The following is a 124497-nucleotide window of genomic DNA, read 5'->3' as shown; positions in this document are numbered from 1 at the left end:
ACGGCCCAGCAGAGCCCGGGAATGGAGAGGCGGCTGGGGTGGGGCCGCGGTCTTCCCGTCCCTCCCGCCGGACTGCGCCCCCGATCGTCCCTGGGTGGCTCCAGCCCCCACCCAGGCCTTCCAGTGCTCCCGAGCTTCGAATTTCCCCTCCCGGACCCCACCCCTCCACTTTCCAGGGAGCTTTTAGCTGGGGCCGAATGCCTTCTCCCCATTGGCCGGTCGCGCCCGCCCCCCGCAGCGGTCCCCTCCCCCAGCCTCCTGGACCGGCAGGTGAGCACGCGGCGGCCCCGGCCGGCGCCGCTCCCGGTCCCCCCACGGCGGCCGCCTTAGCTGCACACCCGCGAGGCGCCGCTTTCCACCTCGAGATCAGAGAGCGAGCGCGGCGTCCGTTTGCGGGCGGAGGGCCCCGACCGCCGGCGGCGTGAGCCCGGGCGCCCCGCGGCGTGCCAGCTCCCCTCGCGGTGGCCCCCGGGGTCTGGGGAGCACGAGCGGTCCCGGCCCGCCCCGCTGCGGGGTCCCGAAAGCCGGAGCAGCTACCTCCCCCGGGCCGCTAAGCAGGCCGCCCCAAGGGCGGACCCCATTCTCCCTACCCCCCCCCACTCTCGTCTTAGCGGGGGCGGGACACAGCCGAACACTCAGCAATCTTCCCTGTTGCAGGTTAGATTATGGAAGGGACACTAACTGCCCAAATCAACCCCCCTCCAGCCCAGGTGGGGACGCAAGGGAAGCGGATGGTCCTTTCCCCGGAAGTACGGAGACTTGAACAGGGCCTCCCTTTAACCCTGCACCCCAAAGAGGAACATTCTGGTAAAACCATCATTAACTGTAGGCCCACGACCTCGGTGCGCAGGAGGAACTAACTTCAGCTAAACAACGCTGTTTGCTCCGTAGGATTCTCTTCCTTGGTGGGTAAACGGAGCCCTGCTTGGCAGATGGAGCAAGGAAGACAGAACGATTAGGTTCTCACCGGAGGTCAGCCTAGGTGGTAGGTGCTGAGCTGGAGCTGGCTCCTTCCCCTCGGCCTCACTGGAAGGATGAAGAGATCTGTTGGAAAAGAGGCCACTCCCCTCACCCCAGTCTGGAGCAGGGATGCAGGCTTAGTATCACAGCCCATACCCCCTGCCCTGATCTTCCCACATTGGCAAAGGGGCAGTGAGATGCTCTAAGGAAAGGTGTGGGGACATGAGCCTGAAGACAAGAAAACAAGGAACTGCTGGTTGGTTTTGCTTTTAACTTGCCTCCTTTCTGCAGGGAAATGAAGGGGCCTGTGTGACCACACACCTGAACCCAGATGCCCATGGCTGTCCACAGCTCCCCAAAGGACCCTGGCCTAATCCCCTGGGGTCACTGTGACACTGCCCGTGGCATCTCGCTCTCTCTTAAATGGAAGCCTGAGTACCCTCACCACTCTCCCTTCAGCCTTTCTTCTGAATCTCAAGCCTTTCCTTTCTTCCTCTCCATCTGACCTACCTCCAACACACTTTTACAAGTTCATTAAAACAAAAACAAAACCCCTCTCATTACCCAGTTTAAAGTTTTCCCATGGTTCCCCATCACCTAAGGCAAAAGTCCCAAGCTGTGCTCCTTGGCACACCTGGCAGGACTCATACCCCTCCCTCCCCATCTGTCCCTTCCAGCTGCAGTGACACTCAAGTGGGTTGGAGTTCCCTGCACACACTACTCTCTTGTCTCTAAACCTTTTCCCCAATTGTCCCCTCAGTTCAGGGACTCTTCCTGGCCACCCCTAATTCCTATGTTTCTACTAAAGTGTCAACTGGGCAGCCTCTCTCCCGGAAATCCTTCCAACCACCCCAGTGCTCTTGCTCATCCCTTTGAACTGAATCCTTGCACTCACCACATAGCTTTCATGACCTTTTGACACGGCGGATTTCTTGACTGCAAGTTACAGAGGACTGAGCTAAAATCAGTGTTGTGAGGTTGTTTGGGAACATGAGAAAACAACTATTCCAGGAGGACAAGATCAGAAAGTGGGTAAGCAAAGGCCAACAAGGAAAATTAATGTTGTGGCTCAAAGAACAGATGGATGTTCCTCCGTCTGGGCAGAAAGACCTGGCTCGAAGCATGCTCCTTGGGGCCTAGGTAAAGGGCAGCTCACAGTTCACTCCTGGGGTTGGCTAGACTACAGTTGGCCAGACCCATAGATCCCCTCACCTGTACACTCACAGGGCTCTCCAGAGAGTTAAGCCCCAGGGAGAGGTTCTAGGAATATAGCTGAAACATTCCGGACTTGTCGAACATCCCCTTCCCCTCAACCAGTAATGGGTACATTCTGGAGGCAGGAGTCAGAAGGAATTGGAGTTTCTACCACTGTTTTTCGTAAGTGGGAAACCTGTGCAGGTGAGCAGGGGGAGCACAACAGTGAGGGCAGTGATAAGACTGTGGTCAGATGTCGATGTGGGTGGCCCAGGGCAAGAGAGCCGGCAGGCAGGTGATTTCCTTGACTTAAAGAGGATCATTCCGTATAGTCACCTAAAAGGGCTCCTCCTTCCAGTCCTGCTACTCCTAAAGCAAACAAGCAACACACACGCATGCACGCACGCGCGCACACACACACGCACGTGTGCCTGAATGGATACAGGTCAAATTCTCCCCACCGCTCCCCTCCCCTCAGGATGTGCCCCTGCCTTCTTTCTTTCCAGATCTTGCCCCAGTGGCCCAAATGTTTACCAGCCCCGTCACCTTGTCCTCCTTCATCATACCCAAACTGCAAGGCAGGATCGGGAGGTTTCCCAGGACTTCATCAGGACACCCGTCTGTTTTAACCACAGAGAATCCAATACGGGGAGCAGAGTAAAGACAGGAGACAGAAGCCCTGACACAGGTTTTTCAGTATGCAAGTGTTTTTGACTCCACAGCCAGTTGCTTAAAATGAAACATAAAGGGCAGCCAGAATACACACCCAAATGCAAAAAGGTAAAGGCAAACATAAAATAAACCACACGATACCATGAACCCCCACAAAACCAAAAAATTAAAACCCAAAACCCCTCAACTTTATATATATATATATTTTTTTAAAAAGGGAGAACAACTGTTCAAAACCAACTGGGCAGTATGGTGGGGGTGGGGAGCAGTCCTACAGAAGGGGGCCGAGAACATCCCCCTGGGAACAAAGAACAAACACAATACAAAGAAAATAACCACCAATGCTCCTGCATGGGTCAGGAGTCTCCAGAGAACAGATTGTCCCATCCTCAAACTGGCTTTTTTTTTTTTTTGCCTTTTTTTTGTCTTTTTTTTCCATTTTCTTCTTTTGTTGTTGTTGTTTTAGCACCTGTACAATAAAACTGTACCATCTCCAACCAGAGCCGGCCACAGTGAGGCCCTCCTGCCTTTGGATGGTACATACTCTCTACAAGGATTGTTTGGAAAAAATAGCAATTGGTAGAAAAATAAGAACAAGAGTAGGAAAGACAATGCCACAGAGGGGGCAGGGACAGGGAAAGGGCCCAAGCTCCTCCCTCTCGCCCTCTCTCTCCCAGAACAAATCCAGCACTGGAGGCCAAAAGGGAGGCCCACCAGGGCCACACAATCAGCCCTGGGTCCCTCGGTGGAAGTGGAACCCAGCTGGAGCCCTGCCTCCTGCCCTCGCCCAGGAAACAGCTGAGGCCTGGATCTCACATCTGGCAATCCATCCCTGAGCCCTCTGCAGATTCCACAGGAGGATGGGGGCAGGAGAAGCAGGGAGCAGAGAGGAAGGGGTTGCGGAGTCTGGCAAGGGGGAGAGGTGAGGGTCAAGGGCTGGGGGCTGAGAGGCTCAGCATCCAGAAAGGGTGAAGGCAGAAAGGGGCAGGGTGGCTGGAGGAGGCGGCGGGTGGGGGGAGATGTGGGAACAAACCCATATTGTGCCCTCTGAGGGGAGCAGTGAAGGAAGTGTGAGGAGGGGGAGACCTCAGCCTTTGGGCCCATTCTTGACTCTCCCCAAATACAGTAACCCATGAACCCCTCCCCCTCACAACCCACCCCTCCCCAGAAACACTCATCTCAATATAGTAGGGCTGCTGCAAAGGGCAAGTGGTGAAACAAGAAAAAAAATGGGGGGGGGAGGGAAGCACCAAAGCCTCAGGATTACCCTCACCCCCCAGCCCCAGGCCAGCACCAGCCACCTTCATTAGTCATGGGTCCTGGGGGGGGGAAGCCCCCCCACCTCTCCTGCCCCCTCCCCAGTGGGGTGAAAACAAACCTGGGCATCACTTTGTCAGAGGGAAGGGGCAGCTCCAGAGCTGATCAAGAAAGACGAAGAAAGGAGGTGAAGAAAGTCCCTCAATTCAACAAGTTGTCTCAAATCGTCACAGTGATACAGACTTATCAGAAACCAATGAAACAATACAAATTAAATACTAATAAAATAAATACTATGGAAGACAGAAGAACACAGGGGAATGGAGGGGGCGCTCAGAGATTTGGGCTTTGCTCATTTCTCCTCCGGACAGGCCAAGGCCACCCAGGGCCCACGTGTGGTCCTGTTCATACACCAGGAGGCCAGTCCAAGGGACCCTGGCGCCACCTCCCAAATATCCCCAGGACCTCTTGCCCTCAGACGTGAAGTTCAACTTTCCACCCCCATCACCAACCACAACAACAAAGACGATGACAGGGAGATGAGAACTAATCATAACCGGAAAGAACAAAATCCAGTCACTAATGCTGGCATTGATAAGGCGGCTTCTTGTTGGTCCGTATTATTGCCTCATTCTGCAGTCTGGTGCTCGGTGGGGGGGAAAAACATGGGAGGTGGGGAAGGGCGAACTTGGGAGGAGAAAGAAAAGGGAGGGGCTGTGTCCCCGTCAACTGTTCCAAGGCTGGAATTCCACCTCGGACCCCAGGAGCCGAAGGAGCTCGGGCTCGTACCGCACCAGCTCCACAGTCTCAGAGGAGCCTGGAGCGGATCTGTCGTCCATGCCTCCGGGCCTCTCGGCTGGGGTCAGAAGCTGACTGGAGGCCACCTGCCGGTAGAACTCAGCCTTGGGCAAGGTGGCAATTTCAAAGTGCGGGAACCGAGCCTGAAAGATCCTGGAGGAAAGCTTCAGCCTCTTCAGGACGTCGGTAAAAAGGAACCAGTTGCAGGGCCTGGAAGAGGCAAGAGTGGGAGTTAGGGAAAAGGGTTGGGGGGAAGCAGTGGGGTGCTATAATGCCGGGGCAGGTTGCCAGTCCGGCTACTCCCCACCAAACTCAACCAAGGGTGCCTGGCATGTCGCTGAGGCAAACTCTCCCTTTCCCTACAGTGGCCGAACCATCTTTCAGCCCAGTCACGGGGCCCTCAACCCCATGACTGACCTCTCCCCAAAAAGTGGGAGAGCAGGAGGGAAAGGGACCTTCCAGAACCTAAAAGTCAGAGGAGGCAGCCCCAGGCCTTCCACCACACCCCACAACCTGGAATTCACCATCTGGGCCAGTTCTTCCCCCCAACCAACCCCTGCTACCCCCACCTGGTCTCCTTTCCTTGTTCTCACTCCTGCTTCCCCTGCCTCCCCTTGTTCTCCGAGACCTTCCCCAACAGACGGGGAGCCGTGGAGAAAGGCCTAAACTGCGGGTAATCTAAAAGGCATTTCTCTTTGGCTCTGGAATGCATTAGACAAGTTTTTTCTCCAGCGGCAGCACCGTCCTTTCTGCAGGGCCAGAGCTCACGTTACAGCCAGGCTGACTTTGCTGAGCACACCAGCCCGGTGGCGGTGGCGGCCTGGGGACAGCTGGGAGGGGTGCTGGGGAGGCCGCTTAGGGGCCATGCGCTCCCTTTGACCAAACCAGGAAGACATACTGCATCCCCATGTTAACGGTCTCCATTCCAAGGCGTTCCCCCCTCCCATTGCACTGTCCTGCTCCCAGCGTCCCCATCGGCCTCTAAACTGGTTCCCCTCTGCCAAGAGTCACTCTGCTGCACCCCCACCCACCCTCATTGGATCGATCCTCTGTTACTATTTGTTTTCTACAAAGAAAATCTGACCTTCTCACTCTCTGAACTGCTTTCGATGGATCCCCAGTACCTCCAGCAATAAAAAACAAAAACCAAGACAAAAAAAACCATCCGAATTCTTTACCACGATATTATTACAAGACCTTTCTTTTTTTTTATTTGACACAGAGAGAGAAAAAACAAGCACAAGCAGGGGGAGCAGCAGAGGGAGAGGGAGATGCAGGCTCCCCACCGAGTAGGGAGCCCGACGTGGGACTCAATCCCAGGACCCTGGAATCATGACCTAAGCCTAGGGCAGATGCCCCTATAAGATCTTTCAAACATGAACCCATTCAACCTCTTCAGCCCAATCTCCCCCCATAACACATACACACACACTCATGGTCACACACACAGTGTATCACCCACCTCTCAAGTGCCAGCCATTTGATGGATAAGCTCTGCTATCTAAACTTTCTAAACTTGTAAGCCTTTGCTTGTCCCATGCCCTCCATCCATATCCTCAGCCCAGCTTAGATGCTGGATCACCTGTGAAGCCTTTCCCCATGAAACTGGTCGCTCATCCCATCTTCCATAGTCTCATGGCACTTGGTTCACATCCCTTTTATCATACTTCTAACACAGCTCGTTTCAGAAAGGATACAAAAGCCATGTAAACTGCGGTTCTCTCCGTGGCACAGGAATGGGGGGTAGGCTGGGGTACCTGGAAGGGTAGACTGGAACTTCTACTATTTGCCTGATACCTTTCTGAACTGTGTGACACTTTTATAATAATAAATCTGCTTTAGAAATTTTGTCTTTTATTAGAGCTGATTGCATACTTGTCTGTATCCTCCACTAGACTGGAGATTTTTGAAGGCTATATTTTGGCCCTCATGGATTGACCTGGTGTGCCTGCTGAAGACAGTTATAGAAGCGAGTGTCTTGCAAGACACATACCACTTCTACCCAGACCCACACTCCTTCTCCCTAAAATGCAACACTCTCCCCAGTGACAGTAAATGCTCTTCTCACACCATCAGGAAATGGGGTGCTCTGGGTTCAGAGAAAAGGACTACAGATACCATACATTTGGACCATCACTTTCAAACAGTGGAAAAGAAGCCCCTGAACATTAACAGTTGGTAATCAGAATTCAGCTTTGCTTTGTTGATTCCGAAGGCAGTTCTGAACTCTGCAGGGCCTCAAGGTCATCATTCTACACCCTCCCTACTTCTTTTAAGATTTTGTTTATGAGAGAGCGTGCACACACACACACGAGTGCACACCTACCAACACAGGAGTGAGGAGTGGGGGGAGGAGCGGGGGTGGGAGGAAGAATCCTAACCAGACTCAGGGCTGAGTGCAAAGCCCAACTGGGAGTTCAATCTCATGACCCAAAAACGAGAGTGAGGAGCTCAACCGACTGAGTCACCCAGGCGCTCCTACACCCTCCCTACTTCTTGAAGAACCTACATTTCCCATTGTGCTGCAGCTGTGGGGAAGGAAAGATTCAGAAGAGGCATGGGAGGACTTAACATCAGGAGAACCAGCTCTGCCTGTGCCAAGGTCTCAACTGAAAACCTGCTTGCTGCCTGGCTTGCTGAGTGGCAAGTGGCTCTCGGTTGCCCTGTGTTCCATCCACACCTAACGCACACTACCCTGGTCCTTTTACTGCCTGGGTCCCAAGATCCTGTTTCAGAGAAGGAGGTGCTGAATACTCTGGAGGAATTAATTAACTGTGCAATACTATATCCCAGAGGCTCCGCCCTGCCCTCAGGGATCAACTGATGCCCAGAAGAATAAGGACCTAAAGCCCCTGAAACTTGAAGCCAACTAGTATCATCATATAGGCTATTTTTATTCTTATCAGGCCCTGGGGGAAGGGATGCACAGAAACTGGTGGCCAAATGGTTAGAGTTGTCAGATTGGAAGGGACTCACATGAAGGGCTCCTAACCCCTTGCCCACCCCTCTCCAACCCATGTGCACTTTATGTGCTTTCATTTTTTGAAAAAAAAAAACAAACAGGGTCTGATATTTTAAAAATAGATATCAAAGAAAAAGTCTCCTTAAGAGTGTTTACAAAGGTATTTAAACTATGTGAAGACAGCAAGGAGAAGAAAACACTTGATGATGGACGCCAAGAACAAGAGGACAGTCCATCCAGCATCCTCCCAAGCAGCACTGCCACGCTCTGTCACCCGGTGAAAGCCGGCCAGAACCATGGCCCTGCAGGCTGTCTGATCCCCTTCTGGACCATCAAACACAGATTAGACTGGGTTCCATCTAATGGTGTCAGGTATAGTCTAGTCCCCGAAGCTGGGTGACACCCGTTAATAACATACACAGTAATCTGAGAGGACAGTGCTGGTGCCATCACCTCACCAACATGAAGGCTATGAGAAAGCAGCCTGTGGATTACTTAAGGACCCCAGCAGCCCCTTAGCTATGGCAACCATATGTTGTGGCTTTTCCAAGAATCTCAATTTCAAATATTCTGTCTGGCTGTTCCCAGAAACCACAAAAATGTTCCAGAGATTCTAATAGTTCATCAGCCCAAATATCTCCCATATCATCTCTTACACCCAGGAACAGCAGCAGGATCCTTCAGAGAGCGAATCTAGATTTAGGGTTTGGGAAATACATATAGTCAGTATATCTAAAGTTTACAGCCTCTGTTCTGAACATAACTGACCAGGGTGGGAAAGCCAGGCTGACCTTGGTCATAGGGCATCTTTCCCAAGCTCGAGCGTTTGTTCACCAGGTGGCTGCTTCCTTCTGGAGAACTCTATCCTTCCCAGGGAGGCAGGCCAGGAGTTGCCAGGATCCTGGCACTCGGTCCCTCGAGATCTCTTAGACACTTACCCGCGGGACACTGACACTTGGAGGTTGTAGCAAGGGAGAAGAGGCTTGTCTGAGAGCTCAAACATAAAATCATCCTCTTCCACATCATCTCCTTCTTGATCAGAGTTCCCAGGAGGGTTATGCAGGAGGTCACAGGCAAAGCCATCTTTTTCCTCTGTAAGGAGAGCACATAGGATATTAGGACTTCGCTACATGCACAAAACTAAAAAGAAATGCTCCAACAAGAAAAGAGATGTAAAGGTGGGTGATTAGGATTTAGACACCAAACCCACACACCCCTGGTCGGGGCCCAGTTTTGCTGATCCCACGGCTGATCCCAAGGGTGGGAGGGCACATGAAAGTTCTATCCCTAGAAGACATTATTTTGTGGCCAGAAATTCATTATCCTCCTCCACCTTTCAGTTGGAAAAAAGCCAGGTGATGTAAAGGGTGACTTGCTCGGCTGTTGGAGATGAAGCCTGCCGATACAACCAGCAGTCAAAGGCAAGGTAGAAACACCTGCCCAGCCTGCTGGGCTCTCAGAAGCCCGGAGGGGCCCCTCAGCCAGTTCTCTTCCCCAGCCGGCATGTCTGGGTGTGGTTCAGTTCATTCCATCCCAGCCTTCTCCCACTCCAGCCTCCCCGGGGCTCGGGGTGGGCACCTCCCCCAATCTGCGGCCCTGGCCCAAGGGATGAGTGCTAGCTGACGGTCACAGATAAAGATTCTCCCAAGAGAGGAAAGCCTGGATCAGGGGCTAGGGCTCCGGAGACAGCAGCTGCCTCAGAAAGCGTGTGTGGTGGGGGCAGGGCAGGGAGGGCTTGAGAGTGGCCAGGTGAGGGGCTGGGGCTCTTGTAAACAACGCCAAAAGAGAGGATGATGCACACAGAGGCTTCTGGCAGTGTTAAGACAAAACAAGGGAGGAGGAGGGCACCTGGGGGACAGAGAATGAAAACAATACCCAGAGCAGAAGTGGGAGAGGGCTACTGAGGGGTGACTTTGTGGCATCAGAGTCCAGGGGGAGCATGGGCTAGGGTTTGCATTGAAAGGGTCTGTAAGTTACCAACAGGTGGAGAAAGGCTGCCTCCACAGGGTCACTCCTGTCTTTGAGAAGAATCCAGGAAACCCAAAGCCACCCCCTATCTCTGAGCCTCTGAGCCATAGACAAGCATGGGAGGCATGGGAGGAATCTGACTCCAAGCTTACCCAACACAGAACTGCTGTAAAAGTCCCAGGACACGCCAGGGTCACCCTCTGCCCGGCCCTGAAGATCTGAGAGGTGATCTGATGAAAGAAGAGAAGGCAGTGAGACAAGGAGGGTAGGCCGCAGAAGAATCTAGAAACAAATTGTGTCCATAGAGGGCTAGGAGGATGGGAGAAGGGAAGGAAGGACCACAAGAAGGCCTGGGAGCTACCAGAGAGAGATGTTTCCTGCTATTGATTAGAGGTTGCTAAATAGCAGATAGGAGCCAAATCTAGCCCACTGACCACCTGGGGTGTGGCCCAGTGTTTTAAACCAAAAAAAAAAAAAAAGTTAATTAACGTCAAAGATTTTAAAATTGAGATATTTCACTTAAAAATCCAGATTTCCAACTTTTCTTGAAAAAAAAAAATCAGAAAATCTGGCAACACTGCGTCCCACATTCCTGCATGTCAACAGTTGGCTGGAGGCAGAAGCGACATGTGCGTGCTCTGCTTCAACAGTCCCCACCCAGCCTGCTCTGCTCTCTTACATGATCAGCCTAAAGGCATTTAGGTCTGTGATCCCTACTTTCAGTGGTGTAGGGAATGGACTCTGCCAGCAGAATCTTAGACCTATCCCAAGATTTCAATTTCCCGCAGGTTACAATGTTCACATAGCCAATCAGGATCTCTCCAATTCAAAGTAAGATAAGGCAGCATAATTCCTTCTGTTTCATCTTTGAAAAACATGGGGGAGAGGGCCAAGTTTATCCTCATAAAAACCTTTTGCTTCCACTCCTAGGTATATAACCAAAAGAATTGAAAACAGGTGTTCAAACAAAAACTTATACACAAATGAATGTTCATAGCAGGTCTACTCACAATAGCCAAAAAAAAAAAAAAAAAGTGGAAATGACCCAAATGTTGTTAAGCTGATGAAGGGATAAACAAAACACGGTCTAGCCATATAATGGAGTGCTATTCAGTTGTAAAACAAAACAAAACAAAACAAAAAACAAAACAACAAAGTACTGATGTGCGCTACAACATGAACGAACCATTACACTAAATGAAAGAAGCCAGTATATGGCCAGACACAAAAGGCCATATACTGTATGATTTCATGTATATAAAACGTCCAGAATCTAGAGAGACAGAAAGACTGGTAGTTGGAAGGGAACAGGAAGTGACTGCTTAATAGTTGCAGGGTTTCCGTTTGGGGTGATGAATGCACTTAATGTCACTCAATTATGCACTTGAAGATGGTCAAAAATAATGCATTTTTCGCCATAAGTATTTTGCCATAAGTATTTTGCCGCAATAAACACATTTTAAACCACCTTCTCTTACTTGGCCTGGGGACAGACAGCAGGTTGCCCCCTCGCCTCCTCATTTCCTGGCTCAACAGCACCTAGGCCATTGTCTCACTGTGCAGCCCCACATGGGCAAGAAGCATTTTCCTGACAAATTCAACTGTGTCATCTGCGGGCACATGGCCTGGTGGTTGCCAATATGCCACCTCGCACGGCTGGCAAGCTGATTGAGCTCTGTGTGGTTGCTACGTGCCCTCAAGTGACACCTGGGAGAAAGGACAGGCAAGAGTCCAAAGTGTACAGGTGATGTGAGGGTGCCCTCGGGAAGCCAAACCCCAGCAGGAATGTGGCGGCTGCTCCTCAAGGCACAAAGCTAGTTTCCCCCGTTGAAAGGCGCCGCTGCACTATATCCTCTCCTTTTGGGTCACACATGCTATCAGCAAAAATGCCTATTGGCTGTTGTGAGCTACTGAAAGAAGTAACTTTTTAGCAACCTTCTAGGAGATGAAGGGTTTCTTCTTGTAGGAAAAAGCCGCCAGAGAGAGCTTTCAAAATACTGGCTGAGCAGCTACGGGGGAAAACCTTTAGTCACGTACAAGAGATCTTTTTTTACGTACTCTGCAAAAAAAACTCTGGAGGTCATGACTGCCAGTTTATGTGCTTTTCTGTACCCCATGTCCCTTGGGAGTTGGAAGGGGTTTCTTCCAAAAGCATCAGTTAGGCAGATGCCCATTCTGTGCCTGGCCTTGTGCTAGGTGTCCTGGGAGACAGTGGCACAAGATCGTAAGTTGCCAAGATGCACAGACCATGCCTGTCTTGTTCATCATGATCTCCCCATGGCCTAAACCCGGGTGCCTGGCACGTAGTAGGAGTGTAATAACTACACAGGGAAAAGAGGGAGGGAGGGATGACTACAAGGTGACACCAAAAAGTAATATACTTGCTTAAGCAGCACAGGCCAGAACACGCGGTCCTGATGACTGCTGACCCCACCCCCAACTGCTGGGAGGCCACACGACAACTCCATCACAGCAACCCTAGCTCACCACATTCCTGGGGCTCCTCTCTAGGGCCTGCCTTCGGAGCACCCCTGCCCGCCCCACTCCCCCAGCACATGCCTTAATGCTCCTGCCAGTGAATCTTTGTCATCTGCAGGTGGATCTGCCTTCTGGAAACAGCCCAACGTGAGTGGGCAGGAGCAGAGATGCAGACACAGGAGCAGGCCCACGAGCCACACACAAGAAACTTGACTTGCCCTCCCACAATGTTCAGTCCTTTACTCTTTTCCCCTTCTTCAATACAGGCCCTCAGCCTGGCAGCCCCGCCCCCCCGGGTATTTATCCAAAAGAATGGAAAACTCACACCATTCCCTGACAGATTGTGTTCCCAGCAGCACTAGTCGCAATAGCTGAAAGGCAGATACAACCCAAATGTCCACCAGCTGATGAATGGATACAGAGAATGTGGCAGAGCCGGACGACGGCATACTATTCAGCTATCAGAAGGCAGGAAGTACTGAGACGTGCCACCACGTGGATGGACCTTGAAAACGTGACTCTACGTGGAAGAGGTCAGAGGCGCAAGGCCCCACGGTGTGCGATTCCCTTGTGTGCCGTGTCCAGAGGGGACAAAATCACAGATAGGAAGTAGATGGGTGGTTGTTGGGGGGCTGGAGGGAATGGAGAACAACTGCTCATGGGCTGTGGTTTTGTTTTGGGGCTGATGAAAAGGTTTTGGAACCAGAGAGTGGCAGTGGCTGTAGGATGTTGTGAAGGCACTAAATGCCACTCAATTGCTCCCTTAAGTGGCTGATTTTACGTTCTGTGAATTTCACCTCGACAAAAGAAAATGTTTAAGTACTCACTGTGGGGCGGCCCCCTAGTCATCAGGGATTCTCTCTTCCTCACAGTCCCACCATACCACTCCTTGTGTCACCAAGCAAGTCACCAGCCCAAGGGACATGAAAGGAGGCCAAAACCAAAAACAATTGGTCTTCGACATGGGGTCACATGGCAGAGGTCTCCGGCAGGAAAAACAGAACTTGTGATGCAGTGACCCCAAGGGGTATCCTACTAACCCTTTCTTCGGTGAAAGGAAAAGCAGTCCCGATACTTCCCTGGAGGCCTCAAATTAAACGGCAGCAACTTCCCTCAGCCCCCACATTCTCTGACAGAAGAGGGACACAAATCTGTTTTCCCTTGACTAGTTTGGATATTATTCATTTCTTCAAAGGGTCAAAGGCAAATCAATCATATGCCTGCCTGTAATTTGGCTCAAGGAGGAGGTCTTCCAAAGACCTCCCCAAGGGTCTGGATGGCTTGGTGCTTCCAGCCTGAGGACAAGAGAGAAAGGGTCCACTGCCTGACCTCCGGTACCCAGTGCTATACCCAAAACCCAGCAGGGGTTCACTAACCACACAGATGAATGAATGGATGAGGGGTGTCACCACACCGTTCCTGGTCTCAGGAGAAATGGGCCTCACTTTAAGTCAACTCAATACAGAAAAACCCACACTTACGACCCAGATGAATTGCCAGCATCTTCTGCTTTGCAAAAGGATTCACTACAGGATACTTGTAAATAGTGACATTCCTTTGTGTATTTAAAAGAGGATTCGATTCCCAGACTTTTCCAAAACAGCGGCCTCGCACAAAAGAGAGGGGAGCTCTACAGCAGGAGCAACACAGAGGCTCTTGCTCAGCTTTTCCACCTGCAGAAAATGGAGCCCTTCGCACCCTACAGGGATTTGCCTTCATCTTCTGCCCAGTGGGATCTCCACCAGGGGAGGAAGAAGACAATTAATCTACAGAGAGTCTGGTCAGGCAAATGCTTGGGGATGGAAAGCAAAAAGCTTTTTAAATACCTCAGCCAGAGAGGCAAGGTTAAAAAAAATAAATCCAGAAGTCCACCCAAATGCATCCAGGTTTAGGAGTTGGTGAGGTGAGGCAGTGAGGGAAACGCCTCCCAAACTTCCAACCCCATGGTGCCTCCTACAGCCACTATGCGGCCCTATCCAGTGGTTCTGTGAGATTTGGTGTGTGTGTGGGTGGGGGGGGCTACCAGGATTCAAAAAGAGAAGAAAATACTCCGTTCAAGGAATTAAGCTCCTAATGATGTGTATATGATATTGTGAATACTAAGTGCCACTGAACCATTCACTTTCAAATGGTTATACTAGGTGGATTTCACCTCAATTAAAAAAACCTGAGTATTGTCTTCTCATTCCCCCAAAACAGACTTTGGGCCCCAAGTGCCCTCTCGCAGGAGCCAGCTGACTCCTGCCAGTGACTGTCTCCCTGGGGTGTGGAGCCAAGGCCCTAGCCTGGCTTGCTAGCACTTTCCCAAACAGCCAGCCAGAGGTCTGCCTTTAACCAGCACTTGATATTTAATTTACATGGTCGAGAGGTGGCCCTGTTCTAACACTCCTTTCATTTCCTGGCCCCCACTAGGAGGCTATAGCTCAGTGCCTATGAAGTCGAGAAGCAATGTTAAGATCTGAATGAAGGTGTTTGGCCTGGACAGGCTACCAAGTGCCAGAATTAAGAAAAGTCTTCTCTTGGGGCACCTGACTGGCTCTGTTGGTAGAGCATGCAACTCTTGATCCTGGAGTTGTGAGTTCGAATCCTACATTGGTTACAGAGATTACTTAAAAATAAAATCTTAAAAAAAAGAAAAAAGTCTTTTCTTAACTCTGCAACGTGGGCTGGCATTCGGGTTAGCTTAAAGAGGCATCAAAAGGCTGGCTAGTAGTTGGAATTAACTAACAGAAATGAGAATAGGGAAAAATGTGTTTCTAAATTTTTAACTACTGAAAATGGTTTCAACATTTGAATTCCTTTGGGATTTTGGAGAACGGGTCAGGGAAGAAAAGAGTTTGTCCACTTACTAATGTGTTCAGAGATGGCTCTGTTTGGATCCAGAGCAGCCCAAGACCCCCAGGATGACAGTTTCTAGCCCCAAGAGAGGCCCCTGGATGAAATCTGTTGATCAGAGACAGAGCTTCATGCAGTGCTTTTATCACGTAGAGAAGTCCTAGGTGTTCATCAGTGCCAGCTTCTCCTGGGAATCAAGTTGAGTGTGTGTGTGTGTGTGTGTGTGTGTGTGTGTGTAAAACACTCCATGTGGCACATGGTATATGAGAAAAGGCCACAAAGTGTGTGTGTGTGTGTGTGTGTAAAACAGTCCGTGTGGCACATGGTATGTGAGAAAAGGCCACAAAGTGTGGCTTGTCCTGAGCCTGCGCTCCCATGATGGTGCACCCAAAGTAAACAAAAGTCATCACTAGCCCAGGACAAATGACAGAATGAGCATCCGCAAACTGCTCTGCCCTTCACGGACAGGGGCCTTGGACCTCAGAGCTGGGAGGAGGAAAAAGGCAGTCCTGCCCCTAAGCAGGGACTGGGTCCCAAAGGGAGGCCTGAGGCCTGTAGACAGTGACTATAGGGTTTAGTCAGGTTGACTGGAGACTAGATGAAGGCTGGCTGAGCAGGAGTCAAGGCCTCCCTCCACAGCCTCCCATCACTTTCCCTCAGTTTTTATTAGTATCAAGGTGGTGCTTCTCACCTAGTCCTCCTTCCATGGGACCTTTAGTTCACATTCCTTTGTTTCTCCCTCCATCATCAGCTATCTAGTTAATCTTTGTTCAGTAAATAAATTATACCCTGGTTGGGAGCCCTGAATTGGATCTTTGGGGAGGTGGGAATCCAGGACTAATGAGGGCCACAGCCTAGGTTGGAGTGAGTGGCCTTGGGCAAACCCTTGGTCCTATGGGCTCCCGGTCTAAGAGGGGTTCCCCCACAAACACAGGACCCTCCACACAGGGTCAATGAGACAACAGCCAGCTGCTTCATCTGTCCAGCACTCTGGCAGTCTGAAGAAGAAACTGCTAGAGCAAGGGCCGAGTTGTGATGTCACTAAGGAGGGGGAGTTCCTTTATCAGATCAAGTCTGAGGAGAATCCCAGTGAGCATGCCCATACTAGACGTCCGTCCTGCCCTCTGCCCTGCTGCCCGGCTCAGTAGAGCTATCTAACTATAGACAAACAGTGGCTCTCCACTAATGAGAAGATAAATGCATGTTGGCTTGTGGCCCTTGCCATAACGTATTTTTCTAGAGAGGCCAGGTGAGGGAGGAAGAAAAAGGAACGGGGTGCAGAGCGAACATCAGTGACCATAGGTAGGGGCTGTGAGAAATTGAGCATCAAGGGGCACCTGGGAGGCTCAGGGGGTTAAGCATTTGCCTTTAGCTTGCGTCATGATCCTGGGGTCCTGAGATCAAGCCCCTGGAGTCAGGCTCCCTGCTCAGTGGGGAGCCTGCTTCTCCCTCTCCCTCTGCCCTTCCCCGCTGCTCATGCTTGCTCTCTTTCTCTCAAATCAAATCTTTGATTTTATTTATTTATTCATGATAGACGCACACACAGAGAGAGAGAGAGAGAGAGAGAGAGAGAGAGAGAGAAGCAGAGACACAGGCAGAGGGAGAAGCAGGCTCCATGCAGGGAGCCCGACATGGGACTCGATCCCGGGTCTCCAGGACCACACCCTGGGCCGAAGGTGGCATTAAACCGCTGAGCCACCTGGGCTGCTCTAAACAAATAAAATCTTAAAAAAAAAAAAAAGAAACGCATCAGGATGGGTCCCAAGGGTTCCACTCTGATCACCAACAAGGAGAAAGTACAAAGACAAAGGTAAATGCTAAGTGTCATTTCTTTGTAGCTAACATCCCACTCAGAACTGGGGTCAACACATTTTGCCCCCAGCTCAATCTATCAGTGGGGCTGCACCTACCCCACATATCTCGCTGGGAAACAGGTCCCTGTGGGCTGCCATGTTCCTGAAGAGGATGCATGCGATATGGATGCTCATGGCACGGGAACAAGAGGAAGTGGACCTCTGGGCTTTTCAAAGTGTATAGAGATTTCTGAGACACTTCAAGGCAAGCCTGTAAAGAGGGCTGACGCCCCTCATGGGAGCTGTTTGAGATGGAGGGAGATGAAAGATATCTCCTCAGGAGTTCAGGAATCAGAGGCCAGCCCCAAGGATGATGGCTTCAAGCCCCGGCTGTGCTTACCGCTGAGAAAGCGCTTCATGGTGTCACTGCTGGCCAACTTCATGGCTGTCTGTCCCGAGTAGGTAGCCAGTGTGGGATCAGCCCCATAGGACAGCAAGAGCCAGATGGTCTCCAGGTTGTCATTGACCACCGCATCATGAACTGGCCTGCGGAAGTGATACAGGGTGAGGACAACAGGGCCCAAGTGGGAACGTGGATGTCTAGCCCCAAGCTACTTTATCAGGGGAAAGCCAAATAAGATGAGCCCAGAATCATATGGGTAAGAGTCAATGTGGAAGAACCACCTCTGAACTGCACCCCTTGCTCAGATCTCCCCACTTTCTTCTCCTCTGCCTCTTTTCTCCTCTCTCCCATCTCTCTCTCTTAGGTTCCCTCAATATTTTGGGACAGTCCCTAAGGTAACAATGTAGCTCCACTGGAAGCTCTGGAGTTCAGGAGAACCTGAAAATAAACTTAAAGCAGATGCTAGGGGTATGACCACCCAGGAGCAGGGTTGAGCAGAGTGACTCCACATGTCAGGTGGCAGCGAAGCAAAACCTGCATCTTCTAACCCAAGTGCCCCTGCTTAGTAAGCAGCTCATGTCTCAATTTTGCCCATGAAGTAGGCCCTCTGACAGAGTGGAATGAGTGTGATTTCTTGAAGACACAGCAGGTATCTTTTTTTTTTTTAAAGCATACAGACATCAAATCAAGAGTCAAATCTGGGATGTTATACCCTACGTCAGCCTCCCATTTCCTAGAGCCCAAGACACTACCTGAGACAGATGCACCACCAGGAGGATTGGGAGGGACACCTGAGTGCTGTTTCTGGTAAAGCTACATTTGATAGGATGATCCCTGGACAACCCCCACCTCCCTTTAGTCGCCAGTGTGGACTGGTCAGCTAGGAATATATTCCCCCCACCTCCTGCCCTAAACTGCCTCCCCCTGCAGTCCGGGGTCTTCCCGAGAAATACTTCCTGACGAGGCCTGGTGTGCTGGGAAGGCCCAGGCTGCAGCAGATTCTTTGGAGAGAGGTGGGGGGGACAGACGGACGGGACACGACAGGGGGGGGAAGTGGCCTTCTTGCCTTGTGCCATCCTGCGCGCTGCAGTTCACATTGGCCCCGTGCTCCAGCAGGATGTTCAGGATGTCAGTCCAGCCCCTGGAGCAGGCCTCATGCAGGGCCGTGTAGCCAGCGTTGTCGCGGTGATTCACGTCTTCACTGTCCTTCTGGAGGCAGTAGAGCACGACGTCCTATAGGGACAGGGATGGCTCTGTGAGCAAAGAGAGGCCTAAATTCTTGAAATCACCCCAAGTAGGTTCGAAGGTCTCCAAATGTCCAAAGAGGAAGTCGTAGGGCCTGCACTTTATTCCAGGGACTAAGGGGCATGTCTTGAAATCTTTTGTCGACAAAGTGAGTCTTGAGGTGCCATGGCCAGGGTCTCCATTCTGGGCTATTTCCTTAGCAGTGGGGAGACATTTCTTTTGACCAAGAATACTCACTGATCTGGTGTGAGTTGTTGGAGTGAGGTCCGCAGAGAGACTCACTTGCCTGCCCAGAGCTCAAACTCTTAGGCCTCAACTCCCTGAGCACTGGTTCCCTAGTCTGGGGCTTTGCAAGGCAGCAGAAGACCAGAGAGATAAGGCAGGTGGTGACAAGTACAGCCTCTGGTGGTAATTGGAGTACAAGGAGGAAAGAATTGGTTTGAGTGCTATCCGTGGATGCTGGTTTTAATTGTTTTAAGCACTGTCCCAGTTCTAGCCCTCCCCTCAAATCGGGATTGCTCTGAGAATAATCCAGTGGGGCCATTCACTCATATACTAGTGATTAGCTTCCCTGAACTACAGCGTAGGACCTGAGGCAGGACTCCAGGACTAGAAGCAAGCACCCCAGCTAGTCTGGCATGAAGTCAGTGGATAAGCTGAGGGGGGGGGGAAGAGGTGGGCAGCAGGACCAGGGGCCCATTACCAGCATTCTCCCAGGCCTGGGCAACATGGGTGGCTTAAGCATCCTGTCTGACAGCTAGCTCACAGGCTGGCCGGCTAGAACTGGTGAGTGAGGAAGTGAGCGAACATGCAAGGGAGTGTGCGCTTGTGCTGGAGCTGCCATCTCTTGGATATAGGAACTATCATGCTCCCTGTACCCAGGAGAGTGCAAGGCCCCTTACCCGCACCAATGCAGACAGCGTTCACCTATTCCCTCAGGCCTCAGACTACTCCTCCCTCCTGTGGCAGGGTGCCCAACCCGCTCCTGGCCTGTCCTGGTTGGTTCTCTCTGCTGTGGTCTCTTACTTGCTGGTTTGGCCCCAGGTAAAAGAAGATTAAACTTGAGGGCAGGGGTTGGTCATCTTTTCTCCTTAGATCTCCCTTGGCACCTATCCCGGCCCCCACACTAGGTGCTCAAGAAAGATGGGCAGCTTGCCAGTGAGACACTGTCAAGGCAGTTCTCCTGTGCCGACCAGCCTGGCTGGGAGTGCAACCATCTTTAAGTGAGTCAGTTATACATATTGGAAGCCTTAAAGAAATCAAGGCCTGCTCTAAAACCCAGCAGCTCTACCCTTAAGGGCAAATCCTTAGGAACTCATCAGTGTGGTGGGCAAAGATTCCTGGTCAAGGAGTTCATATCAACAAAAATGTCTGAAAAACAAACAAACAAAAAAAATGTCTGACAACAAAATTGAATTATGGTCTTGGAGTAGGCTTCTACCCTACCCTGGCATGCGGGAATCAAAAAGACCCTGGTGTGAACTCAGACTAGTTGAATGGTCTTGGACACATCATTTAGTAGTGCTAAGCTTTGATGTTCTTGTGGGTAAAACGGGGCTAATAAAACCTATCTCCATAGGTCAGTGGTAAAGATAAAATGATATGAAGAAATCAGAGCTCTTAATGGGACAAAACTGATGCTTGACAAATGCCAGCTTCCTTTCCTGCTTTCTTTCCAACCCACAGGGAAGTAGCCTCTTGGAAGGGGAGCCCAGCCCTGCCCCTCCGAAGCACTACTGACTCCTCCACTATTGGAAGCCGAAATGAGGGGGAGCCAGAGGGTATGAAGAGTGAGCAGGAGCCCCTGTTCCTCTCTGAGTAGGGTGGGAAGCACCACAAAGAAAAATTCAAGACAACATCAAAATCCCATTTCTGGTCTAAGAATGTGTTGGATTAGCAATATTTCAATTATTTTCATTCCCAATTGATATTCAAACAAGCTTGCATTCCCATACTCCAGGAGGGCAGCCAGGTGGCCCCAGAGGCCATGTGGGCACTAGAAGAGAGTCCAGTGGAGGCTGAAGCCCCAAACAAAGCCCTGCCCAAGCCCCAGAAGAGTCATGGAAGCTTTTCTGCAGATGCCAGGGCAGTGGCATCATGCCACTGGGGGAATCTCCCTACCTTATAGCCAAGACGGGCCGCCCGCTGCAGGAGAGTCTCGCCTGCATTTTTGTTCACTATGAGCCGACGTGCCTCTGGGGGGATCTGCCGGGCTGTAGGTGACTCAGTGGCCTCCTCTGGGCCGGCACTTCGGGACTTAGAGGGTGTGCATGGTTCCGTGGGTTTTGCTGGGGTGGGAGATTTGGGAGATCGTGTCTTCTGCTGGCTCCAACGACCTTTGCCCTGGAAAGCAGAAATGGGGTCCTGGATCAGCGCAGGTTCCCATCTATTCCTACCCAAGTAGATGCCAAGGAACTCAACTCCTCAATCACATACGCCAGCAAATGATCAAGGGATTGGAAATCAGAGACGGAGGAGACATCCCAGCTTCCCCCAAGGACCCTGAATGCCTTCTTTACCTGCCTCAATTTCCATTTGTTTTTACAAGTCCTATTTCTAAATCATCGAAGTGAACTGAGAATAGAGAAGCGGAGACAGGTATCTTTGACTGGAGAGGCATAGCTGCTAAGGCCTTCACTCTTGTTGCAAAAACCTGCCTTCTGGGCAGCCCGGGTGGCTCAGCGGTTTAGTGCCACCTTCAGTCCAGGGCATGATCCTGGAGACCGGGGATCAAGTCCCACATCGGGCTTCCTGCGTGGAGCCTGCTTCTCCCTCTGCCTGTGTCTCTGCCCCCCCGGCTCTCTCTCTCTCTCTCTCTCTGTCTCTCATGGATAAATAAATGAAATCTTTAAAAATAAATAAAATTTTAAAAACCTGCCCTCTAACCTGCCCCAGCCTCTTCCCACCTTCCTCTGTACCACAGCCCTAGATCACATTCATGCCCACATCGGGTAGTAGGAAGCACTCAGGCTCAAGAGTCAGACAGACCTAGGTCTGGAATCTTGCCTATGCCACCCACTAGCTACAAGACCTGAGTTAAGGCCCAACCTCTCTGAGCTTCACTTTCTCCCTCATGGGCTCCTCAGATGAGGAGGAACTGTGTTCTAGCAACTGTACTCAAGTAACCAGACCCAAGGAGCCTCATTTGCACCTGGACCTAATTTAGATGATGAGATTCTAAATTGGGAACTGGGGGCACCTAGGTGGCTCAGTCCATTAAGCATCTGCCTCCAGCTCAGGTCATGATCTCAGGGTCTTGGGATGGAGCCCTGTGTTGGGCTCCCCACTTAATGGAGAGTCTGCTTCTCTCTCTGCCTCTGCCTTTGTTCATGCTCTCTCTCTCTCTCTCTGATAAATAAAAATTTAAAAATAAAAATAAATAAACTGGGAGCTGACATCCTAACTGGACAAAACTTCGGGGGGCCTCGGGGAGAGGTGGGTCAGCCTTGCATGTGGGAGGGACATGAATCATTAGGCACCCAGGGGGCAGACTTTGCCCTCACCAGCTTCTAATATGGCCCCTGATGACCCCTCTTGATATTTGTGCTCTTACATAGCACCCCCTGCCGCCCCACTTGACAGGACTGACTGGTGTAGCCAACAGGAGAGTGCAAGGGTGACAGTGTGTGACTCCCAAAGCCACTTCCTAAAAGACAATGTGACTTCGGCCTCACTCTCTTTTGAATCACTTGTTCTGGGGGAAACCAGCTGCCACATCATGAGGACACTCAAGCAGTCCTTTGGAGATGCCCACAGGGCAAGGAGAGGAGGTGTCTCCTGCCAATGACCAGCCATGTGGGAGAGCCCCTCTGGAAGTGGACTTTCCTGCCCCAGTCAAGCCTTTGGTTTAATGGAGCCCTGGATGATACCCTGACTGCAAGCTCATGGGAGACCCTAAGCCAGACCCAGATAAGCTGCTCATGAGTCCCTGAACCCTAGTAGCTGTGGAAGATAGTATGTTTGTTGTTGTGTTGAACTGCTAAGTTTGAGGGTAATCTGTCAGACCACAATAATCAACTAATACCTACCACTTATCCAAATCTCGTGAAAATCCTGTCTTCTATAACATTGTACAACACTCTAACCTTCTTCTCCGCATACTCAGAACACCTAGCCTACAACAATCTGGTGCCTGGTGCCAGGCTTTTAACTTCCTTCCACTATTTCATGGACAAGTCTGGCCTCCCCTTCTAGATTTGAAGCTCCTTCAGGGTAGGTTTTATATTGTCATCTTCTCTTTTGTTCCTTACACACTTTACTCGGGGCTGGACACATCATCACAACAAATATTTGTTGACTTGATTCAAGCCATCTCTGTGCAGAGCCCTGGGCAGACAGAAAAGTTACCTAGAAAATCATAAAGCCCAGAAAGGAATGGCAGCAGGGAAAAGATCAGAGCCCAGGGCATTTGTCTCCTCTGGTAAATCCCAAGACAACCAGAGCTGCTATCCATCCCCGTTCCTAAAGGGAGGAGAGGCCCAGTCACTAGTAGGAAGGCACTGCCTATGAGTGTAGAGTTTTGCTCTACTGCCATGAGGACGGAGGTAGATAATGGCAATACTGGAGAATGCAGGGTAAAGTTCCCAGGTTTTTGCTAAGCCAAGTCAGGAGCCAAAGGGTAACACTCCTTCTGGGGGCAAGAGCTGCCAGAGACAAACGGAAGCTGCCTGAGAAGGGGAGGAGCAAGGATAAATGGGGGCCCCACCCCTCCCTTCATCCCCCCTGGCTAAGAGCCCCTGTGAGAAGAAGCCTTTGGCCAGTGCCCCAGCTTTAGTGTCGCAGGCACATACCCCACCCTCCCCCCACCTCACTTCCCACTACAAAGCACCGTGCCAGGGGCATCCAGAGCAGGAGGTGGTGACTGGGAAAGAAAGAAAGGCAGGAGGGAGAAAGGGAGGCTCTGTGAAGGGACAAAACCTCTCTTGGAGGAACATTTCAGCAGACACAGTGCCAGGCGGAATAACCAGACGCAACCATCAGCGTGTGCTGCTGAATGTCAGGAGGCCGGTCACCTTTGTGTGGGACAGGGTCATCTGAGTGTCTGGGGAGGAGCAGCGGGGGAAGAGGAGGGGGACACCCACCTTTCACCAGAGCTGCTCAGCGTTGCAGTGTGTCCCTGACTGGCCGCCCCCACCCCGATGTCTCCTGATACAGACAGAAGCCACCCATTCACAGGGTGGAGGCCCATAGAAAGAGCTGAGGCAGTCAGGTCTGCTTCGTGTCCCCACTCCATCACTTAGAACCACTAGGTGACCTCGTGCAAGACCCCTAACCTCCCAGAGCTTCAGTCTCCTCATCATAAAATGAGGACAACAATGCCCACCTCTAACAGCTGTTGTGGGAATTAAGGACACCCATGTGAATGGAGCTCTCAGCACAAAGCAGAGTTCTTTCTTCCTCCTCCTCCCCCCCCAGGGGTCTGAGGGAATGGTCACTACTATCTTGCCACTCCATGCCTCTGTTCTCTCATCCTTGCCTTGACCTGAAGCTCAAGAGTGTACACCAACCTCAAAGAGCACTTTACAGTTATCAAAGCCTTTTACATCCATTGCCTACTTTGTTCCTCCAAGCACCCTTGTGAGATAGAAAGGATGTGAAGTATCATCTCCATTTTTAAGGATGAGGAAATAAGCTTGAATACCTTGTCTGAGCTAGAACCAGATTCTAGGAGGAGAAAGGGAAAAAGAGGGGGAGACGAACACCTGGGTCTCCTGCCTTTTGCCCGTGCCACCCAGGGATCCCTGCTCTGGAGCTGGAAAGAGCTAGAAAAATCCAACCGCCAAACAAACCAGTATGATTTTTTTTTTTTTTTGGTCGCCAATGACATTTGAGCCTGGATCTTTGATTCTCTCAAATGTAAAGCTTACTGAGGACTGAGGACTATGTGATTTTTTTTTCAAATGGTACAATGTAGAACCTGAAACCCATGATGTGAACATCAGACCCCCCAAAAGATGTCAGTTATAAACGGGGATTCTAGAATGCTGGCCTGGCTCCTGATTGGTGAGTGCCCACATGCCTGTTCCTCTGCTTCCTGTAGAAGCAAAGAACTGGTGAGCTGGGGATGGGGAAGGTCAGCTATAACTCCTTCAGCCCTACCCTCAAGTAACCTTTGTCTGGACATCAACACCGTTGCTTCTACAAGTTGTTTTCTACCTTGATTGATTCAGAAAACTCTGACTGGTTTCCAGGGAGTTAAGCTCAGACAAAAGCTTCTTGATTGGATGTTAACATGCTATTCAGGCTAACATCCTGCCATATTCTTCAACTCTTTCTTAACTCAAAGGAGATCCAAGGACTGTTGAGGAAAAACCATTAAGAACCAAACCTGAGAGCTTGCAGACTCTTGTTAACTATAACTTTAGTTTCCATTCTTCAAATGCAACCCCCAACTCTTCTAGAACTACTTCAAAATACTTTAATAAATATGAGTTAAGGGGTGCCTGGGTGGCTCAGTCAGTCAAGTAAGCTAGCTGCCTTCAGCTTAGGTCATGATCCCAGGGTGCTGGGATTGAGTCCTGTGTCTGGGTCCTGGGATTGAATCCTGTGTCTGGCTCCCTGCTTAGCAGGGAGTCTGTTTCTCTCTCTGCCCTTCCCACTGTTGATGCTTACGCTTCTCTCTCTCTCTCTCTCTCTGAAATAAAGAGATAAAATCTTAAAACAATATATGAGTTAAATTGGTCCTCCCCATCCACTCACTCACTCATTCAGAGGACTATGGATCGGGGAGCCTCTAGAAAGCCCGCCATCCTAGCCTGCTCCCTTCCCATCAACTCCCCTCACTGGCAACGGTACCTTTGCCTCTTCTGAGACATTTGCCATGTGCTTGGTCTTGCACTTTCGTTTTCCCGATGGCTTTTCTGAATTTTCAAGGCAGGCTGGCTCCTCCAGGTTATTTGGGAGGAAACCATTTGGTGAATCTGAGATCCCCTGGGCTTTGTTGGGCAAGAGAAGGTTCCTGTTCCTGAGTCGGTGCTCCGAACTTTGGGAGGAAGTCTTCTGCTTACGGGCCTTTAAATCTGAAGGCAAGAAACAGGAAAAAATGGGCATCAGGGAAATGGAACACAGAAAAGCAATACCTTCCTCTAAGATGAATCAGAAAGTTTTGGGGATTAGAATCTCAATGCCAAGTTGTCTAACTATCAGCTACCAGTGTCTAGTGTGGTGCCAAGAATTCCACTAAATGTCTCTCAAGTGGACACTACCTCAGTATCAAAGTCCCTTCTCTCCAAGCCGGTGATGACTCCCAGCCCTGCCAGCAGGGGGCAGCCCATCTAACTGTCCCCAAGATGAGGGTAATTTTAAAAGGATTTCCCCGTAGCCCAGAGCAAATCAGAGCTTTCTTTTCAGCTCTTCCCCCATCCCTTTGGTCTCTCTCTCTATTCCAGTGTGAAAACAAATTTAGCAGCTCTGCTGAAGCAAAGTATGAAGTATACTAGGGTGGGGCATAAACGGAGAAGTCTTCCTTCATTGCCTCAGCTCTCCTACCTGACTGCCTGGTTGGTCACTCTCTGAGGATACCAAGATCGAAGCCACAGAAATTCCCTGAAACCATAAAGTGCCATGGGCCTACTTAGCTGGTGGGCAGTGACAGAAAGCTGCTGTCTGCCCTGGTTGAAAATCAAGTCACTGGAATACAATGCACAACATCTCAGCCACAGCTCACTAGACAAAGCACTTTCTGGATTCAAAAAGCATGGCTGCGATTCAAGGGGCCCCTGGGTGGCTCAGTCAGTTGAGTGGCTGACTCTTGGTTTCAGCTCAAGTCATGATCTTAGAGTGGTAGGATTGAGCCCTGAGTCAGGCTCCAAGGTCAGCATGGAGTCTGCTTGAGATTCTTTCCCCTTCTCTCTCCCTCCCAGTCTGCTCCTCCCCCAACTTGCCTGGCACACATACTCACATATACTCTTGCTCTCTGTCTACAATAAATAAAAAAAAATAAAATCTTTTGTAAAAAAAAAAAAACAAAACAAAACAATGAAAGAGAAAGTGTGCTGTGATTCTTACAGCTCTTTCCACATGCAGAGCACAGATCCCTGAGTGGCACTGGGAGCTTCAGTGCCAACAGCCTCATCTCACAGGTCAGTCCTAAACCCCAGGTATAGAGGGGATAGATTGGGTTTACCCTCATCTCTTAACTAATATTTGTGTTACATGGCTTGGCCACTACTGTGTGATTGGCTAGAGGCAAGTCATAATCTCCTACAGCCTCGGTTTCTATGTCTATAAAATGGAGAAGACATATTCCACCTCAGAGGACTGGTGTGAGAATTAAAATGAAGTAACATATACAAAACCCCTTTATAAGGTACTATAAAGAAGTCATCCTTATCATATTATCACAGTGCAAGCTACTTAGGGAGGGCCATGCCCATGTGTTCTTTATTTCCCCCACAGAACTGAACAGATGGCAAAAGATCAGGATGTCTAGGAAATGAATAACTGCAGCCTCAGTTTCTCCAATTTGTGAACCAAGGGGGTTGAGCAAGATCCAAGAGTTCTCAACTCGCCTCCTTCGACTATGGCATGTATTCTTACATGTGACATTACCAAGGGCAAATCCAGATGTTGGAGCCATCACTAGAGTATGAGGAATTGGCTCTAGGTTACACACAGCTCTTAGAAGGCCAGCTATCATACCAGTCCTTTCTCCCAACTAGCCCCAACCCACCAGTGGGTCCCCACACCTGTCTAAGAACTGTTGTGTTACATGGCTTCTAATGGCAATTCCAACCAGAACATTCTAAACCAGGGCTTTTGATGCAGCAAGTCTGGGCTGAGGCAAAAGAGGAAGGAACAGAACTATGCCTTGTGAGGGAGGACCTCAGGAAACATGGGGAAGCCATATTACAGCATTCACCACCACAGGAAAAGCAGTAGCTCCCTACACCGTTTACCCAGGGCAGGGCAGGCTCTAGAGTTTATTCAATTGCAGTGGAGCAAGAACTTCAGAGTAGCATGGAAAGAAACAGAGTGGAAGTAGTAGGTGTGGAAGTGGAAGTGGCTCTTCCTATCCTCTCTGCAGGTCAAGGAGGGAGATACCAAAGTCCAGGACAAAACAAAAGGTCATGAGGGTGCCTGGGTGCCTCAGCCGGTTAAGCGTCTGACTTCAGCTCAGGTCATGATTTCGGGATCCTGGGATGGAGGAGCGTTGGGCTTCACGCTCAGCAGGGAGTCTGCTTTTCCCTCTCCTTTTGCCCCTCCCCACCCACTAGTGCACAACATGCTCTCTCTCTCAAATAAATAAATAAAATCCTTAAAACAAACAAACAAACAAACAAACCCGGAAAGGCCATGAGACTCAGACAGAAGTAGGGTGGCCTATCTATAGTTTGGCCTCTGCCTGACTCCCTAATGTCAACCTGAAAGATTGGTAGTAATAGGAAGGATCCGAGCTTTCCTGAGAAGAGAGATGTTTGCCAGGCAATCTCTTCATGAAGGTGTCACCATCAGTCTGGAGAAAGATAACTAAACCATAAGCCAAAGCCAACAGCCTTGACTCAAGACCCTTAGACATGTGCATGGAGGGATAATAACCTGCGTTCCAACAATTGAAGCTGCCCCCAAATCAAACAGGATGCCTTGCTAAGCAGTGTTCTCCATGCTCCTGGAGGTGGTTAAGTAAAGGCCACCTGTCAACAGTGCAGTGTTCCAGAGATCTCTGCTTTGGGTGGAAAACAGAACCAGGTAACCTCGAAGGTCCTTCTGATTCCAAAACCAGTAAGTTCCACAGGAAGCGTCCAAGCTTGTAGGAAACCAGCTCTCCTTAGAGAAGACTGGGTGACACAAAAGTTCCTCTTCATCCTAACACAAGTGGCTGAGACCAATGGCTTGACACCTCATTCCTGACCGATCCCTTACGGCTCTGGCAGGAAAAAGGGAAAATTATTTCCATTCTCTCATACAGTTGATGAAAATGAGCTCCATTGTCCTCTGCAGTGTAGGGATGGCATTGTATACATCTCTACACAGAACTGGAAATGAGGTTTAGCCTTCTTTGCACTGCAGCAAAGCCAGAATCTACTACCCCCTCAGAACGCAGTTATTCAGTTTTCAAGAAAAGGGAGACTGTAGATATTTCCCAGTGGCTCAAGATACATACATTATCAGAGACAATCAATTGTTGCTTCAAGGGAAGAGGTCAGAGGGAGAGAGCAAGAGACAGACGTGCTCTTATGGAACCCAGAGACACACTTTTTGCTCATCTAGAAATCCACTACAGAAATGTGCCCCCCCCAAAAAAAAAAAAAAACCATGAGGAATGGGCCCAAACAGTACTTAGCAGAACATACTGATAACACTGATAAATTAACTTTGGTGACAGTCTGTGCCTCCATGATTACATATGATGCATCTGATGTAGCCAAAGAAAGCCTGGGTTTCTCCTTGGTCTGCCTGCTTTTCCAACTCAGGTCCAACAAAAAATGATGCCACCTCAGGTCACCTCAAAGCTTCACTCTGCCTCTTAATAACCTTTGTAGCTTTAATTGAGAAAGCAAAGTTGTGCCCGCTTCTACTTGAAGTTCTTCTGTTAACTTGAGGAAACTTTGTACTTCTTTTTAGTGTAGGGGCTGGAGACATCCCAGGAAAGGCAGCCAATGCCTCTTTCTTCTTGAACCCAGGATTCTAGGAGAGAGAATCCAACCTCCCAAGACCCAGCTCCCCTCAAGCCAACCAGAGAACTCCCTGGTAACGAGTTGTTCTACGCCAAGGATGCCACTGTGGCCTTGCCCACAGGTTCAGACTCTTATACGAGGGCTCGGGCCTTCATGTCCTCCGCTCACCTGCAGGTCAGTCCAGACTCATTCGATCTGAACCCCAAGCCAAAACCTTGGGACTGGAGTTGAGTGACCCCCTCTGGCAGCTGGAGCTCATAGCACCAGGTTTCTATGGGTGCAGAGGCCTTTGGCTGGCGAAGAGAAGGCAGAGATGGGAACACCCAGGATGCCCGAGGGTCCCCAGAGGCCAACATCACTGTGGTTTGGGGACGAGTGACAGCAGCTCGCTGGGGCACAAGCCCCCAGCCTGCCTTACCTGCTCTCCCTTTCCGCTGCTGCTCTTCTTCTTGCTCTGTCAGGTACTCTCCAGTCTGATATTTTCGGCTCTTCTGTCGTCTCCGCTTCTTCCTCTTCACCAGGCCTTCCTCCTCTTCTTCCTCCTCCTCCTCGTTGGTGTCCCACATTTGTCGGGCAGCCTCTGTCCTCCAGGGCATTTCTCGGGCTCGCCATAGATGCCGGCGGCCCTGGCTCAGCAGAGTTTTGTCCTGGGCATGGTGGCTGCGATACTGGGTGTCCCGTTGGGTCTTCCTCACCTTTCGACGCTTAGCTGGGGTGGGGGTCACATCTTCTTCCTCCTCTGTGGGGAAGACCTCCTGGCTTCCCATGTCACTGTCTGCCATACCAGCAAAGGAGCTACAGATGCTTCCTGTGGACGGGATGTACAGAGGACGGTCAGGTACCTCTTCAAAGGACAAAGAGTACGATGTCGAAGCAAGTGCCCTGGATTAGAAGCTTGAAGGTCTGGGTTCAAGTTCAGGCTCTGCCAGTTATTAGTTGTGTGCTCTGGGAAAAGTTCCTTCACTTCTGTTTCCTCCTCTATAAAACAGGGACACTGTTCTCTGCCTTACTGGCCTCACAGGACTGTTATGAGGCTCAAATGAGATAATCAGCCCATAAGCACTTTACAGAGTCCAGTATACCACACAAATATTGAGAATCCAAGCCACATGCCCTTCCTTATCCATGTTGCCATGACTTTAATTCATTGCACAAACTCTGACTTAGTGGCTTACAAGTCACCAAGCGTTATGTGAGGAATAGGAGGGGGTCATAGGTCCCTGCCCTTTGGGAAATTAGGGTTCAGCAGTAGGTGAGAGAGGGCAGATCAGCAGGGCACCCCCACCCCTGCTCACTATGTGACCACCAGTCTCACTGAAAGAGCTACTCTGGACAAGCAGAATCATCACAAAAGAGTCTCAGGAAGATCGAAGCCAGGAGTCCCTTTCATGTGACACAGCCTGGGTTAGTCCCACTCAAAAGCTCCTCCATCCAGGCCCTCTTCCCTTTAATTGACCCCACCTCCTATTAAGTGGCCAAGAGTCCAGGGGTGGAGCTCCCTCCCTGCATGCCCCCTCCTCCCCACTGCAGCTGTTATTCACTGCCACTGGGCAGGCACTGCTCTCCCCTCTCCCCAGGACCCCAGTGTCATGGTACCCTTCCTGCCCACCTCCATCATCTTGCCCAGAGGCCATTTCATCCCCACTGCCTCCTTCAACTCTGCTAACCATAAAAGTATGATCCTAAATTGGCCCAGTTTAGCACAATAGCAGATCTGACAATCTTCTTCAGAAGTAGCTCTGAGACACCACCATCTTTCTCCCAAGGACTTGCTATTAACTCGACAATCCCCAAACACAAGCGAGGTCAGTAGAAGAAAGAAATGGTTTCAAGGCAAACAGAGCAGCCCTCAACCAAAGCTTGAAGTCAGTCAGATTGTTTAAAAGACAGCAAATATCCAGTAAAATTTCCATATACAGACCGGGCAGGGCACGAAGTGTTCTGGTTAATCTAATATTCTGGTTAATGTGGAATCACCATAGAGATCACACAGGGATCACCAATTTCCAAAGAATCAAATACAGTACAATGTGTTTAACAGTAAAACGGGACTGGGCATAATGTAATCACTCTTTGATGATTCAGAAGACACTTCAGGATTTTGCAAGGCCTTCAGGCCATCATTACGAGCCCCAATTACCACTGCGCTTTCTATGTGCTGAGATGCCAGTTAATAGAATGTCAGATAGCTGAGTTTACACCATGCCCTGCTTCCCCATTCTATCCACTTTGCATGGAAATACGGGTGAACCAGGGCAACCACTTCTAGTGCTACATACCAATGTGGAAACTAGCAGACAACAGTGATGGCTAGAGAGAACTATCTTTTTTTAGACACTGAATACAAAACCAGGGAACCAAATGTGACTCTATGGGCCCTGACAACTCAATGACCATTTCCTATTTTGTTGATACCTGTCACATAGGGCAGTAAGTCCAAAGGCTGTATATCTGTGCATGAGACTGGCCCTGATAATCAGGAGGTGCCAAAGCTTGGAGTAGGCACATTTACCCAAGTGGCACAGGCCCTTCCTCTTTCCACCACTGGCTGCCAACCAGAAATGTCAAATCTCTGTTCGGAAAAGCCCTGTTTGGAAAAGCTAAGCAAGCAGTCCTACAATTCTGGGCCATGTCCCCCCTCCCCACCCTGGGCTCTCTTGACTCTGCAAGGAGCTGGGCATCTAAGCACAGTTGGTCCAATTCTCAACTCCCCACCTGGGCTAATAGCAAAATTGCTCGACTGGACTTCTACCTCTCTCTGCAGAGAAGAGCCAAGATGGGCCACGGCTTCCGCCTCACTCACCAGACTGACTGCGCGTCCGTGTGCTCAGAACCACGGGGATGAAGTCACGGAAACTGCTCTTTGCTTTCTTCTCCAAGGAACCTGGAGCGATGTGTGGTTTCAGGGCAGAAGGCAGAAATATCACAATCAGGAGTCCAAGAACTGAAAGCCCCACTGGAGAGGCTCGGGTGGAAAAATCAAGGGAGGGTTTGTGTTTTCCCTGGATCACATTTATTAGCTCTCCTGATGCTGCTCTAACCTCTGTACATCTCCTGGAGAAGGAGGAGCACTCCCCGGTGGTTTTCGAAAACTGGGAGTTGAGTCATTTTTGATGACACCAAGAAAAGACTATGTACAGAATCGATTCGCTGCATGCCCAAAAGTTGAAGGCCTGGCTGCCTGTCTGACTACAAGGCCGCAGCACCTCCATGAGGTTAGAACTAAGCTGGGGCATGTCCCAGACAAGGGCAACCTCAATGGATTGTAGAGCACCGAGCGAGGCAGGAAGATGGGAGGAGGGAGTGGTGGACAAAGGAAAACTACTGTATAAGAACAGACTAGAAAAAGGCAGGTCATGTCAGACAGGCAAGGCCATGAAAACAGGCTACCATGCGCAGGAACACTGGGGTGTCTCTCTCAGATGAGGGCACCAAGGAACTGGTAGTGGCAGAGCGTACAGGTTAAGTACATACCTCCCTACTCCAAACAGACTGTGTGTCCCTCAATAGTAAGGGTTCAGGATTTCCCTAAGCACTTCTGGCTAGCTAGCTGGGTATTAATTTTTAACTTTTTATAATAGGAGTTTTCAGATATACCAAGGTAGAAAAAAAGGTGTAATAACGAGCCCCGTCCTGCTGTTTTAGTCCCAATCCCCGCGAACCGTTTCTTCTCTGAGCCTAGACCCATTGCAGGGTAATGGGTCAGCTCCTCCATTGTAGGACTGACTTTTGTCTGAAAACCGCCTTCGTTGGCTCTCAGGGTGTCCCTTATCCTTAGTGACCAGGGTGAAGAGAATCAGCCCCTTCTCCCTTGCCTTGGATTTCAGAGGTGTCAATTATATCTTCCTTCCATACTGAGGAAGTCTCACTTTTCTGGGCAGTCCAGAGCCATCTCCACTCCCCACAACCTGCCACCAACCGGCCACAGGGACCTCTCCAGCCCAGTCCAAAGGGCAAGGACCTGTGGAGCCTACCTTCCTCGTGGCCATCGGCTCGTTTTCCTGGAGACTGGGAATCTGGCTTTGCTGGCTTCCGGTGCTTGTGCTTTACCCTGACTCCATTGTGCTCTTTTCCTGAATCTGAAGCCCCCCTGGGGCTTTTCTTGGTGGGTTCCTGGGGGTCACTAGGTGGCTTCCGGCACTGTGGAAAGGTAGAGAGAGTCAAGTCTGAGATCAGTTTGGCTGTCCTAAGAAAACTTTGCCACTGGTAAGTCTGGTGCCCCATTCTGATACAGACAGGAGCTGCTGGGTGAGGGAAACAGGGGGGTACAGGGGAAGGGACCGCCTGCTGCCCACCACTGTGGGCTACCAAGGCTTTCTGGGCCTGAAGCCCATGCTCTAGCTAACCCCCATGGACAACCATACACCATTATTTTTACAGGTCTATGGAGGATGCATTCACAAGCCACATCGACCCCCAAAGTCATTTTCGAAGATGCAAAGTTAGGCCCATGCTCTCTATATCCAAACAGCACAAAAATGCCTCCTTGGCAAGTAAGGTGACCACACTGGTCAAATAACTTCACTGCAAGTGATATGGACACCAACAACTGAAAACAATTCTTCATCCGGGCCCACTCAAGAAATGGCCTATCTCCATGTGTAACAGATTCAGTGAAGGCGAGAGGAAAAGCATGACACGGGAGCAATTCATATCTCCCCGTACGTATGGAAGACAAGGAAATGGCCGAGGCATCGTTAATGATGCCACTTTATACTCTGCAGTATCTTTGACACTTCAAAATGTCCTCTTCTCTTTTATTTGATTTGATCTTCCTGACAACTCCAAAAGGAAAAGCTAATATCATCTCTACTGAACAGACAAGGAAACTGAGGCTCCAAGACTAGAGCTTAAATGCTTTGTCTGGGGCAACATACTGCCCTGGGCGTCTACTCACTTGAGGGAGGCTGCCGCTTACCAGGCAAATCTGCAAATAAGCTCATTTGTGCATGCAGTGAGCAAGTGGCCAAGGTGGGACTGAGACCCAGGACTCCTGGCTCCCCGCCTGGGCCGCCCTCTGCAGCAGCTCTTACTCTTCTCCTTCCCTACTCTGTCCTCTACTATTTGTGCTCAGGCCCGCTCACTTGGATAGGCACAATGCATGCTTATGCAGCATAAGGAACTTGCAGCCTAACAGTGGCATATGCTCCCAAACTTTGAGGTCTCTCCACACCACCAAACAAGAAATAGGGCAAAGTAGGGATTTCCATCATTCTAGCATCCAGGGAGTGTAGAATAAGCAAAATGTTTTAACAATGAAAGTGGGCCCTAGGAAGAAAGGAAGAGTTGTCTTTCCCCTAAGCAGACCCACGTGTACCTTCTAGAAGGTTATCACTGTCTAGCTCCAACTAAGGGGATAGCAGATGTCTTATCAATGAAACACTTTTCTGGGTGTTGTGTGGGTGGGTAGAGTTTTCTCAATTCTCCAGGGATAGGGAGTGACTGTTCCCCATCAAATTCCCGGGACTCCTACTATCCCATGAACTCCTGCTTCTTACTCAGCAGAGGGCTGAGCTAAAAATTCAAGTTCAGGGGATCCCTGGGTGGCGCAGTGGTTTAGAGCCTGCCTTTGGCCCAGGGAGCTATCCTGGAGACCAGGGATCAAGTCCCACATCGGGCTCCCTGCATGGAGCCTGCTTCTCCCTCTGCCTGTGTCTCTGCCTCTCTCTCTCTCTCTCTCTCTCTCTCTCTCTCATGAATAAATAAATAAATAAAATCTTTAAAAAAATTCAAGTTCAATTTCCCCCTTGGCTTGCTGCTGGTTCCTACAAACCAAAGTGCTAAGAAAAAGAAAGAACTGTAATGGGGGGGGAGAGAAATATGGGGAACTGTTGCTTAAAATCTCACCTTCAGGAATGGCCAGAGAGAGACCACTTGAAGTCGGGGGGGGGGGAGTGTGAAATGCACATGAATCTGAACATGTCTTATTTCTGAATACCACTTTTAGCTAGCTCTTTCAAGTGCAGATCATTAAGATTTCCTCAGATAAACAAAAACAAGTAAAACAGAACATCTAGAAGGGATTTCTGTCCGTATGTTCCGCAAGGGCAGCGCCTAAAGGAAAAATGTATTTGCACGCTCCAACTTAGGCAAAAAGTTGGGCGGATGGGGAGACCATGTAAGACGAATGTTCTGGTTAACCGAGTTTTGAAAGGTTTTCCAAAGAATTGATGAGAAGACAATAAGATACACCCAGTGCCAGATGAAGCAGAACTCTTGCTCTGTGGATGATTCAGCCAGCCCTTCAGGATTCCATGAGGCCTTGAGGCAGGTGGTGTAGGGGACTGGAGACTATTCTGATTCTAGGCCATACCCTGAAAGGGGTTATTTGCAATTAAACACTGATCTTATTTTGCTTATCAACAGTTTCTTTCTTGGGAAAAATGGAAGATAAGAAACAAAAAAATCAAAGTTATTTACTCTCTCCCCAAAAATGGACAGTTGCTAAATCCTTCCAGGAAGCTGCTCAGAGCTGCTGCAAGACACCCCGATATTCTAACTTTATTCTCTGCTCTTGGCATCTGTTAGTGAGCCCAGTGAACTGGCCATCTAATATAGCAAGGGGCAGTGCCTGCTTGCTATATTACAGGAAGGGGCAGGTGGCCTGTAAGACATAAGCTCCATGAGAGCAGGGAGCACATCTATTTAGTTAGTAATACTAACAATAACAACCAGCATCCATGAAAATTTACTGAGCACTCACATGCTATGTGCCAGGCACTGTTCTAAGCATTCATATGTATCACCTCATTTGTTTTTTTTTAACATCAGCTTTATTGGTATGTAATTTTTTTGAGATATACCATACAATTCATTTGATTCAGTTTACAAGTCAATTGCTTTTAGTACAGTTGCAGAGTTGTATAACCATGATTTAGTTCCCAGAACTTTTCTACTGCCCCAAATGGAAACCTCACACCCATTTCCCCATCTCCTCTAGCTCTTGGCAACCACGATTCTACTTTCTGTTTCTATCGATTTGCCTATTCTGGACACTTCACATCATCTCATTTAATCTTGACACAACCCTGTGAAGAGATGCTATTACTGTCTCGTTGTACAGATGAGAAAACTGAGGGCTAGTGAGTTTAAGTCATTTGACTGACAGCACACAGTTGAGAAAAAGTAGGACTGAGATTTGAACTTGGGCACTGCACCTGGCTCTGGAAAGCACATCCTCACCACAATGCTGTACTGCCCTCCTAAAGATGTACCTCAGTGCCTGGGAGGGGCTAGCATGTAGTAACCACTCAATAAACACTTGCCAAATGGTCAGTGAAACAGTTGTACCTAAGGAGAGTAGAAGATAGCTGAAGATGAATGTGAACTTTGGAGCCAATGACCAGCGTCTGAGTTCCAGCTCTGCCATTTAGTAGCTGTGCAACTTTCGGTAGCTTACCCATTCAGTCGGTTTCCTTCATTTTCTTTCTTTTTTTTATTTATTTATGATAGTCAGAGAGAGAGAGAGAGAGAGAGAGAGAGAGAGAGAGAGAGAGAGAATGGCAGAGACATAGGCAGAGGGAGAAGCAGGCTCCATGCACCGGGAGCCCGATATGGGATTCGATCCCTGGTCTCCAGGATCATGCCCTGGGCCAAAGGCAGGCGCCAAACCGCTGCGCCACCCAGGGATCCCCGGTTTCCTTCATTTTCTTATCTGTAAATTGGGTATAGCACTCACTTCATAGGGTTATTGTAAGGATTAAGTTAGAGGACATCTGTAGAAAGCACTTGGCATGCAGTATATATGCTGTATATATGTGTGTGCACATGTGCGTGTATAGCATACAGTACTAATGACATGAATTGTTATTCCTATTACCACCAAAGCCAAATCAGTTACTTGAGCAAAGTAACTATGATTATGTCATGACCTATGTTCCTACTTGGCATGTCTCTGCTATACAGAGGTGGTTGTGAGGTCATTGAGAAAACCCACCCAAACTCTATCCCTGGGGTTCTTAATTTGGAGCCCATGGGCGGGCTTTGTGGAGGGGGAGGGCCCATGAACTCCTTAAAATTACTGGCAAAACTCTGAGGTCATGTTTCTGTGGACAGGGTCTTATGAGCTTCTCAAACATTCTATGATCCAAAAAAGATTAAGAAAAATCTTCTGGGGGATCCCTGGGTGGCTCAGCAGTTTAGCGCCTGCCTTCGAGCCCAGGGCATGATCCTGGAGTCCTGGGATTGAGTCCCACATTGGGCTCCCTGCAGGGAGCCTGCTTCTCCCTCTGCCTCTGTCTCTGCTCTCTCTCTCTGTCTCTCATGAATAAATAAAAAAAAATCTTAAAAAAGATAAGTGGGACTGTTCACAGCTCCTTCCTTTGGGGAGGGCATCTAAAAAAAAGAAAAGAAAAAGCTTTTGCCACAAACCCGAATTCATGGTATTCTGGCTAGAAATCCGTTACTAGTGTATGTCAACATTCAATTTGAAAATGAAAAATCTTAAAAAAAGAGCATGGCTGCATTCCAATAAAACTTTATAAAAAAATAATAAAATGAAATTTAAAATATTGCAACCAGCAGCCCGGAAAAAAAGCAGAGTGCCTGGGTGGCTCAGTCAGTTAAGCATCTGTCTTCAGCTCAGGTCATGATATTGGGGTCCTGGTCCAGCCCCACGCCAGGCTCTGTTCAGTGGGAAGTCTGCTTCTCCGTGTCCCCCCGCCAGCAAATAAATAAATACATTTTTTAAAAAACCATTCAATTTAAAGACTTCTTAACATAACTTCAAATTGCTCCATATTTTTTTAAAGTTTTTTTATTTACTTAAATAATCTCTAAATCCAATGCAGGACTCGAACTCATGACCCTGAGATCAAGAGTCACGTGCTCTCTACTAAGCCAGCTGGGCACCCCTAAATCACTCCACATTTTTGAGAATCTCTTTGGATCACCAGTGGCTTCTGGGCCCCCTCTGGAGCACCAACGGATTCAAGTCAGGTCCTCCTGGTCCACCTTTTTTCCTAGCTCCCTGCCACCATTAAGAACCCAGACCCATGGGGCAGCCCGGGTGGCTCAGCGGTTTAGCGCCGCCTTTGGTCCAGGGCGTGATCCTGGAGACCCAGGATCGAGTCCCATGTCGGGCTCCCTGTGGGGAGCCTGCTTCTCTCTCTGCCTGTGTCTCTGCCTCTGTGTGTGTGTGTGTGTGTGTCTCATGAATAAATAAATAAAATCTAAAAAAAAAAAAGAAGCCAGACTCAGATGCCCACCTGCCTTGCACACTAAATTCCCCAAGGGCCTAAACACAAGGCTTCCACCCCAAGCCCTGGGTGGACAGGAAAGTGGTGGATGAGCACAGAAGCCAAATTGGCTTCAGCCCCCACAAGACTCCAAGCATACCCCGAGCAGGTTCCCCCAGTGGTACAGAGAACAACCCTGTCAAAGGCCCCTTGCCTCCCCTTGAGAATCCCAAGTTCTCAAGGCCAGCAGTTATCTCAGAAAAGGAAAAGGAAGAATGGTTATGGGGGAAGGGCCTGTTATTAATTGATTTCCCTCGTCAATCCCTTCTTCCGCTTTCCAACCTCATCTGGGACAATGGCTTCCCTGGCCTCAGGGACCAAATCATTTCCCACATCCTACAAATCCAAGCCAGCCCCTCCCTGCTACAATACCATATATGGACAACGTGACTCAAAAAAGGGGATAGCAGGTCATTATTCACGTTACACAAGCCTTCCAATCAGTTCAGTTCACGGAGCTACTCAAGAACACCTCCATGGGGAGGTTGACATCTGCAGGATAAAGCAGACCTCTAGTGTCCTGGCCCTGCCCTCGACCTCTACCCGGTACTCACCTTGGGTCCATGGGAACTCCGGGCTATGACCTTGGCTTGTGGTGGCTGCTCCTCACCATCCTTCTCTTTGCCATACTTCATTTTCTTGGGCGGCAGAGATTCCGTCACCCCATCGGTCACCACTGAGTCTGGCTGCCACTTGTTCTTGCAAGCAAAGATACCTACACTTTCCTGTTTCACTCGAGCCTGCCCAGCCTTATTCCGAACTTCAGCTTGGCCCCTCTGGGGAGCTGCTGGGAGGCCATCGGCCCGGAAGCAGGTGGCTAAATTGAAGACCACATCACCTTCCACCTTTTCCATTTTCACCCGCCCCAGGTCCACCTGGGTTCCAAGCTGTGAAAGCTCTGTGCTGGAGCCCCTCTTGCTGCTCGGGACCACATCCAAGATGAGTTCCTTGGGGCGGTTGTCATGAGGTAGCAAAGGCAGCTCAGGTATCTTGTGCAGGTTCTGGGGGGTAGCCAGGACCAGCTCATGGGACATGTAGGTGGCCAGCACTTGGTTTTTAGGCTTCGTGTCTCCTGCCAGCTTCAGGCCACAAGCCCCCTGGGGACCTTCTATCTTAGGAGTGCTGTCAGGGCAGAGGTGGCTCTCTGACTCCTCGGGCCCCTGATTCACTTTTATGTCCCCACTGCTAGGCTGGACAGACAGCGCCAAGGTCCCTGTCTGAGGGCTGAGGGTCAGGAGGACAGGGTTGACTTGCTCTTCGTAAGGCTTTGCAGCAATCCGGCAGGTTTTGCCCTTGTTGCCAGTGTCCTGCTCTGGAGCAAAGGTGCCCCCAGGCCGTGGCTGCCCCTCGGGAAGTCCATGCACAGCTTCACTGGGGCCAAGTGGGGGCACACCCGAAAACTCAGAAACGACGTTGGTGGGCCTGATGGGAACCCCTTGACTCGGGGTCAGTTGCCCGGCACTGGAAATGCCAATGGAAAGCAGAGACGCCTGGTGGTATGGTGACCAGCCAACAGGCAGGACCTGGGTGCTGGTGGGTTTCCCATTAACTGAACACCGGGGGTAAATATTTGCTGGCCCAGTAGGCTTCCACAGAGAGAGCTCCTTGGTTTGGCACCCCGGCAGCCCAGGGGCAATGCGGGCTGGGGTGTATCGTTTAACTGTGCTTGGCTGTCCCTCAGTCCCAGCCTGGCTGCTCTTCTTGCCACAGGGGGCACCGGTGCTCTTAGGCTCTCCTTGATCGATGATGGAGATGGGCTCCTGCTTGGGAAGATGGCGGGGGTCTCGGTTGAGGCCCAGGTTAGGGTCTTTGTTCAGCAGCAGGGATGCAGGCACTGGGTTGGCCACTCCCACATAGGTGCCAGGAATGGTGCTGATCAGTGCGGTTGAGTTCTTCACCCAGGTGCTCGGGTCCCCATTCCTCACGATCTCAGGAAAGATGACAAAGGGCGAGGAAGTGGAACCCAGGCACGAGGTGACATTGCTACCGGCAGCCTGGGTTGTGCGCTGTGACCTAGATAAGACCGTGGAGAGGAGGGCCTTGCTGCTGGTGTGCACAGGGGTCAACACAGGCATGGGGGGCGTCTTGCGTTGGTTCGGCAATGGAAGCTTTTGGCGGTTGGACTTGGAGGAGAGGTCGAGGGGCATCTCGCTGCACTCAGGTGGAGAGGCCATCTCTCGCTCCAGCTGTGGAGGTGACTTGAGGGGAGAGAAGGTGACGGAAGTCCCTTCTGTTTGCTGCTCACCACCACCTGGCATCTTGGCGGGGTGCGGCGGGGCCGAGCTCACGCTGGGGGCTGGCAGCAAAGGCTGTGGGGTTGGAAGCACCTTGGCAGAAGCGGTAGAGAGGGAAGTATCTGCCAAAGGCCCCGGGACCCCATCGGGTGCAGGCTGGGTGCTGGTACTGCCGGATGGGGATGCGCAGGGAAGCCTGTTCACCTCCAGAGAGACCAGCTTGGAATCTGAAGTCAGAGGCCGGGCCACAGAAAATGCGTATGGGTAAGATCGTAGCTCTGGGGAGGCCAGCACACCAGGGAGACACCTGTCCTGAAGGTAGGAAGGCAGGACAGGTAGTGTAAGAGTGGAGGAGACCCCCAAGGTGGTCGGCAGTGTGGCCACACTGAGTGGCTGCCCACAGCTCGGAGGCGGGATGTAGACCAGCGGCTGGCTTGGGGTCAGTACTGTCCCTGGCTGAAATGACAGGGGGACTTTTTGCATAGCTGGTGTCTGAGCTGCAGGAAAACACACTCGACTCAAACTAAAGGAGGCTGGGATGGGTGCAGAAGTGGGAATGGCAGTTGGTGTGGCCGCTGGCATGGGCGTGGGGGCCGGAGTAAAGATTGGGGCTGGGGTGGGTGCAGGCACCGGCGCAGGAGCAAAGGCAGGGATGAGGGTGGGGGTAGAGGGTGGGCCGGAAGATGGAGTTGGGGCAGGCATCGGCACTGACGGAGGGGCAGGGGCTGCTGGAGGCGTGGATGCCGGCATGGGAGCCAGAACCGGAGTGGGGACAGGCGCGAGGACCAGGGTTGGAGCTGAAGGGGGCACAGAGGCCTGGATCAGAGCCAAGGGAGGAGCTGAAACAGGCACTGAGAGGGGAGTTGGAGCTGGAGCCGACAGGGGAACGGGACCTGACGGGGGAGCCGAAGCTGGCACGGGCACCAAGACGGAGGCTGAAACTGAAAGGGGGCTCGAGTCAGAGATGAGCGTGGGCACTGATGGTGGTGCCGGGGCCAGTGCCGGGACCGGTGCTAAGGGAGGGGAAGGGGCCGGAACCGAAGTGGCGACCTGGACGGGAACTAGCCCAGAGTGGGGCACCGGGGTGGGGACAGAAAGGGGAACCTGGAACGGATCTGGAACAGATGGGGGCACTGAAGCCGAACTGGGAGCAGGGGGGCAGATGGGGGCGGGCAGCTGACTGAAGTTAGTGGTAACCAGAGGCAGGCTTCCCTCCACGGGGACTCCAGTTCCCAGAGTTGCCAGAATGAAAGTATTCTTCTCCCCTACGCCATGCCGAGAGTCCAAAGCCTTCACCCCAGCTGCTGAGCAGTCCACCTGCTTGCTCATTTGGGTGCCGAGGGGTGCCCAGGAGCAATTGGCCCGGCTGTCACCAGCCTCGGTGCCGTCAGGAGCAGGCAGTTTGAGCCCGTCCCCTGGGCCGCTCAGCGGCACCAACAGGCCTTCAGCCTCCGCCACATTCCCAGCATAGTCCATTTGCGGCTGGGGGTCGTCAGGCTTGTCTTCTGACTTGTGCCCAAGTTTTTCTGCTGCACTGCCATCTGGGTCTGCCCCCCGGGCATTGCTGCCACTTCCAACTGCCGTGAGCTCCACCTGTAACGACAGAGCAGCGTGCCCGTCTTAGCTAGCTCTCTGTGGATGGTGCATGTGTCCCGAGGCCCAGGAGAGGCGACTGCGGGTCCTCTTTGCAACTCGACCAACCGGGTCTCGGCAGAAGCAAAGAGCAGCTGGCCAATTTCTGTCTCACATACAGCAACTCGGGAAATACCCTGTTCCTTCCTGCCCCCCTTCTTGGGATGGCAGACTGGGCACATCGCCCGGACAGTTCAGCTCCGCCCTTTGGCGGGTGACATGTGGCTCCACGTGGCCCCTTACCTTGGAAAAACTGCTGCTGACACAAAACTCCTGAGATCCAAAGCGCTGGCAGTCACCTGTCGTGGACTCCTCATCAGAAAGAGGTGCTCTTCTAGTATGGAAGACACAACCAGAGAAGGGCCATGAGGCCTAGTCTTTCGGCCACCACCACCTTCGGCAGAACGCCTCCTGCCTGCCTGGGTTCCCAATTTTAGTATATGTGCTGCCGAAGCGAGCGCTCTGCCTGGGTTCCCATGAAACCTTACTGTCTCACTGCCCTGGGTGACTTGGAAGAAGGCATAAGGAATCAGGGGTGGTGGGGGCAGGTTGCAAGCCAGAGCCTCCAAACCCAGCTTTGCAAATTCCTGCAAAGGAGCCCAATCTGACTAGACTACCCTTATTGGGCTGTATGTCCTATTCTCTGGGGCTCTCACCAGAAGTGTAGGGAATAGCCCAGCCCCTTTGCCTTGTCCCCAGAGCTTACCCATCAAGGTGACCAACCAGGAGGTAGGGGGCATGGCCAAAAAGGGATAGGTGAATCACAGAAGTTCTCAAAAAGCATATGCAAACCAGTTTTTTCTTAAGTGCAGTCTTATTTTAAGTCTATAAGGGAAGCTGGCTGCTGGTATTATAAGGGTAATCCTTTTCTAAAACAAATAACCACCTCCATTGTGTATCATGTTCTAAATCTGAATCATCACCTATTCAGCCGATGGGGTTACCTAGAGCAGATACCCATTTATTAGTGCATATAATGCTACTGATTCGAGGCCACCAGGTCACTGGGTGCTGAGGAGCATTTCAAGGGCAGGACTTCTTTCCCTCCAGGGTACCACCAAGCTCCAGCCAGTGCCTGACTTCCTACCTTTCTATCCTTTCCTGTATCCCATGTCTGACCAGCTCTTCACTCTCCCTCAGTTCTCCCAGCACACCACCACATTCTTTCCTATCCTAAAGGGAGGCCTTCAAGGCCACATACCCCAAATTTGATGTAGCAGGTTGCAAAGAGAAGGGCTCAAGGACAGAGAGCTGGGTCACAAAGGAGGAAAACCTAACTGAACCCCAAGCTACACAAAAAGTCTTCTCCAGATTTTCAGCAAGAACCTTAGGGGAAAAAACTAAAGACTAGGAGGGTGAAGTTGAAGACAGGACAAACACCCACTAGAAGTTTAGTTTTTTGGGGTATAGAAACCTACCACTGTCTGCCCAAGGGAGGACACTGATGGGGCAAGAGCCCAGGTGAGTGGCTGAGTAGGAGGTCCCAGTACAAGAATAAAGCTCCAGCAGAAGTGCTGTGGTGCAGTTCTGAGAGGGAGAAGCACAGGAATGCTCTGTGGCCCTCTGGGAAGGGGGACTGCCCTGGAGTTTGCCCCTCTTCTTTTCCCTCAGCTCTACAACAGCCCAGGAAGAAGCCAGCATCCACCTCACCAGCCACCCCAGCCTAGGATGGTCAGGGAGCCCACAGCCAACCTCCACAAAAATGGGGAAGGTCCTGCTAACCCCTTCCCTTTCACTGGAACAGGCCACCACTGATGGACTCCAAAATTGTACCTGGGGCAAGAGAAGCAAAAAAGGCAAGGGAGATCACCATAGGCCTCTCCCTGTCAGTTCAAGGCTTTGGAGGGGGCTACCTGGGGTCGGGGGGAGATCTGTTCCCTTTTAAAGGAAGCTAGGCTGGCAGAAGTGGGAGGGTTCCACTGCTGGCAATGACTGCTGGTGACAAACAGAAATGACTGTAAGGACAGGCAAGGGCTGGAGAAGCAGCCAGGGGTCTTGAGGCAGGGGAGGCAGGCGGCCCTAAGGGAAAGGGAAAACACACTTGGACATCAGCTCTCGGGAGACCAGAAAAGCGAGGCCCACACTCAGCCTTGGGCCAGGGAGAAGCGCATTCCAATTAGCCTGGCCAGTGATGGTTTGGGGAGGACAGCAGCAAGGGGAAACAAGCAACACCGCCTCCCTTCGCCAACTCCACCTGACAACTGCAGGGGAGAGATGTTATTTCTTTCCATCCTGTCCTGTCCTGACCATTCAAAGAGGGAGCCAGCTGTATACTCACCCCCTGCCTTTGCCAGGCTCCCACCCCACATAAAATCACCTTGAACTGAAGGCAGAAACCCCACCCTCAGAGGCAGTCACCTGCCCTCAAAGGCAGACCAGCACAGCCGGCCAGGCCTGGGGACTCTGGAGGTGGCAGCAGCAGTGAAAGCAGCAGTCCTGGCTATTCTAGCCATACCCAAGCCTGAGTGCCAGTCCCCGAGGCTCTGGGAAATCATCATGTGGCCATGTTTCAAATTCTCTGAGGAGAGGGGTATGCAAAGCTACGCAAACATTAAATTGCTCCATGGAGAGAAGAGTCTGGGACAGGAATAGCTTTTACAGGGAAGGGGTGCACAAAGAGAAGTGGGTCAGTCAGGCAAGGTTAGGAGGGTGCAGACGGGCAGGGAGGAGGGAGCAGGGGTCAAAGCAGGCTCCGGTCAGGCCTGAAAATCAATCCCTTTGTTTCTTCCCAGTAGAGATGACCCCAGGCTGTTGTGCTCAAGGCTTTGTTGAACTTAAACCAGAAATGTCCATAACCTATCAGGGTTGTTTTCCTAATTAGGAAGGGCTAGGGGGATCCCTGGGTGGTGCAGCGGTTTGGCGCCTGCCTTTGGCCCAGGGCGCGATCCTGGAGACCTGGGATCAAATCCCACGTCGGGCTCCCCGGTGCATGGAGCCTGCTTCTCCCTCTGCCTGTGTCTCTGCCTCTCTTTCTCTGTGTGACTATCATAGGTAAATAAAAATTAAAAAAAATCTTAAAAAAAAAAAAGGAAGGGCTAGTACCACTGTTAAACCAGACCTTTTCTCATTCCCGTTGGGCCCTGACCTCACCACACACATCATTAGGCTCCTCATATTCCAGCCCCTGTAGACTTTCCCTGCCTGAGTCCCACCACACCCCAAGACCACCTTCATGCCAGCCAGGGTCTTCCCCAAACAAACCATGTGGGAAATACCAACCCTCACCTCAAACTCCTACTCATCCCTCAAGATGAGCTCAGATGTCACCACCTCTGGAAAGCCTTCCCTTATTCCCCCCAGGAAGCCAGCTGTTCTTGCATCTAGACGCCCACAGGACCTGTACGTGTCGCGCTACAGCACTCACCATCAGTGCCCCATTACTACTGCTGGTTTGCTCTTAATAGATGTGTGTCCAATGAAGAAGTGAATGGATACGAGAAAGGAAGCAAGCAAGCGAAGCGAGGAGACAGAGAGTTAGCCGGAGGTCTAACTACAGTCAGCCCCCTAGGGCCCATAGGAAGCCCCTGTCCCTGTTCCTGTAGTCAAATGCCTCTGGTGAAGATGGGCAGGTTTCTCAAACACTTTTAAGAGCAGACCCCCTTGTACAGCCTGATAGCCAAAATTTATAAGTCCTACAAGTTGTAAAGGGCTGAGGAAGATGGTTTTTAAATAAAGTGAGACCACATTTCGGAACGCAGCTCTAGCTCAGCCTAGACTGTAGAGGAAGGCGACAATAAAGGGTAGATGAGATCAGAAGTGACAATGCTTAAAAGGTCATCTTAACTAGTAGGCATATTTGGTAATTTAACATCCCAAGAAAGGTCCATAAAGAGGGAAAAGCAGGTTTGGGGCTCACTTCTGGTTCCTTTTTCAGCACGGATTTAGAATGGAGAGCGAACCAAGGCAACCTGTACACTGATCTGTTAAAGGCTCTAGTCTAGATCTCTGCACCCAAGGCTCAACTGCCTAGAACAAGTGGCCAGTGAATGCTTACGCAAATCAGTACCACCACCCTGTCTTCCCCCAATCAGCCTCTTGGTAATTATCTAAGGACATACCTCACATGCAAAGGAAAATATCTTTCTTCTGCAGATCTGAGAAGAATTCTGTCTTATTTTCTTTAGTCCTGACTTTTATATTCTAAAATAAAATTCCTTTTAAGTCCATCTCTAACCTGTTCCTCAGTATAGAGAACATTAAACTATTAGGCACTAATGGCTTTTAAAAAAAATAAAAAGGTCTATTCTCCTAACCTGAACCTCAGACAAGTACACACTTCTCCTGTGGAGCGCAGAAGAAAAAAGAAGATATGCACAAAGATGCACATTCCTTTACCCTTCAAAATTGCCAACATCCCCCATGTGCATACACAGCCATGCACACTTCCGAGATTCACCCAAGGAAACACCGGAGTTGAATCTCAGAAAAAGCCATAAATGTTCAGTGTTCTAGGGGATTGATCTGATGCATTTGGATTTAAACAGTCGATGAGGGATGCCTGGGTAGCTCAGTGGTTGAGCATCTGCCTTCAGCTCAGGTCATGATCCTGGAGTCCTGGGATCGAGTCCCACATCAGGCTCCCCACACGGAGCCTGCTTCTCCCTCAGCCTGTGTCTCTACCTCTCTCTCTGTGTCTCTCATGAATAAATAAATAAAATTCTTTTAAAAAAATAAATAGTCAATTGACTGAAACAACAGCTAAACACCAGCAAGCGTGCCTTTTCTAAAAATGAGAGAGACAATGCAACTATCACCCATAGCTCTTGCTTTGGACGAAGGTCATGAAAGTCAAATATAAAATCTGAAGACCATTTTGAGTGTCCTTCCTACAGGGCATGATCAGTAAATGGCATAGCTTGGCCAACTAAATATCATGGTGAACAGAACATTTAAAACACACGCGGATTAGGCAGGCATCACCAACTCTCAATTTCGTATGACAACTATATTAAGCGGTTGGATCTTCCTGAGATACTTCATAAGGATCGTACTGCGAATCGTCATTAGCCTCGTGAGGCAGGAAAGCGCTGATCACCAGAATACCCACTAACAGCTCCCAGTATACAGCTGAATAATAAAACTGCCTTTCTTCCAGGCTTAGATCAAGGACCAAAAATATCTTATGCGTATCCTTGAGCACCGAACATGGATGCAGCAAATAAAAATTGCAATCGCCTGAGCTTCCCCTTACTCTACAGCCTGACAGTCCTTAATGAGTAGACAAATGTTAGTTGGCAAAAGGTCATCTGTTGGCCTCCTTACCTTCATCTGAACAGGGACAGCAAGGCAGGGCAGGCCATTCACACGGCCCCAGCTCCATCCCATCCCAGGGAAGTTAGAAACAATGGGAAAGCTCTGCCCCAGGATCCCTCCCAGGACCTTGCCGCAGCTGGCCCTCTGGTGAGTAGGTACAGCTCACAGGGAGCCAGAATGGCCACCTTCCCAGCCTCCTCACCTCTCCTCGTTGATGCCACACATGCGAATCCGGTCAGAACTGGTCCAGTTGTGCACGCCGCTGTAGAGTGGTGCTGTCGAGATCATGACAGCCACTCACCACCAGATAGGACCTGCTGTGGCCGCTCCCCCTGAGGAAAAAGAACTCCAAAAAATCAAAACTCCTGACAGGGACAGCTGCTTGAACCACCTTTATTGGGGAAACATTGAAATAAAGGCAATAATAGCACCAAAATGGCAAAGCAGTCTCTCCCACAAGCCAGCCTGCTATGGAAAATTAAGGTCCAAATGAGGATGAGGCCACACCAGCTTTCCAGGAATCCATAGGTTTCAGGATGGAGACAAGGGTGCTGTTAATCACCTAGAGCGATTTTTAAAATTATCTTAAAGACAGATATGCTAGAATGTTCAAGGAAATTCAATCTATTCCAGACAAATGAGATGACAGTATATTTTTCCACACACATTTAGCCTAACCAACTACAATTAGAGGGTTGTTCCCATATATGAACAATGCATTGAAAGACTACTGGGGATCTTTTTCTCGTCAACTCTCTAATCCATGGGTACTGAAGTATTTGAGTGACGTACCAATTTAAGTTCTCCAGAGGAAGCACACACTTTCTTTATAAGCCCTTCAAAAATACTGTTCTGATTTCGACTTGGGAATTCTATAGATCTAACACACATATTTAAGCGGGTTTAAAGCTCCCTCAAAATCAGATGCAATACTCCTTCTACTCTGACCACAAACAAGCAAACAAACAAAAAACAATGTTCCATCACAAACCACACATTTCTGTCCTTGTCCCTTTCTATCAGCCTTGTCATCCCTGTGACCTACCACCCCCTTCAGCAGCTAATGTCCAGCTGTCGCTGTTGACAACCACTGCACAGCCAATTCACCTAGAGAAAGACGCATCGGGGAAAAAAGAGGTTTACCCAATGAGCTTGTCTTGAGACCCTTTAACTCCCGAGTTAGCTAAAAGTCTTCTTCATCAAAGCTCGACTGAACAGAACCCTACAGTGATCAGAATTTTCTGCTGTTCTCCACTTTCCCAAGAAGTAAATCAGTACAATACAGTCACATCAGGGGTTTGTTTCACTTATTCTCTATATAATTTTCAGAGATTGTCCATGTTCAACATAAGAGCACTTATTCATTCAACAAACATTTATTGAGCTCCTACTATGTGCCAGCGCTCTCCTAGGCACCGGGGAGTCAACCATTACCCAAAAAGACCCCAAACCCCTGCCTTCATGGAATTTATATTCTAGCGGGATGAGACGGACAATACACATGTTAAATGATTCCTATTATAGGATGTTAGAAGGTGGTGTAACACACACTAAGGGGCATGGCGATGGTGGGGGCGCACAGAATGGGCTACGGTTTTCAGAGGGAGGTAATCAGCATAGGCCTGGCTGAGGAGACATTTAAACATCCTAAAGAAAATAAATAAACAAACAAACAAATAAACATCCTGAAGGAAGCGAAGGGGTCAGCCATGTGCATATCTGGGGGAAGAGCATTCCCATAGAGGGAACAATCTATGCAAAGGTCCTAGGGCAGGAGGCTATGTGCTAAGATCAAGAAAGAGCCAGTGGGCCAGATGGCTGGTGCAGAGGCTCCAAGCAAGGGAGGGAGGCAATATGGGGACAGTAGAGCCACAGCCCCCCATTCTCGTTCTGGTCCATATCCTGCTTCCTCTCTCCACAGCATAGGATACTGCTGCCCTTGCCTATCTTTGTACTTGCCCATCTCTTGGTTTTCCTGACCTGGTGCCTGCTTGTTTCTCCAGGGATTTCTCTCTCTCCTCCCTCCCCAGAACCCTAGCCTGAGTCCTGCTTGTCTCTCCTCACCTCTGCCAGGCCCCATCTCTTCCCTTTGCCTCTTTTTTTCCCTACCCCCATCTCACTCTCTCTCCCTTCCCCTTTCCCTCTCAATTTCTCTTTCTAGTCCCCTCTATTGCTCCTCCTCACCTCCCTCTTCCCCCTGTTATTCTCCCAGCCCCCCCTCTTCTTTGCTCCTCCTTTCCCTCTCCCATTTCTCTTGGCACAATTGGCGCACCCCCACCTCCTTCCCCTTCCCACCTTTCTTGCCCATCCTTTCCTCCTTTCTTTCCTCATCCTTGTTTTCCCTCCAGGCTCCCCTCTCTCCTCCCTCTCCTCCTCCTCCTTCCCTTTTTTCCTCCCCCTGCACCCCCCCCTCTACTCTTTGTCCCCGCCACAGCCTTCAGTCTCCCTCTCTTGTCTGTCTCCTTCTGTCTCCCTTGCCCTTTTTCTGCCTCTTTCTGTCTCTCTTAGCTCAGCCTGGCTCTCCCTTACCCCTCCCCTACCCCACCTCTCTCCATGAGTGTGGGGGGGGGCAGGTGGGTGTGTGAACCCTGTCCCTCCTCTCCAGTTCCTGAGCTCCCCTAGTTGTAACTCTCCCTTTCCACCCCCCCCCCACCAAAGACTTCCAAATCTGTATCTCTAGCCCTGACCTCTCTCCTTAGACCCAGACCAGAATTTCCAGCTGCCAGCAACTCGCTGTTAATTGGATGTCCACCAAGCCCCTCAAACTCAATGTGTCTCAAACCGAACTCATTATCTGTTCTCATAAACCTGCTCCCCACCCCCCACGCCCAGCATGTTTCCTATCTTAGTTAATGGCACCAGTATCCCCCCGCCTGGAAATTTCAGCGGCTTGTCTTCAACTCCATCGCTGCCCACAGCCAATCAGGAGTCAAGCCTTAATAATGCCATCTCCATCCTCTCCTTCTGCCCCTTCTTGCCACCACCCTGATATAGGCCCTCATCATCTCTCACCCAGAATATTACAATAGCCTCTTAACTGGTCCCTCTGCCTCCCATTTCTTGATTTTACAATCAATTCATCTTTTAAAGCACCAGTTCGATCACCTCACCCCCTCCCTCCTCAAAAGCTTTCAGTAGCTTACTGTCTTCAGAATCAAGCCCAAATTTCTTAGCACAGCAACGTGGGCTAAGAAGCCTCCCTGACCTGGCCTCAAACCTCCTCTGGTCTCCTCTTTGGCCACATCCTGCTATTTTCCTGCTGCCTCTGCCATCCCAGCTCCTGACCCTTCCCTGAACAGATCATCCAGTTTCAGGACTTTGCTGTTTCCTCACTAACCCTGAAATGGCCTCTTCTGCGCCCCTCCTCCTCTCTGTCACCCCTCAAAGCCTGGCTTAAATGTCATCGTGTCATCTCCCCAGCCCCTGATCCATTAACTCTTCCCTCCTCACGGCACTGATTCCTACTCTTTGCAATGTGGTTAGCCAGGGGTGTGGCATGTGTCTCCACCAATCAAGTTACTTAAGGTAAGAAATTCTGTCTTTTCTGTCTCTGGTTCCTCTGCAATGTCTTGCGGATAGTAAGTACTCAGTAAATGAGTGTTATGTGGAACTGAATCCTGGATGAGAAATTGAGGTGGTGACCCTGAGAAATTACAAGAAGCAAAATCAACCCCCCCTAAAAGTGTCCACCAGGCTTAGTTACTGTAGACAAGAATGCTGTATTTCCCTGAAAGCACCATGCATTGCCCATAGCTCACCCTTAGCAGCTACCCCATTGCAGCATAGTTCATTGTCTCTGAGCTATTTTGCACCTCTGTAAATTGCAGGTAACTGATGGATATGCAAACTCTGTCTTGTTCCATAGAGTTTGGATTGACTTCCCTCCCCATTGTGGAAAAACCAGTTTTGCCTCCATTTGCAATTCAATTCCTTTACTCCATATAAATTTGTGCTTTTGGACTTTTTCTTTGAACCAGCTCTAACATCTATCTGGTTCCCTTGTTGATTAACGAGTAAAATAAAATCTTTAACACATGTTCATTTTTATATCTGTACAAGACTCATGGTTTTACCTTTTTCTGACAATTATCCTTAACATTCCTAAGACAGTTATGTGGGTTAACACATAATTTTAGAAAGATTTCAACAAAGGGTAAGACAAATGTATTGACTGTCCCCCCTGTTTCACATCAGTTTACCAGGACCCCATCCCATCACTGAACTTCCTGGTCCATCAAGTTTTAACTTTTTCTTAGAATATCTTGGGATATTAAGATATCAACAACAGCTCGGGGGCACCTGGGTAGCTCAGTCAGATAAATGTCCAACTCTTGATCTCAGCGCAAGTCTTAATCTCATGGTTGGTAGTGAGCTTGAGCCCAAGTTGGCTCAACTTTAAATAAAGCGCAAGTCTTAATCTCATGGTTGGTAGTGAGCTTGAGCCCACTTTAAATAAAAAACCAAAACACAACAACAGTTCAGCCTACTGACTGATATGCCAGTTACTTTTAAAAAATCTTTCCTCCCTATGAAGCATTAGAAGAATCAAGCAATAAAAGGGGTCATACTTGCATAAAATGAATTTTAACACAAAGTATAAGTTTTAGTGTCTATCTGAATACCTGCAGGCAGCAGATATAAGTCAGTCACCATTGCTTTTTCACTCTTGGGTTTATTTTTGTTCTATTTAGAGGGGGTTGGTAGTTTGTAGGGCCTGGGACAGAAATCAGAGGCAGGCAGGGAATGAATCCTGGCATTTGAAAACAGAACATACAAAATATCACCACCTAGATAAAGGAGTTTTTAGATCCCCCAAAACCACAATAACAACAACAACAAAAAGAAAACCAAGCAAAAACCAAAGTAATTACTAGACAAAACCACACATTTTAGCACTACCTGGAGGCACCATCATTTTCACAAGATCCTGAAGACAGAATATTTGCTTCACCTTGGCTTCCCACTCTTCTGTTAGGAATTTCTTAGGGCAACCTCTCTTCCTATGTAGAGCCCACTGCTGCTATTAACAGTAGCCGTTGCAGAGGAGGGGAGGAGAGGGGTAGAACTCACAGACAAGAGGGCACTGAGCTAAGTGGTCTACATAAGAAGACAAGACTGGCCCTCCTGAGTCAGAGAACAAGCAAAGGGAACTTCCAAAGAAGCACTGACTGGTGTCAATGTCCACACAGCATAGGAGGAGTCAAAATGGCTAATGTACACCAATGTTTCCTAAGCCAGAATCACCAAGGTACTTGTTCAAACTAGAGGTTCATAAGTTTCAGCCCTGGAGATTCTGGTTCAGTAGGCCTAGTGTTTGGTTTCGTCCTTATCACATCCAATCAAATTAGTAACCATTCTACTGTACACTACTTCTCAGGAGAGGTAAGCAAAAAGGAAAAACCCTATAGACATACCACACTTGGTAGATTCTGCTGGTGTGCACACTTAGGTACCGACTTGCTTCTGCTCACAGAGCCCGACTGACATGTGGTATGCTTTCTCAATGTCTCTCTTGCTCTTTCCGATGGGAACCATCACATGAAAGGCTGAAGGCAAAGCTCCTAAAAGGAACTTCGAAGAAACCTGGTAATCCCGAGTGGCTCAGGAAGCACAGGCACAAGGATACAAAATACCTCAAAGGACTTTCCCAGATATCACAACCATGTAATTGTTAAGAAATGAACAGCTGCATGGCCCCAGACTCAAATGCTGGTCACTGCCTGGAAGGCAGTGGGACCACTGTGAGCTATCCCCACTTTGGAGGGAAAAACTCAAAAGGCACATCCAACTCACAGTGAGAACAAAGGAGAGCACATGCTCCACCAACCCGACGGGATAAAGCACTGGCTGAAAAAATAAAGACATGCACCATTTCGATTTAGCAGGCACATGCACACACCTTAAGTAGAGGGACTGACCGAGATCCAAGGGGATGAATCTAGCAAGCCAACAGCAGAAAGTAAGCAGTCAGACATAATTGGCACACCACAAAACAGGGGAAGCCAAAAAGAAAATGGACTAACAGGAGAGCAATAACTTTAAAACGGTGAAAATAGCAGCTAAGCTGAGGGCGAGCAGGTAGTAGAAGACAAACCATAATGAAGCAGAGATCTTTCCCCCAGAAAATCCAAAAGAAAAGAAAAAACCACTAGAAGACAAGGGCAGGTGTGGAAGGCATAAAAGAGAAGCCCACAGAATACAACAACTAAAAGAGAAAAAATGAAATAGGGGAACCTGAGATATTTCACCATCATGGGCCAAACTGAAACACTATGGGGAAGCACTGAACACAGACATTTTAGAAAAGTTTAGATAGAATATGTTATCAAAAGGGGAAGAAAATCAAATTATAATCCAAGTCAGGGTTAGGGGAGCTGGTAACAGGGAATGGGCAGCACAAAAATCGCAAAGGAGATTTTACAGATTGGGTGGACATTTTTTGTTTTGTTTTGAAATGAAGATGCCAAAACAAGCAGATTTCACAACTACAAGCAAAAGTATGGTCATCATGCGTATGAGGAAGAGAAGGACATGAAAGGCGGTAACACAGCATCTATCTGACAAAATGTCTTTACCTTGGTAAAACGTTAACCTCGAACATGGCCGGACAGGGTGTTTCTCCAGTGAGTTCCCCAGAATCAAGTAGCTTCCTTGGTAACCAAAGACCCCCTATGTGCAGAACAATTGGGCACTGGTAACATATGCAATACAACTAGGCCCCTTACACATAGCACGAAACCTGCCTGTTTATTCATGGCTGGACTCTTACCACCTAGCCAATACATTAGAAATTCAAGATTAAGGTCTCAGTTAACTAAATCTGGTAGTACTCCTCCAGGCTTCTTTTGGTTCATGTTGTCTGGTGACCTGGAAGCAATTATGATTTTAAAAAATGAAAGAGCCGGAAAATATTCTTCTTGAAGCCTGGCCCTGAATCTGTTCTCAAGAGAATAGGCGTGGCCAGTAGATGTTTAAGAAGGAGGGCTGGGTCAGTGATGACTAATGTGTAAAGAAAACCAACTTTGGGACCTATTGCTCCAGCAGAAATTCAGAGCTCTGGGTACAGCTCCCATAAGACAGAGACATCCACCTTCAAACCTCACAAAATCAAAGGAGAAGCCAGCCCATTACCCCACTCTGGAAAAAGTGGCCTCTAAGACACCCCCAAGGAGATCCAAGAGACCATTGGCATTTAGATCCAGGGGCTGAAGGGAAGAGGCTAGGACTTCCATCTAGTCATTGAAGTGCCTTTAGAGAGAGGTCAAAATGTCTCAAAATCAGTGTTTTCAACAGGAAAGTGTACCCATACCTAATAAGGATAACTTTAACCTGCCTTTAGATATGGAACCCCTACCACAGATCTGACTCTCCCTGTTGCTTTGCCTTCTTCCATGTGTACTCAACAGGAGACGAGTGTTCCTATTTTCCCTGCTTGATCCTATATCCCAAACCTCATCCCCTCATGAGGAAGTTCTCCCAATGTAAATTGTCCTAATTTAATGATTTCCCATAGAAAGATATTCTAATATCTTCCACAGGCTTTCCCTCCAATATCTACATCCCCTTACCTTTCCCTACCATTAACCAAATATCATTCCCTGAAACTCAAGAGTCCCTTATACATGCCCCAATCACTTTACTTTGCTTCCCTTCATGCAAATAGATTCCTCTATCACTACACACCACCATACACAAATACACACACACACACACACACACACACACAAAATCAACTAGAAATAATCTGCTGGGCAACTGAAAGGAGGAAGGGGCCCTCTGCACTGTTCATCCCAGCCTTCTGCCTGACTAATCTACTGTAGCACTTTCTAGTTTCCCTGGGGGGGGGGTTTCTACCCAAATATTTCTACTGGTTCTACCCCAAGGGATAAGTCTTATAGGAGACACTGCATCTTGTTCCCAGATACATTTAATTCCTCTATTTACTGAGAAGACTAAGTAGTTGCCCGCACGAGGCTATAGCATGAACACCTTCATAGACTCCTTGCTACCTCCATGTTTAAAAACCTGGCCCCCAAAAAAAAACCTGGCCCATAAACATTTATGAGACTGTTGGATACAAAATTATTTTAACTATCTGTTAAACATACAAGAGTTTGGGACGCCTGGGTGGCTCAGTGGTTGAGCATTTGCCTTTGGCTCAGGGTGTGATCCTGGAGTCCTGGGATCGAGTCCTGAATTGGGCTCCCTGCATGGAGCCTGCTTCTCCTCCCTCTGCCTGTGTCTCTGCCTCTCTCTGTGTGTCTCTCATGACTAAATAAATAAAATATTTTAAAAATAAATAAATAAACATACAAGAGCTTACTCATTCAAATGAATGTAGTTACCTCCAAAGTAGTCACCTTGGGAGGCTAGACATTCATCTCAATGGACTGGCCAGGGCTTACAATCTCCCTGCGCACTTCAGGGAGATTACTATTACCATCCTAACCCTTTCCAATCCCAACCATACCCTTTCTCAATTGCCTCACTAGTGCTGGATCCCCACTCATTCAGAGACAATTTGATGTTTAAAAACTGCCAAAATTGGGCAGCCCGGGTGGCTCAGTGGTTTAGCACCACCTCCAGCCCAGGGTGTGATCCTGGAGACCCGGGATCGAGTCCCATGTCAGGCTCTCTTCCTGGAGCCTGCTTCTCCCTCTGCCTGTGTCTCTGCCTCTCTCTCTGTGTGTGTGTCTCTCATGAATAAACAAAATCTTTAAAAAACAAACAAACAAACAAAAACCCTGCCAAAATCCATTCAGAGCCTAGATCTAGTCACACAGCAGCAACACTGCTGAAGAGTGATATAGTCTATTATCCACAGCCTATACTATGTGTGTGTTGGAGGGTAGTTGAGGAGAGCATTTTCAGCCCCTACCTGCCAGCCTCTCTAGTCCCCCATTATGTCCATTTACTGCATCATCTGCAAAATGGGAATAAATGAGTCCCTACTTCAAGTTGAGAATAGGAGACACGGGGCTGGGTCAGTCAGGAGAGTGTATGACTCTTGATCTGAGGGTCATGAGTTCAAGTCCCACGTTAGGTGTAGAGCTTGGTTTAAAAAAATAAAGTTGAAGGACCAAAGGTAATCAATTCCAACAATGAAGGAGGCAAAAAGCAAAAAAGTTTTCATCTCTTACCATTTTCATACCACCAGTTCGTTTAGCTTTTCTACCCACTGCCATACTTTTTCCCTATTATTCAAATAGTACTTCCATCTCCTGCTGTAAGGAAGTAATTTTACCCCATTTAAGGAAAACATCTCATCATAGCTTTATACTAGCTAGACCTAGGATCTAGCCACAAGACTTTATGCCACTTCTAGGTATCACCAGTTGCTAGAAAACCTAAGCGATCACCATGAAATTCATCAGTCCTTTTCAAAATGCAAAGCCACCTCAAAATGGCACTTTAAGTAACTACGGTCATTTTTGTTTTTAGCACTTCTCATTTCTGCTAGATCAAAAATAAGAGTTGGCTTTCCTCAGAAGAACCATGTGAATATTTGGTGTGTCTTTCACACTCAAAAGTTGGATCATTGCAATCTGAGACCTGAATCCCTTTTGGGAGCTTCTGTGTCTTCCATGCCACGGACTGGGACAGTGGCCCTTGGGCATCTCCATTTCAATATACTGCATTCATGATATGGAATTTTTCATCTAATTTTTTTTATTTTTTTATTTATTTACGATAGTCATACAGAGAGAGAGAGAGGCAGAGACACAGGCAGAGGGAGAAGCAGGCTCCATGCACCGGGAGCCCGACGTGGGATTCGATCCCGGGTCTCCAGGATCGCGCCCTGGGCCAAAGGCAGGCGCCAAACCACTGCGCCACCCAGGGATCCCTGGAATTTTTCATCTAAAGTGGATTTCTCCTGGGATCCCTGGGTGGCGCAGCAGTTTAGCGCCTGCCTTTGGCCCAGGGCGCGATCCTGGAGACCTGGGATCGAATCCCACGTCGGGCTCCCGGTGCATGGAGCCTGCTTCTCCCTCTGCCTGTGTCTCTGCCTCTCTCTCTCTCTCTCTCTCTCTCTCTGTGTGACTATCATAAATAAATAAAAATTAAAAAAAAATAAAGTGGATTCCTCCTCAACAAACTTTTGCCTTTTTTTGTCTCCTGGACCTCCCACACAAATAATTGGAAAAGCCATTATCAGACTATTTTTTCTACTCTCACCAACTCATTTTATATAAATTACTCATATATATAAATATATACACATACATATATAGTATATATACACATATATACTCAGTATATATACGATAGAGTATATACATATAATGCATATGTATGTGTATATACAGTATATAGTATATATACACATTATGTGTATGTGTATATATAATATATAGTACATACATATAATGTATGCATATATATCATATAATATATATTATATTAATGTATGTGTATATATAATATATAATATATACATATAGTATGTGTGTATATTAATGTATGTGTATATATAATATATAATATATACATATAGTATGTGTGTACACACACACAATTACCTCACAGAGTTTCGAACTCTCAGTATTGACTCAACCTCTTTCCGATCTACAGGTTCCCCAAGGCTAGAAAGAATATTTTCTATTTCTTTTAATCACCACTCCCAATAGTGTCTAGCATGATACAAGGCATATAGTATGTGCTCAGTAAATACTTGCTAAACTACTGGGAAAAACTGAAATCCTCTCTAGGTCATATGGAAACCAAGAATCCCACGTAAAAAGCACTGGGTCTGTGGATGCCTTTTACTTCCCTTGCTCTCATATACACTTTCTCTCCCTTCTTTTCCTTGCTTCCATAATAAAGACAGTCACAGAAATACAATCAGGGCAGGGCAAAACAAAGTCAACTTCCGGTTATCTGAGCGTGGTTTAGCCGCAGCTAATTTTTAAATCCAGCCAATTGATGGACTTCCTTCTGCTACTTATAGTAGATGTGTACTCAGGGAACAACGCATTTTAACGTCTGCCTAAGCAGAATATAAATTGGAAGGTAAATCTGCTGGGTAGGGGGACAGGTAGAGAATAACACATTTCCAAGCCAAAAAGAAATTATTAATTTGTGAACTAATCTATTGTTTGAAATTGGCCTGCTATCACTCTCTCCCTATATTGGCATAGCTGACTGTTGGCATCAAAGTCCACTCTGGCTGCAGAAAGGATCTCTATATTGTAGCCCATCTTTTTTTCAGTGTTGAAAAGTTTGGTTTGGTGATACCTGAAGTATTCAAAACATGTTTTCAACCATCCAATCACTGATGAACATCCTTGTCATAGAGCCATAAGAGACCCAGGCTCTATCTACCAGCCTTTGTAGAACTTCCAGATGTCAGAGACATCTGGAAAGCCCAACCAGTCATAATTAAATACAGCAGCCCTTTTCAGAAAGCAATGGTTGTTTAAAATGTCACCCTAGTAAACTAGGCTTGGGTCATTTTTTTAAGCATAGCCCAAAATGTCCCCTAAAGTTTCAACTGGATATACAGTCTTCAGTTCCTGCCCTAAAATACTGAGCAGTGTTACAGCACAGCTGCTAAAGAAGCTGCCACTTTCACCTCAAAGGTGGATGCAATAATGGAGTGATGAGCCAAGCTATTTCTTCCTATCACACTGTAAATGCTAAATATGTACTAATACAACAGGAATATGGAGAAAGAGCACAGAAAATCAAGATATATGGGGAGTGCTCAGGAGCTATTTATGGTTTTTATTTGCCACCATGTTTACCATAGAGTAATATAAAAGGTCATAGGACTCAACAGAATAAGAAAAACTAGATTATAATATAATAATAGATGCCACTTATTGGGCTCCTGCTATGGACCTGATCTGCTATGTAGATATCGTCTTGTGCAATCCTCAGAGTCCCGTGAAACTGGGGTTATCATCCCCGTTTTATAGATGAGAAAACTGAGGCTCAAGAAAGTTAAGTGATTTGCTTCCTGTCACACGGTTAGGGAGTACAACAGCAAGGACTCTAACTTAAGGCAGCATGTCTCCGAAGCCCTCCAGGTGATTCTGAGACATGCTAAAGTTTGAGAACCACTGCAAGACACTAACCTATATGAGGTGCGACCAAGTTAAACTGAGTAAAGCCTCATCATCATGAGACATCTAATCACCTCATGGATCCAGGTATAGAGTGCACTGACTCATCCTGGGGATCAGTCATGTACAGTGCACTTCTCTATAGAACTTGGAAAAATGAAAGCCTGCTTGTTTTCCTGGTCCCCGGACACCAACATTATAGCAAAACTTGACTATACCCTTAAATGGCACTAACACTAAGATTTCTAGGCATACCTTAGCAATGAGGTAACAAATTTTGTTCCTTAGCCGACAGTTGGTAAAGAAGCCTGAAACACAAAGCTTTGCTGCCCCTCAGTACTCTCAATTCTTCACGGACACTTAACTTAAGATCTTCTTAAAATCCAAATGAAGACATATCCTGCCTCACATACTCTCAATGAATAAATCTGAAAATTACCACATTTTACAAATAATAAATCATCACTCTTCAAATTCATCACAATTCATTGACCAGGGAAAATATGACCTTGACATGCAGCCTGCAGCCACTTTTTAAACAATTATCCATTTTTAAATGTTTTATGGGGAAAGGATGGCATCTGCTTAAAAAAAGGGGCGGGGAGAGGGAAAAAGAACAGCATATTTGAATTATGGGGATTGAAGGCAGAGTTAAATTTTACTCCTGACCAAAATTCAACTTCAGTTCACCAAAGAAAGTTTTTGTCATGAAAGACTGCTTTCAAGTTATGAACAGTGGGAAAGGGTACAATTTAGAAAAAGAACAGCTTCTACATTACTTAAAGGATAACCATTCAAAAACTGGCATTAGGAAAGCCCAGTTAGTATGTAAGATTATGTAAAATATTGTACTAGCATCCTAGTGGCCAAAAGATAGATTACCTCTTATTACCTCCCTCTTTGGCCATCCTGACACTACACCTTCTGGCAAGCACAGACTCATACCTCACTGGAACTCCAGCATTAAGAAATTTCCTTTCATTCTGAAAACTCAAAGGTCTAGGGTCTTCCTTCCCCACTTACATAATCATCAGTGGCTTCTCCTCTTTCCCATCTGCTTTATACCAACAATGTCCACTTTCCCCCATGCTCTCTCTGTGCCACTCTAGTTAGTGTTCATTTTGCCACCCATCTTAACCATGAACTCCTCCTCTCTCAATCCCAGATGGTGGCTGGTGCTGGAAAACAGCTCTCTACCCTACTGTGGCCGTTCTATTCCTTCTCAAATTGAGCTCAGCTTGTAATCAATGAACCAGTCCAGATGCCCAACCCCTGATTAGCACCTCTCCTCCATATACCCCCCCTACCCCTCAATTCTGGCCCAAGGCTCTAGGGCCGCTGTTCTTTATCCTGTTTCACTCTGGAATTTCCATAATTCACCTCCCTATATCTAGGATTCCTTCCACTTGCAGATGGAAAAACTGGTGTATTCCCACATTCTCCTTCTTTTAAGGCCATTCTACTTAGGTCAGTGAATCCCTTACCCCATCCAGTACCCTTATTCTAGTCTAAATTTTCTAACTAATGCTTAGACTTGTGAGCCCTGGATCTCAGCTAACCTCTACTTCCTGGGGTCTCCCAGGACAACAGCTATCCAAGGCAACTTTTTACTTTCCCTGACACTAGCTCTACATGACATGTGAGCAAACAAACATCTTCCCCCTTTGGCTCCTTATTCCACCCTCTTTCACATTCTGCATTTTTTAGCCTATATACTATCTCTAAATTCTCTATTTCCCTATGGGTATACATGTATATTTCTTCCTATAAGCCAGTTTCTCTCCAACCCTATTTTTACTCAAGATCGTCCTCTGTCTTGCACCAACCTTAGTGATTCTAGCATGAAAGTGTAAAGAGTCTTCAAGGTTCTTCGAGCTTTTTACTTTGGAAAACCTTAGCCTGGAAATTTCAGGGTTCCACTTTTTCCTTAGTTGGCCCTAACATGAAGCCAGTGATGATCACTTTTCTCCCCCCTTCATTGCCTAAACCCCCTCTTGACTTTTCCTTTTGTCTTCCTTCTTTCTAGTATTCAAGTCCTTTTCTCCCATAATTCTGTTCCCCTAAAAGAAGCCCCTCTCCGAAACCCATAAGCCAAACTCATCATGTGAGGTTCTCTGGCACCTGTACTAAACTTTTTTTTTCCTATGTAGTGAACTACAGCATGAATAAAGCAAACAGACCCCTGAAGGAAACCCTCTTGCTTCCCCAAAAAGTCTAGGCCACAGGGAGTTTATGCCTTACCAGCTCTAGGTCATCAAAACAGCCAGATCGCTGTGTGTCCTTGCTGCTGCCACCATTTCCTCTGGAACTCCCCTCCATTCTGCCCAATTCAGACTCCAACAACAGAACTCGCCAGGGACTTAGCTTTCTTCTGCTCTATCCCAATAATTTGCTGTATTTTCCTTATGGCCTATTCTAAAGAAACAGTCCTCCTTAACCTCCTCCTCCATCTAAGACACCGGGAGCCAGAATAGAAAGAAACCTACCCTTGCTGCATAGCTGGTAACAGGGTCAGCCCTCTTAAAGTCAATTTGAGTAAGGCTCTGTGCCCAATGGCCTGTGCCTCTTATCCTTCCCATCTATCCCAAAGGTGGCTGCCTCAGTTGCTTTATCAAAAGATGAGTCTGCCTATCAATAGCCACATAGCAGCTTATGCAAACCGAACCGACCATGTCCCTCTTAAACTCTATCAACCTTCAGATTCTCTTAACTTGAATAACTAAGTCCCCTGCTCCTGCTAGCTCCCCTAGTCCTTCTTACTAACTTTGCTTTTCCATAAAAAATTTTACAGGTTCCTCCCCCAAACTTCTGCTTCTATTTGGAGCCTCTGGGTGATTTCGGGGATTGGGTTATCCCATTTAATCCCCAGTGGGATCCTCCAAATTTCTTTAGTACCATATGCTGACATGGCCATCCAATTTGAGTACCCCTAAACTCTGCTCCATCTCCCCCAAAATAAAGCTCCCTCTATCCCAACATTCAAGGACAGGTCAGGTAAACAGAGAACGAGATGACCTTTAAAGTCCCTTCCAACCTTGGGATTTTATTATAAACCTAGTCCACTTCCAACACCAAATGCGTCCCCTGTTCATTTCCCCAACGTTTGTCAGGGGCCAGACTTTGAGAAATCCCCTTCTAAGTTGAAAGAGCCATGTGGCCAACCAGGATAACACTAACGTACAACTGCACCCCCAGAAGTCTCATCAAAGATTTTTTGCAATTGTACTCCACCTCTGTGCGACGGGGACAATCTCCAAACTGCCTTGAGAGTATTCAGCTCTCGCACGAAGTTAGCAAGCCCCCTTCCCGCTCTCGCGTAAAGAGCCCCTAAACCCCGAGCTAGTCGCATCCTCACCAAGCGATGCCTGTCCTTACTGTCTACTCTAGGAGACACCAATAATGAATAAGTATCACCACATCGACAGCTTCCTACAGCCAACACTGAAAATTTCAAAACAATAAAACAAAAACATAGTGCTGGCCCTGGGGGAGGGGGGAGGTGCGGGCGGAATAGAAGGGCACCTCCAATGGCCTGGGCTGTTGGCCTCCGGCTTTCGGTGTGCTTCCCTCTCGCCTTTCCCCTCGACCACATCTTTCCCTACAAAAATCTCCCGCCCCTCCATAACACGAAATCCCCAGCCGAGGTGCGGTCGGCTCCTCCCAGCCCTACCCCGGACGTCCCTCTGGCCCAGCCTTCCCCTCGGCGGGACCCCGGCGAGGAGGGCCCCCTCCACCGTCCAATTCACCTCCCTGTCCCTTCCTGGGCCTCTGGGCGCCCCTGCAGGGCTCTGTCCCGAAGCAGAACCTCAAGGAGCCAAGCCCACGAGGCCCGTCGCGGGACCCACCCCCCCCTTCCTTCTCCCAGCACCTCGTCCTCCATGCACCCGGCCCCCGGGGCTCTTCGTCGTCGTCGTCCGGGCTCGTACCGCCCCCCGTCGGGGGCTCCACCCCCCGCCTGCCCCCGCCCCCAGGCCGGCCCCCTCCCCACCACGCACCGCCTGCGCCCTCTGCCCCGGCACGGGACTCCCTTTGGCCTCCGTTCCCCGCCCAGAAGCGGCGGCGGCGGCGGCAGCAACGGCTGCGGCGGCCCCAGCAGGAGCAGCAGCGGCGGCGGCAGCGGCGGCGGCGGCAGCAGCGCCGCCCCGGCCCCGCCCCGCCGCCCGCCGGAGCCCCACGCCCCGCCCGCCCGCCCCGCCGCCGGACTGCTCCCCCCGAAGCCCACCAGTGAGCCCCCCCCCACTTCCCAGCCGTGATCCGTTCGAATCCAGCTCCGCTGGGCCTGCTGTCTGTTCCTCACGCCCCTTAGGACCCGGGGTGGGGAGCCCTGGGGTTCGCGGCCATCCCTCTCCCTCCTTCAAGGGCTGAGGGATTGCCCCTGATCCCGAAACCCGGCCCCGTAACCGGAGCCTCCCTCCTTCCACCCCTCGGCTTCGCTCTCAGACCCCTTGCCTCAGGCCTGGCGCGGAGCGGGTGGAGAGCTTGAACGCCGGATCTCCCCCTGGCTTGCCGGGGCTAGTATGAATTGCCCCCATCTCATCCTCCTTCAATTTAAGCCCCCTCCCCGCCGCGCCCGGCCCGGCGGCCCCCGCCCCTACAGCGAGGGCAGCGGAGCCAGGGTGCTCCGAAGTCATCCCCCGCCTTTTTTCCAGGGACTCGGATAATTGCCCCTGCCCCCATCACAGCACTCCCACTCCCGAACCCAGGCCCCGCCGCCACCTAGGGGTACCCCTTACCCTATGGTTCCCGCACCCCAACACTGAGGAGAAAGCAGCCCTGAAGAGCAACCGTCGCACCTCCCCTCAGAGGTTGGAGGGTATTTTCTCCAGGTCTCTTCAAGACTTCATCACGGACAGCCGCCCCCCCCCCAAAAAAAACAAGCCCTTTCTCGCCCTGCCCTCCTGGCCAGCCTCCCTTCGGATCACTGGATCCTTGGATGGCGGGGGGGGGGGGTGTTGTTAGGGCCAGGTAGTTAACAAGACCGTAGCCTCCACCTCCCTTTCTGAGGAGTGGGGTAATTCCAATGGTTCCCCCCCAGGATCAACCCGACCCCCGTTTCCATGGAGACCCCCGCCCAGCCAGGAAGAAGACTCTCAGATCGTGGCGAACAAGTCTCACCTGGCTAAGGGAGAAGGGGGTGAGGAGGGGGTAGGGTAGGGCAGGGATGGGGTACGAAGGTGGAAGTGGAGGGGAGCTGTCCCGAAGGGAGGGGCGAGGGCAGAGCGAGCTCCAGGGAGCGCTACGTCCGGGGACACGAAGAGGACGGCGCCCCCGGGGGGCAAGCGGAGCGGCCGCGGGGCGAAGAAGGGACAGGGTTGAGAAAAGGCTTAAGATAGAAAGAAGCGGGTGGGGGGATACGAAAAAGCCGGGGAGTCAAAAGAGGTGGAGGGGTTGGGGGAGAGAAAAAAAAGACGCACCTGTTCCCGGGTCGGCTCCGCGGGGAGGCTCAGGCCGCCACCCGGGCTCCCTCTCACCCACTCTGAGCCTCCACCCGCCTAATACTGCCCCGATCTGATGCCCCCCTTCCGCCCCTTATCGCCACCGACCTCCTTCTCCTCTCTCTCGGCGGCGGCGGCGGTCGGACTCTAGGAACTGAGAGGAAGAAGGGAGGGCTCGGCAAAGCGGAGGAGAGACAGAGCCACACACTGGCAGCAGCCGCGGCAAGCGAAAGAGTGAGGGGGAGAGCGGTGTGTGTGTGTGTCTGTGTGTGCGAGCGAAGCCTGGTGGAGTGGGTGCCGGTCGCAGGGCTCGACGGGAAGTGGAGTCCGGCGGGGTTCGCGGGCGGCGCCAGCCGCCGCTCCACGGGACTACAACTCCCAGAATGCCACCTGTCGGGGGGAGGAATGGGGAGGTGGAGGCGAAGGGAGGGAGCCAGCGAGAGAGGGAGGGACGAAAGCAGGGAGCAAGCGGCGGCGAAGGGGGCAGAGCCAAGCAGCCCCGGTGACACTGGGAGGGGAGGGGAGGAGGAGGGGATCGCTGCGAGGACCAAGCGGATTCCGGAGAGGGAGGCAGCAGCAGTGGCTGCAGCAAGCCGGGCAAAAAGCTAGACTCCCAGGAGAGGCGGAGGCACTCAATCCTAGGGGCTGCAAGAGCCCCACGCCCCCAGCCCTCAATGTCCCTCGAATGAGAAGATTGAGGAAAGGAAAAGATCAGGGCGCCAAGGCCAGGGGTTTCTGTTTCTTTCCCCCAAGCCTCCCCACCATATGCCCCGACCTGACTTTCTCAGGCCACTGGTGCCCGATCCAATGTGCAAATCCAGAGACCCCAGATCTCCCCTGTCGGGCAGCACAAAACAGACACATTCAGTCCCCTTCTCCCAGGAGCCTGAGGGAAGCCCCCTTGCTGGCAGGGCGTGACTCCCCCTTCTTCCCCGCCCCCGTGGTCGCCACCCCCCATGCCCCTCTCCAGAACCCCTCCCCTGAAGCCTGGGCTCGCTTCTTCCTACCTCACAAGAAACGGAGTCCCTCCGGGGGCGACTACCCAGCCCCCTCCTTTATACTGGGTCGCTACCCACCAGTATCTCCTTAGCGTTGCCCCCCTCACCGAAGTAATAGTGGGGGCGACCCAAGTTGGATTGGTGGCTACTTTCCCTCAGAGACTAGCCGTCCTTGGCCACGCCGACCCTGTGTAGAGATAGAGAAGCACATTAATACCGCCCCCCAAAGTTCAGATCCCCGGGGAAATGGCTTACAAGGAAAGTGGGGTTGGTAGTGGAAGTGAGCTGGGGGTGAATCTCAATCCTCAAACCTCGCTGTAGGCGTGGAAACCAAGGGATTCCTCCCTTTCCTTGGAAGCCATCAAATCGCTTGAGGGGGGAATGGGGGTACGTTATCTTAACCCAAATGTCCACACGACTCGAAGCGACGCTACATATAGGAATAAGATACGAACTAGGCTGCTGCCGCGGGAGGGAGAGTATACTGCCGCCCCCGCCACGCCGTCGTCCACCCTCAAACACACACCCCTAGGGGAGTCAGATGGCCTAGGAAGTGGGGGGAGCCGGTGGGAGTGCAGGAGAGTGAAAGGGTTGTGGTAAGGAGGGTCCGCGGCCCCCTGAGAGCAAAATCCAGATGCTAAGAGGTGGGTGGGGGGTGCGGCATAAATGCAGACGGTGTCTTTCCTTGCTTTTCCCGGAATCGCCGCCAAACACCGTCTAACACTCGTAGTTGCTTACCAGTCAGTCCCCTAGCCCCATTTGTGCGCGTGAGGCGGCCGGAGCCCGGGAAGCCCGGGCACAAACTCCGCGGAAGCTGGCCTTCGCCGCCGCCGCGCTGCTGCGGGCCTCCCTCCCTCCGCTGTCGGCCCCGCGGATCTACCTTCGCCCCCGGCCGAGGCCAGACCCCGCTCGCAACTCCACGCCCCTACTCCACCCCCGGCTCCCCCCTTCGCCCTCTCCCCGCGGGTCCGGCCCAGCCCCTAGCGCCGCCCCGCCCTACCGCTCGGTCCCGAGCCCAGCAAGTGCCCCGAACTCGCCCCCCGCCCCCACGCCCAGGCCAGTCCGGCGGGGCCTTGTTTCCCCCTCCCGCCGCGCCCCGCCCCCGAATCCACGTCCTACTTCGCCACCCAACTCGGCCCGGTCCGGGTTCGGCCCGCACCCAGGCCACTGGAGTCTCTGGTTCGGTCCAGTGTACGGCCACCCACCCCGCCCTTGCCTGGGTGCCGGCCTGGCCCGCTGCCTGCGCCCGCCGAGCCGGCCCAGGCGCGCGGTCCGGGTCTGGGTCCCGGTGCCGGCCTCGGTCCCAGCGGCGTTGCCGCGTCTCGCCACGAGGGCTCGGTCCACGCAAGATCTGAACCCGCGCGGGGTGGGGGCCGCGGAAAGCAAGTTTCTTTATCTTCCCTCCGCCCCCGCCGCAGGGCCGCGCCATCCCCCACCCCCCACGGCGCCCCTTCACCTGGGCAGAGCCCCCCGGCCGCTGTCGCAACTTTGCTCTTCTCCACGCCGCCGGGGAAGCGGGCGAAGCGAGAGGAGGAGGGAGGTGGCAGGGGGGGGTGCTGGGATCAGGCCTCTGAGCTCCGGGAGGACACGTGGGGGAGGAGGGGAAGGAGGAGGAGGAGGAAGGGGGGGCGGGCCTGCAGTTCTCGGGGCTCCCCCTGCCAGCCCCGGGGAAGCCGGAACCTCTCCGGGCAGCCACAGACCCCGCACTGGCCACGAGGGAAGAACGGAGCCACCTTCCCCGGCCAGCCCCCAGCTCCAGGAAGGGGGGGCGGAGAGCAACGCCGCTCGGGGTCGGAGAGCGAGCGTTTTCGCTCGTGCTTTATGTGTGACTCTCTATCTCCGTTTAGCCTCCGTATATGGGGGGGCGTGGGGTCTTGCATGCAAGGGGCGGCGCGCTCCCGCCGGACGCCCCGCCCCTTCCCCGGCCCCCCACTTCCCTAACCCGGGCGACCTCGGTGCAAGGCTCTGGCGCTCGTGCACCGAGGCCGCCCGCGGGCGCAGCCCCAGCCCCGGCGCCGAAGTGGGACAGGTGCCGGGGAAGGAGAAATGCCGGGGCTCGCTGCCTTGCCTCGCGTCTCCCGAGCGGCCCACCCTTAGTGGCAACCTTCGGTGCTGCAAACCCCCAGGGCTGCCTTCAAAGGATAGCCCCTGGCCTGGGCGTGGAGGCACCTTTGGGGGGGGGTGCCTGGAGCGAGAGGCCCGAGGGAGGTGGGAGGAGGGAGGAGGAGGGGGATGAAAGGTCTGTAAATGGGGAAGCCTGCACGACTTGGGGATGAAAACCTGGCTCGAGGAAAACTCTTGGCTTCTGCCCGTCCCCCAACCCTCCCAGGCTCCTCAGTCACCAAACCGAGCCCCCTTGACCCTTACCCTTTACCCTAATGACTCCCCGCCTGGCCAAAGGAATAAATCCTCATATGTGTTTACATCCCAGGCCATCCTGCCAACCCCAGGACTGAAGAGCCGAGAAGCCTGCGGTCCACATTGGAACTCTGATGACTTTACATTAACTCCGAGGAGGAGAGTAGCTTTCGAAGGAGCTGAAGCTAACGGCAGACTTGCTTTCAGTATTAGGGTGTTTCTTAGCAGCTCCAACCCTGAACCCGTGGTTGGGACTTCAAAGGCATTGCCTCAGCCTAGAGGGTATACGGGGAGGTGCCCAGCAGTTCCTGGAGGGTTCAGGGCTTTGTAAACACGGAATGTAAAATGAATAGCAGGAATTTGAAAAAAAAAATCTTTATGTGCAGATATATTGATATTATTTATTATATATTTATCTATACTAAGGAAGCCAGAGGGTCATTTGGACTAGAAGGAAGCCCTGACGGATTAATGTCTTCCTCCTCCTCCTCCTCCCTGCCCCCCTCCTTTGTCCCAGGCCCACAGAGGTTCCATCTCTAAGCTATGGGGTGTCTTCTTTCTGTTGAAAGGACTTTAGAGATGGCAGGTGAGACTTGCCGGGTATGTCTCCCTCACCTGGTTTAAAGGAGGAGTATTGTGGAGGAGGGTAAGCCACAAAGGTAGCAGTGGCTTTTCTGTTGTCTAAGGCCTGGTGTTCTGTGACCCCTATGGATTGTCCTCAACAGCCTCAAAATGTACTGCCAGCAACGTGAACATATCCCTTGCCATTTTGCCTGCTTTGGGAACTTCTTCCCTAGCTGTCTTATTTGGTCATTCCCACCCTCCTGTACATACTCCGCCCCCCAACACACACATACTTTAAAAAATGTTTGACCTAAGTTGCACCAAGGGAAAGTGAAAATTTGAAAAATATTCCTTTAAACTAATCAACATACAAATTCTAAAGGTATTATTAAGGTCTGAGGTATCACCTCTATTGGGCCTAATAATGCAGGCCCCACCGATTCTGCTTTGATTTAAATTGGTTGTCTTTGCTGATTTTAATTCATCTGGTAATTACTAAATTTCCACTTCTCTTAAGGGTCTTGGGGCCCTGGGGCTTCTTTTTTCTTTGCTTTGAGGCTGAAATGGATTCTGGACACCTCTGTTCCCCATTCATCTGTATCTCACCATTTGGCTGCATCATTTATCTGGTGAAATGAAGATTGGGGCAAGATGGTTATTTCCTGGCTCAAGTTCTAGCTTCTCTGAGCCCTTCCTGTTGGGGGCCACACTTCCTGCCTATGGGAGGTGATGGGAAATCAAGGAGCAGGGTAGGGAGAGCTGTGGGAAACCTTGTAAAGAGTAGAGATTAATGATTATTTTATTTGAGGCTAGAACCACAACACAATCATAATAATACCTTTGTACAATGTCGGGGTCTACAAAGCCCTTCCACTTGTGTTATTTCATTTGTTTCTCACTACAACTCTCGATTTTGTAATTGAGAAAACTGAGTCTATGAGCATCTATGAGTGGCTTATTTAAGTCATATGGTGGGGCAGCCCGGGGGGCTCAGTGGTTTAGCGCCGCATTCAGGCCCAAGATGAGATCCTGGAGGCCCAGGATCAAGTCCCACATCAGGCTCCCTGCATGGAGCCTGCTTCTCCCTCTGCCTGTGTCTCTCACTCTGTGTCTCTCATGAATAAATAAAATTTTTTAAAAATAAAATTGTCACATAGCTAGTGAGTTCCTGAACCAGGACTCAACCCCAGCAACCCTGACCCCACATCCAGAGTTCTTTTCAACATGGCATAGCACCCCCATGTCATGCCAAAATGTTCCTTTTCATGGAGATTTTTAAATAATTGTTTCTTCCATCAATAACAGCTACTGGCCTGGACTCTCAGAGAGTCAGCATGGTGTAACGGAAAGAGGACTGTTTAGAGAGTTCTGAGAACCAAGTCTTAGTTCTGTCTTGTTGATGGCTAGCAGTAGGACCTCAAGCAAGACCCAACATTGGAGTAGTGCTAGCTCAATGCCAGATACTATGTTTTGGGTCTTCCTCTCAATTCTAAAATATGGAAATCAATGTGTCTGCCCCGCCTCTCTCACAAGCACACCCCTGAGCATACAATGTGATAGTGTATGGGAAAGAATTTTGTGCACCATAAACTACTGGACTCAAGCAAGTGTTACTATTATCAGCATCAGCATCACCAGCCTCCCTAGAGCAGAAATCTAGGGGTGACACAAGCCTGGGCTCTGCCCTCCTGAAACCAACCAGACAAAACAGGGCATTTGGGGTTCCCTGGGGTAATTTAGACCTCAAACCAACCTCTGACTTAATTCATAGGATAAGTGCTTCAATTCTCTGCTTTGTTCTGAAATCAGAGGCCTTCCTTGTGTCTCTGGTAAAACAGCCCAGTCCTGTGACAAGGACAGCAACAACAATGACAACAATTTCAGTGGTTTAGATTCGTTAGAGTGTCAGAAGGAAACGAATTTGAAGCTTCTGGTCATCTCTTTGTCCCCTGCCCGCCCCAGTCAGTTGAACGTGAAGTCAGATTTGGAACTCAGTTTCAGGACTGTCAAAGGGCTCATTTTAAGCCACCTCAGTTGAAAGCAGACTAGGGGAGAGAAGGGTACAGAAAGAGCCTTGCAAGTTCAGAAAAGAAAGAGTGAGGATGGTACTAGATTAGCAGGGCTGACCGAGAGTTACATACACTATGTGCTGGGTAGTGTTTCCCTTTATGCCCGGGAAGGGCCGTGGGGGAGAAGTCCTTGACCCTGTTCACTCTTCATATATCTCGCATGCACAAACTCTACTGCAGCAGGTTGCTGCTGGAGAAGCATTCCAACAGCCCACTGCACGCTGAGGAAAGCCTATTCTCTGCCCCCTAAGAGCCCTAGGTCTAGATGGGGAGACAGCATGTCTGGTTAAACTTAACTCTGTAAACAACTAACAGCCTTTCTGGATTTTATAGCCAAAGGGGGAAAATGAGGAAGGGGGCTAAAATCACCCCAGAGGCCTCTCGAGGTCAAGCTCCCTGCTTCCCTAAGACTCCTAGGCACTTAACAAGGTTTTTAATCAAACAGACAGTGTTAGAGGTGGAAGAAACTAAGATATCATCTGCCTCCTGGAAAACCGGCAGTGGCTGCCCACTGCCAACAAAATCAACTCCATAAGCCTTCACCTAGCTTCCACGGCCCTTCCTGATCTTTCTTGTTCCAGCCTCCTTCTCATCCATGTCCCTCACAAAGCCTCTGTTCCCACCAAACCAGCCCTCTCACTATTCCTCAGACAAGATAAGCGCTTTCTTGACTGCTCCTTCAGCATTTTCTATGCCCTTCTGGGCTTGTTTAAATCTCATTCAACCATTACTCAAGCTGGTTCTTCCATGCATTTTCCCTGGCCCCCACTCCCTCCCCATGGAAGTTAACTGCTCCTGGGGGTTTCCCCCAACAGACTGAGCTTGGCTTTTTATTAAGCACTTCTACAGTCTGCCTGCTGACTCTCCAACAACATTCCCACTTCCTTGGATAAAGGGACCCAATATTTCTCAACTGTCTATCACAGCCTCCTTTCTCTCCTGCCAAAATCTCTTACTATGGCATGGGGTAGGCCTTCTACAAGTAATTTGTCAGTGAATGAATGGATGGATGATTTAATCTAATCCTCTTATTCCATAGTGGGGAAACTGAGGCCCAGACCTGGCTTCTCTTCTTGCCCATTAAGGACTCAATTCTGAGTGTTAGCTTCCTTTAGTCTTTCTCTTCCCATTTAGCGCCGACACATGGTCTCTAAAGTTAGACAGACATGGTTGGAATCCTGGCCCTGCCATTTCCTAGTGATGTTACTTTAAGACCCTTAATTTCTATCTGAGCCGCAGTTTTCTCACTTATAAAATGGGGGCTAATAAATACTTCCCGAAAATATTACAAAGATCAGATGAGTTCTTGGATGTTAAGCACTTAGAACAGTGCCTGGCACCTAGTGGATACCCTGCAGTAGTTTTTTTTTTTTTTAAGCATGAGAGTTTTTATTTTTTATTTATTTTTTTAATTTTTACTTTAAGTAGGCTCCATGCCCAACGCAGCACTTGAACTTGCTACCCTGAGATGGAGAGTTGCACACTCTACCTATCGAGCCAGACAGGCACCCCAACCAAGCACAAGGAGTTTTTTGAGTCCAGAACTTGGGAGCACCTGCTTAATTCAAGCCTGGGGAAAAAAGCACAACCCAAACATAAAGAAAAAAAAAAGGTGTATTTTTGGCAAGGGGAATGGAATAAAATTTAACAAGACCTTTCAGCGAAACTATTCTCTCTTCCCCCAAAGAGGCTAAAGAATATTGAGAATAGCACCCAGTTCAGTAGCCCACATTCTATGGGGGCTCACTCAATTCCACTTCCTCTGGCTATGGTGGTAATTCTATGTAGGCTCAGAGATGTTGGCACGGGACGGAGATACCCTTTTGAACTTACACATCTCTTTTTTTTTCTTTTAATTTTTTTTATTTTTATTTTATGATAGTCACACACAGAGAGAGAGAGAGGCAGAGACACAGGCAGAGGGAGAAGCAGGCTCCATGCACCGGGAGCCCGACGTGGGACTCGATCCCGGGTCTCCAGGATCGCGCCCTGGGCCAAAGGCAGGCGCCAAACCGCTGCGCCACCCAGGGATCCCAAACTTACACATCTCTATGCTCACTCCTCTCCATTTGTCTACACTTGAGTTCTGTTCCACCTGGCCAAATACTTCAAGCCCCACTTCCACGGAGCTGTCTCTAAAGGCTTTTGCCTGGTAAGTACTGCTTAGCACTTAGTGATTTTCTGTGCTGTGTGACTTAGTTCTACACACACACCCCCATCTGAGGGCAGGCACTTTGCCACAGAAAGCAGCATCCCCCCCCCCCCCCCCCCCCCCCCCCCCCCCCCCGCAATGCCTGGCTGTGTTTGAGCAGACAGCACTCCATGAATACTTGGGGATTGATTGACAGTAACGTTCAATGGGGGCATGGGTCCCCTCAAGTATTGCCCAGCATGCAGTTTTCCAACCCCCCATTCCCCACTTACACACCACTTCTTAAATCCAGCACTCACATGATGTCCCAGCCTGTTCAGTAGCCATCTTGTATGCAAGAGTTTGTCAGCATCCAGAAGGCAAGGGCCACGTTTTACTGTGTCCTCCACACAGCCCAGCATAGCACTTCCAACATTCACCGAATGGAGTAAGCACATAGTTTTGCTGCTATAGATAACTTGGTAAATATACCATTCTTATTTCGGGCATGTGTGTTTATATGTATTCCTGTGTGTCTTGTTCTTGCTCATTAAACTGCAAGGGGCTCTAGAGGAAGAATTGTCCATTTTGGGAAGAAAGTCCCAAGATGATCAAAAAATAAGTTGAGACCTGGGATTTAAGTTTTTGAAAAATCCAGAGAACAGAGTTCTGCCTGTCACATACATTCAGCCTAAACTCTCACACCAAATGTTCTCAAACTTTAATATACATAAGAATCACTGGGGGGGGGAGCTTGTTAAAATTCAAATTCCAAGGCACCCTCCCACCCAGGGTCTTCCTGAATAGGTCTGGGTGGTGCCTCCTACTCAGAATTTCCAACAATGTCTACTGAGAATTAGAAAACAGCGGGCTCTTGGACTATACACTGAAATACATGGAGCACTTTTCCCCTTTCATCTTCACCAGGGATCACCAAACTTATTACTTGCAAGGGTTTGATTACGTCTCTCCCTCCGTGGATCCCATTAAACACAGTTATATATGGCTCAGTATGTACCAGGCACTGTTCGGAAGATTTTACAAATAGTAACGTGTTTAATACTCTTAACGATCTCATAAGCTAAGTGCTATTATTTCTCCCTTTTACGGTTGGTTTTCATCACCCCAAAATGAAACTCCATACCTGTTAAGCAGTTGTTCCTCTTCGTTCCCTACCTCTAGCCTCTGGCAACCTCCTATCTGCTTTCTATTTTTATGGATTTACCTATTCTGGATATTTCATTTGAGCAAAATCATTTATCTGTGGCTTTTTGTTTTTGGCTTCTTTCACAGCATATTTTTTTTAAAGCAGGCTCCCCGCCCAAAGCAGAACTTGAACTCGTGACCCTGAGATCAACTGTCTTATGCTATATCAACTGAGGTAGCCAGGTGCCCCAACATGTTTTTGAGCATGTCTTGAGCCAGGCACCCCAGCCTGTTTTTGAGGTCCATCTGCATTGTAACATGTATCAGTACTTCATTCATTTTTATGGCTGAATAGTATTCCATTGTATGGATAGACCATTCCTAGCTAATAAATTTTGAAGTTGGGGTCTGAATCCAGGCAGTCTGGTTCCAGAGTCTGGGCTCTTAACCCTCTGTGTTCAAAATACTTATCTACTTAAACAGGATGTATTTTCAAGTAATAATTTGCCATTTAAAAATGTATCAGACCATATAATGTTTGTCCTTGGGAAAGGAGAAAAAACGAGTGAGAAATATCAGAAAGTGAGACAGAACATGAGAGACTCCTAACTGTGGGAAATGAACTAGGGGTGATAGAAAGGGAGGTGGGCAGGGGGTTGGGGTGACTGGGTGACGGGCACTGAGGGGGGCACTTGATGGGATGAGCACTGGGTGTTAGGCTATATGTTGGCAAATTGAGGGATCCCTGGGTGGCGCAGCGGTTTGGTGCCTGCCTTTGGCCCGGGGCGTGATCCTGGAGACCCTGGATCGAATCCCACATCGGGCTCCCAGTGCATGGAGCCTGCTTCTCCCTCTGCCTGTGTCTCTGCCTCTCTCTCTCTCTCTCTCTCTCTCTCTCTCTCTCTCTGTGTGTGTGTGTGTGACTATCATAAATAAAAAAATAAAAAAATATGTTGGCAAATTGAACACCAATAAAAAATAAATTTATAAAAAAATAAAAATAAAAAATAAAAAGAGGTCAAATTCTCATGAATAAATAAATAAAATCTTTTAAAAAAATAAAAATGTATCAGAGGGATGCCTAGGTGGCTCAGTGGTTGAGCATCTGCCTTTGGCTCAGGTTGTGATCCCAAGGCCCTGGGATCAAGTCCCACATTGGGCTCCCCACAGGGTGTCTGCTTCTCCCTCTGCCTTGTGTCTCTGCCTCTCTGTGTGTGTGTCTCAGGAATAAATAAATAAAACCCTTAAAAAATGTATCAGAGATGGGATGCGTGGCTGGCTTAGACAGAAGGATGTGGGGCTCTTGATCTCAGGATTATGAGTTCAAGCCCCACATTGGGTATAGAGATTATTAAATAAATGAAAAACTTCAAAAGTGAAAAAACAAAAATGTATCCTATACAAATAAAACTATGCCAGAACTTCTGATCAGCCCAAGATAGTCACATTGAGGTCATTCAACTCCAGCTAAAGCCAACAACACTTGATGTTGTAGTTAACCTCTGCAGTGTCATGCAGATATGTTTCACTAGATTTTATGAGATACAGATATAATTCATAGACTCTCTCCCAGGATTTTATGGGTTTGGAGTCTCTGATTTGAGATCTATTGATGACAACTCCCTGTGAGGTGCCTGATCAACAAAGAGAGGTTCCATCAAGTTGCTCAGTAGACTCTAGTGACAATTTAAGAAATGAGCTCATGCCTGTTAGAAAGATTTTTCACACCAAGAAGGTAAACAAGAAAGGAGCTGGAAGTTAACCTTCACTAAATGAGAAAATTCCAAAATCCAGGAATCCATTCATTCTTCCCGAATGTTCTAGTTAACTAACCAGAGCTTTGCCACCAAGAATACACATGGCCATATACTGACGACCAATAAGACAGCCGTGTAACTTCCCCCTGAAAGGTGACAGCATGAGATGGACTTAGCAGAGAGGCCTTCCAGATCCAAAGCATCTGCTCTGACAAAACCTGAGGTGAAAATTCTATTCCAAAACAACACTGATCCCATGATTTTTCTGCTGACTTGTCAAGTGTGTGGATAAATAAATAAATAAATAAATAAATAAATAAGCCATGTCTCTTCTGGAGTTTGTGACACCTGTGCTCCATGTCTGAGAGCCCCATTTGATATTTTGAGCACTTCTCTCTCCAAAGGGGTCCTTCGTTTCCCCATTAGAGATGGAACAACCAGACTAGATTCAAAACTAATTGCCCCGGTTTCCCTCAGCAGAATAAAATGAACATGGACGCAAGCCTTTGAAGGGGAAAAGATGCCACAAAACATGTTGTTTGAGAGGTGAGAGAGGAATGGTGAACGATGAAGGCTTCTTCATTTTCGTAGCCCCAGGGCCTTAGAGGAAGGCTTGGCACAGATGAGGAAGCACTCAGAACGTGTTTGTTGATTGAATGACTGAAAGAGAACCTTCTTCTTGGTCTGGAGGTCATTATGGAGGCGTTGTAGAGCTGCTCTCTGGGGATGGAGAATGGAGTGAGGTTGGCATGTGTATGGAGTGCCCTGCCAGGACCTACACAGACAATGTTTTTCTCTGCCTGAAAATTTCTCCCAGGCAAAGTTCTCAGAGCCTACAAGTCTCAAAAGTAGATTCCTCTGAGATCACTGGGTGCTTTATTTTACTGAACTTAAGTCAGAAGGACTTAAAAGTGGCATAGTGTTATTGGGAGAATCCGATGAGAGCACCTGTATAAAAGCATATTGAAAGAGATAGAGAGCCAGAGAATTCTTGTTAACTGAGCCATACTGGCTTTGCATGATCTAAATGACTCTGTGCCTTTTGGCCAGGTAACTTTCTATCTATGGGTCTTATCACTGAACACAAACGTGTGCAGACACCACCTCCCCCCCAAAAAACACATATTTTATAATGCAGTAAATTCCTGTTTGCCAAAATCCAAATAACCACAACTGTTGGAGAATCAGAATGTTCTTTTTTTTTATAATAATGTTCTTTTTGCAATATAGTGCAAAACTCCCTTACATTCACGTGGGGCTTTGCAGGTCACAAAGGACTCCCCCATCCGTGACCCCATTTGTTTGTTGACTGATGTTCAGAATGGTCCTGAGCCTTTTTAAGCATCTGGAAGGCCTTATGAGGAATCAAATAGCAACGGTTTGTGTGGTGTCAGAGGCCTTGGCTGTGTGCTGGGCCTCTGAACACCAGCTTTCTTGTGGCAGACACGTCAGGGGTACGGTGACTTGCTGCTATTGACTTGCAAGGATGTACCAGCATTTGGGGACTGGGCTGGTGGGATGGAACTCCTATAGCTGAAAGAAGTGAAATACATTTGCACATGATCAGAACTGTAGTGGCAGCAAAGGAGGCAGAAGGCTTGGAGCACCCCTCTCTCTTTTCCTTCTATCAGTCATTAAATGGGCAGACATTGGATCTTTTAGCTCCATCCCCCAGCTTGTATCGGCTATTGAGGGCACAAAGACAAACAAGACCTTTCTCCTAGACTTCTCTGGCCATATGATTCATGAGCTCTCCCCTTCAAGTCTCTCCTTGTTCATCATTGCCCATTTTGCCAGGGAACAAATGATGAGGGAAGGGTTTCCACCTAATCTTCCCCTCCTATTTCCTTTCCTGTTTCTCTGTCTCTGTCTCTCTGTCTCTCTCTCTCTCTCTCTCTCACACACACACACACACACACACACACACACACACACACACACGATGCTTCAAATGCCCCAAGGCTAACCTGTCTGTGTTACATACCTCTATTAAGGAGAGTATTGAATAAACTAGATCCATGGGAGCAAAATGAAAATTTGTAATGCATAGTAATAATAATAGTAATCCCTCACATCTGTATAGAACTTAATAGTTTACAAAACACTTCCATCCCTATTCCTGTATTTGATCCTGTGTCCTGTCATCATCTCATATTCAAAGACAATCTTCTGATTGTGATCTCCATCTGTGAGCGAGGCAAGACAAAGACAGGGCTAAGAGTCCTGCCCCCTGGTTTGTTTTTTTGCACCTTTTTTCCTTCTCTCCTGCTGTACTGTCTGGGGAAGTTGCCTGTGACTCAGCTTCCCAGACTGGAACCCTAGAGAAAGGAGCTGCTGACCAGTAGCTCTCCAAGCTGGGCTACAAAGCCTTTGGCTTCTGCCAGAATCAGTGTCACGGGGAGGGAAGACTTTCCTCTTTGGGCAGCCCTAAAGTGAGCAGCAACCCACCTCAGCAGATTGGGCAGGCCCCTGAGAAGGGGAGGTTTTCAATAGAACAGGGAAAGGAGTGTGCTGTGAAGCTATTAGTAGGTTGTGAAATGGGGCTTTGAAGCTGGGGAGGCAACCGCTAAGTGCAGGCTTTGCAGGGTGCAGGCATACCGAAGGAACCTGGGCTTGCAAGAGAGGATCCTCCTAGAGGGCGAAGAGGAGTCCCCATTGTAACCACTGGGTTTGTAGACCCTTTAAAAAAAAAAACCCTAACTATTTCATTCATCCCCATTATACTTCCATATCTTCTTCATTCCTCTAGTCTCTTCACTGAGCCCCTCCTCTACTTCATTCCTCTAATGTAGTAGCCTCGATTTTCTGAGCTAAGGATGCTTTTAGTGAAAGGCCACCCCAGAGAGTTCTCAAGCCACCCCAGCCAAACATTCTCAAATTCCCCCATCTCTCTCCCTGCAAGGTACTTAGCCCATAGCGATGGCCACACCAGTCACACCCTCCACCTAGCCCAGAGCTGGCCCCATATGGGAATTCCTGAGAAAGTAGGGAGCAATAGCAGGTATAAAGCCACTGCTCTGGTGGTTTGCAGCAGAAGATCAAAGCTTGTCCTCCTTGGTAGGAGGGGTCAGGGCTGTCCCGGCCATCGCAAGCAGAGGTGCCAAATAGCAGGGAAAAGCTGCTTTTAGCTAGTGGCCCGGTTAAAAAGAGATGGTGATGCTGTGTGGCTGCCCTGCTGGGCTGGGGATGAAGACCCACAAGCCCCTCCCTTTACCCCTGGTTATTACCAGCAGACAGTTGAGGCTTCCAGCCTTGCCCAGCCTCGGAAACCCCCTTCCATCAGAGAAGGAGCTTCATTCCAGCTCAGGAGCCCTGGCCGAGCTCTCTTCCAGCCCCTACCCTGATGGCTGGGGCCAGCCGAATTAGTACTGTCGCTTAGGCAGTGGCAGCCAGTGCGGGGTCGGGAGTGTGTAATTGCAACCACTTCCTGCCCCAGCTTGCCCTAGGGCTGGCCCCGCCCCTGAAACAGTCGGGGCGGAGCCCAGGTATAGTAAGGGAGTCCGATTGGTGGGGTGGGGGGGCTGCGGAGCAGGGCGGCTCTCAAGGGAAATCAGCTGAGACTCATAAAGGGAGGGGGTGCCTTCGGTTCGAGCCAGCCACCGCGAAAGGGCCCGGTTCTCGGGGCATTCTATTGGCACAATACGTCCCTGCAAAGGATCCAGAGAACAGTCCCTCTCCGACTGGTATTCCACCAGTTCCAATATTAGCTTTATTCATGAGATCTGAACACTTCAAAGCCCAAAAGGAGAACAGGAGGGGAGAGCTGGGGTCTACACCCATAGGGGTGATCTCCACTCTGGCGTTGGCGCTGCTCTCTCTGAGCAAGTTAGGACAGAGAGAAGACATTATGGGTGGGGGCTGCTGAAAAGACCCCTTTGGTACACAACACCAGGGTTGGTAACTGCCTCTCCCTTCCTGGAGATTCCAAGATTTGCTGTTTGTATCCTCGGTCTGTCTACCCAGGCTTTGGAATGCCCATCGTGAACAGAGCCAGTCCTACAGCAGGTAGCCTGGAGGTACAAAAGAAGTAGAAAGGCGGCTCTCTCCCTTTGGCGAGCTGGACATCAACTGGGCACTAGAGTGGCAAGAGGGTAAAGTGTGCACTCTGTAGTCAAAGATGGAGATTGTGGTATTCGCTGTGTGACCTTGGGCGGCTTGCTTATCTTCTCTGAGCTTCAGTCTCCTGGTGTGTAAAATGAAGGTACTAAGATTTGACTTACAAGGTTGTAGTAACAATAAAGTCAGACACACATGGGAAAGCGCTTTGAAAGCTATAAAGCACTCTACAAAGGCAAGGGAGGGATGGTCCTGTTAAGTGGGGTGGAGATGGGAGACAGGACCCTGATGGGGGAAAATGAGTAGGCACCAACAACTAGGGTGAAGGTATCCATGAGAACGCTAAAGGAGTATGCTGTAAAGGGGCTACCACAGGCCGGTGGGGGGTTAAGTCTGCGTCCGCTTCCAGTTAGAGGTAGCTCTGAGAAAGGAGATCCCCCAGGGAAAGGCGGGCAGGCGAGGTGGAGAAAAAGCCATAATTTCTCTCCTTCTGAGAAGGGCTTGAACAGTCCTGGTTGCCTTAATCATGCCCATGTGAAGAGAGGCCAGCGGTGGGTAACAGTTCTGTTTGGGGGGGAGGGGGTTGCCTGTCAGCCCTCGAAGTGTAAGGCAGCAGCTGGAAGTGCGCTGCTTACTTACATACCAAGCCTGCAGCGTGCACAAGGCTCGCTGGAATGAGCCCGGAATGTCTCCCTCTCCTCACCCTCTGCAGACAGAGGAGAGCCGAGGGGAGTGGGGCGAGCCAAGCACATTCAATGACAGCTGCAAACCTGTAGGCTTCTCTATCCCTTTCCTGCTCTGGGAAGGGCCGCCCAGGCCCAGGGTGACCCCTACCCTCCCTTCCCCGATGAGCAGACAAATGGGGGTGGGGCCATCTTCATTTGTGAGGTGGATGTTGGGGGAGGGGGTTCCCGTGTGTAGGGTGTAGTGGTGGCACATGTTTCAAGGATGCACCCACATCTCTGTGTGTCAGCAGCCACTTGTGCAGATCCAGGCAGTTGTCTGCATACAAACATGTGTCATACATGTGCAGGCTCTAAGTGGTGAGAAGGTGGGACTGACATTTCTGCCGCCATGGGACTTTGGATATTCTCATCTGTAAAATGAAGAGTGTTGTGGCAGAGCATCTCAGAGGGCCCTCTCAGCCCAAATGTTCACTGTTTCTACGCATAGGGCTATGGCTGCTTAAAAAGTTAGGGTGGTGAAAAAAAACGAACAGTGGAACCAGTTGTGACGTTGGCCGTTGACACTTTAGATGTTTAAGTTTGGAGATTCAATTTTCAAAAGGCCAGTTACTTGGCATCATGTAACATCTGTTCACTTCCCAAGGAGCGGTCTTAACACTGACACCCAGACTGTGGCATGATGATGTTGGTCTATTTGCTGTCTGTGTGTTTACACATGTGCGAGTGCATCTATGGGTGCATGTTTAAACTGCATCACAGAATGTTAGAGCTGAACGAGATCCTGGAGGTCATCAAATTGAATCTCTTCCATTTCTGGTTCATTTATTTAACAGCCTTTTTGTGAGCTACTATCTGTGCAGGGAGCTGCAGAGATAAATAAGGCATAGTTTCTGCCCTCCAGGAGCTCACCGTCTAGCAGGAGAAACATGTAAACAAATAATTACAATACAATGTAATAATAGAGGAATAAATCCTACTGTGCTATGGGAACATAGAAGACTAATTCCGCCTGGGGGTGAAACTGAGTTTCACGAGCACTCCACAGCTAGTGAGTTTTTACCTTCACCTTCCTACTTCCAAACTATTCATCCTGCTCTCGTCACCCTCTTCCTCTCAGGAACTCTAGGAAGATGTCTTCACCACCTGAAAAGGATTGGCCAAGTGGCATACTAAGATCCACAAGGCCCACTGGGATCCACCTTGACCTATATCCCTCTCAGCTACAAGCCCAGAGAGGCTCAAGTGGGGCTAGCTGAGGTTGCCTTTGGCACTGGTGTAACTTATGTTGGGGTGGGGGTGGAGACTCAGAGGGAGGCCAAGAGAACTGAGAATTCAGTCCTTCCTGCCTGGCCAAAGGAGTGTGCAGAGAGGAAAAGAGATCACCTTCAACAGGGCATGCCCTTTGCGTTTTTTGCCCCAGAATGGCTGCATTAGGCATCGCGTCTCCCTTGCCCCGTGCCCCTGGTGAACAGCAGTGCCCGCTAATGAGATAGATGGTTGCTGAGGATGATGGGGCAGCCTTAATGTGCAGGGCAGATGGGAGGAAAGGATCTAGCAGAGGGAGGTGAGACAGTAACCCTGGACTCAGCACCAGGTTCCACCCTGGGCCCTACCTGCCCAAGAGATGGCCATGGGAGGCTAAGCTCCAGCCTTCCATGTCCACCCAACCTAGCGCCTTTCTCCCTCTCGGGGAAGAAGGCGAACCACCCTCGGGGCCTACCACCCCACCAGGGCGGGAGCACTCCCTCCCCCTCCCACCCCTCGATCCGTAAAGCCCGGAGATGCTACGGCGAAGGGAACCCTGGGAGTGTGCCTTGAATGACCCCCGAACACATCTGGATTTTTGGAGTTCAGGCCAGCCCCCGAAACGGACCCCAGGGAAGTGCGCCAGAGGGAGGGGGCGGGGGAAGGGAGAGGCAGCGCGGAGTTTGGGCCTGCCGTTTAGGACTCCCGGCCCCACGACTAGGACCGTCCCAAACTTCCTGTTTCTTCCGGCCGCTCTGACCCCGGGGCTGCAGCTCCGAGATAGCTCGGGGCCTGGAAGTGCATGCTGGGTAAGCGCAGACGGACGGAGTAGGCGAGCTGCTCACTGTCGCCGCGGCGCAGGGCCGGTGTGGGCGCGCGCTCGGCTTCCTTCCCCGGCGGTCACGCTTTGCATGTGGGATGGGCAGCGGGCAGGTGGCAGGGAGGCCCCCACGCCGAGGGCCCGGGGCGGAGCCTCCGCCCGGGCGGGGGCGGAGGGCGAAGGGGGAGGAGGCGGCCCCAGGGGCGGGGGTGTGGGCTGGGAGTTTCTGCATTTTCAAGGGAAGCCGAGTTGCCTTCGTCGGAGGCCGAAGTTCGAGCAGACCTCGCGGCGCGGAGCGCAGGAAATCCTGGAGGAGCAGCGCGGCCAGCGCGGCGGGCGCGGCCCGGGCGGGCCCCGAGCTCTCGTGCCCCCCTCCCGAAGCCCTAAGGGGGTCGTTTAGGATGAGTAGAAGGCAGCCCTTGTTTGCTCTGTGGGGAGAAAACTTAACGGAACTGGTGACCCCTACCCCCAAAGGCGGGCCGCACGGAGGATTTAAAAAAAAGTGCGGGCAAAAGCGCGACTCCAGAGAGAAACTAAGGCGATCCCAATCACTGAAGGGTGGAGGTCGGGACGGACGACTGATTCCTCAGTGCCTCCATCCTCAAGATAGACTGCAAGGGGCGAGGGGGGCGGAGCTGAAGCAAGCGACACCTGCCTGCTGTTCCTGAGGTGCCTTCTCCCCAACAACCCGCTTTCCTCCCCAGTGCTGCTGCTGCTTCAAGATGGTGGGGGAGAAGAGGGGCCGTGGAATGATGGTTAGATCCATAAAGATGGTTACCTCCGAATAGAAGGTTAACCCCCCACCTCTACCCTCACCTTCCTTTGGGGCCCACACCCCATGTGTGCAACCTGCAGCTCCCACTCCCTCCAGCTCTGCCAGATGTTTGCGTGCATCTTGAGGAAGCACTTACGGCTCTCACTCTGGCTCTCACTCTGGGGTCGATGTTTGATATAGGACCAGGCAAGGTGGGAAGTAGGGCACACAGGGGCTCACTTCACAGATTATGGCTCCCATTTTGGAGATGAAGAAACAGGCAGCCCCAAGAGCTTAAACATTTACCGAGCTCACATTCCAGGCATTAGTAATAGAGGTTAAAACACAGCTTAGAGATGATGGTGGAGATGGTGGTGGTGGTGGTGGTGATGCTTAAGACTCAGATTAAGCAATCACACCCCTACCAAGTCTATCCAAACTCCCTTCCCACTGCTAGATGAATGCTACCTAAGCAGTCTTCTCTTATCCCCCCTCTGATGGCACACCAAGCCAGGGCTGTCTGTTTCTGTCACCCATGCTAAACTATGAGTACCTCAATGATAGAGACAGGGTCTTAATACTTATTTATCTCAGTGCCCATTAAAGTGCCTGGCATGTAGAAGACACTCATTAAGTATTTCTGTACTGACTAGAAATTAGGAGTCCAGACTCTGGCCCTTTTCAAGTCAAAATGTTCCTTATTCACTTACACACCTGGCTAGAAGTACCCCTTTAGGGACAAGATCTTTCTATTGTTACATATGGCTGGTGCTGGATTCTGAACTTAGACGGGCTTTCAAAAGTAGGCACAGAAGGTGAAGGGCTATCTTGGGCTGGCTGGTGAGCTCACCTACCCAAGGGCAGGCTCAAGCTGCCCAGTTACAAATCTGTTATGTATATTATGTTCTGTGCCCTGGTGCCATTCTCCCGAACCAAAATATAGCAGGCAGTGCAAACATGTATGCAAATGAGCCAAGAGCCCTGCTGCTTTCAAAAATAAATGATGGAGCCCGTATCAGTAGTCGCAGTGTGTCTTGGCAGGGTTTGGAAGGGGCCCTGTCCACCCCTTGCTAGTTCTCTCGGGAAGCCGGGCACAGTGAGAAGCAGTGTCCCCTACCCCTGTCGGTTCCCCCTCCCTTCCAAAACTACAAACAGCCACAAACCACATGGCCCACAAGCAACAGAGATTTGTGGCCTTTGGAACCTCCCAGGGCAGGGGTCAGTCAGGAGGTCAACGGGGGTGTAGGCATCACACAGTCCAGAGTCATTACTCTAATGCCCTCTGGGAGAGTTTCGAATCAATGGGCCTATTTGTCCTCCCTCCAGGGAGGACTGGGGGTAGGGCAGTGGGGGTCCATTATCAAGCCCACCCCCACCCCCCATAACACTGCCTCCAAGAAGCTCTCTCTTGTCCTGGCATCATGCAAATCTCACCAATACCCAAGAAAGAGAGAAACCGGAAGTGGGATGATTTCTGTGGGGATGGTCAGATAGGACAGGTCCTTTGGATTCTGGTAGAAAATCTAGGGTCTAGACTTTTATTTGGGAGGCTGTGGCATTTATGAAGCCAACGGGATGACTTTGCAACCCCCCCTCAGCCCCCGCCCTGTTGACCTACATTTTGGTGAATAGCCAATTTCAATGGGGTTGTGCCCTGGCCCGTGATTGTGATTGTCCTTGTCCCTTCTGGGAGAGTTTTAGAATCACTCTTTGTGGGAAAGAGATGGGATAGTCTAGTGGTTAAGGGCCTGGACTCGTGCATTGGCCAGGCCTGGATTCCAAACCCAGCTCTGCCACTAACCAGATGTGTGACCTCTTCAAGTTACCTTCTCCGAACCTTACTTTCCTTATCTGTTAAACTGGGGTATTTATAGTGCCTACCACATGAGACTGTTTTTGGTATTAAATATGCGCGCTATGTACTTGGCACTTTCGAGGTGCTCAATAAATTGTAGCTTTTAAAATAAAAGATTTTATTTATTTATTCATGAGAGACACACAGAGAGAGGCAGAGACGTAGGCAGAGGGAGAAGCAATCTCCCTGTGGGGAGCCCAATGTGGGACTCAATCTCAGGACCCTGAGCAGAAGGCAGATGCTCAAGCTCTAAGCTACCCAGGCATCCCATTCTTTCTAGATTTTATTGCAAGCAGGTACTGTTCTTGGTACCAGTCAAGCCTGGGGCATTTCTCAGGTCAAGTTCCTCCCTAAAATCCTGGAAAGATGGAATTCTGTCTGGCACCTAATCTCTCCCCAGCATTTGGATAATTTGTTATTGGGATGGGCCTGGGATATGCAAAAGGTACAGCTAGTGTGGCTTTGGCCACAGGCAATATCCCCTGAGGGGATTTAGTTTTATTGAGTAAAACGGTTTTAAGTGGTCAGTTGCGGGGCTCCAGGCAACTGTCCCTCTGTAGGCTCTAAAATATATACTCAGGGTATCTAGGGCCAGGCTAGTCACCATGGCTCTTGCCACTACCTAAGTGCGCATTTGCAATGAGGCAGCTTTGAAAATGTTTTGCCTGATTTACTTGATAACTTCCATCTTAAATGGCCTTTGTTTAAATTTTTACCCTGGTGTGGAATGAAAGAGTTCACTTTTAAATTCCAAATTTTGGCTGTGGGGGTTGGTAGGGTGCGGAGCAGCAGTGCTGGGCTAAGTGCTAAGCGCTGAGCAAGGTGGGCAGAGAAGCACGATCTAGCTCTGCCAGAGAAGTTCATGAAGATGTAGGTCCAGCTCTGCTTTTGCGTGGCACTTTCATCACACTTATAGATTCGTCCTTTTTTATCGAGTTTGTACTGCATAGAGTTTGTCTCTCCCATGAAACTCAAGCTCCTTTAGGTTGCAGACCTCGTCACCCGCACAGACCAGGAACCTTCCGACGGCGGGGCCCTGAGTCCCCCCCGCCCCACCCCCGGCACTGAGGCTGCCGGTTCCCCAGCCTGGGAACGTAGAGAGCTGCCTCTGTCCTCTGAGCGTCTCCCCCCACCCGCGACCGGTGCATTCCTTGGTATTCGAGAAGCCCGGAGGCTCAGCACCCGCCCGGGGAGCGATTGGCGCGAACAAGGCCGGGAAGGGATGGTGGGGGGGGGGGCAATGAGGGGGGTGGCGAACTCCCCGGACCTCTGGCTGGAGAGAGGAAGGGGGAGCAGCACCTGCCCCCAGAGGGAGGGAGCCACGTGGTGGGGAGCTGCAGTAGGGTGCCCCCGAGTCTGTCCGGGCCCTTTTGTCTGTCCCTCGCGCCGAAGCCCTCTCCCCAAATCAGGCTGGCAGGGGCGGAGGGCAGGAGAGAGTCCCGGCGCAGGGCGGGGGAGGGGAGAAGGAGCGAGCACTATGGGGGCTGGGAGAGGCTGGAGGAGTGGAGGGCCAGAGGCCGAGCCTAAAGGAGCAGCCGGAGCTGCCCGAGAAGGCGAGGAGGAAAAAGCGGAGGAAGGAAACCCATCCTGCCCCCAACACCCGAGTGTCTCCTGTTACCAACCGAAAGGTGCAGCCTCAGGAAGAGGTGATCGGAGCCGTTGAGAGCAGTCACGTGAACCGAGAAAAAAGAGAGAGAATGAGAGAGAGGGAGAGAGAGAGAGAGAGAGAGAGAGAGAGAGCGCTCCGGAGAGCCAGCGCGAGAGAAAGCCGACAGACAGACCGACCGACAGACAAAGAGCCTTAGAGGGAGGCCGGCGGGGACCGGGAGAGAAAGGAGGAGCGGGAGGGAGGAGGGCGGCGCGCCCAGCCCTCTTCTTCCCTTTCCCTCTCCGCCCCCCCCCCCCCCCCCCCGCCAGCTTCAACTCTCTGGTCCCTCATTTGGGGGGCCCAGGGACTGAGTGGGGCCCGGAGAACCCCTCCTCCTGCCCAAGGGGGCCCTGGTTGTTCGCGGTCTCACTGCCCATGAAGCTAGGTTTGAGGCTCCCTCACTCCTGGAAAGACAGAATCATTAGGCCTGGTGAATACTCCTTGCTAGCTTGCAAAAGAAGGGCAACTCCCTGTTATCTGCAGGGGTTCCCCCAAGGCCCTGAGAATCCGGAATCTCCGGGCCATAGAGATACCCCAACCACCAGGTCTATGAGTCCATTCAGCCGGGTGAGAACAAATGAAGCAAGGGCTAGGAACCCACTTTGCCAGGCACTGTGTTAGGTCCAGGGGAGTTGCTGAGATGGATGACCCAGTGGGAAGGCTGAGGCCTCCCTTCTGGGAGCTTCTCTGGAGAAAGAGGAGGTCACGGACAGAAACAGCTAATGGTGAAAGGGGCTCTACCCAATGCCAGTAATGTGCAAGAGGGAGTATGGCAGAAAAAGAGAGGACTGAAGAACTCTGAGTCCTCTTGGAGGAAGTGGGCTTTGAACAAGGCTTTGTGGGGTGAGGGGAGCTTTGGATTCTGGGGGATGTGCATGCAGGTGGCGGGCTTCTTCTGAGCAGAAGGGCTGGAGTACCAGCCGGTTCCTTCTAGTGGGAACCTGCACTGGTTCCCAATGAAAAAGGGAAATCTGTTGTTTTAAAACAAATTGAATTGTAAACATTGCTATTTTTCTTTATCTAATTGCAGGCCTTACCGCTGGCCCCTTGTTGATGCTGATTACTGGGAATTGGCTATAATTTTCCAAAGTGCTACCAGTTCAATGAAAACTTTCCTCAGTGAGCTTTTTCCATTGGGGGAGCTTAGGCCAGGAGGAAATGAGATCATTATCCTGTCCCATATCCCCCTGCCCCACAGGAATAGGAGGTGGCCACCCCCTTGGTGAGTATAGAACAGGGACACCCAGAGGTTTGCCTTAGCCCTGCCCTTCCCTCTCATCATGTGCTTGGCGTAGCCGACAGAGTCACTGAGCAGGGATTCTAAATCCAGATTCCAAGTCCCTGTAAGCAGGTCAGGTGTTCTTTGGCCATCCTGGTCCTTTCTTACTGGCATATTAATCATGTGAATTCCTTTCTCTGTTACCCTTTTTAGCTTGCAAAAACACAGTCAACTTCCTGTTATCTATAGGAGTTTCCAGGGTGCTCTAAGGCTCCAGCATCTCCCTGACCTTAAACCTCTTTCCCTTCCAGCCTGCTAGGAGCTGGGGCCTGGCAAACAAAGGGGTATTTCAGTGTGGGGAGGGACACAGTAGCAATAAGCCTTGGATGGCAGGCCCAGTACGTGGAGTCCCCAAGGCTAGGGATATAACTAGAGATATGACTGGCTGAGCTGCTCAAGGCAAGGGCACCCAAGCCTCGTAGGAAAACTGTAGACTTCATGGCACCCTTCTCAACATTCTAGTGAAAAGGTTGAACCCTCCCCAGGCACCCTGTGTACTTAAGACATTAACATCATCACGATTAACTTGTTCATAAATGTTACTCCAGTATTGCTTCATTCACTCTTTTGTTCTCCAAACATTTGTTCAGCACCACTGTGTACCCCCTCTATGCTCAGGACACAGGACTTAGTCCCTCTTCACCAGGAGCTCCTGCTCTGCTGAGAAAGAGATCACAGATTCTGTGGAGCTGGAGAGAATGCTGCCCTTTGTTCCTAATCCAAGAAGGATTAATGAGATGAAGAAAGGGACAGTTGGGAAAAGGTAGAAAGCACATGTTCACTGTCAAGAATTTGGAAAATAGAGAACAGCAGAAACATAATTTGTAATCAATAATCTTTAATGATGCCACTTCTGAGCTGTGTGGATTTTAGTGAGTTGGCCTCTGGGAGCCCCACTTTTCCCTCCTGTAAATTGCCACCCAGGGTTGTTATGCAAAGGCATGCAATAATTTAAGTAAGTTTAAAAAATAATTTAAGTAAGTTAAATGCCAAAGGCAGAACCTGGTACTCAAGGGGTTCTTCACATTTTGCAGGTTTCTAGTACTGTTGCACAGCTACCGTCCAAAACCAATCAAATGCTGCCAACATTTTGGGTGAATTTCCCTCCAGTTTTTTTTTTAACTGCATTTATTTTTCTGTGAGCAGTTTGTGATTCAACTCAGTATGCCATTTTATAGCTTGACTCTTTGGTTTTACTTAAAATTATAACAAGAATTTCCTCATGTTATCATAAAAGGTCCCTGAAAACATCATCTTAGTGGTCACGTAATAGTCCATTGTGTTGATTCCTGTCTCTTTCTTTCTTTCTTTCTTTCTTTCTTTTTTTAAGATTTGTATTTATTTATTTATTTGACAGAGAGAGAGAGAGAGAGAGAGCAAGTAGGCAGAGATGCTGGCAGAGGGAGAGGGAGAAGAAGCAGGCTCCCTGCTAAGCAAGGGAGCGCCTTGAGGGGTTCCATCCCTGTGCCCTGGGATCATGACCTGAGTGGAAGGCAGACACTTAACGTACTGAGCCACCTAGGTGCCCAGCCTAACAGTATTTTTACTGAGCCACCCAGGCGCCCGATTCCTGTCCCTTTCTAAAAGCTCCCAGGTTATATGTCAGTTATATCTCAGTAAAGCTGCAAGACAAATAAAGAGTGAGAGCTTTCCAGCCCACTATCTCCTTTATCCTTCACCCATCATGACCCTAGCCATACCAAATCTTTACTGAAGACAGCTATGGAACTACCTGTTTCCCACCCCTAGCCCCCTCAGATCCAGTTATTTCTTGAGACATCAATTGGGATTGATCCTTTCACTTGGGCATTTCTGCCCTATCATACACTCATTGGCAGCCAAGACATTCTCAGACCTTGTGGTACCCTGTTGTAACTTGACACACCACTATCTCTGAGGACTCCTCCTCTCCCCCTTCCACATTTTTACCTCTCTCAATTCCCTAGCCTGCCCCCTAACCATGGGCTGGAGGTTCCTCAAGGATGCCAGTCCTGTTTCCACCTTTGCAGCCAGAGATGGAGCCTCCACTGCCCTACAAAATCAGTTTTGATGTCACCAAGAAAGTAGGCCAGAAGGCAAACAGTGTAGCCACTGGAGGCCTCTGGAGGGCCAGATCAAGCTCCTGTGTCAGGAGGAAGGTTAATAGGTCCCCTTCTCACTTCAGTTTTGCCACAGGTGAGAATGAGAGTTATAGAACAGGGAGACAGGGAGGGGGTGGGCTGAGAATGGGTGTTTGTCTTGGGCCATTTCTTTTTCTCATTAGGTAAATCCCTGTAACCCTTTTGAGTTTCTTCAAACTGGAGCAGACTTGTCAAATAGATGGCTTGCTGCAGGGAGACCCAAGGCCAGCAGAACTGTTTCCAAATACAGTCCTCCAGCTTTTAAGACAGGGAAATCCTTACCTGTCCAGAGGGCTCAGTATCCAGCAGATGGTCTGGGGTTCTAGAACATGACACTTTTCCTGGAGAGAAGAGAATAGAAAACCCTCTGGGTTTCTAGGAGAGGTGTGGGATTCTAGTCAATAGGATAGTCCCAAGGGTGAGAGACCATTCAATAGATAATGTCACCCATTTCAAATCAGTGGGGGAAAGAATGGATTATTTAATGAATGATTCGTGGATATCTGATTATTTGAGGGGAGGGGGAATTAGCGCTGCATGCCATCCACCAAAATAAATTCCAGAGTTATATCATCGTAACCTGATCAGCCAGGTTCTTGGTTGCAAACTACAGAATCCAGTTTTAACTGAAGCAGAAAAGGAGTTTGTCAGAAGGTTATTGGGGATTTCATTGTGAGTGGAAACACAAAGAACCAGCCTCAGGAAAAGGGTAGGAACCCAGGGAAGCAAGTACAGTCAGGATCATGCCACAGGGTGGCCTTGCTCAGGAGGCCACAAGTGTGTGGCCCCCTCCAGAGACTTGCTGCTGTTCTGGAGGCCTGGCTGCTGAGAACTTCAGTAATAATTTAAAAAATATATTTTATTAAAAATATTTTATTTATTTATTCATGAGAGACATGCAGAGAGAGGCAGAGACATAGGCGGAGGGAGAAGCAGGCTCTCTGCAGGGAACCTGATGCGGAACTCGATCCCAGGACCCCAGGATCATGCCCTGAGCCAAAGGAAGACACTCAACCACTGAGCCACCCAGGTGCCCTGACCTTCAGGAATAATTGATGCTCTCCCCTGCAGTGCTGTACTGCTGAGGAACCAAAGTCCAAAGGGAAGGAGAGCATCTGACTGGCAGACCCTGGGCCACATTCCCACTATCTCAGCTGCTAGTGGATGGGGGAGGGAATATCTATCTACCTTCCTTGTCTCTTGAGATTTGCTTCCAATCATCAGGGTATGTGGATACTGAGCAACCAAACCCAAAAATGTCCAGTTACAGTCACTAGTGTTTCTGGAGCACTAGTTATGTGCTAGGTGTTGAGCCAATTGCCTTACATATATTATTTCATTTAATCCTGAAAACAACCATGCAAATTGGAAACTTATTTATCACCTGCTTTATAGAGGAGGACTCTGAAGATGCCCTTGGTCACACATCTAGTAAGTAAGGGGTGGAACCGAGGTATGGTCCCAGAGTGGGAACTTGTAGTGTTTATCCATTATGCTCCAGAGAGGTCAAGAATGAGAGAAAAAAGGCAAACAATAAGACCATATGCAACCTAGAACAAAGTAGGTGAATGAATATTCCTTTGATCTTGAGAATAGGGAAAAATCTTTCTAGGCATGAAGATAAACCAAGAAATAATAAAGGACACAAAAATACAGATTTGGCTATGTAGAAATGTAAAACTTCAGCATTTCAATCCCCTTCACCCATTTTCCCCTACCCCTCACCATCCCCCCTACCTCTAGCAACCACCTATCTGTTCTCTGTATCTATGAACTTGTTTTGTTTTGTTTTTAGACTCAACATGTAAGAGAGATCATTTGATATTTGTGTTTCCCTGTCTGGCTTAAGAAAAAAAATATATTTTAATAGTGATAATGCCACAAAGTAAAATTAGAAGGCCTAAAGGCAAGGAGTACTTGCAATTTATGATGAAGTTGTAGTAACTTTGAGATATAAAGAAGTCTTACAAATCCACAAGAAAAAGACCACTATCTCATGAGAAAACCAGGCAAAGGACAGGAATTGGCAATCCACAAAACAAGAAATACTAATGGCCACTGAACTAGGAAAAATATTCCATATTACAAAAGAAGCACAAATCACATATTGAGGTACATTTTTTTAGTAATCTCTACAACCCTCCTGGGGCTCAAACTCATGACCCTGAGATCAAGAGTGGCATGTGCTACTGACTGAGCCAGCCAGGCATCCTGGTTGACATGTACTTTTTTGCTCATCAGGGTGGAAAATATATATGTATACATTTTTATTTATTTTCATAATATTTATTTATTTAAATAATATTCTGTCAGTTTAGGAAATCAGCTTTATTGAGAGATAATTAGTGACATCCATTTAAGTGTACAATTTAATGAGTTTTGACATATGTATTCCCCTATGAAAGCACTGCCACAGTCAAGATATAGAAGATACCCATCACCCCCCAAATTAGGCTCATTCCCCTGTACAGTCCATTTCTTCTTCTACCTCTGTCCTCAGGTCACCATTGATCTGCTTTCTGTTATTATGGTTTCATTTGTATCTTCTAAAGGTTTATATAATAGGGTTATGCACTGTATAATATTTTGGTCTGCTTTCTCTCACTTAGCATCACATTTTTGAGATTCATCCATGTTGTTGCATGTATCAGTAGCTTGTTCTTTTCCATAACTGGGGGGTTTACTCTTGTAATAAATATATCATTTAAAAAAATTATTTCACCTGGTGGTAGTCATTTGGGTCGGTTTCCAGTTTGTGGTGACTGGTATATTGTGAATAAAGCTGGTATGAATATTCTGGTAGGAGTGTAAACTAGCAAGATCTTTTAATAGGTCAATTCAGTACTGTGTGTCAAAATATTTAAAATACATTTACTAAAATTACATGATGTCTGGGATTTGCTTCAAAAATAATCCATAGGTAGGAAGAAATGAGTAAGGTGTAGGTGAAACAAGATTAATGATTAGTTGATAAGTATTAAAACAAGGAGGGATGCCTGAGTGGCTCAGCAGTTGAGTGTCTGCCTTTGGCTCAGGGCGTGATCCTGGGGTCTGAGTCTCACATTGGGCTCTTGGCATGGAGCCTGATTCTCCCTCTGCCTAGGTCTCTGCCTCTCTCTCTCTCTCTCTCTCTCTCTCTCTCTCTCTCTGTCACACTCTCTCTCTGTCTCTCATGAATAAATAAAAATCTTTAAAAAAGAAACAAACAAAAGAAACAAAGAGATGGGTATATGGGGGTTTGTTACACTACTTTATTTTTGTGTATGTTTGAAAGTTTCCATCATAAAATTGTAGTATACATATGTCTTGATCCAGTTGTTCCTAAAATCAGATATGCACAAAGGATGTTCACAAGGAACTATATCGTAATAATGGAAAAAGGGTAAACAATCTAAATACCCAACAAAACATAGGGTAAATAAATTATGACACATTCGATGGAGTAATAGTACAGAATCTCTAAAAATTATGTTTTCAAAGAATATTGATTGATATTAGAAATACAATGTTACATTTTATATGAAAAATACAGGTTACAGGTTACAGATCAGTTATACACAGCATTTTTACATTTTTATTTAAAATATATAATAAAGGGATGCCTGGGTGTCTCAGCGGTTCAGCATCTGCCTTTGGCTCAGGGCATGATCCTGGGGTCCCAGAATTGAGTCCCACATGGAGTCTTCCTGCATGGAGCCTACTTCTCCCTCTGCCTATGTCTCTGCCTCTCTCTCCATGTCTTTCATGAATAAATAAATAAAATCTTAAATATATATAATAAATACAAATAAAATACTGGAATGTTAATGATGGTAAGTTATGTAGTGGGATTACAAGTGATTTTTATGATCTTTATAGTTTCCTGTATTTTAAGAATGACTACAATGAGCATGTGATACTTTGATAATATTTTTAGTGGAGGAAAAGCAGTATTTCATTTCTTTTTGGTACTTTGCATGTTTTCAGATTCTTTTCCCTTATGTTGTCTTATTTTTAACATTACAAGATCAATAGAACAGCTTTTTTAATATTCCCTCAGACCCAAAGTAGTGCATTCTCAGAACTAGATAGAACCTTAGAGATTAAAACTGATTCCTCAATTGTTGAGATGAAGCAGTTGAGGATCAAAGAGGGGAAGTGACTTGCTTGACACCAGGCCCACTCTAGGGACCTTTCACTGCCTCTTAGAACAAGGGATCCCAGTTAAACCTAGTTCCTGACAGGGACTGGACATTCTTGAATAGGATGCCTCAAAGATGAGACAATTGCCCTGACTTCTAATCCTGGTTCTAACCCTGACCACAGGCTGAATCCTCTCCTGGTTAATCCAGGCACCCACGGACGCCCTAACTCCACACACGGGCCAATCTCCCCAACCCTGGCCAGAGCCTGAATTCTACACATCTCCATTGTACAATGAGGCTTTTCTCCCTCCCATCCCCCCATCTTCCATCCTCCAAATCTGTATGTTCCAAAGGGGGACGCGCAGGATATATGTAAATCTGTACAGCCTCTTCCCCTGAAAGGTCAAGGGAGGCACTTTCTTATAGGCAGGCAGAGGCAGGTGCAGGCACCTTTTAACTAGAAGGGCAAGGGCAAGTCCATGGCTCCAACGGCGGATGCTCAGAGCTAGCTTCTGACTTGGGGAGAGTCTGGCTTCTCTTAAGGACAGCTCTCTCGCTAGCCCATGTGGCTATCGGGGGCTCTCCACAGGCTGGATCAGCAGAGGAAGGCCCAGAGCCTTCCCCTGGCTCTTCAAGTTAGCCCCGGGGAGGGAGTGGCCCTGCACGGGGCGGTTCTTGAAAGGCCTTTGGGAAACAGGGGCGGGGCCCAGGGGCGGGGAGTGTTGAGAGCTGCTGGAGGAGCGCCAGAAAAGATCGAGGGAAAAGAAGATGCGATCCGTAACGCCTGGTTAAAGGAACTCGAGTGACAGAAAGGAATGGACCATCCCCTCTTCACCTCCATTTCCAGAAGCTCTGCCAAAACTCCTCGATGCTGGGAACCCTAGCGGAGGTGACAGGGACTCCCCCAGGGATAAAGAGGTCGCCAAAGCTAGCAAGGAAATTCCCTTGCTACGAGATAATTTGACCAGTCGCGTCTCCCTAGGTGCCTCAGTCTCCAGCCCCGCCCTTCTGTACAATGGGCAGCATAACCTTGGGAACAGAGAAGAATGCACAAGGCAGAATTGGGTACATTCTTGCAGCATCTCTAGTTCCAGGCTCAGCTGGGAGGGAAGCAGAGGTAACTGTAAGAGAGTTACAGTTAATTTTGGTGCCTTTGCTGACAGGCACTGGAAGGCTGGGCATTTAGCTTAGACCTTTCTAAGGGCCAGGACTCTGCGCCCCTGCTCCCTCCCCCAGCTTAAATTTGGTGGGGAAGGGAGCTCAAACTTTGCCTCTCAATCCTCCCTGGCCTGGCAGGGGAGACCTATCCCAACTGTCACTGCTCAGAGATTAAGGTGATCCCTCAATGCCCAGCAATTTGCTAAGTGGAAAGAATTCCTTTGGTGGCATGATGTGGCCCCATTTCAGGGTCTGCGGGACCCTGTCCTCCCAACACTTTCCTGCTCAGAGCTCCTGAAATCTGGAAAGTGGGCTGTGTCTTTCTAGCTGTAATTGTGTGTGTAGCAGAGGTTGTTTTTGTTTTGTTTTGTTTGTGGGGTGTTTTTTTTTTTTTGCAGGAAGGGGGCAAGGAAATGGAGCTGGGGGAGGTGAAGTAGATATAGGGGAGGGAAGTGGGAGGTAGTGTTGCAGGCATTAACATGCCCAATAGATTTTGCTTTTCCTCCCACAAATGCTTAGGAAAAACGACTTGCAAAGTTAGAGAGTAGCTTCAGGGTGAATTTGCTGTGGCTTAAGGCTTTTCGGACCCCAGTTAGCCCTCTACCCACCTGAGCAAATGAAAGAGAAGAAGGAAAAAAATAAAAAGGAGAGATCAAGGTAAACACGTGGATCTCCTTTACACCTCATGATCTTTGTAGAGAACATGCCAGTGGCTGCAAAGCTGGAAACCCAAGCAACAACATGGAGGAAGCAAGAGGACCATGGGAAGAAAAAGGAAGCTGACCACGTGTCTTTCTTGAAAGACTTTCCTTTATTTCTCTGTAGCTGAAACTGTGAGCTCACAGGGCTTAAAGTGTGGTCAAGGAAACAGCTTACAAGAAACAACTAGAGAACAAGGCAGGAGAGCAGAGCATCAAGATTCGGGTGAAAAAGAAAAAAAAGAAAAAACCAGACCAGATGAAAATGTTGATGAGAGACATGCAGAATCAGGGAAGGCTTCTGGGAGGAGGTGAGTATTGAAGCTTGACTTGGAGAATTTAGTTTTGGAGAATGGTGGGGGAGGATAGCCCAGGCTGGAGGAACACCATGAAGCCATCCATGTGGGGTGGGGGGTTGTGTAAAAGAACAAAGGCTGCAAAGAGCAATGTTTGTTGAGGGAGGCAGCAGGGCTGAAGAGGAGGGTGCTGGTTGCAAGGTCATTGTGGAGATCTGAAGAGAATGTACTGTACTGGTGGGAGCAGGAAAGAGACTTTGTTTCCCTTTTGAGAAGGATGGTCCCAGGAGACTGAGACTGTGGGGGAGGCTTCCTAATTCCCTCAACTCCTGGGCAACACACACACACACACACACACACACACACAGGGCTCAGCCCTCTGTCCCCTCACACTCCCCCCTCCATGCTTGCAGGTCTAAAGGGTGACTTCTAAAATGAGCAGACTGATCCCACAGATAAAACTCAGTGTATTATTTTACAATCCTACTGTGAACATGCGGCTCGCTGCGTGGGTGTGCGTGCGTGTGTGCACGCATACTACTCTGTAAGGGCACACACAAAGCATGTCTTGTACTCTGTAAAACTGAAGCAGAGCAGGTGGCAGCCCGTTTGGCACCCTTTGAGGGAGGCTGCAGGGCACAGTGAGAGTGGCACAGGACTTGGATTCAAATCCCAGCTCTGTCACTGCCCATCTGGGGGGGACCCTTCACCTCCCTGAGCCTCATTTCCTCATCTGTAAAATGGGGGTCACAGTACCTACCCCATAAGGTTGTGGTGAGGGTGCAATGAGATAAACTGTAAAGCGCCTGGTTCAAAATAGGTACTTGAGCAGGGACAAATTTTATAATAGTTGCCCATTCTTCCAGCCCCTGTCAGTCCCAGAGCTTGCCCTGCAAACCTGGATTCCCATTTCCCAACAGGTCCCAGCCCTCTTGAAAGTGCTGTGCCAGGCAGTACAGGGACCATTTATGTGTGTGGGGGGACACAAACATGAAGCAGAAGCGTGGCGAAATCTTGACAGCTGTGGAATCCAGGTGATGGGGTTTCAGCTGGATGATCCTTTTCTTTGTGTAGCTTGGAGATCCAAACTATAAAAGGAAGCAGAGGCATTTCTTGTCCAGGAGAAGGTTACTTTATCTCATAGGAGAGAAGCAAAAGCCAGCAACTAATTTTTATGTCAGGAAGAATGTGCAAGGATGCCCTCAAACAGGACTAGGAGGTACCCTGTACCCCTGCTGGAGGGAAAGGTGACCTCACCTGCTGCATGGTGGGCCACTTCCTGGAGGCAGGGGCAGTTCAGCCTGTCCTTTGAGAAAGGGAATTTGATTTGCAGAGAAGGGGGGGGAGCCCTGGTTATAGTGGTCCAGGCTCAGAGAACAGGTGCCAGCAGCACAGACTTTGGAACAGAACGTGACTGGTATGCTTTGAGAACTGCAGTCCAGTTGGGTGTGGCAGGAGGGAGCACACATTTTAACTCCTTAGTAGTCAATAAGCAGGTGTGGAGAGGGCTTAACTGATCAAGTTAACCTGCTCTTTCCTGGTTAAGTGCAGAACCAGGAAGGGGCCTGTTTCAGGGCTCCACTGGGAGATGCGGATGATGGAGAATGGAGCTTGAGAACTCACCTGGTTGCTGGGGTGGGGGTCCTCCAGATGTAGAACTGCAGAGCAGACTGCCTGGGTAGTCTGCTTGGGGGCCTGAGTTCAAGGCAGGACGTACAAGCAGGCAGAACAGAGCATGATGGACAGTGAAGGGTGAAAGTTTTCTTCCGCGCAAGCCACCTCAGCTTGTGGAATGCCCAGAAAGCCCCGTGGTCTGTTTTCACTCTTTTCTAGGTACCTTGAGGATTTTTTTTTCAAGTTAAAAAGGCCACTACACAGCTACAAGACCCAGGGAGGAGGTGGCATGTTAAGCCACTGTCAACTTCACTCTTTACCTGTGTGGAGAGGCTTTTTTTTTATATAAATTTTTATTTATTTATGATAGTCACACAGAGAGAGAGAGAGAGAGAGAGAGGCAGAGACACAGGCAGAGGGAAAAGCGGGCTCCATGCACCGGGAGCCTGACATGGGATTCGATCCCAGGTCTCCAGGATCGTGCCCTGGGCCAAAGGCAGGCGCCAAGCCGCTGTTCCACCCAGGGATCCCCTGGAGAGGCTTATCTAAACTAGGACTTACCAATCTTTCAGGTGGAGAGCAAGACTCTGAACTGGAAGGGATAAGAGGAGAGGGGAGTGTCAGTGGAGAACAGGGCTGCCAAGTGAAGAGGGAGACTTCATTTGGCCGAGGATGACCTTCTTGGCAGGTGATGGGGAAGATAGTGGCTTCAAAAGTAGAGGGTGGGGCAAGGAAGCAAAGACCAACAAGTTTGTCTAGGTCAGGGTTATCTCTCTTGGTTGTCCTGTGTACCCCTCTCCACCTTCCTTCATCCGCACTCTGGCCCCTCTCAGTACTGTGATTCCCACCTGTCTACACACACAACAGGAGAGAGGCAGTCAAAAACAGCCCAGAATACTCTTTACAGGACAGGTCTGGCAGACTGGGGAAGGATGTCCAGGATGCTGCCAGGCTGGTCTTCACCTGCAAGTGCCAGCTTAACCCAAGCTTCTTAGGCAGGTGTCAGGAGAGAATGCCCCAGAATCCAGCAACCCTGGGACAGGACATTGATCCTTAAGGGCTGGAACTAATTGCACACAGGTGACAGGGATAGCCTTAAGAAGTTGGAATTCACCAACCCAAAGCATCCCTTTGCCAGTTGTGTTTGGGAGGGTGTGGGGACACCAGGGGTCCTCACTAGGGATCTACATTCACCTTTTATGGCTAATACCTAGCAACCATAAGTCATTTCATTTCCATCTGTATTGAATGCCTACCACTTGCTAGGTACTTTTTGTTATCAGTAATGGCTAATAGGCATCGAACACTTACAATGTGGCAGGCTCAGTAGCAAGAACTTGACTTGTAGTATAGCGGTTCATCCCCACAACAGGCCTGCGAGTGTCCCCATTGTACAGAATAAGAAACAGAAGGCCACACACCTAACAACTGTGTAGAGGCAGGACTCAAACTCGGATCTTACCAGCTCTAAGCCCACATACTGTGTGTTTTAGCTGCTCACTCCACAGTCTCCAGCATGCTTTGCTGCCTTGTTCCTCACCAGCTCACAATTAGTAGATTAGTCATGTGTTGACACTTCTAGTCTCAGTCTAATGGCTTGTTTATTTAACTGATGGATGCTGCTCCCCATTTGAGGCCATTAGCATTTAAACAAAACAAAACAAAACAAAACTGTTGAGCCTGGCAAAGTGACACTGTGTTTACTGTTTTGCTCCCAGTGTTAATTGTGAGCATTTTCCAAATATGTATTTTGATGTGCTAACGGTCCCTAAAGAGAACTACCCAGATTTTAGTAATCTTTTCATGCAGCTCTAGTCCCACTCCCCTTAATTTCCTTGTGAGGGGGACAAATGGCCCAGGGAGCCAGTCTTGGCTAGGATGAGGAAGGGGAATGGTGACAGTCCTATTCTGAATAATTAGGAGGCAGAAAGGCTGGGCTGGGCGGGCAACTCTGTTCTTGGGGGCTAAGCCCTGGAGCACCCCCCCTTTCATGCTTGGGGAGGGTATTTCCTATTTCTTTCCAGGACAATAAGAACATCTGTGCCAAGGCAGAGGAGGAGGCCGGGCGCTCCGAGGCATCTCTGCCCGAGTCTCTTGACACTGTCCAATTGTTACTGTTTCAGTTTCTGCTTGGATCACTGACCATGTCCATTTAGAGCAGGCTGGCTTGGGTGAAGATGGTGTAAGGGCTGAGTAGAGACAGAGAGGACCTGTCTGCCTGGGAACAGGGTGTGAAGTGGGCAGGGAGCTGGAATGACTCTAAAGCAACCAGGTTACAAATGAGCCACTGCAAAGTCCAGAGTGAGTCTTGCACTTGCACTGTTCCTCCTTCCCTGGAGTTAACGGCTCTTGCTGATGTCCAGTTGTTTGTAGCCTTCTGCCTCTGATAGATTGGGGTTTAGCTTGGCCTTAGGGTAAATGGATGAAGAACTACAGGTTTGATCCATATATGGGACCTGTTTGCTTCACGCTGAGAAAAAAACTGGCTACTTCCTTCCTTCCAGATCCAGTTGCAAACTGATGGAAGTTACAGTGGAGAGTTTATGACTCCGTGCAAACCCACTCCCAGTACTGGAAAGTCACATCACCCAATGTGTCCTGATAGTGAGTGCGAGGGGATCTGGCCCCAGCAAATTAGTCACAGAGCGGGAATGAGCTAAGGCAGCTCCTTAGTTTCTTCCTCACTCAGGACATCCAGTTCTGGAACTGGGAGTTCTGGGGATCAGGAGGAGGTAAGCATCTGCCTCCTGCATAATTAGCTTCATCAGTCAAAAAACATTCATGGCCCATCTCTTTGGGCATCATGCTGTGCCTGACACGAGCTAGTAATCCCTACCCCGTCCTGACCCTCCCAAGTTTACAACCTTAAGACACACAATAATGACACAGATCCCAAAGGCCAGCGGTTAACACATACACTTGTCTGCCAGTCACAAGGGATCCATTGATTGAACCACAGTGACTAACAGGGCCCCCTTCAAAGAGCTTCTAGTCTGGTGGCTAAATACGTAAGACTAAGTGAGGACTTAGAAGAGGTTCAGGAGAGGAAACATGGTCAACTTGGGCATCAACGAACAGGTATTTTTTTGAAGTATCTATGGGCACATGGCTGGGTTTTCTGTCCACTTGAGCCGCGTCCCCAAAACCCGGATAGAGGGGTTTTTGCCAGTTCTCCACGCGGGTCAGTACAAAGGGCCAGAGGCAACATCGCTCTGTGCGGCGTGGTGGGGGGAGACCCAGGCCGGGTCGGTCGCGAGGGCGGGGGGGGGGGGGGGGCGGCGAGGCGCTCGGCCTCTGCCTGGGTGGCCTGTCGTGTCACCCGCCCTCGCCCCGCCCGGCCTCACGGTCCGCCGCTGAGTGAGGTCTCTCGCGGAATTTTCGGGACAGCCATCCCCCCCCCCCCCCGCCGTTCCTCTACCCTCGTGTGGCATTCTGGTGACACAGATTTGGGGAGGGAGCCGGGAGGAGGCTCGTGTAAAACCAGCCCGGAGGTCCGGTCGCGGCGTCTCACCGGGCGCTCCAGCGAGGCCTGGGCTGCGGGAGGCGCCGCGGCCCGCCCGTCGCCCAAACACTTCCGACGGGCGCCTGCTTGCCGGGAGGCTTCCGCGGGCCGCGCTGGGCTGGGCAGGGGCGACCTGGCCGGGGTTCGCGCTCCGGGGTCGTGTCCCTGCCCGTGAGGTGCCCCTGGCCCCAGGGCGCCGAGGCTGCCCCGAGGGCGGGCTGCGTGCAGCTCCCGGCCGTGCCACCGCACGGCCTGAGCGAGCGAGGGAGCGAGCGAGGCGGGGCGGAGGGAGCGCGTGTGCGGGGGTGGGAGGGAGCGAGCGGGAGCGCGAGCCACCAGCCCGGGAAGGGTGGGTCGGGGAGCGGCGGCGGTGGCGGTGGTGGCGGCGGCGGCGGCGGGAGGAGCGAGCAGGGAACCCGGGAGGACTGCCGGCTGGCGGGCCGGAGCTGCGGGGGGGGAGGGCGGAGCGCGGAGGGCGGAGATGGGGCCGCGAGAAGGAGGGGGCCGGCGGGGCGCGGCCAGGGGGCGGGGCGCTGGGACCTGGGGAAGATAAGAGCGTGCTCGCAGGGAGCGAGGGCGGGAGTGAGGGAGGGGCGGGGGACTTAGAGACCAAAGAGGAGACAAAAGGACGGGGTGGGTGGGAGGGGCATAGACCAGCGGGGATAGGGGAGGGGCGCTGGGGGACGCCTCGGAGGGAGGGGTATGAGTGTGGGGGGGCCATGGTGTGGGAGGGACTTAGGGACGTGAAGGGACAACATAAGAAGGGAGTGCGGGGGTACGGAGAAAGGGGGGGTGGGCCGGGAGTGCTCCACCACGCTGGCCACGGAGGGGAGGGGAGGCCACGAAGGGGAGGCCGTTGGGAGGAACGGCCACACGCAGGGAGGGGGATCCTGGGGATGGACAGTCCTCGAGGAAGGGGGGCCGGGGCTATGGCAGGCTCGGGAGAAGGGTGAGCAGACTCGGGGAAAGGGAGTGCTGCGCGAACCCGAGGGTGGAGGCGGATGGGCGTGCGTGGAGCGCAGAGGGCAGGGATTTAACACTGCTGATCGGGATGACCAAAAGACCACACTGGAGGCCCGCACAGACGGGACGGGGCTCCCAAGGCAGGACGAAAACTGCCCAGGGGAAAGTGGGACCTACGAGGGCTGGAGGAGGGTGGCGGGGGCGGCCTCGGGCTCGGCAGGAAGGCGCCACCACCGCCCTCTGCCCGTCCCCAGCGTGCCCCGCCCCGTCCGGGGGCCCTAAGGGCAGCGGCCTGGGCCATAGGGGAGCCGAGCCAGGGCGGTACCATTCGGAACAGAGAGGGGGGCTTGGGGGGGAAGGGAGGAGCCAGGGGTCAGAACCCTGTTGGGGGCGGGGGGGCGCCACACCCTGGGAAAAAGGCTTGGGCACATCCAGAATGGACCAATCAGAGAGCAAGGCCAGGGTGGCGTCAAGGGGCAGCTTTGACCAATGGGAAGGGAGAACACTTCGGAGGTTCGGAGGAAGAAAAGAAAAAAAAAAAGCTCCACGAAACAACAATCGAATCCGTTTGGGGGCTTGAGAGGCTGGGAGTGGGCGTCGTTTATAGCACGTTCCAGCGCCTGCCCTCCCCTTTGAAGGATGGGGTCGCTTGCATCACTCCTGGGCTGCGGGGTGCACAAGGAACTGAGGAGGGTCCCGGGAAAGTAGATGAGGATTGGTCGTTTCCTGGGGGCACTTGATTGGGCGCTTCAATTTGGGGGGTGGGTGAGACAAGGGTGGAAGCTTTGTGCGCAAGAGTGAAGATAAGGTTATGGTCTCTTAAACAGAGGCAGGAGTGTGCCCGGGTCCCCCCCACTGACTAAAGTGTCAACCAGCAAGTGGATGGAGGATAATCTCGAACCAATGGAAAACTTAAAAAAATACACCCTGGGCTCCAAACCCGATCAACATATTCATTTCCCTTCCCAGCCCCAGGCTGGCTTTTGAGAAGATAAGCAATGGTATTAAGGGCCCACAGCTACCGCTAGGAATTTCATAGAAATTTATGGTGTGGCTATTGGCTTCGGAGTTAGTCTCGGTTCCTAGTGTCTACTCCGTCATTAATGTGTAGCACTAGATATATCACTCTACTCTGTGTTCTTTGGCCTATAAAATAACGGCATTGAGACTAGTTACCTAGCTAGCTCTAAACATTTTGGAACTGATCTGGTGAGTGGTGTGTTGGAAAACCTGGGCTATACCGCTTTGGGGGAGGATTGCAAAAGAAAACTCCGTGGAGTTGTAGAACTTTGGGCCCAGGAATCCCTAATGTCTGTAAAGTTCCTCTAACTGTATGTAAAATGGTGTGCATGTTTGTGCATTTCTCTGGTGAGGGTTCATAACTCCCATCAAATTCTCAGAGGTGTAGACAAAATGAACTCACATCTTGGTCTAAAAGGGCCAAGGAGTCTAACCTCCAAGGCAGGGGGTTGTCATACAATAGTGGTTATGTCCTCTTGGAATCTTAGCAAGTTTCTCCAATTCCTTGTTAGAAATCTCCGTTGGGGGGGGAGGGGGACTCTTTCCATATATATGTCAATCAAAGACAGGCAGATTCTTCAGAGCTGAGAAGCACCTGTGAACTGCCATAAAGCAGTTGGAATGAGATGCTGGTCCTGAGTTAGGAAGGAAAGAAAACAGAACTTTACTTCTGGAAGTTCAGCTACCTTGTCTGTAAGGTAAAGGTAAAAACTGTCTTAAGAATGAGAAAAGTGCCAACTACGCCAGACCACAACCCCTGCAAGCTCTGAGGCTCACACATGACAACAGTAGTGGCTGGACTAGAGCTCAAGCTAGCTTCAGCACCTGCTGAGGACCAGCCCAGGGCACAATCCACTTGCAGTGTGTGTACATGCTGTTTTTAGGTTCAGAGGTTAAGAGTATATGGTATTTAGTCATTATCCTGGACTCTTCAAATTTATTCTAGAGGATCATGCCTGATATGTATTTAAGATCAAAGGCTATGGTAACATCTCTCTAATTTAGGACTAACTACATAAACTTAGGTGAGAAAGTGAGGTTTCCCTGACAAGTGTGACTGGAGAAATGCAATGGGGAGCACCCAAAGATGTCCTGTCTGACTTGTGACAACACAGGATACACTCCAGTTAAATAGATAAAAATGCATTTATTTCTAAAATGCGGCTTAACTACACTCACAATGTGCTAAGCCAGCCTGCAAATTGATCCTGCAGCTTGGAGTAAATCCGGGCCAGTGGAGGAGCAGTCGGGGTTCCTAGTTCTGGGCACCAAGATGTCAGTCACTCCTCTAGCAACTCAATTTACAGAGTTTTTCTTCAGCTGTTTTTTGTGACGTGTGGAGAGTTGTTTTGGATTCCTCTGTACAACAGAGAGGTCCGACCTTGAGGAAGACCGGTAGCCCACATCCTCTGCTTTTATAGGCTTAATGATGTGACCTGGCTTGGTGACAACCCTGGGTGTAGTCAGCTTTTGGAAGGCCCTCTGTGTGTTCCACGTAGATCCTATAGGGGTCTGGATGGTCCTTTCAAATTGCTGATGGTGGGTGAATGGATATGGAAGCACTCGCACCTGGAAAGGAAGGCAGAGGGACTTGTCAGGAGTCAGGCCTGGGGTGCAGTCGGTAAACTCTAATGGCAACTGGTTGGTAGTTGAGTGCATAAGCCACAGTTCTACATGGCTGCAGTGAATGAAGCTACAGAGAGGTCAAGGAATCCCAGTACCCCCAGTCTAACCTTAGAAGTTCCAATGTGCTGAGGACATCTGGGATTGGAAGACATCTAACAGGGATGAGACAGCCCCCCCATCCCCGAGGCTTACCCAACAATCTAGGAATTGAAAACCCACCCTGACACTGCCCCTGTAGTGCAGGAACACTATAGTAGCTCCAGGGCTGCTATAACTCTAAGTGGGTCTTCCTATCCAGTACTGTGAGACTGCAAGAAACATCTGGGCATTTATCGATCCCTGTGAATGTTGTGACCCTCCTACCCTCTTGGAGCTCTCAATCAACCTTGCTTTTTCCTCTTTGATACACAGGACTGACGTTTTAAAGAACCCAAAATGGTGAACCTCACTGGGCTGTGATGCTTAGTTAGCTTCATCCTCTTCTGGCATCACAGAATGTCAGAGCTGGAAGGCCCTAGCTAATGGAAAAGGTCATCTCCCTTGGCCCCAGAATCTGGCTTAGAGAGGGGAAGGGATTTACCCAGGTAAATTAATGAACAGTAAGGGAGAACAGAACCCAGGGCTCCTTTCCTTGCCTAGTACTACCTTCAGACATTTAAATCACCTTTAAACACTTGACCGGAAGGCTGAAGAAGAGGGGAAAAAGAACATAAGCAGGAAAATCAGGAAGTTACGATCAGTAGTCTCTGGAGATACTCAGTGGAATGCTCAAGAGAAGCGGAGTACTGCCGGGTGGTCCTGGTGGTAGTGAAGGACACAGATTCTCTTCAGGTTAAGGGAATGTCTTATGTCTTATTGGGTGGGGTTGCTGGCTAATTTGCGCATGTCACGTAAAGTGAGAGAACAAAACACCTGGGCAAAATAGTCTTGGGAGGGGCTTTTTTTCCTTCAGTTCGAACCATACTTTATTCTATTGCATCCTGGGACCTGCAGTCTATAGCTTATTAAAAAGATGAAAAAAAATCAGGGAGATTCTTGGAAAACTGTCAGTTTACTGTGACTGTATTTTTTTCTAAAAAGGCAAAGCTCCCGATTTTATTGAGGTCCACACTGCCCTTCCTATCCCGGTGAAGCACCCTTTTTCTCTCTCTTTTATTCTGTAACTGCCTGATCATCACCTATTTTGTGGTTATAGATCTGCAACTGGGATGAACAGTGGTTACAATTCAATTTCTGCAGGGACTGGTTCACAAAATAAGATCGATAGAGTATTACTGAAGTGATCATTTCTCACTTCTTCTTTATACCAATTAAATAGTTCCCCCTCTTTTTCAGAAGAAAAACTACAACTCATTTCAGTATTAAATAGGCTGGGTACAGATCTCAGGGTCATAGACTTTCAGAATTGAAGGGAACAGGAACACAGAAATCATTGAGTCCAGCCAGTCTCCTCTACACAGACTCATATCCCCAGGGCAACCCATTCTCCCTGTGGACCAGCAGAAAGTTTTTCCTGTTTTTTTTTCTTAAGTAGGCTCCATGCCCAATGTGGAGTTTGAACTCAGGACTCTGAGATCAAGAGCCACGTGCTTTACGGACTGAGCCAGCCAGGCATCCCAGAAGGTTTCTCCATGCACTGAACTTCCTGATTTTCCTCTAACTGCTACTTTATGTGACTGCACTCCACACAACAGCCTTTAATATACTCGAAGACCATGATCATGCTCCAGTTTGCTTCTCTCTTAGGTAAACATCCCTGGCTTGTCATAGTACACAATTTTAATTCCACTTGCTATCCTGAATGAGTACCACTTTGTCTTCATTTTTCTTAAGATGCAGCTTAAACCCATAGCCTCTCAATGTTATCTTGACTATGAATACAAGCCTGAAGAACAGGAACTCTTAGTTTGGTGAGAGCCATCTGCATCAGAATCATCTGGGGTGCTAGCTGAAAACTCAGATTTGGGGCTCCACTATCGTTGTCAAGATTTTCCTTTAAGCCTCAACCTCTTCCAATTCAGAAATTAAAACACCAGAATTGACCTGGAATTATTCATCTCAGAGCCAGTCAGTGAAAAAGAGAACAGCTTTGATTCTGTGGTCAAGATCACACATCCTTCTTTGACCACACAGCACTAGAATATTCCTCTTAAGCAAGGGAGCAAGGGAGCAAAGAGTTTCTCTCTCCCTCACCTGATGAGCTGCTGCATGGACATTTCGCTTCTCATTGATAATCACATTTGGCAAATTCTTGTCTTTTCTTGGAGGACCCTCCGGGGCTTTAATGAGAAACCTGGAAAGCAGAACAACAGGACATCTAAGAGCATTAAGGACTTAATCAAAAGGGCAGGGAAGACGTAAGAGGGTGAGGTGGGAGAACCTGGTGCACTTCTGATAGGCTTTCTTCCCTGTTCTTACCGGCGTCTCTTCTTGGCACTGGGCTTTAGGCCCACACCACCCCACTCGCCCCAGCCAGGCAGAGTCAGGTCCACGTCCTTTGGCTTACTCGCCTCCACAGCTTCCCTCTTCTCTTTCAAGAAGTCTCTGATGACATCATCCCCAGCAAAAGCTTCCTTTATCATCTGCTTTTGATGTCTCTCCTCTTCAGCTTCCTGGGAAGAAACGAGAGTGAGAGCTACTGCTTGCCTTAAGAGCCAAGGTCCCTGGCGAGAAAGCTAGAATTTTTGGGTTGTGACGTTTTAGCGCCCCCTAGGGGGAAAGCTCTGAACAATGATGGTCTGGCAATATAAATGAACTGGTAGCCAATCATGCTCCAATTTTCTTTTCTCTAGGGTAAATATCCCTAACTCATTATCATATGACACAATTTTTAAACTTCCAGTAAGGAAGCTGCAGCGCGGAGGAAGGAATGGCCTGTGTAGGAGGAGGAACTCCAAGTGGCCTGGACAGAATGTGGGTGCCCTCTGGCTTACATCCCTGTAAAGACAGGTGCCAGAGCCCCTCATTCAAGCAGTTTCAATTACTTAATCGGGCAGTCTCGAATCGTTTCAGATCCTAGTGAATGGAGCACAACTTTGGCAACAGCTTAATGACTCACCTTTGAGTTGTCCTGCCTGGGATCTGGCCAGAGCTTTGAGTGCCTCCTGCTTTCCTCTGAAGGAGGTTTAGAGTCACCCCAGGGAGGGTTTGGTGGCTCTGGATTTAAGATGTGGGAGTGTCGGCAGCACTTACATATTTGCATCTATTAATGGTCATGGGGGCCAGCCTGGCTCCATACTATTCCGGACCTTTCAACTACTGACATGTGCCCCCGGCATAACAAAACTCCACAGATTCTACTCCTTGGGCAAGAAGGGCATTTTCTGCACCAGCTCTGATCCCCCACAATGGCCCACGCCCCTGGCTCTGCTCACCAACTCCTCTACTGTTGTGGGTACTGCCAAAGACTTCACAGAAGGAGATTTTGTGGTTAGGAGGTTCTGTAGATCAATCATTTGCTCCTTCCTTTTCTTTTCCTTGGGAGCACCAGGCAGATTATGTGGGTTCCTCTCCAACTGCTGCCCTTCTACCACAGGCCTGGGGACCTCCTTATTTTGAAAACATCCTTCTTTCCCCAGCTCCTCTAGCTCCTCCATAGTGTGTGCTCTCTCTAGCCTCTGCATCAACAGGGGCTCCTCTTCTGCCTCGGTAGGTTCCTCTCTCTGGACTGGCAGAACTGTCCTCAGTGAAGTCATGTTCTGCTTCCCAGATCGCTGGTTTGCTTTGTTGAGTTTCTGAGACAGTGCCCTCAGTTCAGACAGCACCTCCTGGCTGCTAGAATCTAGGGGAAGAAATGAAAGCTGTCAAGTAAAGGAGGCTAGAAGTTGCCTTACCAATGAGCACACTCGACAAGGAGCATTACATGCTCCCATTCATGGGACTGGGCACTAGAGGGAAGAGAGGATTCCATTTGCTATATCTCTTGGAGAGTTCACTAATCATTGCCTATCATGAAGCAAGCAACAGAGTTTAGTAGTTAAAAGAAGCATGTTGGGAAGCAGATGTCCTGGGTCCTATTCCCAGCTATTTAAGTGACTCATGGCATAACTGGAACTGTGGCTTAATTCCCCTTGCAGTAAACCTCACTTGGAGAGATGGCCTCAAGTTCCAAATTTTTAAAAAGCCATTTTTACAGGTAGCCTCTGAATGCAACGTAATTCTAATTTATTATCTGTCATTTATGACATTTTTTAGTCACTGGCAACATCTGAGCAAATACCACCAGGCTCAGAGAGTCCTGAGGGAAATATGGCAGCGACACACTTCTAAACTCTTCTTCAGGGCAGCCCGGGTGGCTCAGCGGTTTAGCGCCGCCTGCAGCCCAGGGCGTGATCCTGGAGACCTGGGATCGAGTCCCACGTCGGGCTCCCTGCATGAAGCCTGCTTCTTCCTCTGCCTGTGTCTCTGCCTCTCTCTCTCTCTCTCTGTGTGTGTATCTCTCATGAATAAATAAAATCTTTTAAAAAAAACTCTTCTTCATTTGACTCGAGTTGCCTCCATTCCCAAGTTCATCCTGCTCCCTAGCTGTGGCTTGAAGCCACTCTAAGAAGCTACTTAAGTCTGCCCTTTGGACACTTGTATGTTTATTCTGCAAGGATCAAGGTCCTTGCTCATTTTATTTGGAGTCCACAACTTTCCACTATTTTAGGACTATTTGCTTGAAGGTTTGGGAACATTCTATTAACTTATCATCCAAAGAAATCCAAATCTACCTTTCATACCACAACCAACTGCTCTATACATTTAGCAAGATGACCCGCTTTTGAGAAAGCTCAACAGGATACGGCTGATGTCCTGGGGTCAGTTAGAGACAGACCCACAATCTCGGCCTGCAGTGCTGCTTCCCAAAGTCCTCCTGGAAGTGACTGCTTGTAACTATTGATCTCAGCCCTCTCCAGCTGAGAACCCCAAGCAAAGGTCCTATGATACATGCTAAGCTACAGCTCTTTCCAAATATTTTTTTTTCACAGAAAAACAGATTCTTGCCATCATCTGAATGCATTATTTTTATAGGACATAAAATCAGACCCAAGGAATCTGTCCAGATAGCCAAACGATTTCTGAATGTAGTTTCCTAAGCAGACTTTCTCCCCAGAGTGGGAGCCTTCTGACCCATCTCAAGGGTGCTAAGGTTATTAATATAAAATCTCTTTAAGATAACAGAAAATAGGGATCCCTGGGTGGCGCAGCAGTTTGGCGCCTGCCTTTGGCCCAGGGCGCGATCCTGGAGACCCGGGATCGAGTCCCATGTCGGGCTCCCGGTGCATGGAGCCTGCTTCTCCCTCTGCCTGTGTCTCTGCCTCTCTCTCTCTCTGTGTGTGACTATCATAAATAAATAAAAAAAAGATAACAGAAAATATAATATACAAATCGACTCTGAGCATGGGGTGACAATTCTAATTTGCCACGTAGCTTGTGGAGTCATTTGTTCCTGTTGAGAAAGTCCACCCCCCCAACATCTATCAACTGACATCACGAAGTGCTGAAAATGCCATTCCTGCTTTATCAACAAAACTGAAAACTGCAGCAGTGATTCGAAATTTCATAATGCCTCCATGTTTGTGGGTGGGAGCGCAGTTCCCTCCACTTTGTGGGCACCAGTCAAGTCAACTCCTGCCCTTACTTCAAGGGTGGTGCACTTCTGTCTTTTGATGACCACATAGTAATGCCTTCCAAGATGGGTATTATGAAATCAGTCTTCTCTTCAGGGACCCACGGCCCTCTATGGGGAGTCCCTTGAGCCTAGCCACACTGCAGTATGTGTGTGTGGATGGTTTTCCTGCCTCAGCCCGTCCACGGCACTGGCACCAGGCAGGTCTCCTATCCAGCCCACCACAACTCACCTTCTGACTCTTGTTTCCTCAAAGGCTCGGCATCCTGGCTGAGCCCAGACTTTTTCCTAAGTGCTCGCCTTTCCTCAAACGTATTTAACAAGATGTCTTCTTCAGCCCCTGGTCTTTCTTCTTCCTTACTTTCAGAAGCCTCATGGGCCACAGGCTCCAGAAGTTGCTCAGCGTCCTGGACTTTGGCCTCTTTTGGGCCATTGAAGGGATTCCTGAGCATCCAGGGGTTTGGCCCATCGGCATCCCTCTGAATCTCATTCACTGTATCGGGGACAAGGAGTTCACCCTCTTCTTCCACACTCCCCTTCTCTTCCTCACTGTCAGAGGCTGCCTGTAGCTTCTGCGTCAGCTCTTTGTTCCTGGCCAATTGTTCCTGCATAGCCTGGCGAGCCTGAAGGAAGGAGTCACAGCACAAGCGCCTTGTCATTAGTGACTGCAATGACACCTTTCCTGGTTCATTTCGTAAAGCTGCCTCCTCTCAATTTGACTTTAAGTATTTCTTACTGGTGCCTACTGTTTAAATTGCACTATATCACTGCATTAACGGCTATGGAATAAAATGGGAGACAAATTCTTTGTCCTCAAGGAAATGAACATGTGAAACAAGGTAGGAAAAAAAAAAAAAGCTCCTCTCCCCTTTAACTGGACTTGCCTTCAATGCTGTTTCCCTTTCATCTCTCCTTTTCCACCTTGTTCCTGGTTCTTTTCCTTTCTGCCTTAAGAGATTTTCTGATGCCTTTTTAGAATCCTGGTTTTCCATTCTTCCTCAGGACTTTTCCCCAACTCTGCTTCTGCTAGCATCCTTATGGACTGATTTTCCTTTCTTTCTTTTTTTTTTAATTTTTATTTGATTTTCCTTTCTGTCCTCCAATTCCATCTATTCTCTCACCCCGATGATCTCTTACCTCCAGGTCATATTTGGCCATAATTGCCTTTGCCTTGGCCCATTTCCCACTGTTCTGGTGCTTAAGGCTCATTCGTTCCTGGAAAAAAAGGGCAGAATGAGCTCCTTACCACTTTTTGGGGAAAGCTGGTTCAAGGGGTGGGGGTGAGAGGCAGCCTCACCATCATTCTGGCCTTTTCTATTTTTTCCAGTTCTTCCAGTGCTGCGGTAGGATTGACCTTCTGCAGCTTCTCAAAGTCTTTTAGGGCTTTCTTGGCCTTTTCTTTCTTCAGGACCTTGTGATACCTACAGGGTGAGAGGGCAGAGATTTAGCTAAAACACGGGCGCCACACACAAAAGGTGTCCCCGCTCCCCAAGGGGTTTCCCTATGCAGGGGCTAGAATGGACATCACAGAGCTGGCTGACTATAGGGAACCAGTTTGGGACCTGAGAAGACTGGCAAGCCTCTCCGTCCCTGCAGCCCCCAGGGGCACACCTCTGCAGAGCAAAGAGTCCCCTCTGCTTCTAGAGCGCAAGGCAAGAGTAGAAGAAGTTCCAAAGAGGCAAAAAGGCAGGAAGGAAGCCCTACTGGCCTCAACAGCTGTAGAATTCAGAGCTCATTCTGCAGAACCATTCCGTGATGTCCTGGAAGGGAGAGAAAGTAATTGAACAGTCCTCTTTTTAGCAAAACCAAGACTGAAAGCCAAAGCCAGAGGAGAGGGCGCTACCGAAGCAGGCAAAACTATGAGGTTGGACTGAGGAAAAAAAAAAGCTAGTCACTCCTATTTGGGACCTCTTCCACATGACCCCAGTTGCTACGTCAAAGGCTTTCCTATGGACTCATGATTAGCCAGATCACTTTCTTCCAGAGCACCCGTGGCCACTTCAGTAGGGGCCTCCTTACTTTTTGCTCTTGATTTTCTTTTCTCTTCGAGCCCTGGCCTCATAGTAGGACTGCAGGGCCCGAGCCCTCTGAAGCTCCGCTCGGCGCATCTTAGCCTACAATGAATGACATTCACAGTGACTCCTGGGCTTGAGGGCAAATACTGGAACAGAGCATGTCTGGGTGTATCAAAGGGCATGTTACACTTACCTCTTCCAGGCTCATGGCTTTGAGAGAGGCCTTTTCCACGGGAGTCAATAAAGGGTCTGTCACTGGCTGCTTGTTCTTATGGAGGATGTTAAAAACTTCGTGCTCCAGAGGAGTTCTTGCCTTAAGGAGGTAATAGAACATTCTAAGTCTTAATCCATGCTCCTAGCCTCGCTGTGTACAATCTTATGACCATCTGCTTTATGACACTATAATGGGAATCACAAACTGGAAAGGATCGGCTGTTACAGCAAGAGAAAGGGTTCCAGTGTTACTGTTCAGCAGTGTAGATAAAACCTCATTTTCTTCCGATTTAAGACAACTTCAGCAAGGGGATTCCAAAGCTACTCTCTAATATTACTGAGGGGATCACTCTGTTCAGATTACCAAAATATGTAAAACAGAATACCATTCTCTTAAATATCAAAGCAGGATGTCCTTAAGGTAAATGCTGGCAGGATGGAGGAACAGCAGTACCAAATTGTCAGTTTTGATAGTGGTAAAACAAAATGGTTCCTGTATTATGTATATTTGAAGTATCTATGTGTATTAACTGTATAGCAAGGAATCTAAGACTCATTTAAGCCTCCTTTAAAGAACATTTCTAGAAGAGAGGAAAAGTTAAGTCTTAGCTTCCTGACAGTTCAAATTTAACTCTAGTCATTTTCTATCTTTGGTTCCAGTCCCTTATTTTCCAGTGAACTTTGCATGCTAGGTAGTCTATATATATGAAATGAATGGACTGAACCACTTACTTCACATGTTAACAAAAGATGCTGTTACTGTTCAATTGATACCATGTAGATGGTTAAAATAATCAGGCTGATCATGCCATGGTTCACTTTGGTTGGCAAGGCGCAAAGATAGCCCTAGGCTACAGAGCCTGTTTCAAACCTCACACATGTATTACATGTGATTTTCTTTAACAGCCATATACATCATGGTCGGTATTAAACTTACAAATATCTGGACAGATGCATAAACACACATCATCACATGTTACATGGCACTGTTGATTTAACCATAAGCCTATTCTAGTGAATGATAAAGGTGTAATGTTCTTCCATTTTTAGTATTTACAGTAGTGATCAATCACAGGCTACAAAATGATTTATATTACAATGTTGTAATCTTCCTCCAATTCAATTTACAAACATTTATTGATTGCAGCTACATTCCAGGCACTTGTGCAGGGTGCTAGGAATACACAATTGATTAAGATCGTTCCTGTCCTCATAGAGCTCATAGCCATTCAGAGGGAAAAGACACATGTACCACTGGCAACATAATGGGTCACGTGTTAGTCCACAGGAGCGATAACAAAGGAAGTGAACAATGAATTTTGATTAGGAGGTGGGTTAGGCTTGGGGAAGGATTTTTTGAGTGGCTCTGAGCCATTAAGTACAATTCTGTAAGGGCAGGGGGTGGTGATAGCAAATGGAGATGAGTGTAAATAAAAACAGATATATGGACAGGAGAGATATATAAAGGAAAATGTATTGTCCAGTATAGCTAAAATGCTAGGTGCTTCTCTTATTCTATAAGTGGAGAGCCTTTTGAAGGATTTGAAGCAGGAGAGTGACAATCGGTTTTGTGTTTCAGAAAGAAAATTATGGCGATCGTGTAAGGGGTTATATATAAAGTGTCAAATGACAGGTGACAATGGAAATGAGAAGAGGAACCGGTTTCTGAGAGCTATTAAGGAGAAAGTGCACAGGAGTAGCCCACTATGTGGGCTGGGGAGGAGCAGCAGTTAAGGGTGGGGGGAAGGAGGAGGAAGGGGAAGAGGAAGATGATTCAGATGGTTGAGGTTTCCAACATAAGGGACCAGGGCAGGGAGTTCTGCTATTGACTCAGTTACAGAATGATGGTGGTGGTTCAGGGTTTGGGAGTCTGGGGAAGGAAATGCCAAGCCTACTTTGTTGTGTGTGAAGTTTAAAGTGCCTATGAAAGACCCAGGCGAGGCCTACTGGTCCTATGGAATATGAGAGTGGAGCTCAGAAGAAGGCGTTGAGAGTGATCTGTAGTATCTATGGGTGATAGCCAAGAGCCACGGAATTTACAGAGAATAAAAACTAAGGAAAAGTTAGATATATTAAAAAAAAAACAACAAAAAAACCCCAGAAATATGTTATCACAGAAACCAAGGGGGGGAGAGTTTTTGTTGTTTTGTTTTTTAACCAATGTGATGTGTCAATAGGACCCAAAAGGCTAAAGCCTCAGAGGGCTTGGAATTTGGTGATTCAGAGGCCTCTCACTGATGCCCGCTGAGAGAAGACTCAATAGGGTCGTAGGGAAAGAAGATGAGAGAACGGAGGCAGCAGCAAAGACCAGCTCTTCCTAAAGTGTGTTCCTCATCAACTAACAAAATTTACTTTATTATTTTAAGGTTTAAAGTTAAATTTATTTGATTTTCGTTTGTGCACTCTGGGTTAGAAGAAGTCAACGAGGTTTCTTTATTGTCTTCTCATAGCCTTTAAAATGCTAGTGTCTATTATGAACTGCCAATCTCCAGCAGGGGCATGCAACATTTCTAGCAATGGAACCCCGCTTTTTTGAGGGCATATTGAGAAACTAGGGTTTTGAGAAGAACACTTTGGGTAATGGCTAGTGTAGGGTGGGAAGTAACCTTACATCATTTCTAGCACTTTGCAGTTTACAAATGCTTTCTTATGCATTATACCATTTAAATCTTCTTGGAGTAAAATGGAATTTTAGGAATCTGGGCTAAAACTATAGTGCATACTTTTTGGATTCTTAATCTCCAGTCCTTGGTACTTTGCATCTTAAGTTGTAAGAAGAGAACTTAGTTGTTAATCAGAAAGCATGCCCTGAACTAAGCATTTCTTTGTTGCTCTGTACCATACTGGCCTGATTTCTCAAAAATGAATCTTAGAATAAATGCTACAGTGGATTCATGTATAGCATCTGGGTTGGGGGGGCCTCCACTCTGTCTTATGCAGGGAGTTCCTGGAGAGTAGAGGTTGCACTACCCCCTTTTTTTTTTTGAGGTTTTACTATTCTTAATGCAAGCCTCCTCCTCTACCATCTCATGTTTAATAACCAACTAGGCATTTTCCAGCTATCTCCAAGATTACACTATCATTTGGGAAAAGCAAGGTGCAGAATGATGTGTAGTAGCGTATTACTACTCTTTAATTTAAAAAATGAGGTAAACACAAATATAGCAATTATATCCTTATATTAACAACAACAAAAACTTACAAAAGTGGTTATTTCTGAGTGAGTATGGTGGTAAAAATGAGCAGATTGGGGGGACAGGGGCAGGGATCAGACTTTTAGCTATGTATTTTTTTTAAATTTTTGAATCCTACAAATTATTACCTCTTAACTTTTTTTCCCTAAAGTCTCCCTTCCATCCTGCAGTCATACTTTAAACCTGATCTCTTTTTCATGTGGAAAAGGAAGCATCCTAGAAAGAGACTGGTAATGACTTCAACAACAATATCCAAAACAGAGCTTATCCCCGAAAAAAAGCAATGACTTGCTCGATGTCTACCTATGGCAGCAAGCCATGTTTACTTGATTAGTGTTAGCTCAACTTCCCGACACGTAGAACATTATTATTTCTGGATTTGTAGAAAGCAGAGAAAAAGCATAAAGAAGGCATCTATCCATAGTTTCATAAAAGAAAAGCTATTTCAACACTATTAAAATGGAAAGTATGACCTCTTAGTAAAGAAGAGCTGGTTAACTTTACATCTGTCGTACTTACAATGATCCTTTTTGCTTCAGACGAATGAAATATTTGCCAGGGATCAGTGTTTGGATGACCCAGCCCTAAGATAACTTTTTTATTTTCTGCAGCTCAGAGTCGTATGGAGTTACTTACTAAACTTCTAGTCATTACCCATGGATACATTATATTTTAATGTGGTAGTCCTTTACAAGCAAACGTTGGTTCTCTAGCTCATATGAAGTCGTACTAAGGCTCATTCATGCTGCTGAGTTCCTGATTTTCTGCAGATCAGAATGCAGGTTTAAAAACTTTTTAAAAACGGGTGTGAAACAGAAAACATCACTGTGTTCCCTCTCTATGGGCAATCAGATGCTTTCACACAAAAACATGGAAAGAACCATGTACTGTGTGCTACCAGCAGAAGAAGGGTGACTACAGAGCAATGCTGGCAATGGCACGACTGACCATGAGTCCCACTATCCCCACTCCCCCTTGCTAGACTGCTACATTAAAGACTGCAGCTGGGGTTTTAGCTTACCAGGTCCAATCACATCAATCTCACCTGCCAAGGTGCAGTTTCTTGGTGTTGCACTCACCTTCCAGCCACTGAGCACATGTTCAATGGGAGCAAAGGCAGACTGCTCCTTCTCCAGGGGAAAAACCAGCTGCTCTGCCTGCCGGTTCTTCAGGATGATGGGATCCCATTTGGAGAGGGCTTGTGAGGTTTTATTGAATGCCACTTCTCTGTGGATCTGAAGCAGGCAAAGTATACGAAAGAGCCATGAAATTAAGCACTGAACTCAGAGGATCTGCAGGGAATCAGGTGTCAATGTTTCTCAGCCCAAGAGTCAGGATGTTAGAGTAGCTCCTGCTTACTTCTCAGGATGCACTTCCCCCAAGAAGTATTTTTATCTTTCCCCTGGCAATCCATGGGATTCCCCCTCCCCCCCTGCAGTTCCCAGCTCCCCCTCTTCCCCTCTTTTTCCTTGTTAGTCTGATTTCTTCCCCTTAACAGACCACTTTCTCTATAACTCACCCGCTCAACCTCTTCATTGTTGAGGGGTAACTCCAAAGTCTTCTTTGATCTGACTCTATTCAGTTGCTTTTTCACGGCAGCCAATGAAGATGAAGTTTTAATAGGCCCAAGTAGATCTGAAAGGACTAACTTTTCTCCTGATCCTGCAGAAAGGCCAAACTTTCTGGTCAGACTGAGAAATGAGGCAAAAATATCAATATAACATTGGGAGACGCCTCAGTATAAAATGCTGGTAGACAGATGTGCAGGGAAGCAGGAATAATTCTCTTACTTTAACCGCCAGCCACAATGACACCACCTTCCTACATTCCCAAATGTGTTGGAGGGTAGCAAAGAGGAGAAAATTATTATTTATTTTAAAAAGTCACTTGTTTTTTTCTTGGTCCTTCTGCTTCCACTTTTGCCTCACTGCACTTCATTCTTCACAGGCAGCCAAAGTGGTATTTTGAAACTGTAAGTTACAGCATGTCAGGATCCTGCTGAAAATCCTCCAGTGGCTCTGCCTTTATACTTGGAATTACATCATTCCAAAGGACATGGCCCAGCCAAACTAAAGCAGCCACTTAAGTCACTTTACTGCATCACCATGTTTTAATCCTTATTGTCTCCCACCTTGATCTTCCCTAAGAATGTTAGACCCCATGAAGCCTTTCTCACAGACATCACTGTAGCCCCAGTATCTAAACTGCCCTGAAACTGACATAGTAGAAATAGAATAAGTATCTGTTGAATGAATAAGCTTGAATACATTATTATTTGTTCTGAGGGGTTACATTAATGGTTATTAGAACCATTTAACTCATTCAAGCTGCCTAAATTGTGAATATGGTGAAAAAGATATGGCATCCAGACTTCCTATCAGCCTAAAATTCCAACTCTGCAATTTCCTAGATCATGTATTCCCAGTAGGGTGATATCAGTTGCCCACAAGGGATGAAAATTGGTTCTGGAGGTGGGGGGAGTGGTGAAAAAAATCTTCAATGTTCCCAAGTTCTGTGTTCCTCCAAAGCTCAACCCAATCCAACAAAAAACTTATTCCCCGGTATCTGATTTCCTGGCTTATAGGAGTGGGAGTATGTGTGTGTGTGTCAGGGTGGGGGGAGGCAATGAAAAACAGTCTAAAAAGACTTCTTGGGGAATAAAACAGGTTGAGAAGCATTGTACTAGGTGAAGGCCCCTGAGTAAGTAACTTGACTTCTCTGAGCTCCAGCAGATTATCTGCCTGTCCAAACTCTGTAAGAACTGAAATAGAAATAAAAGCATGGATGCGATTAAGCTAGTGAGAGGCAGCAGTCTTCATCCATGTCCCTGTACCCTAGAAGCAGCTCATCAGTAGGAGATCTTGACTATGACCTTTAAGGCTTTCTTCTAGAAATGGAAAAAAAAACTCAAGGGCATCTGACTTTCTTTGACCACTCATATAGGTATTTATGGTAGGATCCATTAACCACATTGAAAACAGTTCTGAAGGTGAAGTGATCATTATGCTTTTAACTCCACAAGCTCCACACACAGATGGCTTCCTTTGTTAACTTACCTTCGGAAGTGACATTGAACTCTGATACCTTCAAACTAGCTTCAGATCTCTCAGCCAATTTCCACCTGAAATTAGGCAAAGCAGAATATAGTAGGAACGAACACATTTTGCTAGGGAACCAACACTTCTCTTTTCAAACAAGGCTTTGTTTTAATGTATTGCTCTTCTAGAATCAGGTTTTGTCACAAAGAAACCAGGAAATCTGTTCCTAACCTGGGCTTGGTTTTCTAGCCATCTCTTAATGTAGACTTAGTCACTCAAAAACACAAGGCGATATGAGGTAGGCATAGTGGAAAAGGTATTGGACTTGGCTTCAAACATTCCTGGATCTGCCACTTACAAGCAGAATGACTATGGAGCAAGGCAATTAACTCCTCTAATGGGGATAAGTTCCTAGTCAATGCTTCAAAAGACTAAGTATGGATGAAGAATTCAAACACACAAAGGCCTCTAACACAATAATCGCTAACAATTACATAATGCTTACTATATGCTGGGCATTAGTTTAAGATCTTCATGTTTATTAACTCATTTAAATGTCATGATGACCCTCTGAGGTAGGTAATGTTATTAATCTTATTTTCTAGTTGAAATTGAGGTGCAGAAAGGTTAAAAATTTGCCTATACAGTCTGTCTCTGAAGTATGTGATCTTAATAATGATGCTGACACTTGTGTCTTCATTATCTTAGGCACGTGATGTTTATTTTTAAAGATTTTATTTATTTAAAGATTTTTCTTTATTAGAGAGAGAGAGAGAGAGAGAGATGATGCGCGCACATGCGCACATGCGGTAGGAGCACAGCAAGTGGGGGTTGGGAGAGGGACAAGCAAACTCTGTGCTAAGTGCAGAGCCCAATCAGCTGGATCCCAGGACCCTGAGATCACGACCTGAGCCAAAACCAAGTGTCAGACGCTCTAACAGCTGACCAGCCAGGGGCCCTGGCACTCAATAAATGTTAGTTGCAGATTTGTCTCATGGAATCAGCTAGTTATAACCTGTCCAAATGGATGGGAATGTTACCTATTCTTTCCATCAAGGGAACTGATTGCTTCCAGAAGCTTTTGATGCTTTCTCTCTCCATCAATGTCACCCTAGACATAGAAAAGGAAAAACCATCAGGATGATAAGGGAAAGGAGCATGGAAATCTCTTGTTCTTTTGGTGAGTGGATGACTGGGGAATCAGGTGAGGTCTAGTGTGCAGGCATTCAAGCTCAAACAAAGAACTGCTTCAAAAGCCAAACTTCTTCATTATTAAGAACCACAGTGTCTGATGATCTGTGGCTAATGTCATGTCTCTGTCTTAATCAGTCTCAAGAAGAAAAGTGCTATGAGAATGTTTCAGTATAGTATAGCATGATCTGACACAGAAATACTGCCATTAAAAAAAACCCCACAATAAGTAGTTTTGTCAAGAGAATAGAGTTGGAATTCCTATAGCATCTGTTGGAAAGCCAGCTTAATTATGTAGATGTATATTTCAGTCAGATACAGACAAGCCATTACTTATGATGGTCTGACTTAATATTTTTGAATTTATGATGGTGACACACGTTCAGTAGAAACTATATTTCAAATGTGAATTTGATCTTTTCCCGGGCTAGCAACATGGGATAGGATTCTTGTGATGCTGGCCACTGGCAGTGAGCTGCAGCTCCTGGTCAACCACATGGATCATAAAGGTAAATAACTAATATGCTTAGAACCATTTTGTACCCACACAACAACCATTCTATTTTTTATTTTCAGTACAGTAGTCAATAAATTACACAAGATATTCTCCACTTTATTATAAAGTAGACATTGTGTTAGATGACTGTCCAATTTTAGGCTAATGTAAGTGTTCAGAGCAAGTTTGAGGTAGGATAGGCTAAGCTATGATGTTCAGCAGTTAGGTGCATTAAATGCATTTTTAACTTAAAATATTTTCAATTTATGATGGGTTTATCAGGATGTAATGCCATCTTAAATTGAAGAAGATTTGTAATTTTTTTTTTAAATTTTTATTATTTATGATAGTCACAGAGAGAGAGAGACAGAGAGAGGCAGAGACACAGGCAGAAGGAGAAGCAGGCTCCATGCACCAGGAGCCCGATGTGGGATTTGATCCCTGGTCTCCAGGATCGTGCCCTGGGCCAAAGGCAGGCGCCAAACCGCTGCGCCACCCAGGGATCCCGAAGAAGATTTGTAATTAAATAATGCTACAAAAATCCAAACTTGGGAAACAGGGAAATCATAAAATGAAGACCCCATGTTTTGGTCTTATATACTCAGCTATACTTGGGCAACTTGAAAACAATGTATCTTATACAGTCTTCAAATTTCCATAGCACTTAATGCAATATCTTATACATGAAACACTATATAACTATTTGTAATCTCTTTGCAAGATCTGAGCAAATATAAACAATGTTGCCACCATTTTTCTGTCTAGCCACGAGCTGTCTAACCTAAGGGGAAATGGAGAAGGCAGTTTAGCAGTTGTCACCCACCTCATCTTCACTGGGACTCAAGGGGTAGTCTTTGGGTAAATCCTCTAATTCTTCCTGTCGGCTTAAAGCCAGAAGGCTGTTAAAGGAGGCAAAAGAGAATTATTATCAATTGGAATAACTTCTATTATAGCAAAGAATGGCCCTTTTCCCTGGAAGAGGTACGAACCAAGCAGAATGGGTATTTTAGAAATTTGTCAAGACATTAAATTTAGACTTAAGTCAGGCATCAACCCCAAGGGGTGGGAAGTGGGTGGTGACACCCCTATACAACTGTATGGAGTGACAAAGAGCTAACCTTCAGTGATTGGTACTGCATTTTCCACTGACCTCCGGGAGGCTGTAAACATGTCAGACTCTGGGTAAGGTGACAGAAGGCACTGTTGCTGGCCCTTGAGGCAAAGCAGTTTAGCCATTAATATTTCTAAGCATCCTCCACCTTATAAAGGAAGACACCTTTATAGGTGCAGCTTCCTCAAAAGTGACATGTTGATTACTTGTTCCCAACAATGGGGAAAGGGTTAATTGGATGAAAGCAGCTAAGTACACCAATTTTCCTGGGGTTTCCTCAGCAAAGTGGATGCCTAACTGGTACCCTGAACCAAATTATAGACTCTACTATTACACAACAGTATGTACCAATGTTTACAAGGCAACCATTACTAAACGGATTATATTTAGCTCGCTTGTTGGGGGGCGGGGATGAAACATCAGAGGAGAAAATGTCACGAATGACTCCAATCAAGATAAGGGGAATTTATAACGCAGGCACTCCCTGCGCAGTCGAAATGTGCCCCGGCAGCAGCAGAAAAAGGAGTCACGTGATGAGGAAAGTGCAACAAATTAGCTGGAAAAGGGTGAGGCCACATCCGAACCAACAGGGATGAGGCCAAAAAGCTGGGGAAAGGAGAAAGAGAATTAAATTAAATGAAAAGGACTTTTCAAGGATGTTATCGCGGAAATTGTAATGAATGATGAGGTCTTGGAGGAGGAACAACTGTCGTCTGTTAAAAGGCAGCTTCCAGACCCGGCCCCAAACGAGACCCAGACCTCCCGCTCCGATCTTTAGCCCTCACCTTTCCGCAGCCCGGACCGTGCTCATCTCAGCAGCCTGTCTCACACATGGGCCAGGAGCGGAAGCCGAAAGGAAAGCAATTTCCGTGCCGGCCGCAAAGCAATTTCTGCTTCCGCCAATCACGCGCTGCGTGTCGCGTCACTTCCGCTCCGCCCCAGGGCGTGCGAGAAACTGGAGACTCCTCTGGAGGGGCCTGCGGGACACTGGGAGACTGGAATTTAAAGCCTGTCGGCGGGCGGAGCTTTGTCCCCCCCGCCCCGCCCCTACTCCCATCTTCTCTGCGGAGCGTCGGTGTTCGCGCTCCCGGCTCGTGGTTTCCGCGCGGCCCGAGGTGGGTTGAGCTTAGGGCGAGGGCACCGCGCTGTCCCGGAGTGGCCGAGCCTTCGTTGTCCCTGCCTGATCCGAAAGGAGAGGCTCTGGCGACCGTCCGTGTTCCACAGCGTCCTGCGAGTCTGCCGCCGGCCAGGGCCAGTTCAAGGTTTTTTTGAATACCGGAGAAGTGGCCAGCGTTGTGCTAGGCCCCCGAGATTTGGCAGTGAACAAAGCAAGTTTCCCCCGCTCCAAAGGAAAAATCTCCTTGCGTCTTGTGCCCCCTTGTAATTGCAGCACCAAGTTCCTCCTTCCCTAGGGAACAAAGGTTCATCCAAGAATGGGCCTCTGTTGGTGGCTGCAACTTCCTCACCTCCCATCAACTGTTAAGAATGTTTTTTTAATTAAAAAGTAGAAAAGTACGAAAACGTTCGTGCCATCTGTTTTAAGCTATTTCCGTTTTGCTTTTGCCCCACTGTTCCACTGAAACTGCTCCAAACAAGATCCTCAGTGACACTCTCAGCTGCTAAAATAAAATGGATATTTCTCACTCTGTCTTCCCAGAACTTTGTGTGGTATTTGGTACTGTTAGTTTGTTTTCTTATTCATATTCAGGTTTTGACCATTTACTATGTGCCAGGCCTCTAGGCATATGGGGACATTAGTGCGCTAAACAGACACGTTCCATGGCTTATAGATTGACTTTCTAGTGGGTTTACAGATGATTTTTTCATTGTCGGAACTCCATTCTGGGCTTGCATGACAACACTCTCTCCTGGCATCTTAGCTTTATGGCCATCTTTTTCAGTCCTCTCTAAATGATGATGTTCCCCAGGCTCTGTTCGCAGCCTGTTTGTCTACTCCACATGCTCTTCTTTTTCTTTCTTTCTTTCTTTCTTTCTTTCTTTCTTTCTTTCTTTCTTTCTTTCTTTCTTTCTTTCTTTCTTTCTTTCTCTTTCTTTCTTTCTTTCTTTCTTTCTTTCTTTCTTTCTTTCATTCATTTATTTATTTA

At 48.9% G+C, this 124497-nt stretch overlaps 3 protein-coding genes across 9 annotated transcripts; 1 reads left to right on the top strand and 2 right to left on the bottom strand.

Annotated features, from left to right (window-relative positions):
* Positions 1 to 2853: 2853 nt before the first annotated feature.
* Positions 2854 to 67567, bottom strand: BCORL1 (BCL6 corepressor like 1). Of its 7 annotated transcripts, none has more exons than XM_055337891.1 (15): positions 66773 to 66879; positions 66044 to 66221; positions 47739 to 47868; positions 42527 to 42617; positions 38972 to 42244; positions 33156 to 33321; positions 31985 to 32065; positions 29600 to 29989; positions 25361 to 25584; positions 20687 to 20908; positions 18387 to 18553; positions 17318 to 17463; positions 9964 to 10041; positions 8782 to 8935; positions 2854 to 5091 (listed from the first exon to the last, which is right to left on the bottom strand). In XM_055337891.1, the coding sequence occupies exons 3-15, from the start codon at positions 47822 to 47824 to the stop codon at positions 4809 to 4811; spliced, it is 5361 nt and encodes a 1786-aa protein (XP_055193866.1). In that variant the 5' UTR covers positions 47825 to 47868; positions 66044 to 66221; positions 66773 to 66879; the 3' UTR covers positions 2854 to 4808. The 7 variants fall into 7 exon arrangements, with proteins under 7 accessions (XP_055193866.1, XP_055193867.1, XP_055193869.1 ...); XM_055337892.1 differs by having other exon boundaries at positions 66142 to 66221; XM_055337894.1 differs by lacking the exons at positions 66044 to 66221; positions 66773 to 66879 and adding exons at positions 52951 to 53097; positions 54112 to 57200.
* On the top strand, positions 63129 to 68270 carry LOC129518081 (basic proline-rich protein-like). Its single transcript, XM_055338111.1, has 3 exons — positions 63129 to 63693; positions 64637 to 64746; positions 66765 to 68270. Exons 1-3 carry the CDS (start codon positions 63129 to 63131, stop codon positions 68268 to 68270), a joined length of 2181 nt encoding a protein of 726 aa, XP_055194086.1.
* A 36754-nt stretch (positions 68271 to 105024) lies between these two features.
* UTP14A (UTP14A small subunit processome component) lies at positions 105025 to 123262 on the bottom strand. Its single transcript, XM_055338888.1, has 15 exons — positions 123178 to 123262; positions 122105 to 122180; positions 120635 to 120705; positions 119613 to 119677; positions 118076 to 118218; positions 117636 to 117791; positions 113343 to 113462; positions 113154 to 113248; positions 112432 to 112555; positions 112272 to 112349; positions 111367 to 111757; positions 108898 to 109304; positions 107942 to 108135; positions 107717 to 107816; positions 105025 to 105466 (listed from the first exon to the last, which is right to left on the bottom strand). Exons 1-15 carry the CDS (start codon positions 123201 to 123203, stop codon positions 105194 to 105196), a joined length of 2319 nt encoding a protein of 772 aa, XP_055194863.1. The 5' UTR covers positions 123204 to 123262; the 3' UTR covers positions 105025 to 105193.
* Between the last annotated feature and the right edge of the window lie 1235 nt (positions 123263 to 124497).

Source organism: Nyctereutes procyonoides, unplaced genomic scaffold (assembly GCF_905146905.1).
Source record: "Nyctereutes procyonoides isolate TBG_1078 unplaced genomic scaffold, NYPRO_anot_genome, whole genome shotgun sequence".
Lineage (NCBI taxonomy): Eukaryota > Metazoa > Chordata > Mammalia > Carnivora > Canidae > Nyctereutes > Nyctereutes procyonoides.
This window is presented reverse-complemented; position numbering and strand designations above follow the sequence as displayed.

Bases quoted from the DNA above. Each gene is read 5' to 3' on its own strand.
- BCORL1 (XM_055337895.1), bottom strand. From the start codon at position 47,824: ATGATCTCGACAGCACCACTCTACAGCGGCGTGCACAACTGGACCAGT. The intron at 33,322-38,971 runs GTGAGTACCGGG...ACCTTTCCACAG, and splicing joins GGAGTTCCCATGGACCCAAG to TGCCGGAAGCCACCTAGTGA. The intron at 29,990-31,984 runs GTGAGTGAGGCG...TCCCGTCCACAG, and splicing joins ACGGACGCGCAGTCAGTCTG to GAAGCATCTGTAGCTCCTTT.
- LOC129518081 (XM_055338111.1), top strand. From the start codon at position 63,129: ATGGCCTGGGCTGTTGGCCTCCGGCTTTCGGTGTGCTTCCCTCTCGCC. The intron at 63,694-64,636 runs GCAGGAGCAGCA...GTTCCCCCCCAG, and splicing joins CAACGGCTGCGGCGGCCCCA to GATCAACCCGACCCCCGTTT. The intron at 64,747-66,764 runs GTAGGGTAGGGC...TAACACTCGTAG, and splicing joins GAGAAGGGGGTGAGGAGGGG to TTGCTTACCAGTCAGTCCCC.
- UTP14A (XM_055338888.1), bottom strand. From the start codon at position 123,203: ATGAGCACGGTCCGGGCTGCGGAAAG. The intron at 108,136-108,897 runs GTGAGCAGAGCC...GTTTCTTCCCAG, and splicing joins CCACAACAGTAGAGGAGTTG to GAAGCTGAAGAGGAGAGACA. The intron at 105,467-107,716 runs GTGAGGGAGAGA...CTTCCTTTCCAG, and splicing joins TCCATGCAGCAGCTCATCAG to GTGCGAGTGCTTCCATATCC.